Here is a 107,343-nt window from a genome sequence, read left to right as displayed (position 1 = left end):
GTAGAATAAAAATCTTTTTTCAGCATTATTGAGATATAATTGACATATAATACTGCGTAGGTTTAAGGTGTAAAACGTCATGATTTGATACACATATGTACTGTGAAATGAATACCACATACATTAATTAACATTGCCATCATCTCGAAAGATCTTAAGTTGAATGTGTCCTGTTATATTGATAGTCATCATCTGTGCTTTTTTTTTTTTTTTTTTTTTTTTTTTTTTTTGTGGTACACGGGCCTCTCACTGTTGTGGCCTCTCCCATTGCGGAGCACAGGCTCTGGACGCGCAGGCTCAGCGGCCATGGCTCACGGGCCCAGCCGCTCCACGGCATGCGGGATCCTCCCAGACCGGGGCACGAACCCGCGTCCCCTGCATCAGCAGGCAGATTCTCAACCACTGCGCCACCAGGGAAGCCCATCATCTGTGCTTTGATTGCCTAGAATGGCTTCTCCAGGTTCTTCAACCCCTCTGGCTCCATAGAATAACAAAATGCTCAGGGGGATATGTAAAGGAAAGCCTTGAGATGCTGCTTAGCGTATCCATTTTGTCTACTGCCCTTGTATATTTATATCCTTTAAGTTAATAAGCAATTTGTTTATGTCTATAACATATATGAAGACATAATTTCCATTCATTATATAAAAACTAAGTCTCAGGAATTTGTAAGCCCTGCCTCTTTGAATCTCTATGTATACTGAAATATCTAATGAGCTCTTTGAGAATGGGGGCTCTGCTTTATTAATTTCGTATTCCCACGTCTGAACAGAGAGCACGGAACATAGTGGAAGTTTGATAAATCTGTTATCGAGATTACATCAGTGAAATACACATGTTCTTTGCTCATCATTGTATCCCTGTGACCTAATATCTTATCCACAGTAGAAACCTAGTTTGTTAGATAAACATGATTTGGAAATCTGGCTACTGGGAAGTACAATGAAAATCTAATATAAAAAGTTTTCCTTAGTCCCTTGAATTCAGGTATAAACTCAGATTAGAGTAAGCATAATTCTGGAAGATATTTTATTTATTATTAAGAAATAGCTCAGCTATACAGAGGTGGGGTTGAGGAGGAAAAGGGAGAGAAGTTGTAAACAAATGAGACTCATAGGAGAAAATAGCTCCTTTGAGGGGAGCCACATGCTGATACCCAAGGTGGCTGCATGAGGAAGCAGCCTAAAATTAGCAGGATGGGCAAGCCCAGGAAGGGAAAGCCACAGCAGATTTCCCTGCACTCAGCAAGTGAGGGGAAGGGCCAGGAGCCCCGGTGGAACCCTCCTTAGCCTGTGAAGATCCACTGCAGTTTGTGCCAGGTAAGGCCCTCCCTCAGAATTCATCTTGGCAGGTAAAGCAAGCGATTTCTTAAGGGAATGTCCAGACAATGGAAAGATTTAATATCGCCTAGGAAAGAGGTGCCTCCAGGAATCCAATGATTAAGAGAGCAATAAAACTATTCTTGTATCCATCCTCACCCAAGGTATTCGTCTGACCACACCTTTTCACCTTGTTGAACTGCAGCTCTCTGGGGTGTGTAGGTGCTGTTTTTTTTTTTTTTCAAGTGTTGGGGTAAAGGGAGGAGGCTGTCCTAGAAAATCTGTAAAACCATGTGGAAGAAGAATGAGGAAAGAGTACTTCTAAGAGATATTTTAAAAATGGATGAGATACTGCAGGTCCGAAAAGGAAAGATTAAGAGATACCACAAATAGGGCTCAGTCGGCAACAGTGTGCTTTGTTCATGGGCAAAGTGCAGAGTGGATGAGCTGGTCAAAGACAGACAACAGAACCCTGGAGGAGGCCAGGATTTTCTGTGTTGTTGTTTCATAAAGGACTGGATCAGTGATTTACTTTAGGACGCACATGAGTTATTCCCAGTCGGCGTATTTATCTATCACTCACCATGGTTTCTATAAGTTCCTATTTTCTGTGCTGGAATTCATTTTTATATTACTTGTTTTTTTTGAAGTTACTACTCATTAATGGTAAAACCCTCCCATTCTATTAAGAGGATATCTCACAGGGTTGATCTGAAGGGACTGTGCAATTGGACGGCAGAAATTTAGAACTTAAAAAAAATTACAGCTGTATTGAGATATAATTCACATACCATACAATTCACCTATTTAAAGTGTACAATTCAGTGGTTTTTGGTATATCTACAGAGTTTTGCAACCACTGCCACAATCAACTGTAGACCATTTCCTCACCCTCCCCACAAAAACCCATACCCAAGAGCAGTGACTCCTTTTCTTCCCACATTCCCCTCACCCACAGCCCTAGGCAACCACAAATTACTATCTGTTTCTGTAGATTTGTCTATTCTGGACATTTCATATAAATGGAATCACACAATATGTGGTCTTTTGTGAGCTTTTGTGGGGGGTGGGAGAGATGCTTAGTGTGTAGCAAGAAAGAAAAGAACCTCTTCCGTTGAGAGTATTACTTTCACTTATTATTTACTAAAACCTTTGGACGTGTACCATATAAGTTCTCTAATGATACCCTAAATCAGGGGTCCCCAACTGCTGGGCCACGAGCCACTACCAGTCTATGTCCTGTTAGGAACCAGGCCGCACAGCAGAAGGTGAGGAGCAAGCAAGTGAGCAAAGCCTCATCTGTATTTACAGCCGCTCGCCATTGCTTGCATTACCGCCTGAGCTCCAGCTCCTGTCAGCATTATGGTGAGTTGTATAATAATTTCATTATATCTTACAATGTAATAATAATAGAAATAAAGCGCAAAATAAATGTAATGCACTTGAATCATCCTGAAACCATCCCCTTCCACTCCAGTCCGTGGAAAAATTGTCTTCCATGAAACTGGTCCCTGGTGCCAAAAGGGTTAGGGACTGCTGCCCTAAATGAATGCACTTCATTGCATCAGGTCATATCCAAGATGATCATTGAATAAAAATTGTGATTATTGGAAAGCATTTAATCATATAATAAATGAAAGTAAGATGTAGTGTATCTAGAACAATGCTTGGCATGTATTAGCTTCTTAGTAAATAGCCATATTTTCCTCTACCCTACTCCCAGTGTTAAACATTTACTCATATTATAAAACATATAGAACAGATTTTTTTTTTTTTTTTTTTTTTTTTTTTTTTTTTGCGGTATGTGGGCCTCTCACTGCTGTGGCCTCTCCCGTTGCGGAGCACAGGCTCCGGATGCGCAGGCTCAGCGGCCACGGCTCATGGGCTTAGTTGCTCCGCGGCATGTGGGATCTTCCCGGACCAGGGCACGAACCCGTGTCTCCTGCATCGGCAGGCGGATTCTCAACCACTGCGCCACCAGGGAAGCCCCATATAGAACAGATTTGAAGAAAATCTTAACTTAGCAGAGTGCTTTGAACATGCTAGTTAATAAATACCTTTTAAAACAGGAAACGAAGATACAGTCATGGATGTGTGCATTTAACAGCTGTGATATTATTTCATAAAGGCTATGGAAAAGTTTCATATGCTGGACTAGGAGGCACCAATTATAATTTCAAGTTTGAGCTGGTATCAACTGCAATCTTAGATAACCGACTTACTTCCTCTGGTCTTCAGTTTATCTACAACTCCCAAGCTAAGAAAGATAGGCTGGATCATAGCTAAAATGCCATCCCCATCATTCATATTGTGGAAGTATCTTATGGCAGGGTCTCCAAAACACACCTGCCATGTATTTATTTCATGCTAAATGTCACACATTGAATTACAGGATTGCGTCTTAGGGAAGTCCAGTTGGTTGACTGTCATAAGATCTTGCTGCTTGTAATCACCTTGATGAAATCACCAGGTTTCATTGTCTGGTCCTCAGCTATCCAAGATCAGAAACCTAATTTGTTTTTCAGAAACTCTTATAGCGGTCCAGTCCTTTTGCAAGGTACTTATTACATTAATCAATCTCCCAAGAGAGTAATGCAGCATCCACATTTCCAATTTGTTAATTTACAATGAGAAACATGGCTTGAGAGCAAACTAAGTGCCATATTCGCCCATCAACTTATTATTTAAAAGAAGTCTAGGGACTTCCCTGGTGGTGCAGTGGTTAAGAATCCACCTGCCAATGCAGGGGACACGGTTTCGAGCCCTGGTCCGGGAAGATCCCACATGCTGTGGAGCAACTAAGCCCATGCGCCAAAACTACTGAGCCTGCGCTCTAGAGCCCATGAGCCACAACTACTGAACCCGCATGCCACAACTACTGAAGCCCATGCACCTAGAGCCCATGCTCTGCAACAATAGAAGCCACCACAATGAGAAGCCCATGCACCCCAACGAAGACCCAACGCAGCCAAAAATAAATAGATTTATTTTTAAAAATAAAAATAAATAAAAGAATTCTGTTTTTTAAAAAACTCAATTGAAATCAGAATGCTGTTGTATGAGCATGGATTGGAGCAAGGTAAGTAATCGGTTATGGCATATGGTAGTGTTGGTCTGGAGCTGCCAGCACCACCAGGTGCAGGTAGGCTGTCTTGGATGAACACTGCTGATTCTTTCTTCTTTGACTTCCCTTTCCTACTGGTAATTCAAATTATCTCTTCAGATATAGGTATAGATGTACATATAGATACACATATTTATGTTTATATACAAACATATATTTGACAGATAGGTAGGTAGAGACCATCAGTTAGGCTACAGCCAAAGTTTGCTTCTTTTTTCTACTGGTGTCCTTGAAGCTTTTTTTTCTTTTCTTTTTTTGCCTTGGGGGCAACTTTTACCATTTTTTTTTCTCTTTATAAATATAATATACTCTTATTAGAAGTTTTTTTTAAAGTACAGCTAAGAAAAAATATGAGAGAAAAATCTTCCATAGTTCCACTACCTAGTTATAACCAGTTTAATGTTTTGGAATATTGTACTCCAAAATTTAAAAAAATAAAACAGGGTCATATTATAAATACTGTTTTGAAGACTTTAAAAAAAAATCTTATTCAAGCTTTATTGCTCTTTAAAAATGAATAACTAAAGTTTAAAGAGGTATATATGAGGATAGGTTTCAAACTCTCAGAACCGAACTAATTCTTTCTCATTGAACTAATTTTTTTTGTAACTAGTTAAATTTTATTCTTTAATTAGAAACCCTGGGGAAAAGAAGTCACATCAGGACTTAAAGGCAAAGGCAGAGACCCAAAACCAGCTGGTTTTTCCTTATTAGGCTGGAGCAGAGTTTAAACCAGGCCAGACCCACTCCAGCTCTGGCCACAGCCTACTCTCTACATCCTGGTCCCAGGGGTTTGTTTGGTTGCAAACTGGCTTCACTTCATCTGAGGACCCAGCTTGAGTGAATTCATGGCTTCCTCAAGTGTGAGCATCCCTTGTTCCTGCCACTGGCAATGCCACTCAGCCATGGACTTAGGAATTTGATCAAAAATACAAAAAAGCCCTTGGCATTCACACATTTAACATTTGGCATTTTTGATTAAACAAGGAACTATCCTGAAAGGCCATGACACAGTTATTTGTGGTTTTGCTGAGGTATCACTTTGAATATGTACACCTGGAACTGGGGGTTCAGGGCTAGTCACTTACATGGTCCCTGAGCCTAAGCAACCATCAGTTCTCTAATTATGATCTCATACACATTTTATCTGAAAAATCAAATACAACAATGGAATAAGGGCTCCACAAATGACTTAGGGTACACCCTACTGTGAATGTCAAGGATTCATTTTATTCATATATCGTATAAAGGGTTTCAAAAGACTGAAGATTTTTTTTTTTTAAGTTGGCAAGCTTTTTTTGTATTTTATTTATTTATTTATTTATGGCTGTGTTGGGTCTTCGCTGCTGTGCGCAGGCTTTCTCTAGTTGCGGTGAGTGGGGGCTACTCTTCATTGTGGTGCGAGGGCTTCTCATTGCGATGGCTTCTCTTGTTGCGGAGCATGGGCTCTAGGCTCGCAGGCTTCAGTAGTTGTGGCATGCGGGCTTCAGTAGTTGTGGCTCGCGGGCTCTAGAGTGCAGGCTCAGTAGTTGTGGTGCAAGGGCTCAGTTGCTCCGCAGCATGTGGGATCTTCCCGGACCAGGGCTCGAACCTGTGTCCCCTGCATTGGCAGGCAGATTCTTAACCACTGAGCCATCAGGGAAGCCCCTGACTAGTTAATTATTCTTTATGTCAGCTTCCTCATATATAAAATGTGAGTATTAAAGCAGATCTACTGACAGGACTCTGATGAGAAATAGCTAATGAAAAACAATAAAACACTTTTCAAATGTAGTGTTAGTACAAAAGATCATTTAAATAATAGGATTTAAAACATCATTGCTCTTTGTATTTGACATTTACTCCACTTCATCATCATGATCATTAGCAGCATTTATTTAGTAGATCTAAATCTTCTTTATCTTATTTCATGTGGTGTTTATATACATTCAACATTAGTCTATTAGACAATTCAGGATCATGGGAATTCTAAGATATCCCTCACTTCCCTAGATTTCTCCTCTCTAAATCACTTAACCTTAACAATAGTTTTGTCAACCTAAAGTTTTTTGTTGTTGTTGTTTTTGTTTTTGTGGTACGCGGGCCTCTCACTGTTGTGGCCTCTCCCGTTGCGGAGCACAGGCTCCGGATGCACAGGCTCAGCGGCCATGGCTAACGGGCCCAGCTGCTCCGCGGTATGTGGGATCTTCCCGGACCGGGGCACGAACCCATGTCCCCTGCATCAGCAGGCGGATTCTCAACCACTGCGCCACCAGGGAAGCCCCAACCTAAAGTTTTATAACAATCTATGCTGACACCCTTTTCTAGATCAGATAAGAAATAAGATATTTACCAATACTCTCAATTATTATTTTCTTGTCATAAAGCACATACCACAGAGTGGATATACTACTCTGATATTTGTCACCACTCTACTTATTTGGCTAAAGTAGGCTTGTTTGATACTTGGGTTGTCAGATCAAATTATAATTTCAACCCTTTAGCTATGTTTAGCCCCTTGGCAGTGGCTGAGCTGAGAATTTAGAATTCAGAAGCAGATGGTTCAGGAGCACAGAAACTAGATATGAAGCATTTTACCTCCATGCCAGTGGTTTACAACTGAACTTGGTTGATCACTATTGGTGTCCTATACAAGATGTAAGTGATCTGATTTGAATCTCTAATGAACAGCACCCATGTTAAAAAAACTCATCACTCTTGCACTAATTGGCATTTTTGCTGTCAGTGTCAGAACAGAAGCCAAGGACTGAATCAGTCTGGAAACCTGAACTGTGGCTTTGTCTGAGTCATCAGTCTAGATGGCCCATTCAGCCTCTGGCCTTTCCTTAGAGTTACAGCTCAGCGCAAATGTGTATACTTCACTCCCTGTGACTTCACAAAGCCAGATTAAAAGATGTTTACTTAAAATATATCTTTTTATGATAAGAATGGTAATAATGATAGTTAACATTTACTGGCCACTTGCTAGGAGCCAGGTATTATTCTAAGAGTATTTACTTAATTCTCACAGCAATCCCATGAGTTAGGTACTAATATTTCTCCCATTTTTTAGAGCTGAGGAAACTAAAGCACAGAGAAATCAAATAACTTGCCTAAGGCTTCTCAGATAATAAGTGGTGGAGGTAGAATCCAGCTCTAAATACAATTTCTCTCTGCCTAATTACAGCATTTATTTGACTTCTTCTTTTAAACATCTTACTATACCACTGATATACATTTTAAACATTCTATGTTCAAATCAAACAGGGCATATATCAATGTCTCAACTTTAAAACTGCTCATCTTTCTGTACTAATTATTTGTTTCTGAAAAGAGGCGATGGATCTTTCTTAAATTTGATTCACTTGCATCCTTATTCTGATTTTTAAAAAACATTTATTTATTTGGCTGCATTGGGTCTTAGTTGCACCATGCGGATCTTTGTTGCAGCATGTGGGATCTAGTTCCCTCACCAGGGATCGAACCTGGGCCCTTTGCGTTGGGAGCGTGGAGTCTTAGCCACTGGACCAGGGAAGTCCCTTATTCTGATTTTAAGATACTTAAAGACCTTGATTTTACAATGGCTTTTATGCTTACTTATTTTTTTTTTCATTGTTTGAGCTAAACATTACCTGAACTTGGAAATATCCTCTGACCTTAACATTTCTAAATTAACAGAGAAGAGAGAATTAAATCAAATAAAACCCTGCCTACCATGCCATCCCAATATAAACATAGTGAATGGTCACCAAATAAGCAATCCAGCTGCCTCTTTTTGTTAACATAGTAATTGGATTTCTTCCACCTATTCTTCATACAAAATTAAAAAGCAGATAAGAATTTTTTGTGAAAAACTGAGTCTCTATTTTATAAGACTTCCCATAGTAGCTAGGAAGGAAGTTTTTAGTACATTGAGATAAATGACCTTTAAAATAAAGTTCATGAGCAATTAGATCATCTTAAAGAATAAAAGAAATTAATCCGGTTCTCACAGTTTTCTTAAGACTTAGAAAAATATTATTTGCCATAATTACCAGCTAGAAATAGAAAAATAGAAATAGAAGCTTTATTCAAATATTCAAAGCTTGTTCTAAGCCTCATTTAGCACATATTTATTGCTCCAGTTTTGCTAGTAGATAAACTTTGGGGTGTTCCCCTAAAAAAGCTCTTATTAAACTAAATTAATAATGTGAACTTGGCAATCTGGGTTTTACTGCTGATTTACATTTACATTTGCATGGCCATTCTAGTGTTTAATTTTCCTATGTACAAAATAATCATAATAAAGACCAACTTCACGGACAGTGGTGTAGTTTTGTCATTGTTATTAGAACATAATAACCAATACATGACTGTAAATAACTTCAAAAAGATGAAGTGCTAAGTAAATGTCTACTTAAAATATGATCTCTACATGCTTAATTTCACTATGTCTAGTAATTTGCAGATAGAGATGCACCAAGATAATTGCTTATTATTTATGGTTGCTTCAATTTCTTTTAAGTTATTTCTTTGACCAGTCAAAGATAGGAAATCATCCAGATTTCCAAGGACTTGGAAGGATTTTGGAGGAAATCACTAAATCATCATAATCCTAATATCACTTGAGGTCTCCTTCTTGTAACTTTACATCTTCTGAGTTTTTTCAAAATTGATTCTCAAATGCATTGCTAACAAGGGTGTATTCCTCTGAAAGGAGATGCCATGTAGTAGAGAAGAACTTGGGTTTTGGTGTCATGTAGACTTGGGTGTGAATCACAGCTCTGAGGGGGCCCTGTGGAAATTTTTTCTCTGATCTTTAGTTTCCTCCTCTATACAAAGAAGGATAATGATATAGAATACCTTGGATGATCTCAAGGTGTACCTCCTGAGACTTTTTCAGATCCCTGAATTTGCAAAACCCACAGTAGCATATAATTTTTTCAGTTTCATTCTCCATAAAATGGGGATAACAATTCACACTTCCTGGGTTGTTGTATTGAATTAAATTATGTATTAAATATGAACAATAAAGCTTGATTGGTGTGGACACTGGACAGGGTCAGCTAGGATTACCAGAGAGCTAAGTGATTCATTCTGGCTTATCTGCATTTTAATAAGTCCAATTTGCAGTCAGCCACCAATAGTTGAAATCTTGATCTAAATTAGAGAATATATGTGTGTTTTAAGCGTACTGTACTCTTTATTTCTGAGAAAACAGGCAACTCAGTCCGTGACTTGAGCTGGAATCTCAAAAACCAGGGCATAAGAACAGACAGAACTGCCTCTCAGCTATGCGTAGTACAGTTTTGAAGTTCAAAACTCAAGAGGAACAGTCTATAGAAGGAAAAAGGAGTCTGATTCTAGGGCTTGGACAGAAAGTAAAGACCTGATGTAAAACAAAGGTTGCTCCAAGGTGGGCAGGAAAAATAGTGGTTAAGCCAGTTAAGGAAGATGCAAAAGTATGAAAGTGCCTCTTATGGGGCACCTACAGAAGAACTCTTGGGCAAGGTGGGTGCTGTAAACAGCCCCAATCATTTCCAAAAGCAAAAGTCCCCCATATCAATTATCTCACGAATTGTGAGCATCCACTAAGCCAAAGCACATATATTGATAGTCATTACTCAATGACTGGTGCACAAAGAACAACCAAACATTTTTAGCTCCTTTCCTCATTTGAATTGATTCTTAACAGTATTTCTGGGTTAAACTAACATCATAATTGTTAATGACAATTGAATCAGTTAATGTTGCTGAGAGTTTAGGTCATTTGATCTTTTCTGGCACACAATAAGCATTCATTAAATATTTGTTGAATTGTGTGAATAATTTAGGACAACTCAACAATTAATACATTATTTTTATAGCATGCTACAGACAAATATTTATTAAGTGACTAATTTGTGCCATGCCTTGAGATTAAAACTGTGTGGCCTATATAAATTTTTTTTATGGCTTCGATTCTCAAGGAGTTGATCTAGTTAAATAGATAAAGCATAAATGCATAAATGAAAACTCAGTTTAATTCAGCAATATAAGAACTGTTATAACCATTAGTTGTTTAATTACATAGTAATTGGAAGAAACAATGAACAAAGGCAGGAAGGAAAGATAAAGCAAGGAAATACTGGTGGAACTTTTTGGGGACAAGGATTTGTGTAGAAGAGTGACAGATCAGACCAGAAAGGTTGTTTATGTTTTATAGATTCAAGATGATCACATTTCTGATTATACCAAGGTTTTTCTTATTCCTATTTGAAATCTGCACAGTATTGTCAGGCCAGTGGGCTGTCTACAAACAGATTTATCCCCAGCTCAGTTTACACTGTGGTAAATTTTTGTGTTTAAGTCCCCTGTGACATTGTATATATTTGCTTATCCCTTTTATTGACATTATCACCCACATTTTTTTTTTTTTCGGCTGCATCACGTGGCTTGTGGGATCTTAATTCCCTGACCAGGGATTGAACCCAGGCCCCGGCATTGAAAGCATCCTAACCACTGGACCTCTAGGGAATTCCCTCACCCACATTTTTTAATTAAAGCTTATTGTCTAGGTTAGAAGATGAAAGGAGAGAATCTCTAAGATATTAACAGGAGACTTCCTGGTTAGACTACATTTTAACTAATCCATTCTCAGTTTGGAATGAAAAGCAGTTGGGTGATGAGGCAAAATAAAAAAGGTTTTCCAGGTCTTCCTACATTAAAGTATGCTGACTTTATTTGATAGGAAGTTTGCTAAAGCAAGAAACACCAAATGGGTAGATCCATATGCAAATAAAAATAAGAACTTGAATAGGGATATAAAATACAAATTCCTTTTGATAGATTTCATGTAATAACTTCTCAGAAATGTGTATTAGCCCTTGCTATTTCAGTCAACAAATTTTATTGAGTCTTCTTTGTGAAAACAGTTCAAGACTTAGTCTCATGCTATTTTTCTGTTCTCTTCTTGCTTCTGCTAAATAAACACCAAGCCCCTAAAATCAAAGTAATAACTTTAATAATCCTTTGTCTATCAATACATATGAAAATAATGGCGAGTTTCCTTCTTTGGGTGATTTCTGATTTTTGAACTAACCTGCATAATTACTTTTCATGAGAAGACAGTGGGGGGGGGGCAATGAAAAGAGAATACATTTTAAATGAAGAGGCCTAGGTTTGAATTCACCCAGCTGTGCAGCTCACTAGTTGGCTACCTTTGGGAAAGCTAAACTTCCTTAAGCCTTAGTTTTCCTCCTTGTAACATGCAAATAGCAATACCTTTCAGGGATGCCGTGAGTGTTGAATAAGAGATAACTTAGGCTGCTCCTGTCTTAGAGAACGCTTGGAAGAAATGTTAATACCCATTTCCTTTCCTTCACATCATTAGTGTTAGTGTGATTATTTGGGTCATGCATAAGAACATTGAACTTTATTTTCAGCTTTCTGAGATGTCCAAGCTGCCCAGAAATAGAATCTGAGTGGAATCACCCAGAGACTGGCACACTGGCATTTAAGATATTCAGTGATAGCATTATGAAGAGAGAATATTTCAAGTGTTATTTTCCTACCCTTAACTTGCAAAAAATTTATTGACCCATGTTGATGTGCTGAGAAATAACACAAAGCATTGAAATTTACTTTCAAAATAACAAAGGTGTTAAATTGTCTGAGCAAAATGACTATCATAAATGGAACAAAAAAACAGATCTGTTAAAGCATTCAGACTGCCTTCCAATGCCCTATCTTTCAGCATTAATGTCTAATGTTTCAGTCCACATATCAATTCATGTTCTCAGCTAAAATACTGCAGATACAATGTTCCTGAAAGCATTCCTTTTTTTCTTTCTATATTTTCTCTTCACTTGTTTGTTTAGTCATATAAAAGAATTTCAGGGTTCCTGTCAGAAAAATTATAAACAAAATTCAACACAGTGTTTCCTTAAAATACTTACTAAAAGAGACAGTAGGTTTTATGTTCATTTTTACCCTTAATTATTTCTTCAAATACTGCAGAAATGCGAACTTTTAAATATGTGCAGTAGTTATGAGCACAGACTTAGAGTTAGCCTTAGGTTTAATCCTGGCTCAGTCACTCACCCATTGTGTCACCTTGGGCAAGTTTTTAACCTCTTTCTAAGTCTTAGGTTCTTACCTGTAAAATGAGAATTCTAACAGTACCTACTTCATAGTTTGTTTAAGGAATACGTAAAATAAAGTACCATGTCCATGAAGAGCCTAACATAGTGCCTAGCATACAGCTAAAGAATGTTAACTTACTTCTACTGAGATAAGTTTATATGTGTGTTAATATAATCATTATGTTAATGTGTGACAAGGAGGAATCAATTGTAGACCTCAGGATTACATGCCCGATACTGATGGTCTTGGATTTCTTCAGTTAATAATAGATGCTCTTTTTAAAAAAACTCTGAGGGCTTCCCTGGTGGCGCAGTGGTTGAGAGTCCGCCTGCCAATGCAGGGGACACGGGTTCATGCCCCGGTCCGGGAAGATCCCACATACTGCGGAGCGGCTGGGCCCGTGAGCCATGGCCGCTGGGCCTGCGCGTCCGGAGCCTGTGCCCCGCAACGGGAGAGGCCACAACTCAAAGTGAGAGGCCCGCGTACTGCAAAACAAACAAACAAAAAACTCTGGGAACAGATTTTCTTCTAAGAAATACTTCCTAAAAACTGTAAACTTTGATATGTCCTCCATATCAAAAGCACAAGGAAGCCTTACAGTGCTTTCATGGAAACCACATAGTAAAGCTTTAATCTACCCCCAAACTGAGGGAGCACTCATTAAGTATTATAATAACTGATTATTTTCGCATATTTACTTTAATAAATGTATCAACCATACTCTCAGTTTTGTATCACGTAAAGATGTTTACACGTGTCACATGCATCCTTCGCATGGATATATTGTGCATTCCTTACGTTTTACTTTTTAAATTTTCATGTTTATTATCCTTTTCGTCTCATCAAAGGAGAAATCAAGAAAATCTGTTTCCTTAGTCATCTTAGTCATTACCCACCCACACCATCCATCCAGGTTAAGAACATCGCGCAGACTGAGTTATTAAAGTTGATACGAAAGAGCAATCTGTTCTAAATGACGGTCCCTGGATCTGACACGTAACCCTGTAAATACCCTTCATTACTCTGGCGGGGCAGTATCACATTTCCTTCATGCTACTTTTGTGGCTGACACAAGTTAGGCAGTGAGATTTGGGCTTTGGATGATCTTGGTTGATTGATACAGGAACGGTCCTTCTCCTGGGACAGGTAATCACAAATTTACTTTTCAAGATAATAAGTATCCTGTATAGTTTTTTAAAATGTTTTTAGTTTTTAAAACTAAATAGGTTTTGAACTTATAGCTTTTTAAGTTTTTTTAGTTTTAGTTTTAAGCAAGTGTTTTCAGTACCATTGAGATGAAAAAGATATTTCTTAAGGATTTAACTGTAGTTCTCAATTACACTGTATCATGGAGTTTGTTTAAGGCCCTCTATAATCCACCATACATACATTGTTTTGGATGGTCAAGAACTTGCCTCTGCTGTGTTTTTCTCATTAGCAAAGGTTAGAAAATAATACAAGTCTCTATTCTTTAAAAATAAGATATAGAGGATTGTTGTTTTTCATCTGATACTTGAGGGGAATACCTCAATATAAATCTATAAACTTTAAGCAAAACTCATTGAAAATTTGGTATATCTCAGAAATTTCTTTTAAAGAATAAAAATCTAAAGCAATCTGGAAAAATACAAAAATTTTATATGAATCTACTAGCACAGAAATTCTCCCATGCTTATCCTCCAAGTGAAGACTTCCTCTGTCATAGATCTTCCAGATTCCTTGGCATTCCTGTGGATCACCCCAATGTGAGTAAACTGTTTCTATAACTGAGTGACTGAATTAAGAAAACAGCTGAAGGCAAGCACAAGATCATGTTCAAACCACAATAAACACATGTGTTAGATGGGCCATTCAACTTTATGGGGAAGGCTTAAGACATGTAAACTTGTGTTTACTTGTCACTTATAAAATTTGTTTTTAACTATGTTGGATATATATTTTTAAGTTTTAAAAAGTATTCTTTGTACCAGTAAACTCTGGTAAAATCTAAACTAGTAGGTTTGTGGTGTAATGTTTATACAATTACTAAGATGATATGCAGGGTAGGGGCTACATTACTTGGGAGCAGAAACCAATTTTAAAAAACTAGAATCTAGAATACAAGGTTGATATACTGTAGGAAAGGTATCCACAGTTGCTGTATATTATTTATTTAAAATATTTATATGCAACTTTTTTTCAAAGAGCTCAAAAAATTTTATACACTATCTGTATTTGAAAATGTTACAGTAAAAATGAAAGATTACTGCTATTCAGAAATTCTTTGTCTCTTTTTTCTGTAACTTTTTTTTTTCATTTTAAACCGATTTTAATTCTTCCTATTGATTCCTAATTCCACTGCCCAACCAACTCTATTTTATCTTTCAGTATGGGTCTCCTTCCACCTCAGTGTTCTATACCTGGGTGAAAGGTAGGATGCCAGGCTTATCATGGAACAATTGGCAAGGAAGCAGAAATATGTTCACTTACAGTGTGTGTAGACATTTCCCTTTGGAAAATCAAGCTGTAGCACATCTATGTGCTAAATGAAATGGAGGTTTTACTTTTTCCTGTCCCGACTCAAGACTTAGCAGCACTTATATTGATTATGCATCAAAATCTGAAAGGGATAGTGGGGGAAGATCCTCTCTTTAAATAAAAAGAAATCGTTGGAGCACCTACCTAAATAGAAAATGCAGAAACACAATTAAGTAGTTTTGAGGTTAATTTCATCACAGGTAAGAGAGCAAACAACCCTGTACATTGAAGATCTAGATTAATGCAGTAATGAAAATAACCTATCCATATAACTCAGTTATCCTTGTCCCCTCTTCCTTCCTCAGTAACAGTGCTTCCAATCTGGATTATTTTAAAGTTTTCCTCAATAGTCTTTTTCATTTTGCCTGTGTAAATTCAAAGTTCCTTAACAAAAGGTATAGTGAAGCTTCTGATTTGATCATAATAAACAAATTTTATATCTATTCAATATACTATAGGGAGTCTCAAGGTGACTGAAAAAGGTAAAAAGATCTCTTAGTAAATGCCATGAGGGCAGGAATTTTGGTATGTTTTGTGCACTGCTTTATACCCAGTACCTGGTACATAGTAGGCATTAGATAAATATTTGTTGAATGAATGGGAAGAAATTCTACAAGTATTGTGTGATTTAAGTAAGAAAGGTAGGTTTAAATCAATGTATTTTATGCTACCCAAATCTAAAATGACCCTTAAAAAAAAACTAAAAACACCAATGGCATTTACCTGAATTTTCAAAATCCAGGCTTCTACCAAGACTGAAATAATGGGGTTAACTTTTTTTTTCCAAATTCATATTCTGAAAATATATGAAATTAATATCAAAGAACCTATACTTTGACGAAGTAGGTTTTTGAGCAGATGTTGGTTTGGCTAAGGATTGTTTTTCATTGTTCGGTAAGGCTTGTAAAAGAAGAAATCTGGCATAGACTTTTTCAAAATAATATACAAAAAAAATGTGAGCTTCCCTGGTGGCGCAGCGGTTGGGAGTCCGCCTGCCAATGCAGGGGACACGGGTTCGTGCCCCGGTCTGGGAAGATCCCACATGCCGCGGAGCGGCTGGGCCCGTGAGCCGTGGCCGCTGAGCCTGCGCGTCCGGAGCCTGTGCTCCGCAACGGAAGAGGCCACAACAGTGAGGGGCCCACGTACAGCAAAAAAAAAAAAAAAAAATGTTGTTCCAGGTACTAATAAATGAATAGGAGTTGTAATTGTTATGTTATATAGTAATTTTGACTTTTAAACAGTGTCTGATTAGTTTTTTTCTGAAAAAGTTTGTTCAAACTCATTTGTTACTGGGTTTATTCTCCTACTGATGGCTTTTTCCTCTCCATTTTTTCTGTGATCTGTAGTTAACAACTTATAATGTTGGTTATCTTCTCTGCTTTTGCTAAGTGTTTGGACAAACAGTTAAAAAAAAGAAAACCTCTCAGCTTTAAAATGTTAGACCTCGGGCTTCCCTGGTGGCGCAGTGGTTGACAGTCCGCCTGCCAATGCAGGAGACGCGGGTTCGTGCCCTGGTCCGGGAAGATCCCACGTGCCGTGGAGAGGCTGGGCCCGTGAGCCATGGCCGCTGAGCCTGTGCGTCCGGAGCCTGTGCTCCGCAACGGGAGAGGCCACAACAGTGAGAGGCCCGCATACCGCAAAAAAAAAAAAAAAAAAAGTTAGACCTCACTTTCATACTGGCTTTTCATAGCCAAATTTCCTAAAATGTATCAGTGATTAAATGAGAGTAAATTTCCCATGAATTAAAGTTAATTCTCTTACCTTCTGTGTAGTTCAGGGAACTCTACTCAGTGCTCTGTGGTGACCTAAATGGGAAGGAAATCCAAAAAAGAGGGGATATATGTATATGTATGGCTTATTCACTTTGCTGTACGGTAGAAACTAACACAGCATTGTAAAGCAGCTATTCTCCAATACAAATTAATTATTAAAAAAATAAAGTTAATTCTCTTAAAAATTAAGAATTTTGATATATTTCAAAAAATAATGCCATTTTATTTGACAGATGGAATGTGTTATAATGAATTTAGTATTAATTCCAAACATAAATCAATAAACAACTTGGGCCTCTAGCTGTAAGTGAAATTCTATAGGTAGGAAAACTGACTGACCCCCACCTCCCATAGGTGCTGTCCTGCTGTGGAATCCCTTTGCTCAGTTTTCTCCTATCCAATCAGGTGGAATGTTTCACAGGCACATGGTTTATACAGCTCAAAATAACTTGGGACCTGTGAGCTGACAAATGCTCTGGCTCCGGTGGTGACAGGTTGTCCAGCTTCTAACAGCCATCTTCACTGAAACTAAGGTTAACTCCTCACTCTATGGACGGCTACTCTCCATTTCCAAGGGCGTGAAGAATTTCCTTTTTCTCCTGTGCTTTCATCTAAAAGTTTTCCTTGGATAATTACCATCACGGTGGAGTGCTTGGTTTGGACATCCTCATCTGGGTCAACTAAAAAAAGAAAGGTAATATCCAGATTTAAGTTCTCAAGTATGTTTTGATAACAAGAAACTGACAATGGGAAAGGGATATTTCCAAGACCTAATTACTGTTGCTTAGAGTGAAACCGAGGATAACTTTCTAATTACGTATGATGGGACACAAAATTATGTGAAAAATAAAGTTTTCTACGCGGTCAAATTTTGGAGGGGATTGATGAGACCCTCAGAGATCACAGCCTACTCAGGTCCTAAAGGAAAATATCTTAACAGAGGAAGTTGTGACATGTGTATTATCATTGGCATTTTCTATACATTCATTTATTAAAATTATGGTGTTTGTATAGAGAATATGTGTGCAATGCCTATTTCCTTTTAAAAGGAAATCAAATCTAAAATAATATGACTCCATAGTTAAAGACTTTCATTTAACATTTTTTTTATCATGTAAAAGGATATGCTTGCTATATTTAGTGTTGGGAGATCTGCTCCCTGGATTAATGTACACAACAGCTGCAGAAAGTCTTGCTCAAAGGACATTGCTCTTTCTTTCTCCTTTCTCTCCCCCTCTCTCTCTTTCTCTCCCCCCCCCACTCTCTCTCTCTCCCTCCCTCCCTCCCTTTTCAGCTGCATCAGAAAGACACTTGACAGTCAGTGGCAAGTGTTTGGCTTGGTACATTGCACTATTAGCAGTAATTAGATGCACAACTTGAATTATATTTTAATAACCGTATAAACGGTTATAAAAGAAAACACGAGTTAATCTGTATTTCCATTCCCAAAAAGTGAACATTACAGTAAGGATGCTAAGAAATTTTGTTATCTTATCAACAGATTTTTCTACTCATACTTGTTAAAGATACTAGCATCAGTCAGTTTGAAAGAAACAAAACAGCTAACCAGTTTCCTTTCTCAAAAAATTATTATTCAACTACTTTCACATTGGTAATGATGAAATGAATTCTACAAGCTCTAAATTTAAAAATTGTTATAACTTTTTAGTCTCTCCTTAGTAATAACTCTTAACTTCACATAAAATCCATATAATCCTTTTCTAGGAAATTGAGAATGTCTACACTTACAGCTATAATAAACATATTTTTAGACAAAAAGTAAGATATGCTGTCTGATACACCATTTGACAATAAGCAAAATATTTAAAACCAAGGCCATCCCATGAAATCTGAAATACATGCACACTATACTTACTTTGTCGGGACACAAAATTATAAACATTACAGAATCTTATAATAATGGAGTATGAAACAAACAGTTGGACATTATCCAAATTCTGGAGGTTTGTCTCTATTCCCACTTGTAGGATATGGCTAATGCTATTGGAACTCCTAACAATGTATTAAAGAGCCAGTGTTCCATATGTGTATAATTTAGAATACAGACTCTACTACAGACTCTAATACATCTATTGTATAATAGAATATAGTTTCTAGCTTACAAAGGCACACATGCAATGGAATGGACTCAGAACCACCATTCATGGACACAAGAAATTGAATGAATTTTTATCCCAACAGGGTTTTGGAATTCATAGAGATGGTTTTTCAAACTTATTTTTGAAGAAATGAGACTACAGATAAATTAGGTTTCACTGTGAAAGGACTTTAATGAACTAATGATAGTATAAGAAAAGGTGACAGCTAAATTTTTTAGGTTAACTCCTCGATGCAATAGGAGTAATGAACTCAGCTCATTAACCTGAAAATAGAAGATGAATGAGACTGCTAACCCCAGAATAATTAGTTTCCTCATTGACATTGAGATTTGACAAAGGCATTGCTTCTAGCATGGTGTTATTGCCTATAACAAGCCAAAAAAATGAAAAGATTTTCTTATCTCTTTTCCTCTCTTAAGAGATATAGAAGGATCAAACACCACAGAAATATTTTCTTAAATTTCTATGGTGCTTTACAGCTGACAAAGAGCTTTTAAAACTGCTAAGGCATTGGGCTGTTGCTTAAAGGGAACAACCCGTGTACAGACAAAATGGTGTGTTGAGAAATTTAAGAACATATTTTCAGCAGTTACAATTTTGGTGGGCACAAAAGTTGGTGCGACTATGTACCTGCAGTCACTGAAGAGTTCCTACAGCTCATGTATAACTAGAGTCACCTTGACAAGCTCTGTATAGACTGTGTGCTCCATAGCCCTACACTTGGAGTCACAATGCGCTCCACGGTCTGAGAGAGGCCCAGCAGAGCCTTCACACCAAGGGCTGGAACTAGAACTAGATCTTGAGATCACAAGCCGAATTGGGGTACTTGCTCCTCTCCCAATCTAGCAAATGTGTCCATTAGGGAAGTTATCATTTTTCAACTCCTTAAACACCTAAAGAAAATGGACCCAAATATTAAGAGGCCGAAGAAGGATGAAAATGTTTACTTTTTTTTTTCTTATTTAAAATGAATCTTTGAGTTAATGTGGATTGACAAAGTTTTCTCATTTGGGACTTCAGTATGAGAGCTAAGTTCATCATGAATGGTGAATTGAGACTGAAATAAAACCTCATTTTTGTGACTACCACCAAACCCTTTTTTTGGTCCTAGATTCCTGAAGCCATCTTACTTGGCTTCATTACCTTTTTTAAAGGTCATAGAATTTACTTCTATACTATTTATTTGCTATATTTCAGATTAAATACTAACTTTGGGTTCTTTTAGTATCCTTTACACTAGTGCTCCCCTACAGAAAAGGATTACCTTAAATTTGTCTATCTTTTCCTATTCTAGCTCTCTAGCCAAATAACTATTAAATATTAGACTGGGTTTGGTTTTTTTTTTTTGCGGTACGCAGGCCTTTCACAGTTGTGGCCTCTCCCATTGAGGAGCACAGGCTCAGCGGCCATGGCTCACGGGCCCAGCCGCTCTGCGGCATGTGGGATCCTCCCTGGACCGGGGCACGAACCCGTGTCCCCTGCATTGGCAGGCGGACTCTCAACCACTGCGCCACCAGGGAAGCCCTAGACTGTTTTTGTGTTCCCCTAGAAACCAGATTTGTTTTCTCATTTAATAGCTAAGACTATTTTATAGCCAGAAAACTTCAGTATTCATGTTTTAGTCCAAGTTACTTCATATTAGGTTTTGCCAATTCTCTGGTCAATGCCCCGATTTAAATATTCATATTATAACCAAAAGATGAGTTCATAATTCATGTTATTTCCAAAAAGGTCTTCTCAGAACCTACAGAAGAATAGTGTTAACATGACTTGAGAAATATGCCCAAAGGTATCAGCATTGAGTTTTGTTTTTGTAAACCAGACTCTTAACATTTTCAGCAAGTTCTTAGGTCAGATCCTCTTTTCAGGAAAATTCGTAGGGAAAAGAATATAGATATTTAGCAAAAGAAAGTGAAGAACATTCAATAAGCATTCTATATGGCTAAATTAGTTTACATGACTTACTAAAGTTGGTCTTGATGCCACATTAACTGCCTCATTTCAAACCTAAGACCATTTCATCAAAAGCACAATCTGTTTTCAATGGCATTTATTCATTCTTAGTTTGAAAGCAGCGTAATATCTGTCTCAATTTATAATAAGCAGAAAGAAGGAAACAATGTCCAATGTCACCTGAACACACCAGTTGAAATGTCTAAGAGAACTTTGACATTTGTCACATGAAATGTTTAAGAGAACTCTTCCTAAAACTTGCTCCTGCCTCATCCAAGTAAATAATTCCACCACTCACCTAGTTGCTTAGGCCATAAATACTGGAGTCACTCTTGACTCTGGTCTTTCTCTTGTACCCTACTTTCAATCCATCAGCAAATCATACTGGCTCTATTTTCAAAAGATATCTCAAATCTGACCATTTCTCGCCATCTTCCTCTAACACTACTCATTGATCCAAACCAGCATCATCTCTTGCATTCTTTGCATAGCAGCCACAATTGAACTTTTTCAAAACCATGTCATCTGCTTCAAAAAACTTTAAAATGGTTTCCCATTCACACATTTAGTAAAACTCAAGAGTCTTTCCCATGGTCTGAAAGATCTTACATGCTCTAGCCTTCCACTCTTCTTTCTTACTCACCTCCTGGCCCACTGGGCTTGACTTGGACACACCAAACATTCACCTCCCTTGGCCTTGACACTTACTTCTTCCTCCCAGATGGTCACATGGCTAACTTCTCCACTGCATGAGAAACTTTGCCTGACATTCCTAGCCAAAATATCAGTAGCACACCTTCTTCTCTACATCATCATTCTCTATTCCCTTGCCCTACTTTATTTTTCTTCTTAACATTTATATCTTCCCTACTAGAATGTCAACTCCATGAGGGCAAGGCAAGACTTGGTCTTTTGTTCACTGATGAATCCTCAGGGCCTAGAATGGTGCCTGGCACATAGTAAATGCTCGGTTAATATTTATTGGATGAATAAATGAAAGCTGGGTTATCCATAATAGCTCTTGGGTTTTTTAAAAGTATAAGTTTTGTAACAGATAGTTTTAAAATTAATGCTTGAAAGAGAAAGTAATACATTTTCATATTTCCTACTTTAGGTACTATTTATCAGTTTAACAATTTACACATGCATTTCTACCTGAGAACCATCTGAGATGGAATTGTTATTATACCATTTGATAGATGAGGATAATTGAGATTCAGATGCATTAAGTGACCTGCTCAAGATAGCAAAGTTATTTAGTGTTGGAGCTGGGATTCAAACACAGGTTTTTTATTATAATCAGATGTTCTTTGATCCTTCTGGTATGAAAACAAAGAATAATTCCAGTTATTTTATCCACCATAAATAAATTTTTATTTGAAAGTCACTTTGAAGTTATTACTGCTTTTACCAGTTTATATTTTTCCTTTGTGTCTGTAAGTTTCCTTTGTAAATATGATATCTATTTATCTGTCTTCCTTTAGCCTGAAACTTTAAAAAAAGATAAACAACCATAGATTTAGTAGGAAATTCTAATGAACAAAAGAATTCAACAGATACTTTCTGATCACCTTCTATGTGCTGTGTGTGTACAGAGATGAGGGTGTACAAAATAAAATGAGGTAGACAGAAAAGTAAATAGGCAAACACGTATCGTAATAAGTGCTGTGTTTGGGGGTTAGGACAGTGAATTTTGGCAGCACACTGGAGAGGTACCCAACCCAGAAAAAAGAAATCCCAGGGCCAACTGTCAGCTAAGAACTGAAGATTGTATACAACTTGGCCCACTAAGATAGCGAAAAGAGGTGGAGAAAGGGAGCAGCCTGAGCAAAGAGGATGTACAAAGATCTGAAGGCAGCATAGTTTGTTCATGAGACTATGCATATTTCATAGAATACAGATACGCTGAATTAACTACAAATTCAAGTTCAGCTTCTCTTCAAAGTATGTCCTTGGATCAAGTCACATCACTAGTTCTACTTCTCCTTCTTATCATGGTACGTGGCCACAGTTGTTAAATAATAATAAATAATAGTAACTACCATATATTGAACATTTACTAGATGCCAAGCACATTAATCACCCTTCAACTTATGAAATGGCTATAAATACCCCTGTTTTACAAACAAGCAAACTGAGGCTTACAGAGGTTAAGTAACTTTCTTGAGTTTATACAGCTAGGAACTGTCAGAACTAGGATTTGAACCAGATCTATCTAACTCCAAAGTGTTAGGTAACAACTGTTACATTCAAACATTACAGAAATCCTTAATTTTGAAAGCTTGAAATTTTTGTTGTAATAATTTCTCATGACTATAAGCATCAGAACAGGCACACATTTACACCTCAACTGGCTCCTTTTTTTTTGGTCACACCGCAGGGCATGTGAGATCTTAATTCCCCAGCCAAGGATCGAACCGTGCCCCCCGTAGTGGAAGCACAGAGTCTTAACCACTAGACCGCCAGGGAAGTCCCATTGGCTCCTTTTCTTTAAAAAACAACAACAAAGAAATAGTTGTAGAGAGAAGTGATTACCTATATGTGTATTTTCTTCTCTATTTTCACCGCACAGAGAAACATTTTGGAAGTTCTTCAACATTAACATCACCTTTACCCATGTACTCTTTTTTACTAACATCCGTTGAGTGCTCATTATAGTGGCTGGCCCTGTGTGTAATGTTATTAATCCTCACTCCCCTGGGAAATAGACGTTATCCATTATCCATTATCCATGTTTTACAGACGAGGAATCCAAAGATCAAAGAAGTTAAGTAATTTTTTCAAAGTCACACAACTGCTAGGAGATGAAGCCAGAATTTGAAAACAGATTTATCTGATTCCAAAGCCAATGTTCACTCCATGTTGCCCCAAGATAAAAGCCATCTTAAAGAGCTAGAGACAAAGTTACATTAAAACACAATATACAGTAATGTCTTAACTAATAGAGAGAAGACCATCCTGATTTATAAAGCACTGAATTTCCCCCCTCACATTTAAATATATACAGAAACTCAAACTTGGTTAATGGGATAGTTGATTTACAAATGGAAAGGATTTTCAATCAGTATATTAATTACATTTTCACATAGCATTTTGCACCTTATTTCAATACCTTTAACTGTTCCTCTACAAAGTTAATGCACAAAGTGACAAATTTCCAGCTGGGATCTCAATTACATTTTCATATACTATTTTGTATATCATTCACTGTGCTTCAAAATTTTAAATAGCCATATAGGGGCTTCCCTGGTGGTGCAGTGGTTGAGAGTCTACCTGCCGATGCAGGGGACACGGGTTCGTGCCCCGATCTGGGAAGATCCCACATGCCGCAGAGCGCCTAGGTCCGTGAGCCATGGCCGCTGAGCCAGCGCGTCCGGAGCCTGTGCTCCGCAATGGGAGAGGCCACAACGGTGAGAGGCCCACGTACGGACAAATAAATAAATAAATAGCCATATAGTTCTATTTAATGAGCATATCATAATTTAGCTACTTTCTTATTGGACATGGTTCCAATTTTTTAATATTATCATCCATACTATGATGAATATCTTTGTAGATAAATCTTTGCACCCATTCAACCCCACTGCATTTTCAATTAATCTTTTTTTAAGCCACAATAAACCTCACCAAACAAGCAGCTCCAGCAGTGTTCATCTCAGGCTATGGCAAGCATATGAAAAAACATTTTGCTGTAGGTGATCCTTTTAGCCATCTTTAACTGTCCTCTCAAGGTGACTGCCTACCTTGTCTATTTAGAGGTTAGTTTTAGATAGCACTCAAAGTTTGAGAACTAGGGCAGTCCCTAGGAAGCCCTATTTGTAATATTTTGTGATATTACAAATATTTTTATTTATGATATGAGGCTGTTATATAAAAGAAAGAAGAAAAATTAACTGAAATAAATTTTGTCATAGAATATTAAAGCCAGAAAATATTTAGGAGATTACTTTCCTCTCCATCTTCCAAGCACAAGGCACACGGTAGCCAAGAATAGCAGAGAGTCTTCATCTCCGTTACCATCTCTGAGTGGTTGGTGGTGGCTGAGGGACTGGAGAGTTTAAAAAGTGGTCAATGGGGGCTTCCCTGGTGGTGCAGTGGTGGAGAGCCCGCCTGCCGATGCAGGGGACACGGGTTCGTGCCCCGGTCCGGGAGGATCCCACGTGCTGCAGAGCGGCTGGGCCCGTGAGCCATGGCCGCTGAGCCTGCGCGTCCGGAGCCTCCGCTCCACAACGGGAGAGGCCACAACAGTGAGAGGCCCGCGTACTGCGAAAAAAAAAAAAAAAAAAAAAAAAAAGTGGTCAATGGGAAGAATACTGTAATCAGTTAGCTACATCTCTTAAGGAGGAGAGAAAGGAGTAACAGCCTATGGGTTACAAGCTTGCTATCCTTCTAGTAAATGTGTGAATGAATAAATGGGTATAACATTAATAATATGAAAGTAGTCTGCATTACCAAAATTTCTAGTCCAAGGGACTTTGAACAAAAGTTATTGTACTATTTTTATAAGACTTTATGAATTATTTATTTTTGAATAAATATACCCATATAATTTATGTTAATATATAACTGATTAGAATATACTCATATAATTGCAATTTAAAATTAAGAAAAGGGTATACAGTGAAAAGTGTCCTGTCTTGCACCCTGCTTCCCTGTCTTCCATATCCCCTCTTCACCAATGTTAATTTAAGAGAATTTTTAAAAACCTAGGCTCTAACTCACACCTTTGTAGAAATTAAAATAATTATACCTTATTTGAAAAAGCTAAATCATGATAGTTTTCAGGAGCACACTGAGCCTAAAAACAACACTGAATTTAAACAGCTTGTCTCTAGTCATAAAATAAAAGCATTATTTATTTTCATGAGCTAGATCAAGTTTATATTTTCAGTAACTAGATGAGATTATATTGTCATCATCTTTTAATTTCTGTTATTTTATTACATTCAGGCTAAGGGGGAGAAGATGGAGAGAAAACTCTCTGTGTATGAAAGCACTTTAAAACTAAAAACCCTTTACAGATATTATCAAAATTATGTTTAGAAACTGTATTTAATATCTCTATAGTTATAGCATAGCTTTCAAAATTGAACTTGTATTTAAAGAATTTAATAAAGTGATAATCACCATGTTTTTATTTCCAATTTCAGGGAAACGTCATTCAGTTCCTCTCCATTTTACAATATGAGAATAATAATCATTAAGTCTTTAAAGTAAATTTTGCGAAAATATCAAAACTAGGCAATTTTTATTTTCAGATTTAAGTTCTTAAGCATCTATCATGCTGTAATAAACATAGACTTGTTATTCTGTAGAAATGATCTAAACTTTTTGTTATTATTGTTATTTTGTGACAGCATGCAAGACGACAGCCTAGAAGCTTCTACTTCCATATCTCAGCTTCTAAGAGAGAGCTATTTAGCTGAAACTAGACATCAGGGAAACAATGAGAGGAGTCGGGCAGAGCCTTCCTCCAACTCTTTCCATTTTGGCAGTCCTTCTGGAGCTGCTGAAGGTGGAGGAGGCCAAGATGACCTTCCGGATCTTTCAGCCTTTCTGAGCCAAGAAGAATTAGATGAAAGTGTCAATCTGGCAAGACTGGCAATCAATCATGACCCTTTGGAGAAAGCAGATGAAGCCCAAGCTAGAAGATGTTTTTCTTCTGATCAGATGAAACACTCACCTAAATCAAGTTTTGACCCTAACTTCTGCCAGGATAACTCTCGAAGTCCTACCAACTCTAAAGAGAGCCTTCAGGAGGCAAAAAGGCCACAGTATAGTTCTGAAACCCAGTCCAAAAAACTATTCTTAAATAAGGCTGCCGATTTCATTGAAGAGCTGTCATCCCTTTTCAAAGCCCATAGCTCCAAAAGGATTAGACCTCGTGCCTGCAAAAACCACAAGAATAAATTGGAATCTCAAAGCAAAGTTATGCAGGAAAACAGCTCCAGTTCCTCAGATCTATCAGAAAGAAGAGAAAGATCTTCTGTTCCCATCCCTATCCCTGCAGATACCAGGGATAATGAAGTGAACCATGCCCTTGAACAGCAGGAAGCCAAGAGGCGCGAGGCTGAGCAGGCTGCTAGTGAGGCAGATGGGGGAGACGCCACCCCAGGGTCTTCTCCTTCTTCTTTGTACTATGAAGAACCTCTGGGGCAACCTCCCCGGTTCACTCAAAAGTTACGGAGCAGAGAAGTTCCAGAAGGAACCAGAGTACAGTTGGATTGCATAGTGGTAGGAATTCCACCACCTGAAGTAAGGTAAAAATGTCCCATTAGTAATGTTTGGTAATTACCTTCCATCTACTGTGATCCTCCTCATTTTATCTTTCACGTATGTGGTTTCAAAAATTATATACTCCCTTTGAGTCAGAGTTTAAAGCAACACTGTCTAATAGAAGTGTAATATTAGACATACATACAATTTAAAATTTTCTAGTCATCACATTTTTAAAAAATAAAAAGAACCAGGTGAAATTAATTTTTAAAAATATATTATTTAACCAATATATTAAAAATATTGCCATTTCAACATGTAATCAATATAAAAATTATTAATAGGATATTTTACATTCCTTTTGTCACCAGGGCTTCAAAACTCAATGTGAATTCTGCACTTACAGCACATCTCAGTTTGTATGCTAAATTTTCGTAGGAAATACTTAATGTGCATTTAAATTTCAAAAAAATGTAGTTGAAAAAGTAGATTGTAAGACCCAAGTTGTTCCAAACATACTTAAAAGTTCTGTAAGAACTGAATTGAGTATCGGCTTTTACATTTAAATTAATTAAAATTAAACACAATTAAAAATTCAGTTCCTCAGATGCACTGGCCACATTTCAAGTGCCCAATACCACATGTGGCTAATGAACATGTATTAGCACAGGTCTACAGCCTGTAGCTTAAAAAACAAAGTATTTATGACCTAAACTCAATGAATACCTGTGGTATTTTTTTAATTAAAAAGAAACCAAATAATAAAGTCTGACAGAATAAAGGTAGAATAAGGCTGTGGCAAAGATCAATTTAAAGATTTATTTTACATGTATTGTATTTATTATATACTTTTTGATATCCACTTAATGAACACTCTTCTGCCTAATGCCAAAGTCTTTCCCTAATATGACTGATGAGTAGAAAGGATATTCATCTTTTATGTGTCTACCATCAGCTTTTCTGTGAAGTAAGTAAAGCTTAAGCTTCAAGGCTCTTCATGTGCACAGGCTACATCTAATTTTGTGTTCTAATTTTATTTTATTTTTTTAAGAGGTCTTTACACTTTTATGAGCTTCAGGCCCCACAAAATCTGGATCCAGCCTTAACCCCCAGGGTCACATTTGCTACCTCTTGTATTATAATGTAATAATATATGAATAATGTGCTGGAAATTTATTACTTTTATAGAGAATTACTGGTATTTAGAGTCCTATAAGAGTTACTTTGCCTCCCTAACCACCTAATTACTACTAGAATACTATTTAACATTTATTCTAGTTATGTAAGCAGGGCCCCATCTTCTTTTTGCAAAATATTCATATTATAGGGTAGTAATAGCACTAGTATTAATAATACCTTTAATTATGTATTCCTATTGATTAAAGGGATTATAGTATAAAAACATATTCATATATTGAATTTTGCTTTTCAGAGAAAACATAAGGCAATATTAAATATTATTTCTACAATGGCGTATACATTTTACTATCTAGTTATCCAACTGACCTCCTTGAGGGCAGGAGTTCTATTGTTTTACCTTTGGATCTTGAGCACCTAGCATGGCTTCTAGCCTATAGTAGTTATGCATAATATAGTAGTCACTAAGTTATGAGTAAACTAATGCATAAAGAAATAAGAAAACAAGAAACTCAACTTAGTTTTAAATCAGGAGTGATACAGTTGGACTAAGATGTGGCAAAGGGCTGGAACTGCACAACACAGGGCAGTGCAAGCCTGATGACACTCCCTGGAACTCTGGTCAGTAATGCTGGCAAGATGTCATCATAGCACCACGATGTATACCACTCAGTGGCATATGGTCAGTCTAAGTAAGCTGGTAAGCACCCAAGTTACGGCAAACATACAACTTATTTAGATTAATCCTATCCATTCCACTAGTTTCTGGTCATAGATTAGACTCTTTCAAAAAAATTAGACCAGATCATTCAAGACTCATCCTCCCCATTCTCAACCATGACAATCTCAGATACAAAAAAGACTTCAGTGCTCCTGTGAGAAAAATTACCCAAGAAGAATTACAAAATACCCATTCCTTGAAAAGCAAAGTAACCTGGTGGTCACTCAGAAACTATTTAGTCAACCCATTAAATATTTACAAATTTTAAAGTGAAAGAAATATACACAACTTCCATGTAGCAATACTAGTTTTTACCTGGAGAGCATTTCTTCAGTGATAGAATTCATGCCTGTATCCCAACCACTGTTTTGGTGGCAGGAAATTAATATGTACTCACTAAGTATTTTCTGAATTTCATGACAGTAATCATATTAAGAAAAAACTTAGGATTTTCCAAATAGACTATTAGTTGTCATTATTTTCCTAAGTACAGAACTTATATAACTCTAATCACAAAGCAAATATGTATTGAGCTTTTGCTCTAAACTCAGCACTGTGACCATTGCAATGACAGAGACGGTATAAATGTGTCCCTGCTCTCAAGGAACTTGCAATCCAGTTAAAGAAATCATCCTAACTCTACTCAGTACTCTGTAATGAGCTACATGGGAAAAGAATCTAAAAAAGAGTGGATATACGTATATGTACAACTGATTCACTTTGTTATACAGGAGAGATTAACACAACATTGTAAATCAACTATACTCCAATAAAAAAATAATGATAATAAAAAGAAATCATCCTGGGCTTCCTGGTGGTGCAGTGGTTGAGGATCAGCCTGCTGATGCAGGGGACACGGGTTCGTGCCCCGGTCCGGGAAGATCCCACATGCCGTGGAGTGGCTGGGCCCATGAGCCATGGCCGCTGAGCCTGCACGTCCGGAGCCTGTGCTCCGCAACAGGAGAGGCCACAACAGTGAGAGGCCCATGTACCATAAAAAAAAAAAAAAAAAAAAGAAAGAAAGAAATCATCCTAATTTTTATAGGACAACCATAAGACTATCAGACTTCAGAGAAGGGCTGGAGGACTAGAAAGGTCAAAGAAGACTTCAGAGATGTAAGGGGATTTTAAAAGTTGAACCTTGAAGAGTAAGAAGAAGTTAGGTAGAAATTTAACTCATTTATTCATTCAACAAATACCTATTGAGTTACTAAAGTGACTCATTGATGGTACAAAACAATTGGGAGCTATTGGAGGTCAGGGACCTTGTTTTGAAACCAAGTCTAAAACTCTTCCAAGAGGGCAGCTCACAGTCTAATAGAGGAATCAGACAGACATATAATCAAAACACTGCAATACTGTGTAATAAGGGCTGTAACAGAAGTATGTATAGGATGCAATGGTAGCTCAAAGGAAGATGTGATATTTTGCCCGAAGTGCAGGATGAAGGAAGCATTAACGCTGGCGATGCCACTTTAGTGGAGAAAACTAAGGGTGGAAGAGGAAAGCAAGGGGAAAGGCCTAGAGACGAAGGTTTTCAGGGAACTGCAAGTACTTGGCTATGTGACGAACATGGGATAACAGGTGAGGAAAGATGAGAGAAAAGACAGAAGAAGTAGGCAGAGGGGCAGGTCCCTTTAGGCCAGGTCACCTCAACATGTTTACATAAAAGTACAGATGCTGGAATAGTAATAATATCCGTAGATGACAGTGAGGAGACTGAACTACCTTGAAAACCGCAGAGCCAGATGATTTTGAAAAGCCTTGAGAGCAAAGTAGAATAGCTCAGAAGCGGTTTCAAAAGCCAGTGGAAAACATTTAAGGTTGTGTATAAGGACATATTAAGATGAAAGGGAGAATTTAAGTAGAGTTAGTCTGGAAGAATGAGTTAGACCCCAAAAGAATGGAGCTATGAGGCCACTTAGGAAGCTGTGAAGGGTATTCCAGGCATCAAATGCTCTAATCAGACCAGGGTAGGGGTACTGCGAAAGCAGAGAAAAGATGTGAGAGAGCAATATTTAGAATAAAAGAAACCAAGCCGAACTTGGTGACCAACTAGATAGGAAGGATGAGTTTGAAGCTGGGTACCTAGGAGAACTCTGGGGTCACTGTCAAGGTCTGAGAAACTGGAGGAGGTGGATGATTTGAGTCTCAGGAGATGGAGGGACCATATCCAGTGGACAGTCAGAAATGCAGGACTGAAGGTCAAATGAGAGGGTAATGGAACTGGAGACATTCCAAGGAATGCCCTGGACACTAGGAAATTTGGACACAGTATCTCTGGCATTACAAAGGGACTATAAATACAGGTAACACTTGGAACTAACTTCTAGCTGTGCTAGACTGGGCCAGGGTTTTCCAACCTTCTTTTGGCAGTAATTCCTCCTCCCATTTTTCTCTCCACAGTAAATCTGTTACATTACCCCAATACACACTTCTCTCTCTCTCTCTCACACACACACACAGACACACACTTTTTTTTTCTTTTCTTTTTAAAAAAATTTTTATTGGAGTATAGTTGCTTTACAATATTGTGTTAGTTTCTGCTGTATAGCAACACACACTTTTTAAAGATAAAATTAGTGCTTCTGGGATTAAGGAGAGTTGAGGGTGGAGGGGAGCATGCAATCCTACTTTGCCCACCACTGAAATTCCTAAAGCATCTCCATAGAACCCAGAAGCACAGATTTTGATTTGGAGAATGCCTTTAAAAATGCATTAAAATAATGAGACACTTAGGTTTGCCATAAAGGAAAACACAGTCAAAAAGAAAATTATCCTTTTTGCTATTTTTGCAAGAAATGTAATATATATACCTGGCAACTGAGGTCTAACCTTGTATGTGTGTGCCTCTTTGTGTTCACAGTATTCTACCCATGTTTTTTTTTTTTGTTTTGTTTTGTTTTTTGCGGTATGCGGGCCTCTCACTGTTGTGGCCTCTCCCGTTGCGGAGCACAGGCTCCGGACGCACAGGCCTAGCGGCCATGGCTCACGGGCTTAGTTGCTCCGCGGCATGTGGGATCTTCCCGGACCTGGGCACAAACCCGTGTCTCCTGCATTGGCAGGCGGATTCTCAACCACTGCGCCACCAGGGAAGCCCCTCTACCCATGTTTTTATAACCCTAGTTTAGCAAACTGAAGAATTCTTCTTGCCTATATTTGATTTCCAAGTTGACTGGGAAGAAATTGTTTTGTTTTGTAAGGGTAGGATCCTATATCATTAAAGCTAGCTGTTTTTGAAAGCTTGTTAATCTTGAACATAGCTTCATTGGAGGAGCTGAAATACATTCATGCGTTACCCACAGATGAAAGAGTCTGCAGGAATTCACAGCAAATGGCCATGATCCCTTTTTTTTTTTTTTTTTTTTTTTTTTTTTTTTTTTTTTTTTTTTTTTTTTTTTTTTGCGGTACGCGGGCCTCTCACTGTTGTGGCCTCTCCCGTTGCGGAGCACAGGCTCCGGACGCACAGGCTCAGCGGCCATGGCTCACGGGCTTAGTTGCTCCGCGGCATGTGGGATCTTCCCGGACCAGGGCACGAACCCGTGTCTCCTGCATTGGCAGGCGGATTCTCAACCACTGCGCCACCAGGGAAGCCCCATGATCCCTTTTTGTATCCTGACTCAAAATTCTTTTCCCAGGAATGTACAGCTGGGTCACACTAAGTATGTTTGCTTGTACATAACCCTCGGAAGCAGCAAAAATTTACCTTTATAGATACTGATATCTGCTTTGGCTATTAAGTTTTGCTATCGCTACTTCTGGACATTTGCCTGTAAGTGGCGTGCTGAGGAAATAAAAAAGGAAATAAATTAGCTGTAAAGACAAAGGATGCTTGGGAATTCCCTGGCGGTCCAGTGGTTAGGACTCCACGTTTGCACTGTCAAGGGCACTGGCTAAGATCTCACAAGCCGTGTGGTGTGAGCAAAAAAAAAAATGACAAAGGTTGTTTTAAATGATATAGGGAAATTTTAAAATATTATAAATAACGATATATAATGTAAAATATTATGTAAACATTTTAAAACATTACATTATTTAGGGGCATTTTCTTCTACCTTTTGGGAAAATCTATATATCTTAATTTACTCATTCATGCAACAAATATTAAGTGTTTATTATGTGCCATGTACTGTTACAGGCAATAGGATTAAAGCAGCGAACAAGGAACATTCTCTGCCTTCATGGATCTTAGAATCTAGAAAAGAACACAGACAAAAATTCCAGTGATTATCTAATTACAATTGTGATAAATGTTATAAAGGAGGGTGCATATAGCAAAGGGACCAAACCTTGTGAATGGGTTGGGGAAGGTTTTCCTAAAAAGTGGTATTTAAGCTGAGACATAAAAGATGACTAGGAGTTAGGCCAGCAAATCGGAATTTAGAGAAAAGTGTTGCAGGGTGAGGGAATAACAAATTTGAGGCAGTGAGACAATGGTTAACTTTAAGGAATTGAAGGAACTGATGTCACCAGAACATCAAGAGTGAGGAGGAAATGGTTTGGGATAAGTTCAGAGAGGGAGGACAGAGGCTGGATTTCAAGAGCCTCCCAGAACAAGCTACTCAAAGTGGGTCCCTGGACCAGCAGGTCAGCATCACCTGGATGCTTGGTGGATATGCAAATTTGCAGGTTCTACCTTGGACCTACTGAATTAGGATCTCCAGAGCGCAGGCCCAGACATTTGTGCTTTAACAAAGTGCTGTTTGTTTCTGTGCTAAGAACTTTTGCAATCTCTAGAGACCTCCTCACCAAGGGGGGCTGGCCCCTTGTTCCGCTCCTTGACCTGAATGTTGTAATCTCTACTTAATGTTCTAGCACCTTCTCCTCAGCCCCTACTCCAACAGTACACCCCTCACAGCCTCTTTCTGTTGGTGTCACTCACCCTAGCAGGTGGTTCTTTGAGGTAGATCTGTTCTGAGATAGAAAACCAAGCTAATTTCTGTGGTGTCCACTTGGCCCATGGGAAAACCCATATCTTTGCCCCCACAAACTTTGGAAATCCTGGCAGTTTCCAACGCAGCCCTCTTTTCTTGCTCTTCCCTCTTGGACAATGCTAAATATCATTTCACTTTAAAAGTTTTTGAGGCAAGAGCTGGGTAAAGCCTCTGTACCACCACCAACTCCAGAGGCTATAAGTCAAGATCTCCAAGGGATTCTGTAGAAGTCCCTGTCACTTGCCTACTAACCTTCTCTATTCAGTCTCTCAACCTCCTCATCTATGCTCCCAAAGTGGAAAAGGATCACCAGACGGAATTTTCTGAATTGTTTTACAAGTGCATTTTGAATAGATACTGAAGAATATCTACAATATGGATATATTATAAGAATAACAGCACAAATATCTGTGTGCCTGCCTTACTATCATTTTTAAATCTAGTGTCTTCCTGATCCTGTCCCTTCCTCCCTGCTCAGAGGTAGCCACTAACCCAAATCTTGTGTTTTCTCTTTAAATTTTTCTTAACAGTTTTTCTTCATAATTTTACAATGTATCCTTATGTCCTTAAACAATATTGGTACAGAAGCATTTACAGGTGAAATGACACAAAGTCCTATATTTACGTTAAAATAAGTCAAAGTGGGAAAAAGAGGAATGTATATAAAAGAAACACATCTGCCGTTTGTTGAAGCTCAGTGATGAGTGCGTGGGGGTTCATATATAGCCTCTCTACTTTGTGTACATTTGTAAGTTTCCATAATAAAGAGTTTAAAAATTTTTTTTAATTTTACTTTTGTAAAATGCTTATGAAAGTGGAATCATAATGTACGTATTCTTTTACTTGCATTTTTTTCTCTAAAAAGTATACCCGTGATGCCGCGTGTAACTCTCATTCATTCACCTTCATTGCTACATAGTATTTTACTGTAAGGTGAGAGAATTGTATCACTGATGTACATTTGGGTTGTTTTCAGTTATCTTCCTAATAGGAACAATGTTATTATAAATGTTCTAGCTTAGTCTCCTGGTGCACCAGTATGTCTAGGTATGGAATTGCTGGCAGAGTATGTACAACTTCAACTTTATAATAACACCAGATTATTTTCCAAAGGAATTGTTTCAATTTACATTCCGACCAACATTACATAAGTGCTCTGGTTCTACATTGTTGCCAATATGGATATTATCAGACGTTTTAATTTTTGCAAATCTGATAGGTATGAAGGCTTCTTGTTGATTTTCATTTTCATAGTTACTAACGAGGTTGAGATTTTTAAAAATATGTTTATTGATCATTTAGGGTTCATTTTCTATGAAGGATCTGTTTACATCTTTCACTCATTTTTCTATCAGTTTGTTCTTTCTTTATTGATTTGTAAGAATTTTAAAAATATGACTAGGAAACATCATATGATATTATGTGTTATGAAAATATTCTCTCCCCATTTGATCTTTCTCTATGGTATCTTTTGATAATTAGATATTTTTAACTTTAGTATCAAATTAACTGAAGTTTCCTTTATGGTTTTGGTTTTTATAGTTTGAGTCTACTGTACCAAGAATTTTCCACCTGGAAGAACTCAATAAATGTCAATAAAAGTTAAAGCATAGACATAACCATCCCACCTGTAACCCCACACTCCTATGAGTGAAATATAGCCATTGGACATGAAAACTTAAGTTCGTTAACTCAGTAGTGGTCAAACAGGACATACAAAACACTGAATTGTGTTACGAAATCCAACATAAATTTGAGTCCTATTAGAAAATGTCTACTATTATATACTCCAGTTGCACTCTATATGAAGAGTCATTCTGATGCATGGAGAGAGCTGAAGATGTCAGTAAGTAAATAAACTACCTTTTGGCTATTTCAGGGCTTACATTCTTTACTTAAGAGATCAGGCATCTAGTCCCCAAGCCTTCTTGAAAAATGAAAATGAAACAGACTTGAGGCTACAATAATCTTAATTTGAATTCATTCACTTAACATTCATACAACAAACATTTTTTGGAACAGCTATGTCGTGCCATACGCTATGCTAGGAACCAGATAAACAAGTGCTAAACCAAACAAACATGATAATCTCTGCCCTGTGGTGTTTATTGTCCAGGAAGGGAGAGAGCTATTAAACAAATAAACCTATAAGTAAACATATAATTATAAGTGATATGTAGGTTCTGTGAAGTAAACTAACAGGGTATTAGGAGAGGGAGTAATAGGAGGTGGAACAGAGACAGTGGAAAGGCGGGGTCAGGGTTAACGGAAGGCTCTGAGTAATCATTCTTTTAAAGAGCATTATTGGGCTTCCCTGGTGGCGCAGTGGTTGAGAATCCGCCTGCCGATGCAGGAGACACGGGTTCGTGCCCTGGTCCGGGAAGATCCCACATGCCGCGGAGCAACTAAGCCCGTGAGCCATGGCCACTAGGCCTGTGCGTCCGGAGCCTGTGCTCCGCAACGGGAGAGGCCACAACAGTGAGAGGCCCGCATACCGCAAAAAAAAAAAAAAAAAAAAAAAAAAAAAAAAAAAAGAGCATTATTACCGGTGAGCCACAATAACACATTCAAATTATGCTTAGGAGTTGTTAATGTGCTAAAACAACGAGTCATAATATTTAGCCACACCATATTTTAGACAAAATAGTAACCTAAGAGCAGAATGGTGATATGTAGCTTAAAAGTCCAGTTAAATCTGAAAAATGTGTCTCTTTAGTGTCTTCATTCCCAGGCTTGGTAGCTAGCCAAATCAGCAGGTCTGGCAAGCTGTCCTTAGTGCATTAAAGATGGAGCCTTCTTTATCATTTGGACTTGTCCCATTTCCCCAGATCACTGACTCATTTCTGCTGAACCATGAATCATGTCTGGCATCCAGTGCCATTCTGTAAGTGTCATGAAGATTTGGAGTTCTAAAAACATGCATCTGGGCAGGGTACTTCTATAAAAGCATTCCCTAACATGGATAGACGTTTGAGGAGAGCATGTTTCCTCCTTCCCCTCAAAAGTCTTCAGAGTAGCTGGGTAAATTTTAATTTCTTTTCAGAAGGCAGCCTGACTGGTACATTATTTCTGAGTGGGTCATGGTGTTAAAGTAAGAGTGACAGCAGTTACTAGCTGTCCTTTGGGGCTGGCTGAAGCCATCCTGGCCATCTGAGTAAGGACAAAAATGTTTCTGACAGAGAGTTTGGGCATTTGAATCACTCCACTTATCGCCTCCAGCTGTCCAATTGCTCAGAGATGTTTCCACTCTCATTTTGGTAAAGAAGAGAAATGTTATCCAAAGAAATGAGATAACCTTATAATGTTTATATAAGGGAAGGTGTGTGTTTGTTTTGAAATATTTATATTTGCCTTATCAAATTAATACAGGTACATTGCTTAACAAGTCAAATAATATTAAAAAACAGACCATTTCCAACTCTTTTTGCAGTTTCCTACTTATTCACCTCTAGATTTCTAAATTAGATGCCAGTGGTTCTCAAACTTTTTGTTCTCAGGACCCCTTTACAGCCTAAAAAATTACTGAGACACAAAAGAGGTTCTATGTGAATTATATCTATAATTATCATATTAGAAATTAAAACTGAGAAATATTTTAAATAGTTGTTTACTTATTCATTTTAAAATAACAGTGATAAACATGCTCATATAAATAATTTTATGAAAAGTAACTGTATTTTCCAAAAAAAATATTTGAGTGAGAAGAGTAACATTGTTTCACGTTTTCTGCAAACCTCGTTAATGTCTGGTGTTACTAGAAGACAGCTAGATTGTCCTATCTACTTCTGCACTTGGTTTGCTGTGATATGTTGTCTGGGTTGCAGTAAACTTTAAAAATCTGGCATTGTACAGATATGTAGCTGGAAGCAGGAGGAATACTTTAATAGCCCTTTCAGATAATGTGGCTATTCTGATTTGATACTACATGAAAATTCAACTGCAGTAGTTTCTTAAAGGTTAGTTGCAATGTGAAATCTGAAACCATACCAATGAACTTTTGTACCCTGCTGTACTAAAACCCTTTGTCTCTCTTGAACTTTAAATGGATAACATCACGCATTGGTCATTTGGAAAATAAGTAATGTAGATCTTCCAAATGCTGACACATTTTATTATATAATATTTAGAAAATCATATATGTTAATATCATGGATTTCATTAAAAATCTCTTTAAGTATTAGGAAGCCCTAAACTCGCTATGGGAGATACAAGTTTTCCAAAACTCGAATTTTTCCTTGAAAGCTCAAATTTTTTCATTGGCAACAAATGGGATCAGTTATTTTTACTTGAAACAACAGGCTTCCTTCCTTCATTTTTGAGAAAACATCTGCCGAATACCCAAATCTGAATAACCATAATTTGTCGGCTGTTCTTTCAAGTTAAGATACCGTCTCATGCATTAAGTGCCTAGTTCAACTTCAAAAGCCACACAAGTGCTCTTCTGTATTCAGGAGAAACGCTTTATGCTACTTCCCATTTTGCCACCCAGAATGTTAAAGAGACGTGGACTCAAGGTTGAGATGCAATAAATGTAATGATTTTTACTGCTTCATTGAGGACATTTTTAAGGGAACCTGGCTTTTTTTTTTTTACCTGCAAGTGTGGTGGTGAAGAACACAATGGCCACTACTCGGTTTTATTCTGCTGAAGCACCAGCAATTTTACCCACTGTGGCTTTTGCACCATCAGTGTAAATGTTAACACAGTGAAAAGGCAAATAATATCTTAGTATTACAGGAAAATAGTTTTGTCTTCACAGAAAGTGAAAGAGAAGAGAAGCACTGTAATATGCTTATAAACCACTATTGCTTGGTATGCTGATGCTATTTTCTCTTTACTTCCTGTTCCAGAAGACGGTGGTTTATCACCCCTTCACTAAACCAGAACCTCCATGGTTCCTTCCTTCATTGCCTCAGTATAATCATAACACACTCTTGTTTTAAAAAATTTAATGTTTAACTTCTTGTTACTATGTAAGTATTATTTTCTGCCAAGCCCAGTAGGGAAAAATGACTGCTTCCTTGCTCGTATAACTTTTAATTTTCACCTGGAGTTGATGACTGTCTTGTTTTTTATGTGCTTAGCTCTGTGGTCCTAAGACGATTCATCTCAGTTTTCCAATATATTTGTAAAACATTTCCTAAATACTCTGTTCCACACAGTTAAGCCAACAGGCCCATTTATTTTTTACCCTTCTTCCTCTTGCTCCAATATGGAGCAGCTGCTCACACAGCCAACAACTCAGCCTTCATCTCCTAACTGTTCAGAAGAGAGGATGCAACCTGCTGGGGGAATCTAAATGTTCATTTTCTAAACCTGGAATCAGTGACCCTATTTTAAGCTCTGTATCTCCCTCCTCCACTGTCAGTGTGTTTCCACACCCCCAAACTTGTATCTCTAAATCCTGAAACTTGCTGGGGTTTTGCTGCACAAATTGCCTTCTTTCACTGACATCCCCAAGTAGGCACTTAATTTTCAGATTTTTCAACTCTCCTAGCTTCTCATTCTGCTTTCCACCTTCCAAAAGTGTTTGAGGTCTCAAGTCTCCTGTTATCTCCCTTCCCATTCTTTTGGACCTTGTGCTTTTATCCCTTTAAAAACCTCCTTTATTCTCATTTTAGGGTCACTTCCAGCGGAGAGTAAAGATAAACACATGTTTTTCCGGACACTCACTATTTGTATTTACAACTGCCTTGCTCTGAGGGTTTGTTCATACAAGCTCCATGGGGTCTTGTTGAGATTCATGCTTTGGCAGATTTAGAAACCCACTTCAGCAGCTGCATGTACTGCTGCTGCCACAACAGATCAAGCAATGGCAGAGAATTTGATGAAGCAAATAAAATACTTACGAAATATTAACTATCAATTCTTTCCATCATTTGGTCTTTCAACAAATCCAACACAATTTTTCTGCATACCTACTATGTGCCAAGATGCTGCTGTAAGTGTGGGATTATATTGGTAAGACTGACAAGGCCCTCTCGTGGACTTTATAATATAGTAGGGGGAGCAAATAATAAAGTCAGCAAGCATATAAGATAATTTTGGATAATAATAAGTGCTATGAAGATAACACAAGAGGATAATGTCATAGTGTCTGAGGATAAAGAAGCTACATTAGGAAGAGGATCAGGGACGGCTTCTCCAAGGAGGTGACATTTGAACTGAGGCCTGACTGATGAGAAGGGCCTATTTTTATAAAGACTGGGGGACAAGGATTTCAGGAAGTACAAAAATCCTCATATGGAGAGTAGCTTAATGTGTTCACAGAATAGAAAAAAGACCAATGTGGTTGCAACACAGTAAAGGGAGAATGATAGGAGAAGGGACCCAGAAGTCAGAGCCGAGAGGCAGGTTTGGATGTTATTCCGAGCAGAGGTGATAATTGAAACTAAGGGATGAGACAACGGCCAAAGGAGGAAGTGTATAGAAAACTGTACTAGGCAGTGTGGATGCTGCATGAGCTTGTAAGCCACCATCCCCACCTTCAAAGAACTTACAATTTAGTGAAATTGGTGAGACAAGACAAATTCCCCAAATAGAGAGTTATAGAAGACAGTATAAGGGAGATGGGCTCCGTGCTTTGCAATGACCTAGAGGGGTAGGAAAGGGAGGACGGGAGGGAGGCTCAAGAGGGAGGGGATATGGGGACATGTGTATGCATATGGCTGATTCACTTTGTTGTGCAACAGAAACTAACATGGTATTGTGAAGCAATTATAATCCAATAAAGATCTATTAAAAAAAAAAAAAGACAGGGCTTCCCTGGTGGTGCAGTGGTTGTGAGTCCGCCTGCCGATGCGGGGGACGCGGGTTCGTGCCCCCGGTCCAGGAAGATCCCACATGCCGCGGAGCGGCTGGGCCCGTGAGCCATGGCCGCTGAGCCTGTGCATCCGGAGCCTGTGCTCCACAACGGCAGAGGCTACAGCAGTGAGAGGCCCACGTACCGCAAAAAAAAAAAAAAAAAAAAAAAGACAGTATATAATCAAGCCTTGCATGACACAGTATAGTTTTAAAAAAAATGGTAAAGTAACAATCATTGAGAAATGATGGTAAAACGTGCTTTGCGTAGGAGGTGATATCTGAGCCAAACTGATGGATGAGTTATACTTGCAGTAGCTGAAAGGTGAGGAAGGGAATCTCAGCTAGAGAGAAAAACATGAGCAGAGGCTTGAATGTAGGGGTGAATATGACATATTTATGGAACAGCAGAGAAAAGCTTAACTCTTGGGAAACCGTTGAATAGGTGAGTTTTCTTAAATGTGCTTTAGAATCTTGCTTTATAAATGGTGCGAGGGAGGGGTTCAAGCACTGAGTGGTTAGATCTCAAATTACAATAAAGATTAACAATTGCCAGGACTCCTTAATTTTTGACATTGAATAATGGTAACGTCTCCACCTAATTACTTTTTAATATGATGTTGATGAATAATTATTACTTTTAAAATGAAAACAATTATAAAAAGGGGTACACTGAGACACCTCACCACAATAGGAAGCCACTTTGATTTTCATTCCATTCTTTCCAGTTTTCCTTATGCATATGCAAACAACATCACTATATCTTATTTCTTGCCCCCTGTTTCAGTTTCCTAGGGCTACTATAACAAAGTACCACAAACTTGATGGCTTACACAACAGAAATTTACTGTCTCACACTTCTGGAGGCCAGGAGTCCAGAATCAAAGTATCAGCAGGGCCGTGCTCCCTCAGACTCTGAGAAGACTCCTTCCTTGTTTTTTCTAGCTTCTGGTGGTGGCGTTCCTTGGCATTCATTGGCTTGCAGCTGCATCACTTCAATTTCTTCTTTCAGTTGTATCATTCTTTTTTTTTTTTTTTTTGCGGTACGTGGACCTCTCACTGCCGTGGCCCCTCCTGTTGCGGAGCACAGGCTCCAGACGTGCAGGCTCAGCGGCCATGACTCACAGGCCCAGCCGCTCCGCGGCATGTGGGATCTTCCCAGACCGGGGCACGAACCCGTGTCCCCTGCATTGGCAGGCGGACTCCCAACCACTGCGCCACCAGGGAAGCCCGGGAAGCCCCTGTATCATTCTTAATAGGAGCCACTTTCTCATTTCCTGAAAAAAGTGTCACTGTGAATCCTGCCAGTGCTTCTCATTGTTACAACCAAATTATACCATAATAATGTATTGTTTAATGTTCTGACTCTAATAAGTTTGCCACAGTTTTCTTCTCAGGGACTATCTGGAGCCATTTATGTTATTAATTCTCACATTTCAGTCATGCCAATATTCTTCCTTGCAGGTGGTACTGTGAAGGCAAGGAGCTTGAGAATTCCCCAGACATTCACATCATCCAGGCAGGAAATCTGCACTCACTGACCATTGCTGAAGCCTTTGAAGAGGACACAGGACGCTATTCCTGCTTTGCTTCTAACATCTATGGGACAGATTCAACTTCTGCTGAGATTTACATAGAAGGTAAAGCAAAATACTCTTGGAGCATGGCACTTACTAGTAAGATATATAGTTATAATAAATAAGTATTTATTGAGGGCCTGCTCTACCACACACTCTTCAGTGGGGATATGACAGCAGTGAGCCAAATAGACAAAAATCCCTAGGTTCGTGGATAGATGGCACTTACATTGTAATAGGAGAGACAGAAAATAAATGAGATAAATAAAATATATAATATGTTAGGTACATGAAATGATTCTGATCATCAATTTCAATGTGTGTGTGTCTCATGGGGGAGGCGGTTCCCACACCAGCAACAAGCAATTCTTCACGGCACCAATTTGGTTTCCTACAGTTTAACTCAATTCTGACCCATCTACCTGGAGATGGTGTCAGATCCAACAAGTTAAGGGCTCAGTCCCACAAGACTGCTCACCTCCACCCCCTTCAGATGCCAATCACACGCAGTAGGTGCCCAGGTTACCCACAACTTCTGTCTGACTTGGCTACAAGTTGGAGGTTCTCACAAACCCCTCTTCAGGTTCAATTAATTTGCTAGGGTCACTCACAGAACTCAGGGAAACACTTATTTATGTTTACCGGTTTACTACAGGGTGTGATAAAGGATATAGATGAACAGACAGATGAAGAGATACACAGGGCCAGGTGGGAGGGTCCTGAGCGCAGGAGCTCCGTCCCCGTGGCGTTGGGATGCGTCACCCTCCCAGCATGCTTATGTTCACCAACCTAGAAGCTCTCCAAACCCCATACTCTTAGAATTTTATGGAGGTGTCCTCACACAGGCATGATCAACTATTAACTCCATTTCCTGCCCTTCTACCCTCTCTGGAGTATGAGGTGTGGGGCTGAAAATTCCAAGCTTCAAATTATGGCTTGGTTTTCGGGTGACCAGCCCGCATCCAGGAGCCATCCTGAGTCACCTCATTAGAACAAAGGATGCTCCCAGGGCTCTCATCGCTTAGGAATTTATTAGAGTTTTAGGAGCCCTGTGTCAGGGACCTGGTCAAAGACAAATATTAGAACAAGAGATGCACCTAAGTGCTCATCACTTAGGGAATGATAAGGGTTTTAGAAGCTCTGTGCCGGGAACCAGGGGCAGAGACCAAAAGATATGTTTTCTGTTATCTTACAGCACATATGAGCATATGAAAGAAATAGACAGCAAGGAAAAGGGATAGGAAGTATGTGTATGTATATATGCGGCATGTGTGTTTGCATGCATGTGTGTGTGTGTGTACAGGCAGATGTACAAGACCTCACTCACCAGGTGACATATAAATGAAGACCTGAAGGAACTGAGGGAGTGAGCCACAAAGATAGATATTCAGGGAAAAAACGTTCTAGGCAGAGAAATCAGTAAGTGCAGTGGCCCAGAAGAGGGAGTGTGTCTGTCTTTGGGTACGGAGATGAGCAGTTGAGGTCAGAAGTTCAAGATGGGGTGAAGGTGGGAGGAAGCAGGTGAGTAGATCATGTAGGTCCTCACAGGTCACTGCAAGGACCTGGCTTTTACTCTGAAGGAGATGGGAAGTTCTGGAGGATTCTAGGCAGAGATGTGACATGATCTGAATTAGTTTTTATAACAGGGCCACTCTGGCTCCTGGTTGAAAATATACCAAAAGGAGCAGAAGCAGGGAGACCATTCGGGAGCCTTGGAAAGGCATTTATATCAGCACCAAACTTAGATGACTAATTTTAGGGAACAAATCAATTTATGTACCTCATATATTGACCTCAGTTTTTGTCCCTATTTATCTCATCCTCTGAGTTTTATCTGGGAGCCATTCTTTTTTTTTAATTAATTTTATTTATTTATTTTTGGCTGAGTTGGGTCTTCGTTGCTGCACACGGGCTTTCTCTAGTTGAGGCGAGAGGGGACTACTCTTTGTTGAGGTGTGAGGGCTTCTCACTGCGGTGGCTTCTCTTGTTGAGGAGCACGGGCTCTAGGTGCGCAGGCTTCAGTAGTGTGGCTCGCGGGCTTCAGTAGTTGTGGCTTGTGGGCTCTAGAACACAGGCTCAGTAGCTGTGGTGCACGGGCTTAGTTGCTCCACCGCATGTGGGATCATCCCAGACCAGGGCTTGAACCTGTGTCCCCTGCAATGGCAGGTGGATTCTTAACCACTGCACCACCAGAGAAGCCCTGGGAGCCATTCTTTAGTACTTTTATCATCTCTAATACCTTATGTATGCCTTGCTTTTAGCACTTAAATATTGTATCATTATGGTATAAAGGCTGGAACTGTCTCATTCTTCTTTATATTGCCAACACCTTATGTAGTACCAAGTACATAGTAGTTATTTAATAAACTTTTATTGAATAGATGAATGAATAATGATAATAACAATGAATAATATAGGAACAGAAGTGTGTTACATGTTTTCATCCTCAAATTTTTGGAGTACAATAAACACCTCCAGATTTAGCTGTGTGATATCTTCCTGGAATTCACTATCTTGAGAAGCAAAGCCAGGATCAAAGCTCTGCTAACAGTGCTGAGATTGGATTGCTGATTTTTAAAAATTTGTAGTAACAGAGCTTCAAACACGCCCACTCCCAAGATGAAATGTGACTTGTTAATATTAGGACTGGACAGAAGAGCATCCACCTACACCTACAACATTTGGAATCTAATGTAATCCCTTCTTTTATTTAATCTATGTAGGCCAAGAGCAAGAGGATTTATGGACACCACAGAATGTCTGCAAAGGCTGCTCTGTTAGTCTAAAGGCATCAGCAGGTGTTTTATATACAAGAACACGTGGAATTTGGGCCAGTTAATTTGAACTCTGTCACTAACTAGCCATGTGACCTGAGCAAGTACTTCAAATACTAAAGGTCTAGTTCCTCATCTGTAAACTAGGTGTTAGATTAGGGAATCACTGAGATTATTTCTGGGTCTAAAATTCTATAGGTCTTCAAATGCCTAGGAACCAGTTTAAGAAATTTTTTTTTAGGGGTCTTCCCTGGTGGACCAGTGGTTAGGACTCCGCACTCCCAATGCAGGGGGCCTGGGTTCAATCTCTGGTCAGGGAACTAGATCCCACATGCGTGCCGCAACTAAGAGTTCGCATGCCACAACTAAGGAGCCCGCGAGCTGCAACTAAGACCCAGCACAACCAAATAAAAATAAATAAATAAATACATTTTTTTAAAAAAAGAATTTTTTAAAATTACATGTCTTATTTTTATTTTTCCAGGGGTTTCTTCTTCTGACTCAGAAGGGGACCCTAACAAGGACGAAATGAATCGGTAATTCCAATTTTCTATCTTATTTAGCATCCTCAGGTCCTGAGAAAGCTGCTAATTGTTTAGTAGAACTTGAAGAGGGGGACTCCAAGGTTTGACCTCAAAAAAAAAAGATTGGGTGGATTTGGAGAAAATGCTATTTCTTTTGCTTGTTGCTGCTTAAAAGATTAATTTTAATATTCCCAATATTTAAAAAATGAAGTATTACCTATGAAATGTCATCACACTTATATGTAAAGAGTAAAAAACAACTCAGTGGTTTAAAAAAATTCATGTTTTCTAACTAAATAATAGTATTCAAAATAACACACAATCTGGTGAACAAAAATTATATGTATGAGTGATCTGGGCAAGACACAGCCTTTTTGCTAAACGACTGTATTGGGTACTGAACAACGTTACATTACTTTCCACAACCATTGGCTAAGCACCTCCTCTACACCAGGAACTTCACTAGATGCACTGGATACTTAGAAAAATCAGATGCTTCCTGCCTTCAAGTGGCTCACAGTCTAGGAGAGGGAAATATATGTATAGCAAATATAGCAAAAGATGTATACCACACATATAGACAGTAAGAGTAATAAAGTGTAATAGACTATGATATAACCATGTGCAGGGTTTAAGGACTTGGCACAAAGGGCTCTTTATTGGTTGGGGAGGGAAAGAGATCAGGAAAGGCTTCACAGAGTTGGTGACCTTGAGCTGTGTCTTAAAAGAGCAGCGGGTGGGCACCCCCGAACAAGGGAGGAAAGGGTATTTCGGGAAGAGGAGACTGTGGACAGAAGGCATGGGAACTAGAAACAGACACAACAGCCATCCCTTGAGACTACCTGAAACATGGGCAATATCTGGAAGACACGTTAAGGAGTCGATAACTGAATCTGCATATTCTTTCCTCTCCTACAGAAGGCAAGCTCTTAAGGGCAGAAATCCTGACTTATTCTTCAAAATTTGGGGGGTATGCCTACTTTGGAATGGTAATTTGCTTTTAGCTTTTGTGCACATATGAAAATTCATAACCAGAGTAAATGATTTCTCCCTTTAACTCTCTTCCTTATCACTCTCATGGCTTCAGTTCAGTTCCTCTTCTTTCCTGTCTCTCTATGCCAGTCCCTTCCTTATACATACTCCAACCTTTTTCTCTTTTACAGTCTCCAAACTACATACAGCCAGTTAAAAGATAATTATGATCTTATCATTTTCCCGACTTAAAAAATTATTACCTATGGGAAAATAAAAATCAAACACAAAACAAACAACATTTAAACAAATCTCAACGTGGGCATACAAAGCTTTATTCAATAGAGTATCACCCAGGCTTTCCTGCCCCTCCTCCTCCAATCCCCCACCTTAGGCTCTCTACATGGCTGCCATCTCATGCAAATAATGCGCGGTTCATTTTCACCCCTTCGTTCAAGCTGTTCACTCTGCTAGGAATGCCCTATCTTCTCTGCCTGGCAAACTCTTATTTATCCTTCAAAGCCCAGTTAAGTTCTATAATAAGCTCCTCCGCCATTGCACATACATCGCTCCTTCCTCAAGGCTCTCATAACATGGGTATGAATTTGAGCCTAATGGATATGAGTTTGATATACAAACTTCAATAAGCAAGAGATATCTCATTTGTTCATTTTCTTTAAATCTACTTGTAGTAGTTAGGATTTAGCTCCAGTTGTGTGTAATAGTGAGCCCAAGTAACAGTAACTTAAATAAGACAAATATTTTTCTCCTTTACATAAAAATACGAATTTGGCTGGTAAAACAGCTCCAAATTCCTCTGGGTTCCAGTCTGCTTCCAGCTTTCTGCTTCACCTCATTCTAAGATGTGGCCTCATCTTCTTAGATTGAAAGGAATAAAGGACATACCCTACTCCCCTTTTCAGGTCATCTCTCTTAAATTACATACATCACTACCCTTCATATACCATGACCAGAAAGTAGGCATGTGGCCACAGCAAGCTTCAATGAGGGTTGGGAAATGCAATCTTTATTTGGAGTAGCTATGTAAAGAAATCAGGGATTCTAATATTGTAGAAGAAGAAAACAGATGCTTCAGGAACACTGATAGCCTCTACATCATCAAATGATTCTGTTTCTGAGACTCCATCCTACCTGGCTCTGGGAAAAAATTCAATCAGTCATTATTGGGTGTCCCTTTCCCCCTCCAAATTTGTGCAAAGATTCCTGGGATATAGCAGATACAGATACAGAGATGTAGATATATAGTTTGATATTAAACACTGCTCTAAGCATCTTACATGAATTACCTTATTTAACGCTCACAAAAACCCTATGAGGTAAGAATTATTATTTCCTCATTTTAGAGATGAGAAAGCTGAGGCAGAGAGAGGTAACATCTAGACAAAAGGGGAGCCCTTCCTGTCATCAGTCATCTATCCCCACAGGTTATGGGTGAGAGGCCCATGTCCCAGATCTCAAGGTCCCTTCAAGTCTAGTGCTTTGTTTCTTCCTGATATGTTTGGGTACTGATATCTTTAGCAAGATTGGGAGCCTTTAATCAAGGGATTGTCTTCCCCTCTGGACTCAGGTTCTCCCTCTTGTTAGGTTCTCTGGCAAGATCCCTGGACCTCTCTCTTCCCCACAACAAAACTGAAATAATCTACCCTCTGCAGCCTTCTCAAGAGTACTTTCTGGCTCCCTTGCCCTTCAAACAATCTCTTTAATTTAATTTGTATAAACCTGAAGAGCTCATTGACTCAGACTATTTCTGCTTTTTGCCATGCCAAAATCCCAGAAGCAAAGATTTACAAAGCCTGGCCTCCTACTTGAAATAGGAGGGGGAGGGAAAACACAGAGGGCAAGACCAAAACAAATCTCAAAAACTTTTCTGCACATGCTCTGTCATAGCACTTGTCTTGAATCTCAGTTAGTTGAGAATATGCTTGAGTCCCCAGCTCTGCTGACAGCAGCTAACTCAAGGACAGAACTGGCATCTTATGATCTTCCTGTTTACACTGCCTAACAAAGGGTGTAGCAAAGCCCTCAGTAAATGTTTGTGTAATACTGTTGAACAAAGATTTCTGTAAGCATTGCTGAAAGCTTTGCTGACAGGATTTTCACAACAGTGATAGGTCTGTTTTATAATCTATATTTTAATCACTTCTCAGAATCCAGAAGCCAAATGAGGTGTCATCGCCTCCCACTACTTCTGCAGCCATTCCTTCAGCAGTACCCCAAGCCCAGCATGTGGTGGCCCAGCCCAGTGTGTCTACCATTCAGCAGGTACAAGAGTCTAAGTGAAACACAAGTGCCATGGACTGTGACAGGCAGGCATTGTGACCATGACCATCTTGTATGGCATGATCATGTTCTCCGCTGTTGCAACTTCATAATGACCTTGGGCGACACACTTCTATAGTCATGATAATCACCTTGTACTTCTGATGTATGATATCAGTAGTTCCCCTGGCTTTGGGAACATATTCTCTAACTTCATAGGCAAATTTCATAGCAAAAGAAACTCTACAAATTAGTCTCTGATATTCCAGCTTTATGAAGGGCATTGACTACATATACAATGAGCTGCCAGCTCTCACACTGGCCCAAGACACTCTGTATCATGAAACTCAGTTTCATGGAGCTATTAAAAAAAAAAAAATTCTACTTTCTAGGATAGAGCAACCATGAAATTAATTTTTAGAAAACCTCAAAGTCTCTCATCTTTCAAGTTAACAATGATGATGATGATGATAAGAGTGATGCTTATTGTAAAAACATTTTAAAAATACAGAAAGTATATTAAGTAAAAACTTTAGTCAAGGTTCAACTCCTCTGCCCCCACTCTTCAGAGGTACCTCCTGTTAATAATTTCTAGCAGATAGTTCCAGGCATTTTCTATGCATATCTATAAATGTATATTATGCATATACTTTAAAAATATGAAATCATACTAATATAAACATACTTGTAATGTATTATTGATATATTTACATATAAATATAAATATTATAAATATATAAAGATCTACAACCTTTAAAAAAAATTGTAAAGTACTTATCTGACCCATTTAGTAATGCAGAGGGGTCACATTTTAGTTCTAATTCAGTAGTTTTAAAACTGATCTGTGGAGCCTCAGGGGTCTATGGAACCTCTTCAGGGGGTTAGGGTTCATTACATAGCTCTATATGTGAGGGGGTGGGAATGGCCACCACGTATTTACAGCCCCCATGACCTAGAAAGAAATACAATCAGTTCAGCATGAAATTTGATGTCTGCAATTCATAGACTTAGAAAATATCAGTCTTTGGTTTTAGATTAATTTCATACACCAAATTCTTTAGCTGTGTTATACCTATCTATCTTCTGTCTACCTACCTATCTGATAATCCCAGTGACAATGAATCTATTGTTGGTTCCCTTCTAACAGTGTCAGAGCCCTACCAACTATCTGCAAGGATTGGATGGAAAACCTATCATTGCAGCTCCTGTGTTTACAAAGGTAATCAAAATATAACTTCTTTCTGTCATGGCTTTAAACACACCACAATACCCAAACAAAGTTGTAGGATTCAAAATTCACTGATTTTATCTCAGGATTTTGGTCTCTTATAAGTACAGGATAGGATTGGGGTTTTTGTGGTAGCTGTTACCATGTCACTCCAAGTTGCAGATTTATAATATTAGTTTGTATAATAAGGGAAAGGTCATCCCCACTCATCACATCAATCTCTATGGCCATCCTATTGCTTTTAAACACAGTAGCCACACCTAGGGGTCAGGTGATACGTTTCTAAGGCACTTACTATCCAAGGGTTTCTCTGGATGTCTTTGGTGTTCAAGGAGATGGAGTTACATGCTCTTAAGAAGCTTAATACAAAGCCTCACTCTAGAACAAAGAGCTTTCTTTTTCTAATCCATGGTATCAACTATTGTGGTGGCATCAAATTCTGAGTCTCATAATCTTTGTATTTAGAACTGGAAATTTTACTCAGGCACTTTCATTTACAAATGAAAAAAACCAAGGGAGGGCCAGAGAGATTAAACAACGTATCCAATGTCACAGAACTAGCAAGTGGAAGAATCAGGCCTAGAAACAAGTTGTCCCAATTCTGTCTCCTGTTCTTTCCCTTATATAACATAGACTTAGTTTATACGTTGCCCAGGACAATAAACTCAAAGGTGCAAAACTGAGTCATATTGGATTTGTTCTGGTATTATGAAAACCACATGGATGGAGTCTATGCCTGGATTTACAGTTTATTGTTTGTATGAATACCAAACTTAAGCCCAAAGAAATTTTATCCACTCAGAAGTATGATTTAGAGGAATGGTTCTCAATCAGGGTTAATTTTGTCCCTCAAAGGACATTTGGCAATGTCTGGAGACATTTTTTTGATTTTCACAACAGGGGGCTAGCATCCAGAGATACTGTTAAACATCCTGTAATACACGGGATGACAGCCTCCTGCAACAAAGAATTATCCAGCCCAAACTGTCAATTAGTCCTGAGGCTGAGAAATCATGCTATAGAGCAAAATGGCAAAAAAAAAAAAAAAAAAAAGAGAGATGCCTTTTCCAATGAGTACTGATCCTAAAAGAACTGCTAAATTCACAACTTCCACAGAAACATCCATTTTAGTGACATTCCACCATATCAGTTCATCCAAGATGGTTTTCCAAAATCAAGCAGAGTCTAAGAGTGAGACATGTTTATCCATAACCGTATCAGGTTGGCAAACATTCTTATGTGAAACAAGATGTCTCTCAATTTTTCAGGTTTGTTTCTTGTAACCGCTTTCAGAATTTAAGTTTTGCTATTCTGAAAGACTTGAAGTAGGAAAGCAACATGTTGTGATTTGGTGAACACCAGACTTGGACGAAGAGTTATAAGTGGACCTGTGTGTGTGCGCACACGGCCGCGTGCGTGGGTGTGTGTAATATAGCTAATAGAGCTACCCCTAAGTGTCTCTTAGTTCACTGCTAAGTCACCTAGCCTTAAAACAGAGTTTTAAATGCCGAGAAATCAGGACACTTTAATTTGTCGTGCCTATTTGTCACACCCTTTGTCAGGCAATGCTGACTCTTTAAAGGCAACTAAATCACAGAATAATTTATACCCAGTCCCAAACTGACATCTCCTCCACTCTTCTCCTCACCACCATCTGCCCAGCTAGACAGCAAAGAGGTGTCCTTATCTCCCTCCACATTTTCAAATATTTTTGGGTGCTCTGTCTTCCCTGCATCTACATCACCTGGTACATGCCTCTGGTGGAACATTTAGCACAATAATAAAGATGTTTAGTTTTCTGTCCCTCCCAAGCGCCTTGAAGGCTATCTCTAATATCTAGATAGGAGTTCATAACAGTTATAATAGGTCCAAAGCCATTTTTATTATTCTGAAAAGCCTAATAGGACTTTAAAACCTATTCTTTACATTTAATTTTCATGGACTGGTTAGCCTCAAGTTTAGCTGCTTTTGTGTGGTGACTGATTACCTCCCTCTAATTAGATGCTCTGATTTGCAGATACATATATGCCTTTGATAAAATAAAAATGGGGAAAAGAATGTCATTAGTGTAGGTTGTTAATTAGCTAAATCTCCAAAAACATTAGATCCATGATGGGAAAACAGTCCTTAATACAAGGACTCAAACTCTGGCGAGGCTTTCTCAGCCTTCGGGAAGTGTGCTTTTGCCTCCATAAATGGGATCAGGGTTGTTCAGACGTAGGGCACTAGCATAGGCTGTGGCTCAGATTCCAGAGGGACTTATCAGCAATGCTGTGCTTGCATTAGTTTCCATGAGTGAGGGTAGAATTGAGGTCATCGTCACTGCCAGTGACATTAGAAAATTTCTGAGTCAGAGCCACTGATGATGGTAATCACGTGGCATAGGCTTTGATAACTGATCATTGGCATATGTTTGTTCAGGTTATTCCTTGCTCTATTTACTTCTTTAGGGACTTCTGGCATTCCAATCCCTATGACTCACTTTCTATACTGCCCAACAAAGCATTTCTCTGCCAATAATGGCAAGAAGCCATTTTTTTGAAAGCCAATGATTAGAGAGCAGAGTTTTATTTAACTCCTTGTACCTCCTTTGGTGATAGGGAAGTACTGGTATTATCTTCTTTTTAAAGAAGGTTAAAATGAAAATGAGGGTTGCCCAGCAAAACAGTGGTAGGGTTTGAAAGAAGCCTGGGGTCCCATATGCTAATTTGCTGCTCTACCTATAGAGGATACCTATATTTTTAAAATATTTTATGGAGATAGACTATCCTCCATCCTCTATACAGTATCAAAAACACTTTCACTCTGTTTATGGGGGGAAAACAGTGCTCACACTCCTTGAGTGTGAAGGGAGGTAGATGATCAAATTAGAATCTTACTCCTATCACTGCTCCCACTCCAACAACAGCTGCTCTGGCAGGCTTTCAAGGCTGCAGCCCTGGCTCCAGCTGCTTCAGCAGTAATTTGAAGAGTGCAAGGGGGGCAGGGGAAGTGAGAATCTGAAGAACGGCATTTCATTATATAATAGCTGAGGCAGGAAACCCTGAAATGATGGGTCCAGTGGTTGGCTCTAGATTCCTGAAGATTACGTGGGCCCCTCTCCACAACCTGACAATTCCAGAGACTTCTCTGACTCAACTGTTGTACTGGGCACCTGTGACAATGTAGGGGCAAAAAGGTCTTCAATCAAACGGTTCTTTATCAGTAAAAACTGCTCTGATCCAACTCCAGTGTAAAAGCACTATAACATTCACTTCCAGCATCTCCCAAGGTGCAAAAATAGCAACTGGATTTAAAAGAAGAATAAAGTGACAGTATGAACCTTATAGCTGACAACTTTTAACCAATAAGGGAGATGCCTTTCTTCAAGGATGTCCCTGCATTGTATCTGTGGGTATAGGTCTACTAAGCAGGAACTGTGTCAACTCACATTTACGGCACCTGGCACAGCGCTTGGCATAAAGCAGGAACATAGTTATATTTATTCTGTGGTGAACTGCTTCCATGTCAGCTACGAAGGAATTATTGCTTTTATCACTTTGTGGCTTCAGAGTGTTGTTAGGAGTAGAGAAAAAATCCAATGTCAAATGGCCGTGGAAGACATGCTTCTCAAGTCTCTGTGTTGTCAAGTCATCCTACAAAGAATGTCTTCCTGGATGATCAGTATGGTGATGACACACAAGACAGATTTGCACTTTGGATACTGTTTACTGCAGGAGGTTGCAGACTTTTCATTATAGGGACTTCAGTTCAGATCCATAATTCCTAGTTAAGACTAACTTAATCTTTGCTAGTTGGGGAATGTTTCATGTCTTATTTGTCTTCAGTGAAGTCAAGATAAATATGATCAAGTCTTACACAATGTGCCATTAGTAACAGCCTAAGACCTACTGCTGTGTTGAACATGGCCCCATCTAAACTATATTCAAATGGTGTAACTGGTTTGGACCGGATGTGCAGCAATGTGAGCCGATTTCTTCTTATGAGACTTTTGTAGAAAAGCACAGTTTTTAGCAATAACAACTATCACTGTCCTTCAAATTATGACCTTCAACAACCTTTTCTAACCGTTGACACCTTGGCAACTCCTTTACTGAGTATTGACGATGTGTCACACTGGAATGAGCTTTCATCTCATATCACAGTTCCTTAGCTGGCATATTCTAGACTATAGTATCTCAGGTATCTGGCTGGACTCTCCAATAGAACACAGGTCTTGGCCTTCAATTTCAAGTAAATAATTACAACTAACTAATGTTGGTCTCAACTGTAACATATTCTCTCAAGGAGGTCCCTTTGCAAGCAGGACCTTGGTGTAACCTCTGCAGATTGAGAATTGGTTCATATATCTGAACCTCAAGCCATGTCAGAATGTAGATTGACCTCATTCTGCTTACATCCATTTTTAAAATGTGCCATATTTTATTCATTCAATCCCTTCTGCCACTGCCACTTTTTTTGCTTTGGTTTTCTAATTTGTTTGCCTCAGAAGGAACGAAACTCCATTATGTATGAATCCCAGGGAGATGTCTGACTGCCATTAAAGTTTTCAATGGTCCCCCAAAACTACCACCTTAGCACAGAATTTGCTCAGATGTCAGGGTGGAGGGCATATTCACCAGCTTGCCAGGAGCACCCAAGACTCATTGATGCTCCCTGCTTCCTGAGAACATTCCATTCTTGTCACTCGAAGCTATCGTTTTGCGGTAGACAAGGATTAAAAGACTAAAAACCAGGTTTTTAATCAAATAGTTCCCTATTACTTCAGAAACCACTCTGTGAAAATCACATCCTGAATTCCTTCAGCAAACAAATTTGGGAATGCAAAAAAAGAACAAAACACTAACTCCAAACTATAGTACCCCATGGCTGTCACAATATCAACTAACACACCCTTCTGAGGTAAAAGTCTCCTACTAGAGCTAAAGCCATGTGGTTAAACCCACCCCAGTATTCCTAAGATAAATGCCATAAATATGATAGGTCTAAGCACAAAATATAGTATATTGTTAAGAGCTGTAAACAATCACAAGATATTTATAAGAGTAAATGACAAAAGCAAAATAACTACTGGCCTTCCCCTTTTCCAAAGCAAGAGCCAATATTTCCTAAATACAGACTCCAAAATTGTAAAAATGGGAAAACCTTGCAGCATTTGTTGCTGACAGAGCTTGTAGAGGAAGTTAATCATAACCTTTCCATGTTTATCATCTTTAGGCCTATATTAAAAATAAAAATGTGCCCACACATATGCCAAAGGAGCATTTCATAATCAAATGAAGTACCAACTACACAAATGAATGTGTGACTTTAAGCTCACAAATCATGACGAGTGAAAGACAAGTTGTGAAAGGAAAATGTGAGTTCCATTCTCCCATAGCGTCTATTATAGAATATACCAATATTTTACAATGGAAAGTGATTTTTGTAAACTTTTTTGGGGGAAAGCATGAAAGAGCATTTAACAATGCCTTCACAAAATTATGACATATTTTACCATGACATAAGACTCCACATGTGACTATGATTTTATAGATTGTCATTGTTTACCTCCCTCAACAGACATTGAGGCTATCCTGTAAAGAACACATAAGGAAAAGAAAATAGCAAAACAAACATCAATTTCCAGGACTACAGAAAGTAGGCAAGGCAAAGCCAAGAAAATAGTCACTTACTTAGGCCACAGAGATAGTCCACCTTGTGGAACAGTCTTGTGTGGAAAAAAATACATTACTTCCATACTGAATACACCTAGTAGATAGTCACTGCAGATTTTTTTAATTGTTATTATTTCTGAAAACCAAACTCTACTTGGGCATTTTCTTAAAGGAAGCAGAATTACTTTACCAAATATTAGTATTTTTGCAAACCCTCAAAATGTTTCACCTAGTATTCAATAAATTTTTCTGGCACTGCAACAGAGAGGAAAAGGAAGAAGCTAGTGAGGAAAAAGCTTCCTATGCACTCAGATGATTCTATCTTCAAAAATAGATTCAGGGACTTTCCTGGTGGCCCAGAGGTTGGGAATCCACCTGCCAATGCAGGGAACACCGGTTCGAGCCCTGGTCCGGGAAGATCCCACATGCCGCGGAACAACTGGGCCCGTGCACCACAACTACTGAGCCCATGCTCTGCAACAAGAGAAGCCACTGCAGTGAGAAGCCCGCGCACCGCAGTGAAGAATAGCCCACAGTCGCCGCAACTAGAGAAAGCCTGTGCGCAGCAAGGAAGACCCAATGCAGCCAAAAATAAATTAATTAATTTAAAAAATTTTTTAAAATAGATTCAATATACCTCCACAGAATTGAAGCTGCTGGAAATGTACAAGATTTGGAGAAAATCCAAATATGGAGGCAATGGTATCTTTTTCGAAAATTCAGCACTGGGAGTAAATTCCAAAAATATATACTTTTTGTTTCTAACAATATTCTTCTCATTACAGATGTTACAAAATTTATCAGCCTCTGAGGGTCAGCTAGTTGTCTTTGAATGCAGAGTAAAAGGAGCTCCATCTCCTAAAGTTGAGTGGTATAGAGAAGGGACCTTGATAGAAGATTCTCCAGATTTTAGAATTTTACAGAAAAGTAAGTTGGTGCTTTAAAATTATTTTTCTGATAATTTTTATAGATTTATTGTATACATTTATTTTTATAACTTTTAACAACTAATTAAAATGTAATAAAAAGAATAAAATAAAAAACACTTATACTCCACCAAACTATAAAGCCTATTAATATTTTGGTATATATTCTCCAAAAATTTTTCCATGCATATATTTTCTTTAAATAAAAATAATTTTTTTTGTAAATTGATTTTTTCACTCAACATTTCATGAACATCTTTCCGTATTAATAAATATAGAACTTTTTTACTTTTAAAAATTAGTTGATACAATCAATTTCATATTTACTTAATCTCCTATTGTTGAAAATGTAGATTGTCCATAAATTTTTACTATTAGAAACTATATTTCAAAGCATGTTAACAGAGAAGATCTTTGTGAATATCTTTGTGAATATCTATGAATAAATCTGAGTACTAGAATTGCTACTAATTCACATTTTTTTAGGCTTTTAATATAAATCATCAAAATGCCATCCAAAAAGGTTGAACTAAATTTAGGATGATTATATAATTGATCATCTAACCTGGGACACCTTGGGGAGTAACAGAGGGTGCTAGTAATCATTACACAGAGATCCCAGGAATAAACCAGATCATCCCAGTTGAACTGGGACACATGCTGTTTCAGTTACATTCTACTACAACCAGCAACATACGGGAATTTCTTTTCTCTTATACCTTCACTATCAACGGGTATTAAACATTTTTTAAATCTTCACTAATTTTGTAGTTCCCAAATGGGAATACTTGTTTTAATCTGCTCTTCACTAATGAGATGTGGAAAGGAACTTTTTTTCCTATTTATTGGGTCTTTGAATTTACTTTAAAATTACCTATTATATCCTTTGTTCATTGTTTATTGAGGTTTTACTCTTTTTATTGTAAGAATTATTTATATATCGAAGTGGTTAATTCTTCTTTTCTTGTCATGCAGTGCTTTCACCTTGACCCATTTCAGTCGTAAAATATGTTGAAAATTATTTGCTTCTTGGTTAATTTGTTTCTGCCTATCACAAAATAGATATATGAATCAAACTACTATCAGGTTTAACAACGATATATTCTGAATAGCAGCAACAATGATATATTCTGAATACCATTTAAGCTGAGGCAAAAAACCTCCACTAGTTCTATCAGTGTAGAAGAATGTAACTAAATTCAACAACTATTCCCTGAGTGCCTGCAATTCTATAAACCTTAGTTGAGCACCTGTTTTCACTACCAAGCAGGCACCTTCAGGAATGCCAAAGAATTTTAAGACAAAGAACTGCTCCTGAGGAACCTGTCATCTATTCCGAGGCTCTTAATATTAGAAACCTTAGGGCAGGAGGTATATGCTACATTATATCAGGATGTAAGAGCCCAAATCCAAGAATGATCTCTCAGTCTTCACAAACTTTTTCAGGTCAGGCTGAATGGGTACAATAAAATCAAGTCATCCTGAATCCCAACTAATTCAGTAACTTTTCCTCACCTAAGGTTTATGTGTCCCAAGTGGAACCCAAGTATGTCCCAAGATACAGCCACATCATTTAGGTAGCAGCTCTCTTGCTGCCCTTCTGTGATAATGATCCTATCCCTGTCAAGGTCATTGGTGCTTAGGTAATTTTACTTAAAATTTACAGATTAGCCTTGTCAAATTACTCATGAGTATGCAAAAGACACTTCTATAGGAAGCTTTGATAAAAATATCACCTCTCAGTAAAATAAATGCTCAGAATCTTTAAATTTTTTTTCTTTTAGAACCTCGATCCATGGCAGAGCCAGGTAAAGATCATTTTAACTTTAATTTCATTTGTATGTGATCCATGACTTGAAATATATAATAAACATTGAAATTACACTGGTGTCAAGAAAAAGTTTTACAAAGAAGATCAAAGCCAACTCTAGCTGCGACGGTAGGAGAAGGAAAGGCAAGCATGTGCAAGTTTGGAATATATATTCAATAGCTAATGTGAATACAGTTAGTTCTGCGTTGTTGAGGAATGTTTCTTAGGAATATTTTCCCGCTTTCCTTGGCCCCTACTCATGACCTCCTTAAACTGGGCAGAGCAATTTCCACGATGCTATCAATTCCAATTCCACAGCCTATGTATCTCAAAAGTTATGCATCAGATTTTGAAATTCAAAGAATCAGTAAAATGTTTATGATGTTATTAGATTTGGTTGGGAGGATATTAAGATGACACATGGAAGCTCTTACCTCTAGAAAATACATGTTGCTCAAAAAATGCAGCATAAACATCTGAATGTCCTCTCTATGATCACCCTGAAAAATAAGATTGTATTTGTGCCCATGGGTAAGAACGATGGTTTGGAATTTCATTATTATAATTCTTGCTTCTGAAAACTGAATGGAAAGGCATTCTCGATGTAGACATTGAATATCCATGTTGCATAACCCTACACTAGGCCCTTGGGGATACGGTAAAGACCAGAGTGCTTTTGCTCTAGCATTGCTTGTAGTGGAGAAGCATTTTTCCCTTTGAAAATATTTCAGGATTTTGATACTTTCAACCAAAGCAAGCTTTTTCACTAGGCAGTCTCATACACAAAATAATTTCAGAGTCACCCAAAAGGGGTCCCTGCTCAAAACAAGCCCCAGCTCCATGATCTAAAATTTTATGTTCAGAGAGTTTTTCTTTCCACCTCAGATAAAGCAAATACCCTTTGGAGACAGAAAACTATATCTTATCAGGCAGGTAGAGTGTAGTATGAATGAATTTATCAGATCATTTTCCGAATGCAGGTTGCTGAAAGATAAGAGTGCAAATGTTTGGGAAGGGAACAGAGAGAAGGAAGCATAAGACTCAGAAAAAGGACAGAGAGGTACCAAAACCAAACTTTGCCTCTCCATCATTTAGGATTCTTTGGACAGCAAGTAAACAAGACCTAACCAAAAATGGCTTAAGCAACGTGAAAAATGTATCTTGTTACATAGCAAGATGCCCTAAGAAACGGTAGTCTTGAGATTGGTTAATTTAGCATCTCAGAGATCATCAGGGGCCAAGCTTTTAATTTTTTTCCCCATTCTGTCATCTTCAGAGTATCCTCTTAGACTGGTTCTACTCATATATCCAAGACGGCTGCCACAGTTCTAGGTATTACATGCAGATGACAATGTCCAAAGGCAAAAATAGGGAAAAACGCTCTCTTTCACCCCTTTTAAAAGGCAAGAAAAACTTTCCCTGAAACTCCCCAGGAGATTTTCCCTAATATCTTATTGACCAGAATTGTGTGTCACATGCTACCACCTTAGCAAGAATAGAGTGGTATTTCATGCAGACCTACTTTTGCTTTAAATCCTAATTTGTTTTTGTGATTTTTAAGCTTATTGTTTCTTGGTCCTATTTTTCACATCTGTACTGATGACATAAAAACAGATAATCTGCAAATCCGTAACATACATTATATTATCATTAAATCCTCTTGTTGATTGCACGGAGTTATTCATTTTACTTCCTTTGGCTCATTTAGTCTGCTAATCAGTCAATTCAATCAAATAATTGGACTAATTATTTTCAAACAATTAATATAATCGGCTTCTTTTATTGACTTTTATAGAATCACCATCTAATATCAGAAAATTCCATAATTCCATTTCTGTAAATAAGTCAGTAACCATTCTGCTTTATTGGCTTTAGAGGAGATCTGTACTTTGGTCATTGCTGAGGTATTTGCGGAAGACTCTGGGTGCTTCACCTGTACTGCAAGCAATAAATACGGCACAGTGTCAAGCATTGCACAGCTAGATGTAAGAGGTAAGGGCTCTTTCAATGCCAGAACAGTTTAGACTATGACTTTGATTATGACTATGGACAATGTTTACATTACCCTCTCTTACTGCTTTTCATATGAAGCTAGCTTGGCTCTCCTAAAATTTTTTGAATTATTGAGGAAGGTGTTCTTGAACAGAATCCAGTTTTCAATTTCTCATCGCATTTATCACCACCACCCCAGTTATCCTGCTGTTATTTATTATACTCCCTGAGAAAACATCTCCTTGATCTATCTAAACTTCTAAAATTCTTTCCAAAATGGTACTTAGATTTTTTTAGGTTTTTGTTTGTTTGTTTGTTTTTTCCTGTATCCTTACCATTCTTTAATGTCCCAGATTGTGTTTTCTGTTTTTGACAAGCATGTCCATTAGCACATTCGCCTGCGTTGGATACATGCCCCGTCTCAGGGTTATAATCCTATCTCAGTCTTGTTGAGTAAGGCTAACATCTCAGGTCCTGTTATCATCCTTTCAGGAAATGAAGACCCCAGAAACAATGGGTCTCTTCACTCAGCCAACTCTACCACCAACCTGGCTGTTATTGAGCAACACCCATCCCCACCCAACCCAGAGCCTCCTTCTGTGGAACAACTCCCGAAACCCAAACTGGAAGGTGTTCTGGTGAATCACAACGAGCCCCGGTCCAGCTCAAGGATTGGGCTCCGTGTCCACTTCAACCTGCCTGAAGATGACAAAGGAAGTGAAGCATCTTCTGAGGGTGGCCTGGTGACCACCAACCAGACCAGGCCTGATTCCTTCCAGGAGAGATTCAATGGACAGTCAGCAAAAATCCCTGAGCCTTCCTCGCCCGTCAAAGAGCCCCCTCCAGTTCTGGCCAAACCCAAACTGTAAGTAAAAATTAGAATGGATAACCAAGAGCGCCTGTGACCCTCTCTGACTCTGCCCTTCTTAAAAATGATGGAGCTAAAAAGGGAAATTATGAAATGAGAAAACACACATTAAATTCTTTGGAAATCATAATCCTTACGTTAGTGTAAGTGTACTATCACTTTCTTCCTTACTATTCATATTCTACCTCCAAGAAATGTGAGTCCTAAACTAGCTCAAAAAGATGTCTGTCTAACATTAGAGGGCTCCAGGTGAAGCACTTCTACACTCTTCTTATAAAGCCCTTTCTCATGTCTAATAATCTTTACGGTGTGAAATTTCATCATTCTTTTTTCCCTATTTCTACTTCAACTTAAGTTTTTGTAGTCATTATAGAAAAGATACCTAGTATTTTTTAGTTAGTTCCTTGCTATGGCTAGATATGCTGTAGTAACCACAGGCTTCATATACATGTAATGGGTTGAAATTACAAAGGAAGTGAAGCATCCTCTAAGGGTGGCATGGTGACCACCAACCAGAGTCACCTCAGGAGACTGATGCAGTTGTCACCCAAACCCTCTAGAGAGCTTCCATCAGAGTCACGTTGCAAAATTTAATGTGCATCCATAGTAAAGCAAGCACAGAATATGATACTACTATTATGTTCTGTGTGATCCACACATCAAAGTGATAAAAATTACATTTATAACTACATAAACCTTTAAATATCAACAATAAAATCTACAGTAATAGCACTCCCATCATGTGTTTCTCAGTGCTGATATTCACTGGAAGCAGTTCATGTTGCTTAATTTTTATATTTTTCTCACTACCACACAAGGTGAAATTCTGGGCATAAAATTAAATGTTACAAAACATGCGGGTCACATCCAGAAATATCTCTGTCCCCGCAAAGTTCTGCCAGTCACAGGAAATAGGAATCTACTTAACGTAAGAAGGGAAGAGGTTATTGTAGGGATATAAGCAGCAATGGGCAACAAAACACAGCCAGGTCCTGCATAGAGAAGGAGAAGCAGGGAGTTAAGAGCTAGGATCACATACATGGTCAGTCCAGCCTCCGCCCACTGCTTACACTCCGTCTTGAGCACCTCCTTGTTTCCTCTTTGCATATCCACTCTACTCTTCTCTCTTGGAAGACTCATCAATTCACATCTGGCCCGTGATGGCATGTCTTGTCACGATTTGTGTCAAGTTCCACTGCTAACTAAATCGTGCTCAGCAGCTCAATTCCAAATACCAATTAGCCCAGCCTCGTCAGGTGCAGAGCATTTACGTTTAGAGGGAAGAAGAGTCAAATGGATCAAATCAGAACTGTGTGTGAAGGCAGTTTGCAGAGAAGGGAGTTGTGAGAACAAAACAATCAATTGCCTCCTTTGTCGGGCCTCCTCTTACCCAGGGACTGTTTAGGGGCTATTAGGTATGTCAGTTAAGATTAGGCTTAGCTTCATGTTGCAGAAAGCCCAAACTAATGGTGAGTTAAACACATGAGGGTTTATTTTTCTCTCAAATAAAGGAATTAGAGGCTGTTATGATGGCTCCATAGTCATTAAGAACCCAGTCTTCTGCTCTGCCATCTTTAGCACTGGCTTCTTCTCCAAGTGCCCTCATGATCCAAGATGGCTGATGGTGGTCTAGTCATCATGTTTGTATTTCAAGCAGCAGAAAAGACAAATCGGTAGAAGTCCAATTACTCTCCTTTAAAGGAGCCTTCTTAGGACTTACCCAAAATCACCTGCTTATATCTCATTGGCCAGAACTTAGTCACATGGTATATTAAGTACAAAGGAAGCTGGGAAGTGTGGTCTTTAGCTGCACATGTTGCCTCCATGAGTAAAATCAAGTTCCTTTACAAAGGGGAGAATTAAGTAGTCAGCCAGCAGTATCTACCACATGAAACTTTCAATGAATATAAAAATTCTTTTACTAAGTTATGTAGTGACACCCTCTAAAAATCCAGTCCTCAGCAGTATATAATTCTTTAGTATTTTTTGCCTTCCTTAAATTTTCACCTAACTTGTGAATATAGGTTTGTATTAGTAGAGGTATGAATACGCATGTGCATGCTCACCTCTCTCTCTCTCTCTCTCTCTCTCTCACACACACACCCTTTGTGAAACCACATGCCTGCAAAGTCTTCTTACTGGTTTTAATCTTTTAGGTTTTATGTTAAAATATATTGACTCAATAATCTTGAGGATACAATTTTCTGCTTGTTCCTTCAATTTGCCATTCATACAAAAAATAGAATTCTTATAGATCTTAAAACTGCAACAGAGAGGGAAGCTATCATTTTTCAACACTGTATCATCAAAGCCTAGATAATTCAGACTTTAACATTTTCAGCCTGAATATTAAGCTATTTAGAGAAGTGACTCTTCAGTCTGGCTACACTCTAGAATGAAATGTGGAGCTTTTGAAAAATATTTATGCCTTCCATCCCAGGTGAATGAGAATCTCTCCACAGATTATTTTAATGTACAGCCAGGTTGGAAAGTACGGGTGTAAAGTTGGAGAACCTGAGTTACAACCGTTTATCACCCCACCCAGCCCCATACACACACACCCCTCCACAGCCAGGAAAAAAATATAAGAATTAACATTTAAAGTGAGTAAAATGTCAGACTAAAATCAGAATGTACTGGGTAAGCCTATGCTTTGGGGCAAGTGTTTCTTTAGAGCAGTGGTTCTCAGTCCTGGATGCAGACAAGAATCACCTAGAGCCTTGCTATTCAAAGCACTGGCACCACCTGGGAGCTTGACAGAAACACAGATTCTCGTGCTCCACTCAAGACCTACTGAATCAGAAACTCTGGAGGTGCGGCCTGGAAATCTATGCTTTAACAAGCCCTCCAGAGGGTTCTGAGGTTCACTAAAGTTTAAGAACTGACCCACATTTAAAAAGATAATAATAGGGCTTCCATGGTGGCGCAGTGGTTGAGACCCCGCCTGCCGATGCAGGAGACACGGGTTCGTGCCCCGGTCCGGGAAGATCCCACATGCCGCGGAGCGGCTGGGTCCGTGAGCCATGGCCACTGAGCCTGCGCATCCGGAGCCTGTGCTCCGCAACAGGAGAGGCCACGGCAAGTGAGAGGCCCGCGTAACGCAAAAAAAATAAAAGATAATAATAACTATGCCTGGATCCTTTCCCAGGCCAACTGACTCTCTGGCCAGTGGTGCCTAAATCAGTAAGGTTTATCTTTTCTGCTCTCTGGGTGATTTAATGCACAACCAGCGTAGTTACCACTGCCAAAACCACAGCTAAAAGGTGATTGCAGAGACATATTTACCCAGAATTAGTTATCCTAATCAGCAATGTGCTAGCAAATGTTTTAACTACCGGCAGAGGCGGGGAAGCCCTGATTTGTAGCATTTGCCAGTTTCCTCCCACCATGGCTGATTTCAAGCTACTAGAGAAAAGTCATTAAACTGGGAACTTGGATGAGGGGTATACAACCTGCCCTCCAGAGCCATCGAGAGCTGGCTCCAGCACACACTGCCCCAAGTTGTTGTTGCCAAAATTGCTTTCAAAAGTATTTGATACAGTAGCCCAAGTTGTTCTGTTATGTTTGTCATTAAGCCTTGACATTTTATCTCAACCATTTAAAATCCCTAAGAAATGGACTTGAGGACACGGGGAGGGGGAAGGGTAAGCTGTGACGCAGTGAGAGAGTGGCATGGACATATACACACTACCAAACGTAGGCTGGATAGCTAGTGGGAAGCAGCCGCATGGCACAGGGAGATCAGCTCGGTGCTTTGTGACCACCTGGAGGGGTGGGATAGGGACGGTGGGAGGGAGGGAGACATAAGAGGGAGGGGATATGGGGATATATGTCTATGTATAGCTGATTCACTTTGTTATAAAGCAGAAACTAACACACCATTGTAAAGCAATTATACGCCAATAAAGATGTTAATTTTTTAAAAATCCCCAAGAAATTCTTTTGTATTCCAGAAACCACATCAAGAAACATCCTCATAATTCTGAAACTCTAATTTTCTTACAAATCTTGAAATTGATATTTGTAGTTCAGAAACTGAAAAATATAATAGCCACCATTTATTGATCACTTATCTGATTTAGGTGATTTATCTATCAATTCTCACAACAACACGAAGAGATATTACTTACTCCTATCTTACTTATGAAGAAATCAGGGTCAGAAAAATCTAGAAACCACCCCCAAACCACACATATAATCAGTGGCAAAGCCAGGATTAGAACCTAAGTCTATCTGTCCGCAGAGGCCATATTCTTGAGCATCATGCTTAAGCTAAGTTGTGGCAAAAGAGAAGATATTTTCAGGGAACCCAGGAGAGTTGATAATCTACAGGAAGAAAACTGGGTACAAACCTGATTTCAGAAATCCTCATAGCAACAAGAAATGAGCAGCTGAGCTTATAGCAATTTATGATAGGCTGTTATTTTGAATTAGAGAGGTTGCTCAGGGTTTTGTATGCTTTGTAATTAACCTTTCCTTCCTTTATTCTTTCATTGCACTTTGTACCTTCATTATTAAACAGTAAGTTCCATATGTTACCTGTAAATAACCACTGGGTATCTGTATTACATATATGTATAGTAAGATTTTTGAGCCCTGAATAGTTCATACTATCCCAGGCATATTTCTACCTCCTACAGTACCTAGCAAAGTAAACATACAGAAGATTCAATAAAAGTTTGTTGAATACTGGAATTGACACCCTGCCCTTATGTCATGAATAAGCAAATTGAAACAGCTGTTTTAAATCCCTTCTGAAACAAGACAGTTCAATAAAATTTGGGGGAAAAAAACATGTCAAACAAAAGGAGACATTATTCTCAAATGAATTCTTCCAGAATCTTAGATAATCAAAACTATTTGATGCTGTATCTCATATATCATTATGTTTAAAGTTTGTGACCCTCTACAATCCAATATACTGCATTAAATGATAAGGGCTAACATGCTTTTAAAAGTCTTACTTAAAATTAAAAGCTGGTTCTTAGTTTTCATTCAATGGGAGCTAAAGGAAAATAAGAATCAATCAATACCAAATGACTTCCTGGCCCCTTTTTTTCATCCTTATCTTTCTAAGATTACTTAGTTTTCATATACTACTCTTTCTACTTCCATAACCACAATAAAATACTTCTGCAATACCATCAAATTAAAAGTTACTCAGACTACAATACAAACATGTCCTAAAAACCACATGGCATTTTCTTTACACTACAGTAATCACAGAATGGGACCTGCCAAATATGAGATCGATTAAAAATTTAAAGGTTTTATATTTTCATGCCATTGGAAAAGTTAACACCAGCAGAAACAACGTTATTGTATATATTTTTCTAAGGATAATCTAACAAAGATATTTCTGCTTCTCTTGATTGCTGAATCTTTCATCTATGATGGAATGAAAAGATTTAATTTTAATTATGTTACTTCATTCTCTCAGCTTAAATACTTACTTCTAAAAGGGAGGAAGAAAGTTACTGTGCCAAGTGGCTATACTTCGAAATTCTTAGTTTTCATAGAAGAACAGAGGACAAGAATTTTCATAGTTGAAAAAAGAGTCGCATAGTATGTAGCATTTGACAGCAGTCATGAAAGTGGAGATAGGTCTCTACTTTGTGAAGTTACTTTTCCGTATATTGTGTATCAGAAATGTTAATGAAGGCAAGAGAAAAGGTCTTAAACTCCAAGAATTTTCTTAAAAATCACGACTATATTCAATATCCTGTGATAAACCATAATGGAAAAGAATATTTAAAAAAAACAATGTCTCTATGTGTATGAGTCACTCTGCTGTACAGCAGAGATGGCACAACACTGTAAAGCAACTATACTTCAATTAAAAACAAAAATTTTTTTAAATCAAAGTTTGGAGAACTTTCTGCCTCAACTTTATTGCTATTGGTGTTGACCTTCCCGATGGTATGAAAACATAAAACCTTCCATTTTTAATAGATCTCATGTTCAGCAGATCACCTTCTATGTTCCAAAACATATTTTCAAAGAACATAAAACCACGGTGGGCTTGAAGCACTGTGGTCTTATTCAAGAGTAGATTCTCCTAAACAGCAGAATTTGACAGCCCTGACAACTTTATGCATATATGACTTTTAGACACTTTCGTTTTCCATTTTCTTTTTTTAAAAAATTAATTAACTGTTTTGTTAAGAGGAAGTAAATAGACTGTGGGACTTAAGGCAACTCATATAATGCTTCTGTGAGTCAGGTTCCTATAAATGGAGAAAGCGCTCCCAGCTTGATCCTTTTTTTTTCTTTAGGCAAAAGAAAAGTCTAAGTAACGTTCATAATTACGGTGACCATATAATCCATCGTTCAAACCATGACTATTTTTTTTAAAATTTATTTTTGGCTGCGTTGGGTCTTCGTTGATGTGCGCGGGCTTTCTCTAGTTGCGACGAGCGGTGGCTACTCTGTTGCACCGCGCAGGCTTCTCACTGCGGTGGCTTCTCTTCTTGCGGAGCTCGGGCTCTAGGCGCGGGGGCTTCAGTAGTTGTGGCACATGGACTCAGTAGTTGTGGCGCACGGGCTTAGTTGCTCTGTGGCATGTGGGATCTTCCCGGACCAGGGGTTGAACCCGTGTCCCCTCCATTGGCAGGCGAATTCTTAACCACTGCGCCACCAGGGAAGTCCCAAGCCATGACATTTTTGAGAGTGAAAGAGCACTATTAATAATCATGCCAGGAAAACAGGCATAAAGCAGGGCTGTCTAGAATGAATCGAGACATATGGTCACCTTCTCTATAAAGCTTTGTTGTCAGAAGAGGATGAGAAACAGCAAGACACATCCAGCTGCTTTGTTTGTTGTTGTTGTTGTTTTTCAGCTGCTTTGTTAAAGTTTGCTCTAAAATGAGGCAGAGTGAAGAATATAGCACATTCTCAGGGAACTCAGCCCCCTTTAGTAACTCACATCAGTATGTAGCTCAGTGCCTTCTGTCCCGAAACAGAGATACTAACTGCTCGTCTCAGAACTTTGAGCACTTCCAACAAGAGGACCATTTTTCTATTTCTTCTTTCTAATTTATAACATTCTAAAATGGGGCTGCTGTGTTGCCCAACTCCAGGGTCACAACACAAAGAACACAATGTGAATGACGCCTCTTGGAGTTGTGCATCATGGTGGCCTTTCCCTTCTTCCTGGCAACCAAACAGACCTAGAAAGAAGGAGAGACAGGGACTTCCTTGGCGGTCCAGCGGTTAAGACTCGCCCTTCCAATGCAGGGGGCACGGGTTTGATCCCTGGCCAGGGAACTAGATCCCACATGCCTGAATTTGATCGGCTGGTTTCTGGCAACACTGGTTGTGTGTTTTTAATCAGCATCAAGCAGTCAACAGCCTGTCTATACAGGCTGAGGCGATGATGACTGATTTCTCTTCTCTCTCCCCATTCTTGTTTTGTGTGCAGAGATTCCAGCCAGCTACAACAGCTTCACAACCAAGTCTTACTGGAACAACAGCAGTTGCAAAACCCATCTCCTTCATCTCCTAAGGAGTTTCCTTTCAACATGAGTGTTTTGACCTCCACTACTGCGCCAGCGGTAACAATGTCCAGCAAGCAGGTGAAGGCCCCTTCATCACAGACATTCAGCTTGGCCCGGCCAAAGCACTTCTTCCCCTCCACAAGCACAACCGCAGCAACCGTGTCCCCTTCCAGCTCTCCAGTGTTCACCCTGATCAGCACTCCTCAAGCCATGCAGAGGACAGTGAGCAAAGAAAGCCTCTTAGTTTCTCAGCCCTCGGCGCAAACCAAATCTCTGGGAGGGGTTTCTGTCCAAAACGAGCTACCTCCTCCAGGTCCGACAGAGCCGGCACAGCTGCCACTCACATTTTCCATCTCCAGCGGAAACCAGTTTCAGCCCCACTGCGTGTCCCCAACTCCTGTCTCTCCCACCAGCCGGATTCAGAACCCAGTGGCTTTCCTCAGCTCCGTCCTGCCTTCTCTCCCTGCCATCCCACCCACCAATGCCATGGGGCTGCCTAGAAGCGCACCATCCGTGTAAGTGTCATTGAGGTTTCTTGATGTAAAAGATGTCATTTAAGAATGGACCCAAATAAGAGCAGCTTGGTCTGGGACAGGACTCTCACTTAGTGAATTCCTACATAATCCAATCTCTTAGACACAAAATGGATATTGAACACCTTAGGACAAAAGGACATGATTACTTTAAATAATGTTTTTATAATTTAAATACTGAAAACACCTCGACACACAGATTTTCTGGGCAGTGCTCAACGTTTGCTCGCAAGATGCTCTCCGTAAGTGCCTGATGGCTCCTGGCTCTGGTTGCCATGCCAACCACTCTGATTTCTAGGCCTTTGTACCCTGGCCAGTGCTTTTCATGAGTGATTCAGGTGTGAATTTATTTTACAGGCCATCCCAGGGACTAATGAAGAAACATATAAAGTCTTCCCAACCAGTGAATGATGATTACATCCGTGAAACTAAGAATGCAGTGATTCTAGACTTGGGGAGAAAAATGAATTTTAGTGATGTCAGATCAAACCAGCAGGTAAGATTGTTGGGTTCAGACGGTTTATTGGAATTTCTTTGTAAGGAATGTAAGTTTGCTTAATTCAGTCCTTGGATGCTCAGGTCACCTGACCTCGGTGAAGCTGACACTGCAGTTTGGGAAGGCAAAGCACAGACTGTCCATGGTTCATGTAGGAAACTCGTCCACATGGCTCCACAGCTCTTGATTTAGCCCGGTAGTTAATTCAGTTCACTTGTCTACGTGCGTTTACCTAGAATAGTGTATGTTAAGGAGAGAGACTAGATAGTCTGTTTTCCATTCCAACAATCCTCAGTTCAGTATTGGCAAACACTGTCACATCTTTGAGACATTTCAATATCTGAGCCTTGAGATGCCCTAGACTTTAAGGAACTCTGGGGTTCCAAGTCATCCTTTCTCTGGCTGCTTCAACCTAATGTGTTTGGGGGTTTGCTCACCAGTTCCTCTCAATCGTTACATTAGGTTGAAGCACGTGAAATAGCCATTAGCCAATATCCTGTGTTTCAACCTGTACAACTCCCTGCTTTCTAGTAAGTGTTTACATGGAAGGAGAAAAAGGAAAGTCATCTGTAAGCATCACATAAAAGAAAGACTAAGTATTTTATTGGAGCCATTTATTTTTGCTTTTTGTAAGGTGGGTTTTTTTTTTTTTTTTTTTTTTTTTTTGCGGTACACGGGCCTCTCACTGTCTGTGGCCTCTCCCGTTGCGGAGCACAGGCTCCAGACGCGCAGGCTCAGCGGCCATGGCTCACGGGCCCAGCCGCCCTGTGGCACGTGGGATCTTCCCGGACCGGGGCACGAACCCTTGTACCCTGCATCGGCAGGCAGACTCTCAACCACTGCGCCACCAGGGAAGCCCAGGTGGTTATTTTTTAAATGCGGATTTACATTTTAATAATCTAACTCTTGGTTTATTTCCCCAGGTGGGAACTGATAAAATCTATTTTAAGTATAACATAAAATTTCAGTGAAAACTATATACCAAATATTGTGGAATTTGTGACATAAGTGACCCCTGGAAACAAGGCTCCAGACTCCCCTGACCATGTGCTGTTTTCCTTCATGTTTCTATCTCTTACTTCCAGTGGAGCCATTGATATACAGTATTTTACTATTGTGTTATACGTTGGACAATTTTTACTGAGTGGATTCTCTTGAAAGTAATGCTTAAAATGCTTTAAATAATAATGCTTAAAATAGCTTTAAAATGCTTTTTAAAACTGACTTTAAATTATTGACTTGAAGCAGGATATTTAAGTTTGCCATAATCGAGTACACTTTTCATGTATTATTTCGTCAAACTACATATATTTCTGGGAGGCAAACACCAAGGCAACCATTCTTCTCTTCCATCTTCTAGATAGAGAAACTGAAGCACAGGGGTCAAACTGTCAGTGGTAGAATGAGAACCAGAGCCCTGGTCTCCAGGACACTTTCACATTTTCCCTGAAACTCTGCAGCCTTTTTGCAGTCTTACGACAAATACCTCCAAACCCCATAAATGTTGCACTGTCTAGCACAGATTTGTTTTCCTATAATATTGTCATCACAGTTGTGGTTGTTAATCCTTCTAAGTGTCATTGAAATCAGAGCTGTGTTCAGCCTATGTCTTTAACAACTCAGACAGGGAGCAATTAGAACCCTGTACAAATGATACCAGGTCAGCACACAGGCTGTTTGATTTTACTTTTATGGTTACTGTCTGTAGGTAGATCCATGTTAATCCATTGCCCCAACTCAGGGGAAAGTAGGGTTTTTCTCTTAATTACCTGATATGTGAGTACATATAAACATGAACTTCCATGAGTGGAGTGACATAAACCTAGCAAAACTCTTTATTAAACCTCCATCATGAATTATCTTCAGGGCTAACAGCAGGAACTTGGAGTCTCAAGAAGCATCTCAATCCTCTCCATATTTCAGTGAAAACTATATACCAAATATCTGTGACACATCCGTGTTCTTCTGACAATTATTATTCTGAGCGTTATTATGGTGTATTAATTACAGACACAGCATTCTAGGCCAGGGATCATGAAAGCCAAGCTGCATAAATGCAATTCAGGAAACTAAGGAGCTGTCTGAGATGGAATGCTTGCATTAGGTTGGTAGATGTTGATTCTGAGAAAGTTTTGAGGAATAAATGATGACCATATTATAATATTGTTCTGTCCATTGCTGCCTTGGGAAATGACAGTGAAAAAGTCATGAAGAACTGTCTAAATGTATTGTGGCCCACTGAGGAAGTTAAGAAGAAGAAAATTTGCTGAGAAAAAGTGGAGAACAATCATAAAGAAACATGTGTATTGACAGCCACCTCCACCTGCATTTTGGGGACACAGGGGTCAAAATCATCTATTTTCTTACTCCCATATTAGCCTGCACATATGAGGGGGAAGCAAAGGATTCCTTCTGAAGAGTATGCATTTGTTTTGTTTTATCTTGCTTTGACCACTTTTAGGTCCAGAAAGCTGGACTCTCTTGCCCTGTGTTATTCCTAAGCAGATGAAGAATAGTAAACGTTCTAAAGCATTTACATGCTGAGCATGAATGTAAACCAAAGGTCCTTGAACAATTAATATAATTGACTATAAAAAATGTCCTCCCCAGAACTCAAACTTCTAAATTAATGTTTTAGAAATAGGGTTTCTTTGATGTATCTACCACCTTGTATTTCTCTGCTGTAATACTTCAGCGTTTATCCTCAAACTCATTTTATATAACATTTTCAATTAGCAACCAGCATTTGCTGGTTGATTCTTAGGACTTTGTGTGATACAAAGGTGTCACCCTTTCAGATGTTCATATTTACTAAACTGTTTAGCTTTCTAAACTGATAAAGATTTGTAGATTTTAGGCCGCATCATTTCTTATTTTGAAGGGTATCGTTCACCACCAGTGGATCTTCACTGGACATCAATTGGTTTAGGTTAGCAAGGTGAGTCTGAGAGGTCAGAGGAACCCAGGATCACACAAAATGTAATGGAACCTTCATAACCAATGATTTTAATGCATACATGACTTAGTATGACGTTCTGCTCCCAGTAAATAGTTGGTGACTGTTACTGTCTAAAGCACACACACGCACACACATTTAATGTCTTATTTCAACTTTCCTCCTTGACCTCATTTCTCTGGAAACTTTCCCATCTCTTTATTCTGCTCCTCCCTTCCATTTTTTAAATGAAGGCTTCATTACAACTGTTTGTGGTTCCCAGATACTACCCTATACGACAGAGGGGGCAAAAAATAAGTACCTAATTCTTGCTCTGCCTTTTTTTCCCCTAATCTCCTTCTTCTCTAAACTGCTTAGTCGTTTCTTCTATTTAAATCTTACCTCTTTCATCTCTTACCATGAATTCTTTATGAAAATTCTCTCCTGAGGGCAAACAGTCTTGCCATCTGTTCCTTTTCTAATAAGAATTCAACGTAGTCATTGGCCTTATGTTGCTCACTGTGGGCATTGTAGGACCCTGGGTGCTGGAATAGTGAAGTGTCCCCATGTCACCTGCTGTGGGCTGGGCCCACCCAGGATGCACCAGTCACAAGCTCCCTGGGAGCTAGATTGGCAGGGGGTGGGAGGAGGTCTTGTCCATTGCTGCATCCCTGCTGTATCTGGCCCAGAGTAGGTGCTCAGGGAATATCTGCTGAATTAACTCACAACTTTGGGATTTACATTAATTTCAGAAAGGACAACCAAACTTTTGACCATGGGGAAAATTTTGGATTTGTTGCATCTGTATGGAAAATATCTCGCTTAACTATAGAGATTCTGATTATACCTAATTATAAACACTATCTACTATGATAACAATCTATTTTAATCAACTGACTAAAAAGATGAAAGCCTTTTTTAAAAACACTGAAATTAAGTAAAACGCTGGTGTTAACTGAACATTTAAGTATAAATCTGTGAACCATTTAGTAATTATTTATTCTTAAAGACAAAGTCTGGATTGAAAGTATTTTTATGCAACCTCCTTGAAGGTAGAGTGTGTGTTTTATAGAATGCTGTGTCCCCAGTGCCTATTATAGTATTCTAAGAATTTGGTAGCAGGGACAGGGGGTAAGCCATGAAGCCTGATTATTTCTATTGAAGGAAGCATGTAGTATTGGATAAATCATCAAAGAAGACATCCTCTGTGTAGGTTAACCTCCAAGTTAATCTAGGAATCTCTTATCTGCTGTCCATACTGTGGCTCACCCAGGAACAAAAGGAGAATACTTTCTCTAACACATAAAACTTCTTTTAGTGAACGCTGTACCCAGAGTTGGTTGGGAACCCTTTGGTCAGGCTCTTCCAGCTGGTTTGATCCTATCTGATTATTTGCCCCTGAAACCCAGACTCAGACCCAGAGTAGAGGAAGCCAGCAGCATGTTCAGGGCAGTGAGTGCCAGATCATCGCCCACGTTTTGGAAATTTGGAACCTTGGCAATGCCGTATCTGATTGGGTTGTGTCATTACACTGTGGTTCTTAGCAGGAGGAAAGCACCCTCCCCCACTCTGACAATTTGAAGAAAACATCTGCAGATGTGTCCCAGAAACCGAATGCCTCAAGTTGTCAAACTATCAGCCTTAAGAGGATTATCTTTAAAGAAAAAAAAAAAAAAAAAAGAATTATATTTTCAAGTGGCATACTCTTCTGATGTAATTTTTTTAGCTTTTCATTTTCTTTCGTAGAGCAATTGAAATTCTATGCAATTCATTTTCACTTAAGGTCTTTAACATAAGGCTGGAAAGGATGGCCATATGTCTTTGACTTGCCTGCCATACAGACCAGATTTACACAGAAAAATGTTCTCTCCTTTGAGCACAGACATCACCTACAAGCAGCTGACGCAGAAACTCCTACTTTTACTCACAAAGGGGACAAGGCAGGGAAAATGGAGAACACAGCCCAAATCCAGTTCTGGAAATTCAGAGTGTACGGCCGCTGACAGTGGATCAGGAGTACAACCTTTGTGCAGAACAGTGCAGAAAGCACATTCAAATTTAACTTAGGGCTTCCCTGGTGGCGCAGTGGCTGAGAGTCCGCCTGCCGATGCAGGGGACACGGGTTCGTGCCCCGGTCCGGGAAGATCCCACATGCCGCAGAGCGGCTGGGCCCGTGAGCCATGGCCGCTGAGCCTGCGCGTCCGGAGCCTGTGCTCCGCGACGGGAGAGGCCACAACAGTGAGAGGCCCGCGTACCACAAAAAAAAAAAAAAATTTAACTTAAACACACTGCTTGTTTGCAAATGTCCTTACAAAATCTGAATCCCCTCAGTCACAACTTGGAATGACAACCTTGATTTATGTATAAGAGGATTAGTTATCCTTGGGATAACCAACTCTTAGTTGCAAAGCGCTACCAAAAAAAAAAAAAGAAAAGAATTCCTGCTCTGGGTTTGGTGTGCATCTTTGTAAACATCTCAGTTGTAAAGATTCACTGCTTTAGAAACAGGTCACATACCCCTGCCACACAGTTACTTGGGTTTCCTTGTTCCTGAGGTTCAACTTCCCAAATATTTTATGAAATCTTTCATGGAAACTCCTTGACCTACAGTACTCTTATTTTGTTGTGCATCTGTAACTTTTATACCATATAACTGGTACCTTCAACAACTGTATCCTAAAAGCAATTTTATTTTTTTCTCCCTTTAAATTTATCTAGTGGGGCTAATCCTTCTCCTGGCAATCTCAAATGTGAGGTAATCTCAAAACCATTTTGACCAATTTTAGTTCATATAAGGTTCTACATTTACTTTGTTGCAAAATACAATCTTGATCCAGTAATACAAAGTGAGCAGTCCTTGTGGTAACCAACACCCCAATCCTTATTCAAATATAAGATCCCACACACAAACGCCCCCATCCACACCTCACACCGCACACCCCAGGGACCTCTACAAATGGGAAATCTAAAGCCACAAAGGAAGGATGGCCAGCTTCTCTCTTTTTCACTCCCTCCTCCCCTGCTTCACTAACTGCTGTTCCCAACTCCTTCCTTTCCCAGCCACAGAGGGACAAAAGCTGACTCCACATTGGCTCTGTCTCATATGTGGCCCATATGTGTATGACAGGAACCATCACAGGGTCCTCTGACCTGACACAATGCAGGAGTGTGGGCCACTGGAAGCAACCTTCAGCTTGCCCACCAACAAAAACCCACCTTGCTCCTCACTCTAGATTTCTTAGGCAGGAGTCAGATACCAATCCACTGGCGGAACACAGTAAACACTGCAAATGGGTCTGTTTAATCTCTCTCAATAAACTGGAGGTGAAAGGCAGGTACTCTGGGGTTAGAGGTGGAGGTGGAGGTGGGACACGCACAGACATTAAGAGTTCTTCCCAAAGTCTTCTCACTGGATTTTCTCCCTCCTGACTCTTTTGTATCTCTGATGAAGGTGAAGAATATCAATCATCTAACCTCCTTAAGCACCTGCTTTGAAATTTCTGGAGGATAGTTTGTCTCCCAACTCACTTGTTTTTTGATATCTAACTCATCTTGGTGCCTCAGTAGAATACAACTGTATCCTCAGTACATAGTTACGAATAGTATATTTTAGATAACTCATTGAGTGTTCTGTTTTCATCACCTCCCAACTTGTAGTACTGGTAGAATAGTAAATATGTAACCAATATGTGTCCATTTATAGAAAAACAAAATGTGCGTACTTTCATCATATTGCTTCCATAGTTCCTTTGGTTAAATCAATTCAAACATTTATAAATTCCATAAAATCAGGTCCCAACTTGGTAAAATCAAGTTCCTAAAAATAGCTGTTTGGAATACATGGAGACAATGTGGTATTTGTATTCTCAAGCAAGTGCTCAAAAGCCTTATATATCACCCATTTGTTCCTAAAGTATAGATATAATCACAACTTACCACAATGTACAGTAATACTTGTTTGGAAAAGTTAGATCATACTTTCAATATAGAATTTCAGGAATTCATTTCCCACCCCCCACAATAACTCTGACAATGTAATTAGCCAGGAACTTAGCCCTCACCCATCATGCAGTAGGAGAAGCTACAGAGAAGGTTCTTTAGCTTGGAGCAAGGACTCCACTAAAATAGTGGCTAGAGGCAGTATGGAATGGATTGGGAATATGGGGACTTAAATGAAACAAGATGAGAAGCCATAAGAGGCTAACACCTCTTGCCACCCTCACAAAAAGCCTGGGTTATCCTAAATCCAGGATCTGTGGGTGAGGTTTACAAACTATATGAATTATGCTTTTGACTATTATTTTTAAAATAATAAAGCTATTTAGCACCTACCTCACATAGTAAGAGAATAAAATGACTCATTGGTTTTGCTCCTAAGCATCCAAAAAATAAACAAATCTGTTAAAAGGAAAAATAATACCCATTTAGGAGCATGTATGCAATTCAACAAAGAAGAAAAATATATTCCTTATGGGATTTTAAATTGTCAAGACTAGGAAACATTTCAAATTTGTGAGATTAGTTAATGTATTTATGGAAAATATACTCGCTGTATAGTATTAGGTTGAATAATTTGAAACTGCTGATATTTTACCTCTTTTGACCCTCAAAAATGGCAATTTCATATAGTTCAAACTAATAGGTAGATAGTTAGAAGCTTTAAGTGTTAACTTAAAAAAAAAAAAACCCAAAATGTAGAAAATAGTCTTAATACTTTTAAACTAAATTGGGTTTCAAATTAGAAGTGAACAATCTTTTACTTTAATTAGTTTGTTTATCTGATTAAAAATTAATACGCTTAACTGGAGATTAATCATTTTTCTATCCTGAAAGAGCTGTAGATGTATTTTATTTACCCAGTGTGAGACGAGGCTGAGAGAGAAGATTTAAAATTGGTTCTAAGAAATTAAAACCAAGAAACATCTGGTGTCATGTTTCCTAAGTTCCAATTCTGCACAAATTCAGGCGATGATATGTATAAGACAATAGCTAGAGGACATGAATGATGTGATTTAATAGCTTGAGAACCTATCTCATGAGTCCTGAACTCAATTACTCTGCCTATGACTAGGTGCAGATGCAAATCAGCCACGTGATCCCAAATTCCACCTCAGGGGCATCCTAGTACCATCTCCATGGGGCCTACCTAAATCATAAAATTATGGTTAACTAGAGTCACAAGTTTAACCAAAGGGCTCACCCTCACCCCAAGCACATGGCTCTGGATTCCTCAAAGATACATTAGTGTTGGAACAAGTGATGGCCCTCATATCATTTATGTATTCTTTCATTCTTCAGATACTCATGGAGCGCCTGCCATGTAGCAGGCACTCACCATTCCATATACGGCTGATATAGTGGGATGCAAGACAGACAAGAGCTCTGTTTTTCTGATGCTAACATTCTAAGGCTTAGATATACTCAATCATTCAATCAATATACAAACAAGAAAAACACTCGATAGCAGTCCACGCTCTGTAGAGAATTAGAATTGGGAGTTACTTTAGATGAAGTGGCCTGGGAAAGTTGCTTTAGGGAGGTGACATTTAAGCTTGATAGAATAGGGCAGGGTAGGGAATCAGAGGAATCCAAGATAAGTTCTAGATTTAGGTTAACTTGGTGCACTCAAAGTGTGGTCTAAGACCTGTGCCAGTATGCGATCTGTCATCTCTCCACCTTGAGATAAGTACGGAAATTGAAGGTAACCATTAAGAAATTTCTAGAGCATTTGACAGAGAAATTTTATGTCTATTGAATATAATAATTCTGCAGGCTTCTTCTATTTCATTTTTCTAGTAATTCATTTTTATTTTATTTTACAAGAGTACACATTGAAAAAAATCTATTTTTAAAATCTGGTTTTCACCATAGGTAATGTGAGAAACACCAGCTTAACCACTTAACCAAATGGATGAAGAGTGGTGCCAGTTCCTAAGATGGGGAAGAGCAGGGTAGGAGTATCTTTCCTGGGGGACAGAAATCAAGTGCGTGTTGTTTGGACCATGCTAAGCTGGTCCATGGGTGCACCCATGAGGCACCCAAGCCATGACAGAGAGTATACTGGTGGGTATATGACTCTCATGATGTAGAGTAGATCATTGGGTATATGAGTTCTGGGGAGAGACCAGGCTGAGACACATGGATTTGGAGTCATCAGCATACGGAAGGTATCTGAAGCTGTGAGATTGGATGAGATCACCTAGGGCAGAGAAGGAAGAGCTAGTAAAGGAGACTGATAAGGACCAGCTAGGGGAAGAGAAGGAAAACCAGTAGGGTGTCATGGAAACCAACAGAAAAAAAATGTTTCAAAATGGATAAAGTAGCCATCTGTGTCTAATGCTATCGAGAGGTCAGGTAAGGTAAGAACAGATAAGTGACAACTTATCTGTGGATCTGGCAAATGTGAAGACCCTGACAGCAGCAATCTCAATGGAACTCTAAGAACACAAGCCTAATTGGAGTATGTTAGTGAGAGAACAGGCGACAAGGAAATGAGGCTATAACAATAGAAAATTGATTTCAAATAGCTTCGTTGTGAGGGCAGCAGAGACACAATGTAGGCAGACATGGGGTCAAGGGAGATTTATTCAAGACAAGTTTTCCTCAAGTATGCAGATGGGAATGTCTAGTAGAGACAGGAAGCTGGTGATGCAGGCATGTATCAGAATGCATTTCAGAATAATTTTGCCAAAATACCACATAGGCTGCTCTACATATTGAAATGGACACTATCAGTAGCTACAAAAATTATATTCCATCTTCATTCCTTTCCCTACAGTATTCTACCAGGGCTCTATGCTGAAGGTGAGGAATCAGGGTTCACTAGGACAGTTTGGGATTATAGTAGAAACACAAATCTCCTTCAGTGCTCCATGATGAGGAACTGGAAATGGAACATGCCTGGTTTACTGAGGTTCCACAATGTAAATCTAACATTTGAATCTTGAAAAGTTTCGTCCTCACATTATATTGATGAACACATTCTTCCTCACCCACAGAAATTGAAATTAAAACATGTTTGCCATTTTGACAGGAGTACAAAATTTCAAGCTTTGAGCAGAGGCTGATGAATGAAATAGAGTTTCGCTTGGAACGCACCCCTGTTGATGAATCAGATGATGAAATCCAACATGATGAGATCCCCACGGGCAAGTGTATTGCTCCCATCTTTGACAAAAGACTCAAGCACTTCCGGGTCACCGAAGGCTCTCCAGTGACATTCACTTGCAAAATTGTTGGGATACCTGTCCCAAAGGTAGGGGAAGATGACCAGCTAGTTGGCCAACCAACAGTGCAAAACTATAGACAGTGCCTTCAAGAAAGTCTTACCAGACTCTAGTGCAGTATCTACAGAGGGAATGAAAATCAATACCAGAAAACTAACAAAGCCCAGGTAATCTGACTAAAAAGATACAATCAGGAATAGAATCATTAAATAGCCAGGCAAAAACAAAATCAGATAAACTTATGGGTAAAATTTTTATAAAAGTTGAAAATAAATTTCTTAGTCATGATCCTCTATTTTGGGCTATTGATTCTCTCAACCATCAAACTCACCAAACTGATACTTTTCTTTCTATTTAACATCTACTGAAAATCTACAGCCTGCCTGTTGTACAAAGTGCGCTATATTTGTATTATTACCGTTAGGTTGGTAAATGCCGAAAATGTCGTATCGTTATCGCTGGCTGCTGAAAAATCTTATGAGTCACCAGACTTTTTGGCAGTAAGCTGAGAGAAGGATTTATACCCAGTATGTCTACAGCAGGGAATCTATCCACTCTACTTTCACAAACATTAACATGGCTTTAGTATGTATGATTAGGTAACCAGGAAATGTAGAGAAGGGCAGCTGCAAACAGTACTTTAACTTCCCTGTCTTTGAGAGGTCTCCTTGACACATGCAGAACTTAACTTGAAAGCTACGTATACTTAAATTTTAGTCAGAAGAGAAATTTAGCAATTTAGCAATTGAATCCTGGCCTCATTCCATGTGGTATAATAAACCGAACTATCCTTTCAAGTAAGGTCAGCTATTCTAGGCCCTGAGATCTCAGACTTCAGGAGACTTGAGTTTGTAAAAGGATAATAGGAAAAGTTCCAGGCTCCCGGTTTTAATTATTTTGCCTCTGAAGACATGTCTGGTCCTTAGGGTGGCTTTTTAAGTAATTATAAATGTAATAAAAATAGTCAAAAGCTTTTTCTCAATCCTAAATTATACATAATTTCTTACTTAAATATTTTATATGTACAAGTGGAGGAGCATATTATACTGTCATTTGTAATATGTTTAAAAATTTTTTCCTAAGTGTTTTATAAGGGATGGGTTACTAGTTGTAGAGATGGCAATCGATCCTTGCCTTATCCTACTCCTTGTATCATTATCCTCTAAAGATGTACAGAACGGGGACTCCCCTGTGGTCCAGTGGTTAAGACTCCACGCTCCCAATGCAGTGGGCACAGGGTCCATCCCTGATCAGGGAACTAAGACCGTGCATGCTGCATGGTGCAGCAAAAAAAAAAAAAAAACATGTACAGAACAGTGTATATTCTCCTTGATTATTTTTCGTTTCAGGTTTACTGGTTCAAAGATGGGAAGCAGATTTCAAAAAGCAATGAGCACTTCAAAATGAGGCGAGAAGGAGACGGGACGTGTTCTCTGCACATTGACTCCACCACCAGCGATGACGACGGCAACTACACCATCATGGCGGCCAACCCCCAGGTGGAGACGCAGGGTTCCGCGCTGTACTGCACTCTGAGGAAGGAGCGGTTCATGTTGTTGTGAATAAACTTGAAGAGTGCAAGTTACTAAGGATTTCTGAGGAAAATGAATAAGGAGCGTAGAGGCTGTGTGTAACTAGAGCACAGCATCACAACTTACAAGACCACTTAGCCGCTGATGCGTCACGCCACCCTTCAGCCTTTGTCAAAGGACATTAGTAGTATCTATTCACTAAGTGTATGCCCCAGACCTATTGGAGTAAATCTTGTTTTGATCAACTCATTGACTCTCTTGAAGAGTCAACAAATTATTCTATCAAAGAATGATTTGCTAATTTTGTTCTTTAGAGAATAAGCAAATTACTTGTGAATATCCCTCACTCATTAAAAAAATTTTTTTGGGTAAAAGTTGGAAAGCCATAATCTTTCACTTTCCTTTTCTGAAGAGACCAAGACTTAAAATTCCCCTTAAAGATATGGCAGAATAAATATCTTCAACTACTATTAGAATAGGAGGTACAGAACTATAATTTCTACTCACCCAGTCCTCCTATTAAAATGTTAGTTTTGAAGATAACTTCTATTGAGGAAAGTATAAAAATACTTGACCATGATCTCTGCATGTGCCTACAAATAATGTTAAGTGCACAAGAATTCAAATTTTTTTACATTTATGTCTGTTCATTTCTCAGCTTAAAAATGAAAGTCACAATATTCTTAAAAATCATTTCCCCTGGAATATTAACAGTGATTTAAGGAGTTATATTGTTTTCATCCCCCCTCAAAAAAAAAAAACAAAACAAAACTCATAATAGTTAGCCAAAAAGTTCATAATGTTCTGGTCCATAAGAATGTATATGTACTGAAAAAATGTGGAATTGTTTTTATTTTAATCTCCTTCATTATCTGTTTCTCAGGGGAGAATCAGCTGTTCTGGCCACTTGATGGTACAAGGTTTGCCCATTCGAAGTCGACTAACAGCTGCTGGTCAGTCTCACAGGTAAAGACAGTAAGACTCTCCCTTCTCTAGCCCCTCCCAAGCAGCCACCCACCACAATGAGCACTGAAGTATCTGGTCTACAAATTGTCAGCTAAAGTGTAGTCCTCCACCTGCAGCACCAGCATCACTTGGGAGCTTGTTGCAAATGCAGAATCCCAAGCCCCACCCAGACATACTGATCAGAATCTACATTTTAATAAGATCCCCAGGTAATTCATAAGCGCATTAAATTTGAGAAGCATTGGTCCATGGCACAAGCGTGAACCATTAATGGTTCAAAAACTGCAACCATCAGTAGCACCTGTGCACATAATATATAAATCAGACTCTCTGAATTGAATTACCTTGTCTTTAAAAAACAGAAACCGTTAATGAGTATATGTATACTGATAAAAGATTTCTGTTGTTATTATTGTCTCCAATATAACAGTTGTCTCCAACACAGCAACTGACTTGCCTCCTCTCCAATTTTACGAATCACTAAGAAGAAAGAGCCTGGCTTTCCCTTGAGTCTTATGGTGCCACAAAGTCTTAGCAAAGCATTTCATAGTTGCTGACATGGATTAATTACATTAGACTTACCAAAGGAACAAAAATAGTGACCCATGTTTCAGATACAGTATTTTACCACCGTTGCAACTCTACCTTCTTGTTCATTTTTTTTTTTTTCCTTCTTCAAGAACAGCTGTTACTGTGGTCAGTCTTAACCAGTTTAAGTTCATGATCATCTTTAATGGTCTGACATAATTTATTAGCCAGGTTAAATTTTATTACTCAGAGACACAGGGATTGCAGCTGCCTTGTTCTGGGTGATAAACAGGACTTCTCTTTTGGCTCTCATTTGAGGTTCAGATTGAATACTGATTTCTTTATTCTGAAACTTCTGAACAACTGGTCAAACCCAAGGCAAGGGGAGCTGAGTCACTTAACCCAGAATGGCTTCAGAGAGAAAGAAGCTAAAGCCTGTTTACTTAATTACAGATCTCACAAGATAACCCTACAGTGGGTGAGATGCCGAGTACTTTGCTTTTTACATCAGCTCCACACTATTATTTATTAGCCTTTCATGGTCCAGCCACCCCCACCCCCACAAAAAAAATCTTTCTCCAGGCCCGAGAGCCATGCCTAAATGTCTATACTGTCATAAGTTTTGAAGTGGTTTCTATGAGTAATGCCTGAACATGCTTGCTGTTTTAGAGTAAGGTCCCGAGCGCAAGAAAGAGACAAAGAGCCCCTACAGGAACGATTTTTCCGACCACATTTCCTGCAGGCTCCTGGGGATATGGTAGCTCACGAGGGGCGCCTCTGTCGCCTGGACTGTAAGGTAGACTCTAGTACACCATTCTTGGTTCCAAATCTGTTCATATTTTATATTTGTTTGTTTGTATGCACCTATTTTTGTTTGTATTTGTTTTATGGTTGTTGTTTTTTCGGGGAAAGGGGACTGAGGAACAGAGAGAGAGAGAGAGAGAACTTTTTTCCCCATAAGGTTCTTTTGGAGCATTTAATACCAGACAAAAGTATTTCATAAAATCTTTAAGTGTTTATATCTTAATAAAAATTACATTGATACTGTACCAAGTTAACTCTACACTCGTAAAGACAACCAAAGAGGTGATGTAATTCAGATATTTTCCATATGGTACCTGGAAAGTCTTTATTACCATAAAGGCATAAGGAGATTTTTGCATCCTTGAAGTGAACTGCTGTGAGGTACAGCCTTTGAAAAAATTATAGTCATGAAAAGATGGCTCCAAGGCAGTTTATGAAAACAGAAGCTGGTTTCTCATACTAGTCAACATCCATCACCTTTAGCTAGTCTACATTCTAACTCTTCCACCAGAAACTGGGTTCAGTTGAACAGTATGAATATTTCTCAGTATGAACAGTAACTTAAGTCACCCCTTCTGTCCGAACAATGTAGAATGCTATGGAGATGTAGACACAAATTAGTAAAGGCTTAAGGTTAAGCATTTACAGAATCCACTTCTCTAGGTGGTTCTTGCTCTCCCATTAGTTACCTAAATAAAATTTGGGATTAACTTCTTCCACCCTAAACCCTAAAAGAAACCCATGACTGGGTCCCATCCCCAAAGATTTTGATTTAATATAGTAAGTGGGCATCAAGACTGCCAAATACTCCTCATGTGATTATGACACACAGCCAGCTTTGAGAACACTGGTTTAATGTCTGTGCCTTTCTTGGCTACCTGTTGCTTATTAGGTATGTAAGCAATATCTCTGAAACTGATCCCACAGGCCTCTTTTATCTATCTATTTAGCTTTTTAATTCTTATTCATTCTAATCTAGAATATAATCATGACCTGAATTGGGGTCCAAATACTATACAGTTTAAATGCATGCGGCCACCCATCTAGACCCCTCTTGTCCCGATGCTCCTGAGGAGAGGTTTCTCAGCACTGACGTTCTGTCGCTATCAATGGGGTGCCAGGCGAGGATGAAGAATTCAGCCACCAAATAAATCTGTCTGTCATCGATCTGTCATTTGCCTCATCTGTCCTGTTTTTTATTAGGTGAGTGGCTTACCGCCTCCGGAGCTGACATGGCTGCTCAATGGCCAGCCTGTGCTCCCCGACACCTCCCACAAGATGCTGGTCAGGGAGACTGGAGTCCACTCTTTGCTCATTGACCCGCTCACTCAACGTGACGCAGGGACCTACACCTGTGTTGCTACCAACAAAACCGGGCAGAATTCCTTTAGTCTGGACCTCACTGTAGTAGGTAAGGTTTGCTGCTGGGACCCCTAAACAGAACTCCCTCCAAAGTTATTGCAGACACATGCAGAGCCTCTGATATAATTCCTTAGTCCTTTGCCCCACCGAGTCTCATCTTAGTTTCTCCTTCACTGTAATAAGGGCCATGTTTCCTACGTTGCTTCGAAAACATATCAGTAAGCTAAAAACATAATATGGTACTTTGTGTATATCACGCTTGCAATAAATGGTAGTCACTGTAATTACTAATTGACTATCACTAAATTCAGGTCATTTGCCCTATAGCTCATCACTCCTGGAACACTCCAGGGTCTCCCCCCACCCCAAGCTTCCATGCCTTTGCATCTGTGGTCCCTCTACATGGAATGCCCTTCTTTGCCTAGCAACCTCCTACTCATTCTCAAGGACTCAATTCAAATGTCACCACAAAGGCACAGTGCATCCACCAGGTTACATCCTCCTCTGTTTCCATAGCACTTAGTAAAGGAGAGACTCTTACAGCACTCATGGCTTCACTGTAACTATTTTCCCTTTTGCCTCCCTGAAGACACCATGAGCCTCTGAGGTCAGAGATTCTGACTTGTACTTCTGTGTATCTCTGATGTCTGACTCAGTGCCTGGAATGTGGAAGGCACTTGACTCTATAACTAAACAAACAAACCCTTACCTTATAAGTTGATGCGAACAAAACACTGTCATGTCCACAGATAAGGAAAACAAGTCATTGTCACCTGGGAGGTGGCAGCCCCTCGGGGCAGTAGTCCAGCCAGAATTAGATTTCAGAATGTATGAAATCTTGTGCTGGGCTTTCTCCCGCTGTCTCCCTCGTATGGCCCCTGAAGGAAATCAGGGTAGCTTCAGAATGCTAATCCTCTCTCTAAGCTAGTAGCTGTCTCCTCAGTATATTTTTTTCTTTTTCTCATCCTTAATTCCATCTCACCAACATCTCACCAGAGTAGGAAAAGCTCATTCTGCAAGGATACATTGATTGCAGCTTTTACTTTTTTCCCACTATTTTGCTATTGACTAGGGAACCCTGAGATATGAGGTAGCTTTTCCTTAATTAGTTCTATGGGGGGAAAAAAGCCTCCTTAGGAAGCATAAATTGTGTGTGTGTGTGTTTTTAAATAGTATACCTCTTTCAACTTTTCTGTAGTTATAAAATTTTTCAAGATAAAAATTTCAGGGAAAATTAATATATCTTCTACAAAATAAACTCCTCTAAAAAAGAAAAAAAAGATATATTTAGTACATATAATATACTGTTTCTTAAAATTTACTGCTGAGCAATAAAAGGAACTCCCTTAATTCCACACCTACCATATGCATCCCATGTGTGTGACCCAAATCCTTGAGTGTAGTCCCTCATAAGATAGGCAGAGACAGTTTCCTCATTTCTTTTTTATCAAGCTTCATTTCTGGAGCTTTTATCAAGGCAGTGATCTTCACTAAGAGGCTTGAGAAGTGTTCTAAAGAAGAGGTAAAGGTGGGTGGGTGCTCACTCTGCTAGATTCCAGAACTGTAATTTGTTTGAGGCATGGACCCCAAGGCACTTACTCTTCAAACTAGCACTGCCCTTCTCTCATTCAGCCAAAGAAGTGAAGAAAGCGCCTGTAATCCTGGAGAAACTGCAGAACAGCGGTGTTCCCGAAGGCCACCCAGTGAGACTGGAGTGCCGGGTGATAGGCATGCCTCCACCTGTGTTCTACTGGAAGAAAGACAATGAGACCATCCCCTTCACCAGAGAGAGGATCAGGTACAGGCTCCACCCTCGGTCAAGTTCAGTGAGGCTTGTCAGGCCGCCCAAATAAGTCTGTAGCCTTTTGAATCTGGTTTCTTTCACTTAGCATAATGTATTTGTTTCACACATTACTGTGCTTATCAAGAATTTATTCCGGGCTCCCCTGGTGGCGCAGTGGTTGAGAGTCCGCCCGCCAATGCAGGGGACGTGGGTTCGTGCCCCAGTCCGGGAGGATCCCACATGCCGCGGAGCGGCTGGGCCCGTGAGCCATGGCCGCTGAGCCTGCGCTCCTGGAGCCTGTGCTCCGCAGGGGGAGAGGCCACAACAGTGAGAGGCCCGCGTACCGCCAAAAAAAAAAAAAAAGAATTTATTCCTTTCTGTTGCTGAGGGGTAGTGCATTGTACAGATGTCCCACAGTTTTAAAACCTTCATTTTTAAGCTTAAAAAGGTATGAGGAATTTATAAAGATTGTGCCTATTTTTTGTCATGTGTCTTCAGTCATATTAGCACATAGAAAACCTTTTGACAGTAAAAAGCTAAAATAAAATAAAGCAAAATAAAATATTAAAGTAATACTCCTTCTCCATCCATCACTACATGGCTGTTTTTTAAGTAACTTTAAGGATCCAATTTCTTAACTTGGGTGCTTTCCTTAATTTCCCCTAACCATCCTTCATTCTTTGCCATTTTGGTTTTATGCTACAAAGGCAGCTTATGTACAGAAATTTCTACTGAGAATTATTTCTTCACAGTAAACTGAATTTGTCCTAGAAAATATTGGGTTTTACAGAATTGGGGCATCTAAAAAAGTCTACATACATATAGGTCAGGATTTTTCTCCGGTAAAATATAAGCAAGAACAGAGAATAGTCTTGAGTTAACACTTCAGTGTAAATTAATGAAATGTGTCAAACACAGCCTGAAATTCTGATGTAATTATCTAGGATTGCAATATGTAGTCAAGGTTAGTTAAGAACTACTGACATAGAGAAAACAGAAGGAAAGAACATGCTGATTTGCCCCTGAACTGTATTAAGCTAAATGCTGCACATGCCCAGTTGGATATATTAAGAAATACCCCCTCCACCCTAAAGACTGCATACAAAAACTATTAGAACTGATAAACAAATTCAGCAAGGTAGCAGGATACAAGATTAACATACAGAAATCGGTTGCATTTCTTTACACTAACAATGAAATATCAGAAAGAGAAAGTAAAGAAAAACAATCCACTTTAAAATTGCATCAAAAAAAAAAATACTTAGGGATAAACCTGACCAAGGAAGTGAAAGACTTATACACTGAGAACTATAAACATTGATAAAGGAAACTGAAGATGCTACAAAGAAATGGAAAGATATCCCATGCTCTTGGATATCCCAGTGTGGTATTGGCACAAAAACAGCCATATGGATCAATGGAACAGAATACAGAGCCCAGAAATAAACCTACACACCTAGAGCCAATTAATCTTCGACAAAGGAGTTAAGAATATACAATGGAGAAAAGACAGTCTCTTCAGCAAGTGGTGTTGGGAAAGCTGGACAGCCGCATGTAAATCAATGAAGTTAGAACACTCGCTCACACCATACACAAAAATAAACTTAAAATGGATTAAAGACTTAAATATAAGACATGACACCATAAAACTCCTAGAAGAGACCATAGGCAAAACATTCACTGACATAAATCATACCAATGTTTTCTTAGGTCAGTCTCCCAAAGCAATACAGTAGAAATAAAAGCAAAAATAAACACATGGGACCTAATGAAACTTATAAACTTTTGCAGAGCACAGGAAACCATAAACAAAATGAAATGAAAACCTACAGAATGAGAGTAGATATTTGCAAACAATGCGACCAACAAGGGCTTAATTCCCAAAATATACAAACAGCTCATACAGCTCAATGTCGAAAACAAACAACCCAATCAAAAACTGGGCAGAAGACCTAAATAAACATTTCTCCAAAGAACACAGCCAGATGCCAACAGGCACATGAAAAGATGCTCAACACTGCTAATTATTAAAGAAATTCAAATCAGTTACCATATGATCCAGCAATCCCACTCCTGGACATATATTCAGAAAAGACAAAAACTCTAATTCAAAAAGATTCATGCACCCCAATGTCCACAGCAGCAATATTTACAATAGCCAAAACATGGAAGCAATTTAAGTGTCCATCAACAGATGAATGGATAAAGAAGTTGTGGTATATATATATATATATATATATATATATATATATACACACACACACATACATACATACATACATACATACATACACACGATGGAATATTACTCACCCATAAAAAAGAATGAAATAATGCCATTCACAGCAACATGGATGGACCTAGAGATTATCATACTAAGTGAAGTAAGTCAGACAAAGAAAGACAAATATCATATGATATCACTTATATGTGGGATCTAAAAAAATGATACAAATGAACTTATTTACAAAACAGAAATAGACCCACAGACATAGAAAACAAACTTAATGTTACCAAAGGGGAAAGGGTGGGGGGAGGGATAAATTAGGAGTTTAGGATTAACAGATTCACACTACTATATATAAAATAGATAAACAACAAGTCCCTACTGTATAGCACAGGGAACTATATTCAGTACCTTGTTATAAATCTATAATGGAGAAGAATCTGAAAAAGTTATATGTATAACTGAATCACTTTGCTGTACACCAGAAACTAACACAGCACTGTAAATCAATGATACTTCAATAAGAAAGAAAGAAAAGAAAAGACCCCATCCATGCTAACAGTCCATCCATCCCTGGACTCTCGTTTTGGTCTACTCTCCCGTAGCTTTTTTTTTCGGGCCTCTCACTGTTGTGGCCTCTCCCGTTGTGGAGCGCAGGCTCCTGACACGCAGGCTCAGCGGCCATGGCTCACGGGCCCAGCCGCTTCACGGCATGTGGGACCTTCCCAGACTGGGGCACGAACCGGTGTCCCCTGTATCGGCAGGCAGACTCTCAACCACTGCACCACCAGGGAAGCCCTCCCGTAGCTTTTTAACAAAGTTCTTATTGCAATGTCCAGCCTGGTTCGGAAAAGAGACTTTTTCTGTACTTTGGTTGTGACAAGTGGGAGTCCTCCTGGGAGGAGAGTGGAGAGGGCAAGAACAGGTCTCAGCCATGGCTATTGACCCTCATCTTTCCACCTTCAAGTTTGCCTCTGATGCTTGCTTAAAGTTGAATCCCCTTCCCTCCTGCTAGGGTCACGGAGGGGAGGAGAAGCACTGCACTGCCTGATTTGCCCGAGTTTCCCGGAGCCCTAAACTCGACAAGGCCGCTTCTGCCCCCAGATACAATACGGATATATTCTTTCTTTTCTCCAGCATGCACCAGGACACAACTGGGTATGTCTGCCTCCTCATTCAGCCAGCCAAGAAATCAGACGCTGGATGGTACACATTGTCAGCCAAGAATGAAGCTGGCATCGTGTCATGCACTGCCAGGTTGGATATATACGGTAAGTGTAATGACATCGGTTGATCCGTGTGTGACAGGCAGCTTAAAAATCTTTTGGGGGGAAATTCTCTAGTTGTCCAGTGGTTAGAACTTGGCGCTTTCACTGACTAGGCCCCGGTTCAGTCCCTGGTCGGAGAACTGAGATCCTGCAAGCCGCAGGGCGTGGCCAAAAAAATCTTTTTTCTTTTAGGATAGATGTAGTATGTTTTCATAAATGAATTGGTTAGATCATATTTTAGTGCTTAAGACATGGATTTTTAAAGTCATTTTATCCTAGTCACCTCAGGCTTTTGTTCACTCTTTCATTTCACTATAAGGTTAATCTTCTTCCAAAAGAGGTTAATTTTTCTGTACTTCTAATACTAGGAATTACAACTACTTCAGAGTGTACATGCACTTGTACTTCTAATCACCCAGCATCTTCATGCCATCTCCTTGCTGCCATGGGTCACCCACTGGAACTCCCTCCCCACTGCCTGTCACTCCCCAGTCATACCTCCACCCAGCAGAATTTTCCAGACCCTATTCATTTGTTAATTAATTCCACAAATATTTATTACTCCAATCTCACAATTAGACTAATAACAGAGAGCTGTCCTAATGATACTGGTATCAGATGACTTTTGTACAGTGACTTGTAATTTATGAAATGGTACCCTAAGATCCTCCTAAACCCATGAGATTATTGTAATTGTTGTTACCCTCATTTAAATGCGGAAGAAACGCAGACTCAGAGAGATTAAGTGACTACAGCTGGAATGCAAATCCAGATTTTATATCGTTCCTTTGAGCCATATTTCTAATTTTCAAAAAGATTTAACAAATTAATCTTTATTAATGTATTTGTGTACTCTACTCCTCTCCTCTATCATTTTGACATTAACTGGTATTTTTGAAGACATATTCTTTAACCCAAAAGAGTAATCCTTTTTTTTCCCCTCTTTTAAAAGAACTAATTTGTTGGCTTAATAAGTTTCTTATTCATTATTGGTTTAACATGATTAACCAGAATAACAAATAAGAAACAGTAACTCTGCCTAGAACCTGAGGTCCTTGCTATTTATAGGTGCACCCGCCCCCCCCCTTTTTCTTTTTTTTTTTTTTTTTTTTGGTGCCGCGCGCCATGCAGGATCTTAATTCCTCCACCAGGGATCGAACCCGTGGTCCCCAGCCGTGGAAGCGCGGGGTCTTAACCGCTGGACCGCCAGGGAAGCCCCGGGTACCTCCTTTCTCTGGTACCATACAGGAGGGGTCTTGGCCTGCCATTTTCCCTAAGTCTAATATTTAGAGAAAATATATAGCTTTCTGGTTATCTTCCTTAATTCGTGGACTTGAGCAGAAGTTCAGCCGTGAGGGACGCTGGCTCGAATGTACTTTCCCCTGGTAGGATCCGAGGAGAGACACGCCAGTGATACGTTTCTTAATCCAGGCTAATGCCTTACCATTTCGCCCACTTCACCATGTCAGAAGGAAACAGGTCTCCAACTAAAAAACTCATACCCATAAGCCCCGAAACTGATGACTCCTGTACCAGTCCTGCTCATCTGTGGGGGGGTCTCCAGTTCAGTTAGTCCTGGCTCACCTCTCCCTGGCTCCCGTCCTGATTCCACAGCACTAACGACGCGAAGCGCTGGATCCTCAGCTCGGACCGGGGAGTGGGGCAAAGCATGCAGGACTGGGGGTAAAATCAACCCCGTACGCCCCCTGCCCCCGCAATCACTTCCTACCTGTCCGAGGAACGGGGACAGTAGGCATCCTTCTCTCTTCGAAAAGAGGGCTTCTGATAGTACCTGCTGTCGGGTTAAGGTGTCCGAGAGAGCCGGGAGAGGCTAAGGGGCGGAGGGCGGAGGGCGGCGGGGAGGGACTTAAACCAGTTCATGGCTGCCTTACTGAGTGCCTGCTCTCTCGTGGAATCGCTGTAAGTTTTGTCCTGTTGTGTAGCTTTCAAATTTTGATTTTATCAATTCACTCAGAGGCATTTAGATCCCGAAAAACTAATTCAAAAGAATGAAATCAACAAAGGACCCGTTTATAAGTGGGAATGCTACAAGGGTCCATAGCTTCGTAGGACCCAGAGCGTCCGTGTTCCCCACCTGGTGCTTCCCCTTCTCCACAGCAAGGTTCTTGGAAACCTCATGAGAAGACTGCTTGGTAATTTCTGAATCAGTGACAACACACAGGACTGAGAAGCTTGGATGGATATTTCATTCAGGCCATGTTCCAGCCTAAGGATCCTGGCTGCTAAAACCAGGGTCCCCTTTGGACAGTGCTTGGTGAAAGTGGAAATTCTAATATTCCCTTTTGTCCCCGAACCATGGTTGACTGCACATAAGTTACTTTTCAGTCTTCTTGCTGTAACTCATTAGAACCTGATTAGGGCGGTAGGTAGGTAATCGCTGATTAGGGTGATTAGGTGTGCTATCAGAGGTCTGGACTCATCTTTTGGCTTCCATTTCCATAGATTTCTCATGTCCACCTTCTGAGGTGCCCTGCCTTGAGAGCCTACCGCCCTCTCTACACCGCCCTCCACCCAGCAGACTCCATGCTAGGTCAGGAGAGAATTTTGAGAAATCACCCTAGTCACCCACTGTTCCTTCTTACAGTCCCAGATTTTACTGGATTAGAATCATAGGGTTTGGAATTAGGGGATTAAAAGATCACCAGCCCAATTTCCCTCTTCCTGACAGGGAAGGAGGGATTTTATTTCTCTCTTTTACAAATGAGGCATTTCAGACCCAGGTATATTTCAATGCTTTACTAAGATCCCACAGAAAGTGTTGGAATGAGCACAGAATGCACCCCTGCCCTGTACCTGCTAGACTATATTCCTTTGATTGTAACACATTATTTGGTCCATTTTCCAGCCCAGTGGCACCACCAGATCCCACCACCCATGTCTGTCCGGCCCAGTGGCAGTCGCTACGGATCTCTCACCAGTAAAGGACTTGACATTTTCTCTGCTTTCTCCTCCATGGAAAGCACAATGGTGTATTCGTGCTCTTCGCGGAGTGTAGTGGAGAGTGATGAACTTTAAGAATGTCTGGGTGCCTGCTGTGTAAGGGGGTGGACTGTGGAGGGGGAAGGAAGACCAGCCAGATAAGATGGTTTCCAAGCAACTGGATTTGAGTAAGTTCCCACACTGCCCGACCTGTGGCAAGGAGCGCTTTGAGTAAGTCAGCTGGAGACTCGTGCAGTCTCAGCTCAGGGAGAGATGGAGGGCTGTGCCTTTTAAGATTCCAACAAAATGAGAAGACAATACAGATGAACCAAAGATGTCATGCAGCTGCCATCCACTGCTTTGGGAAAAAGCTAGCATGCTTCCCTGCCCCCTGCTGCGTTGGGGTATTCAGGACCTCCTAGGAGCAATTAGGGGCTAGATGCTTGGGCTGAGAGGAGTTGGACAGTAGTGACCTTAGAAATCATTAACTCACTAAACAATGCAAAGGAAAAAGGCAGGGGGGTCTCCACCACCTTTCGTTGATTGCATCCATAGCAGTAGTTTTGGTGGATTCATTAAATCAGCTTCTACTTAGCATTAGGAGTCTGTGCCATACAACTCACATACGTGGAGAAGCACTTTTGATTTGCTTACCCTGGGTGTACTGAGCCACATAATAAAGTGCCAAAATGTGATTGAGATACAAAAAAAAAAAAAAAATCACTGAAACACTAAATATTGCACAGTGTGCTTATTCTATAGCCAAAACAGGGACCCACCACCTTACCTGCACCATTTTCTTTTGGATACAATGGTGAGTGGTTTTTCTTTCTGACTACATATATATATATATGTGTGTGTGTGTGTGTGTGTGTGTGTGTGTGTGTGTGTGTGTATATATATATATATATATATATATATATATATATCCCTAGGCTCTAGAACTAAAAGGTTGTTAATAAACCAACCAGAAGGAAATCTTCTGTGGGGTCACTTTTACAACTACAAGCTTCAGTTGCCACTTGAAAAAATATTCAGGCATCATCATCATCTGCCCAAAGAATATTGACTCTCCCGCTTCTCCCCTTTTGCCCCAAAAGTCTGCAAGTATATGAAGCAGTGAGAAAGGAAGAAATGCAAACTAGAAGAGGAAGTGATGGGAGAGCGGTTTTTGATTTTTCATTTGCCCGAGCAAAGCAGTGGCTGTAGGAGAGGTCTTTAATAGTTGTGAACTGCTTTGAGATTAGTCAAATTGCACTTTCTATACAGAAAATACTATGCTAACTGAGAAAGTGGGAGGGACAGGGAATGTGCATCTTTATTCTAACCCACTAATTCAAAACCTGCCTCTCCACTTAAGGAATTTTTAGACTTAAGTTCACTGTGATATCCTAGTGCCTAGAAGAGTGCTTAGCACAAAGTAGACATTCGATAACTATTTGTTGGATGACTGAATCTTACATTAGAGAAATCTACAAAGTATGCACCAGTCAAAAAATTACCCTAGGGATGGTCATCACGGCACAGTTTGCTCCAGATTCACCAGGGAAATGAATTGGAGTGTCTGTTACCAACTCCTTGTGCCCAAGTCCTTGGTGTTCTCTGAGCCAGACATCCTCAGCTGGCATCTTACTCAAGTGAACAAATAGTAATTGCTTAGAAAGGCTTGACATTTTCTTCACTTCAAGGCAAGGATTTCCAGCATAAAAATAAATTCATTCACTCAAAAACTCATATGTGTGTCCGCTGTATAAGACGCTATGCTAGAGACTATGGGCCATACACAAATATGATAAGACACAGTCCCTGCCTGCAGAAAGCTTACAATCTAGTGGGGGAGGTAAGAAAAAAGGCATGTCAAGTGCTGCTTCTTTGGGCAAAAGTCTATTTTTATTAAAGGGAAGTTTCTAGTACTCTTCATCCTATATTTTTCATGACCCTAAAATCATCTTAGGGCTTCCCTGGTGGCACAGTGGTTGAGAGTCCGCCTGCCAATGCAGGGGACACGGGTTCATGCCCTGGTCCAGGAAGATCCCACATGCCACGGAGCGGCTGGGCCCGTGAGCCATGGCCACTGAGCCTGCGTGTCCGGAGCCTGTGCTCCGCAACGGGAGAGGTCACAACAGCGAGAGGCCCGCGTACCACAAAAAAAAAAAAAAAAATCATCTTAATTATTTTCAATCTTTATTTCTTAATTAAATAAAATACCATAAGTTACATCCTTAAGAAATAAAGATTTCAGCCAATTATTTAGCAGAATTATTAGACTTTTTCCTTTCTTATGTATGAAGGAACAATAGTAAAAGTATAGGCAACTGTAATGAAATTGAATGCATTCCATACAGAATGCACCCTGTAAAATATTCTGTTTCTATATTGGCTTCTATTATCAAATCTCTTTATGATCAAAGAGCATTTTCTAACTCCAGGATTGCTTCTCGAAAGTTGGACACCCACCCTCCTCATCACATCTATTAATGTAAACTCTAGACAGTTCTCCTATGAGAGGATATTCTTCATCTCTATATGTATTCGCTTTCTGAATATTTTTTATCTGTTGTTTTACAGTGTTCAACAGTGAACTATGATAAATATTATATTTGGCCACTAGATGGCACTGTCGAACCTAAAATATAACAAGCTTTAAAATTCCTCGAATTTGAACTTTTGGATTATGTTACAGGAAAGTTTCTCAATCTCAGCACTTGACATTTGGGGCTGGATAATTCGTTGTTGTGAGGGACTATCCTGCACGCTGGAGGATGTTTAGCAGCATCCTTGGCTTCTACTCACTGGATGTCAATAGCAGAGCAACCCCTCCCCAAGTTGTGGCCACCCGAAATGTCCCCAGACATTGCCATATATTCTCCGGGAGGCAGGATCCCCTTTGTTGAGAACTACTGTATTGAACAAATCCAAATTCTATTGGAATTCAATTACAACGAGGAATACTTATGTAAGAAATTTTAGTTCTGCTGGTTATGTTTGGACTCAACATGTCCAAAATCAGATTCATCATCTTCCCTTTCATAAACCATTCATCATCCTAGTTTAATGATTTCTATTAATGGCACCATTACAGTCCTAGTAATCCAAATAAAGAGTATCCAAGTCATTTTTTGCTTCCTCTAATCAATTGACAAATCATGTTAATTCTAACTCGATTATTTCTTTTATATTCAGGCCTTACTTTCTGTCCCCCTGTGGCTCCCCAGTTCAGACTTTCATTACTTTCTTAATTTCCCTCAATTCTTCTGACTTCAACCATAATAAGAGACTTCTAATTGGTCTTCCTGCCTCTAGTCCTGCTTTTTCTCCCAATCAAATCTAGCTGAGATGTCAGCATCAGATCATTCTTCCTGAAGTACTACTCCAATCATATCATTCCCCAATTTTTGAACCCCCAGTGGCTCCTTGGAGCCAACCCAGGCCAGCTGTTCTGTCCTGTGCTATTCAAGCCTTGCTTCAATATGATCCCAAAGCTTTTCATCCATTACTCAGAAAACACACCCAGTGCACCAGCAAAGTTAACACAGGCCTCAGCTTTCCAGCCACATGGCTCTTTTTTGCCTCCAGCTGGAAGGCTTTCCCCCCAGTTCCCACCTACAGAAATCTTACCTGTTCCTTAAAAGCCATCTCAAATGCTACTTTACTGCCTCTATGAAATATTTTCTGACCCCCACCCCAGACCCCAATAAAATATAATTCTTTTGTTGAAATCTTATAGCAAATTTCTTGAGTCTGGAAAAAGAGAAGATTAATTTGTATAGTATTTTATATAAAACACAGCCTCTATATACCTGCCTGTCTCTCCCCTTGCACTAGCCCAGTCTTGCCTGCACTAGATTTTAGCTACTTGTTAGTAAGGACTGTGTCAAAAGTTTGCCTTATACAGAGTAGGCACTCAATAAATATTTATTGACCTAAATTGAACTTTAAAATTCTATGTCAGTCAGTATGTTTCCATATAAAATGAATTGAGTCTACAGCAGTGGTTTTTAACTTTGGCACACTAGAATCTCCTGGGGAACTTTTAAAAATCCCAATAGCCATGACACAACCCCAAATCACTGTCATAGGTTCTGGGGTTCTGGCACAGGCATCAGTATTTTTAAAGCTTCCCAGGTGATCCCAACGAGCAGGTGAGATTGAGAAGAATCATTTTATTACCATGATTTGATCACAGAACTTACCCTAAAAGGTCTGAAGGGCTGCAGATAGCATAGGCTGTAGCGTCGGTGTCAGTGAAGAATGTACTTCCTCCTTGTTGCACGTGCAGTGCATGTCTGGAAAGTAGAAATACACATGCACTTTGGCCTTATTAGACCCTACTATTTTGCACTACACTCGTTGGACATGCAGCATTCAGGAAGCCCTCAGAGAAATCTCCAAAACTGCAAAAATGGACCAGTGAAAGAGGGAAAGTTGGTACAATCCTTCTGGCCCTTTTTTCAAAAAGCTATGCAGATCCCATAAGCACCCTTCTTTCCAAACAAGTGAAGGGCTTTTCATAACTTGGTTAGTCATGGAAATGGGGATCAGAGGGAAAATGGATAAAGAAAATGCAGCATTAAAACCAAATTGCCAAGCAGCTAATAGAAGAAAGACTAATTCCTCCTTTTTTGTGTCTACATGTCCAAGCTACAGTGTCTGTGGTCCTTTCTGCTTCTATCCCTATTCCGTGTTTTTCTCCAAGATGCCCTGTGCCCCATGTTCTATGATCCCCCATGCTGTAACCCATCCCCCTCACCCCTTCCCCACAACCTGCCAACATGCTTCATGCTCCAAAATGACCTAACTCCTGCTCCATGCATCTTGGCTTAGTGGTCAGAAGAAAGCAGTCCAATTGAACAAATCCTGAATGCCTGAGAGCCTTTTAACTTCACAGAGGAGAGCTGTGCTTTTAAAAGCAGTTGCTTCCTTACTTCCATCAACTTCTAATAGATGGAACTGCTGGCAAAAGGAAAAAAAAAAAAATCAGGCTGGGAGGAGAGGTCTAGAAAACTGAGTCAGACATCCAAATTATTCTGGTTGATCACAGCCTCCTCCTGTCCTCTTCCTCCCTACAGACTCCCAAAGAACCTTCCAAGCTGAGATCGTGGCCTGAGTCTGTTTGTATATGGGCTATTAAGTTGGTTGTAAACTCAAAGGCAAATTTACTCATAATGACCTTTATTCAAGGTCCCTTCCGGGGTAACCTGGACTCAAAGTATTTCCACTTACGGTGGAGTTGAATATCACTGGGCCTCACCAAGAAGATGAACAGATACTTAGATTGCAATAGAGCTTGTTGAAGTCCTTTTCACCACTGATTGCCTTTTCTTGTTTTAAGTGGATCAATATTTCAGAAAGTTAATTACTGAAGCATTGCTTGAAGAATGCCAAGCATCTTCTAAACTTTGACAATGCAGTGGTCATCAGTATGCTAAAAAAAAGTTGCTACTACCATGTTTTTTAAAAAATCTGTGCGATGCAAAAAAAAAAATGCATATTTGTTAAAAATATGTTTGCCTCCTTTTTCTGTCTAATTATATTAGTTAGCATACTTGGTGCTGTAGAACCATAAACAGGCTGTTTTTTGTTAATATGTAAGTAATGGCCACTTCAAACTCCGAAGAGCAATAGCCTTGAAATTGCAAGAAATAGAGAAAGAACACACTTTTCAATCCTCTGAGAATTGTGCCATGAATGCTGAGAGTAAGCAATAAAGAAAATTGCTGTACTGTAGAGGCATATATATTAATTTGCTAGAAGATTTAACATACAAGTGAGTAGAAAATGTTTCCCTAATAGTAAAAACTAAAATACTTCAACATTATTTGATAATAAATATTTGACATTGACATAAATGGGCATTTTTCTTTAAAATGCAGAAAACAGTGCTAGTTTCCAGATTTCAAGATTGTTTTTTTGATGATGATTGAACTGACTTTTTAATGTACAAATACATATATTCGATACTTAAGAGATTTTTTAAATTATTCAAATTGTAAAAATTACCACATAACATTATAACCTGGTCAGATATCTCTAAAGGAACAGAAAGATAACTGGGTTTTAGTCTTCCTAAAATATCCAGCAAGTCCAATAAACTTCTCATAGAATGTTTTTTACTTTCTAAGATAAAAATTCTTTCTACCTCCTAACTGAAAACAGGGACACATTAAAATGAAACTTAAAGATGGGAAAGATGGGGGTGGCAGGGTGGGGGGTGCTTGACCAGTTTCGATTGGAAATTAATGGAGTTACAAGTATAGCTTTCTTACAATAACAAGTACTTTAATACCCACTAAGAAACATGAATGATTTTCATATAACGTGGTAAGAATGAATTGCTCAATGTTCCAAAATTCCAAAGAACCTGATGTTTCTACACATATTCAGTGAGTTATCTGCAAACGGGAGACAGATTCCTATAATTTCCCCACAATTAGTGGTGCAAGAATCCAGTGAACTATGTTCTAGTATTGACCATAGCAGTCACTACCAAAAGATTACTAAATGTATGTGCACACAGTATAAACAGTTTTACCGGGGTTTTTTTGTTTTTTGGCGGGGGGCTGCGTTGGGTCTTCATTGCTGCGTGCGGGCTTTCTCTAGTTGTGGCGAGCAGGGGCTACTCTTCATTGCGGTGCACGGGCTTCTCATTGCGGTTGTGGAGCATGGGCTCTAGGAGCACAGGCTTCAGTAGTTGCAGCATGCAGGCTCAGTACTTGTGGCTTGCAGGCTCTAGAGAGCAAGCTCAGTAGTTGTGGCGCACGAGCTTAGTTGCTCCGCAGCATGTGGGATCTTCCCAGACCAGGACTTGAACCTGTGTCCCCTGCATTGTCAGGTGGATTCTTAACCACTGCGCCACCAGGGAAGTCCCATTTTACTGTGTATTTTAAAGAGAGGTAAAACCCTGAAATAATTCAAATGAGATAATTTGAGTGTAACTGTATTTTTAACACACACTGGTTAATTAACTTTTACTTTCTCAGTATTTTGATTTCAGAGATACCATATCCTCTTTTCTGATTAAATTTCACTTATTTTTTCCAAGCTTTAGCATTAAGTTTCATGACCTACTCTTCTCTCTCATTATCTTCCTGTCAAGATAAAAATCTATAAAATATTTAATAGCATTCGGAGAACTCCTTATGCCTAGGAATTCTCAGATGAATTCCAATACGGATTTTAATCATTCAGATGAATTTCAGATACGTTCTCTAATTTTGCTATAATTCTGGAGTCTCTGTTTCTTTATCTGTGAAATAAACAAAATATCTGAGACTTTCCCAGGATGGAGGGTAGGATAAATAAATACTTATGAAGTTTACTGTAGAGACCCTTTAAAAAAGTAATAGGAGGGGTTTTTCAATCCAGAGAAAATGGTAAAAATATTTTTCTCCAAAGTAAGTAGTTAATTTGTTTAAAAAGTTCACATTTCTTCCCGGTCCCACTACTTTGTATTTCCTGAGAAAGGTAGTACACAGTGGGGGAATTTCTTCTTCCAAGATGCTATGTGGTTGAAAACAATCTGGAGAAAAATTAAATAAATTCAAGAAATATCCTATCTGCTTTCTACAGGCAGATTCCAGGGAAATTTATTTCAACACAGGCAGAATAGCCTAAGGGAACTCAGAATCCTGCGTCTATGATAGAAGCTAGTTGAAATAATGACTCCGCAGTGCACAGAGAAATAGCAAGAGAGTCCCTGTATTCCTTTCTGGCTCACACAGTTCAGGACAACTCCATTGTACTTCTCTAGGCTCTAATGAAGAAGTGTTCCATACTAGCATGTCATTAGCCTTATGTTGAAATGAATCAACCTTAGGATAACAGATGGATATGGACCCTCAAAAATGAACATATCCTTTGGTCTCTGTTTTCAAATTCTTAGCTACATCAAGTCTGAATTTAAACTCCATGATTCATTTCAGCCATGAGAACTGACAGAGTTCTTGTGCCCAAAGGCATGTGCGCGCACACACACACACACACACACACACACACACACACAGCTAACAATTCAATCATGGTCAAGGGACACATCTTATGCTTTTCCTTTCTCTTCCTGCATGAGTTCTTTCCACTTGAAAACACACCAGGCCCCAGAAGCCTCACAAACATGATATGCTTCCATCTCAGGAAGCTAGAGTCAACTTATTTTCTAAAGTACCTTTTTGGTTATTGAAATCCTAATGGAAAAACTATTTTAGTAACCATTTTGAAATGTGTGAACTATATAAACTGTATATTTCGTCTCTATTACTAGAAAGCAATTAATGGATCTTGGCTTTTATTCCTTTCCTCTGCATCGTGCATGTTAGATATTCTTTGGAAATGAAAACCAATGATCGCTTAAGCCAAAATGTTTGTGAGCATTTACTGTGTCTTTCTCCACGAAGTATATGGTATTGTATTCCAGTAGCCCACATCATCTCCATGACACCCGTTGCTGTTTCCTAGTTGTGCTTTCTTAAAGATTTATTGGAGGTTGTGTTTTGTTTGGAAACTTTGCAATTAGAAAAAGAAAAATTAAGAACCAGTATTTAATTCAACCTGGATGTTTTAAAAAGCAGTTTAGAGGATGTAATGGACTGTTTCTTTATTCATTAAATAAAATTTTATTTATTCTCAATTAGTTATTGGGTTTGTTTTGTGTTTTGGTCCCAGACTTTGTTATGTGAGATGGGTAAGTTCTTGCTCTCAGTAGTTTTTTTTCGGCTTGGGTATTTTGGGGATACACTACCAGTTTGAAACAGCAATCCAAAAGTCCTGTGTTAATTCAATAAAACACTCATTAAAGCTTGCACCCTCTAGTATATTCATGATCAGAGAAAGGAATGGGTATACATGTGAAAAGGTTGGTCATATATTTATGGTCTTTATGTGCTTTGAAATTTCTTTCACCCACAGGTAGCAAAAAGAGATTTTTTTTTTTTTTTTTTTTTGCGATATGCGGGCCTCTCACAGTTGTGGCCTCTCCCGTTCCGGAGCCTGTGCTCCGCACGCGCAGGCTCAGCGGCCATGGCTCACGGGCCTAGCCGCTCCGTGACATGTGGGATCTTCCCGGGCTGGGGAACGAACCCGTGTGCCCTGCATCGGCAGGTGGACTCTCAACCACTGCGCCACCAGGGAAGCCCCCAAAAGAGATATCTTTAGTGAAACCTAATCAGAGAGCAGAGCCAAATTCAGTCCAAAATAACACTTTGCTTTTACTCTAAGATGGCAAAATTTAAGTAGTGAACTGAGCCTTAACTGTTGAATCCTGTAGTGCTATTAACCACAACCCAAATACATTCCATCTGGCTCACATCCAGCAGAAATTTTAGATCTTCATTAACATAATGGTCACCTCATTAACTAAGAAACTGGGTGTAACTGGATGTTAAGAAAGATAGCCTAATCCTTCTTAAGATCTGCAAATACAAAGACTGTGACAACAATATAATCAGTTTTTGGTAATGAGGTTAATGGTGTCATAGTAGATATTGTTTAATTAAGCAGTTCTCAACCCCATCAGCCAGTTAGAATCACCGGGAGAGTACTGAAAAAATATCTATGCCTAGGCCTCACCTCAGAGCAGTTAAATCAATTCTTGAACTGGGGGCCCCACATTTGGTATGTTTTTCAAGACTCCCTACCTGAGATTCTAATGAGCATTCTGGGTTGAGAACCATTAGCTTAGATGACCTTTCCCATCTTGATAGCCCTATTCATTTGTATAGGGTTCTTCAAGACTTCTGACCCTGGGGTTTGGCCTCAACCTGCAGCTGGCACCTAGGGAGAGCCCACATATAACTAATGGGACTCAAACCCTGCCTGGGAGTGGGTCTTCTTTTATTACTTAATATCTCTCTTAGGAGCTCTTATGGCACATATTACCGATACTATACAGTTGAAGCATTCAGCTACACACTGTTCAGGGCCGATTATTGATGAGTACATGTGTATTCTTCTTGGCTGCCTACACAAGGACAAGGATGACGTTGAAGAAGGCAGGATATGGGTAGATGCTTGATAACATTTGTTGATTTAAGAAAAGGAAGCCTGAATAAAAGAATATTTTTACATTTTAATATGTTCTGTTATCAAACTAGAAAGAACAGATTTTCAAAGGTGAGACAATATAGTATATTGTAGCAACGTTTAGGTTGCTTGGTAATCTAAATTCTATTATGTATAGTAATAAATGAACCTTAACTCCACAAATATTTTACATTTGTTTTATCCAAGCTCCTAATCCATAAACCATGATGGATTCTCCAACATACAGTTTGAGGAGTTTTATCATAGATTGAATTTGATCACTGAGACCCATTTACTTTTTCCTCAAACACCTTTCAGGAAAAAAACAGTACATCAACTGGGGTGGAAAGCTTAGGAATTTGATAAGAGCTAAGTTGCTTCCAGAGATTTCTAAACCACAGAAATGGGCAACTAAAAGCATAACAGTTAACAGATTCCCACTCTTTTGGGGGAATGGGGATGGGGGAGAAGAGGCATAGGATTAGAATAGCATCATTTTAATCAATTGTTTGATTTCATTAAGAAATAGACACAGACGTAGAGAACAAATGTATGGATACCAGGGGGGAAGGGGCGGTGCGAGGAATTGGGAGATTGGGATTGACATATATACTATTGATACTAGGTATAAAATAGATAACTAATGAGAACATTCTGTATAGCATGTTCTTTACTTAATGTTCCCTCTTAGTTCCCTCTACTTACAGGGAACTCTACTTAATGCACTGTGGTGACCTAAATGGGAAAGAATTCCAAAAAAGAGGGGGTATATGTATAGCTGATTCATTTTGCTGTACAGTAAAAACTAACACAACATTGTAAAGTAACAATACCCCAATAAAAATTAATTTAAAAAAAGAAACTACTGTTAAGTTGATAAGCAAATATATATATTGCATGTTTATCCCTGTATGGTTCTCTTTTGCAAGGTATTTACAGTCCAGAGAGAGGAATGTGCACCCTACCTAAAAAAAGGACTAACCATCTGAATACATCTGTGAGATCCTCTCTGATTAACACATTCTATTTTAGCACTGATTTTATTTCATTCTACAAACTCCAGAAACTTACTGGGGTTACTAAGGAAGCATTTTAAGTATAAATAAGTAGAGTATTGTGACCAAATAGTGAGGAAGGCAGATGCCCTTAGGGTTGCCATAGCCCCAGTGCCCACTGCAGAGTGGAGTAGGACCAGAAAGTGGTCTGGGCATCATCACTTCTAGAGCCGTGTTGTCTGCTGGAACTATAATGTCTTCTAAGAGCTGCTGAAGTCAAGAGGTTAAACATTTTATTCTCTAATTTGCACCGAGGAAGGAAAGTCCTGAGCACACCTCAGTTTCTTATTAACAGATATCAGAAGGAAAGGGAAATTCAGCATTAAGTCTCTCAATGGATTTCTAGTGATACACTTGTGATTTTGTAAGTTTGAGCTTATGGGGGAGATACTTCCGCTCATTACAAACCAAAAGGATTTTGATAATCAGGGATAACTAAGAAAGTAAAAATTTTGATGAAGACTGTAGAAAAACTGCAAATAGGTGGCTGTGCCTTGATGTTAGGTGTTGGAACACAGAATAAAAGGGTTTGAGAAATGCTGTTTTTGTTGACTTGTGACAAGTTCCAAATGCATAGAGCCTTGCTTTTTCCAATTATTAGCAAGACATTCTCCCAAAAGCATGCAGTGCTGTTGACCAAGTCATTCTTTACATTAAGGACTTGGTTTATTCATCCAATGGTTAAGCAAATTTATAAAAGTAATTCAAACCAATACCATGTGTATTATATTGCTCCTTTTTTGATTAGCCTTGATGGTAGTGAAGCCCTTATTGCTCAACTGGTACTGATTAAAAGAAAATCACTTCCAAAAGCCATATATATATATATATATATATATATATATATATATATATATATATACAAATGTATATATGCAAATATATATTTGGGTACTTGTAAGGAATTAGTAGTTTGTAATTGGTTTAATAAGGAAAATAAAATATTAAGGAACTGTAAATCTAGTTGCTTAAAAGCTAAACATTATTTCAACTAATTTAATCTTTTTAAAAACCATGAAAAATATATCTATATTTCCAAGTTGATAGAGAAAACTTTCAAATTAATTACTTGTACTCTCATCAGCTCGTCTTTTTTTGATGAAGTATTACAAAACTGCACTTTGCCAATTGGTGGGATTAGATTTAAACACTCCACATCTTTACTCAGATAAGCACTCAATATCATCACCCCCCCAAACAAACAGGCCTTTAGTGCCAACAGGAAACTAGCAGGGCACTTGGCATGAAAAACGAACCCACGTTTCTAATTATATTTTACAAAATCTATATTTTAATAATGTATACACAGTTTTAAAAAATACAGAGCACTCACGCCCATGTACTCTACCCAAAAAAAAGAAGAAAACTTTCTACTACTTCATGCATGCACACACAATGCACTAAGCATAACTGCATTTACAAGACAGGAAGGCAGCTCTGTATTAAGTATACACAAGTAATAGATACTGTAACTTCACCCTAACAGGACAAACTTACAAAGTTTAAGAAAGTGAGGGCTAAACCTGCAGTATAACCTAATCCTATTTTTCTTAAGATTGTTTTCTCTCAAGGTAGTCCAGAAAAGGGGGAGGGGGCATTACTTTCAGCAATCAAAACCATTCCAAGATCCATTAATGAAATCTACAAAATCCTAAGTTGGAATAAAAGAAAAGCAATAAAGTCATTGCGTCCCTAGGACTGGGGATGCGAATAAAAGTAACTTGGAAATTTGCAAATTTTATTCTAAGAATGCATCCTACGCCACCGATAACCCGACCAGCTACACGGGGGAAGGTTACGGCTCCAGAGCACGGATCACTGGGCGTCTCATTCCGGCAGGGTCGCGCGTCCTAACTGGCCATCTGGAAGGGCTCGGGCTGGAAGCCGAAGAGCCTTTGGCCGTAGGGCTCGCTCTCGCCCGGCAGCTTCGCGCCCGCGAACGGAAGGTAGTGGTCTCGGCCGAAGTGCTCACAGTGGAGATTGACCCAGTCCCGCTCGGAGCCGAATCGCTCTGCCTCGGCCAGGATGCGGGTCAGAGCCATGATGTAGCTCAGCGCCATCTGCAGGGTCTCGTACTTGGATAGTTTTTTATCCTGGCCCCATTGGGGTACCACCCTGCGCAGACGGTCGAAAGCCGTGTTGAGCCCCTGCATGCGGCGGCGCTCGCGCGCGTTGGCCGCTAGGCGCCTGCGCGCCGCGCTCTCCAGCCGCCCCTCCCCGGCGCACGTGCCCGCGCACTCGGCGCCGCCCGCGCACGGGGGCGCGGCACGCGCTCCCGCCGCCGGGTTGCTGGGCTTGCAGGACTTCATCCCCCGCTGGACAGAGGGAGGCGCCGAGCTCTCTGGTCCGCTCAGGACCTGTGCGTGGGCTGTTGTATGGAGCCGCTCTGCAACTTGGCTCTTCGTAGCAAATAAGTCATGCACAAAGCAACCGTGTGGAATCGAAGTTTGTAGTGGGAGTGCGGGGCCCCGCCTTCTGTCCTATTGGATAACCAGACTGATGTCTCTTCACTTGCCAAAGTTTAGGGGAAATTGAGATGTGGAAGAGAAAGTCATTTTCCCAACATGAAGTTGAAAAAGAGAAGGGAACTTTCCTGCAGCAGAATTGGTGTCGCTGGTTCGGGGAATGTCTTTCAAGTCCTCTGGGAAAGCCCGAGACTTCTTTTCTGGAAGACAAAATCTTTCCCCAAGCTCAGAGAGGAAAGGAGCGCTTCTTCCGCAGTAACTGTCGGAGAGTTCTGGATGAATCTTTGAAGGAGGAGAATTTATAGCAGCGGGCTGAAGGAGGGAAACAGGTGGTGGCAGGTGGGCGGGCGTCCCTCGGCTTCCATCTCAGCACCTTCCTACCCTGGGAACTGCAGGGGGGAAGGGGGAC

The 107,343-nt window shown here is 39.4% G+C and overlaps 2 protein-coding genes across 5 annotated transcripts; one reads left to right on the top strand and one right to left on the bottom strand.

Moving 5' to 3' along the window:
- Positions 1-1,199: 1,199 nt before the first annotated feature.
- MYPN (myopalladin) lies at positions 1,200-102,026 on the top strand. 4 transcript variants are annotated; one of them, XM_067025507.1, is made up of 21 exons: positions 1,229-1,319; positions 17,169-17,508; positions 26,245-27,147; positions 42,161-42,336; positions 45,532-45,583; positions 48,712-48,826; positions 49,971-50,042; positions 56,494-56,635; positions 58,419-58,442; positions 60,320-60,436; positions 60,929-61,301; positions 68,725-69,315; positions 69,691-69,829; positions 79,798-80,019; positions 81,340-81,489; positions 82,406-82,488; positions 83,686-83,812; positions 85,024-85,231; positions 86,815-86,980; positions 90,330-90,463; positions 93,327-102,026. In XM_067025507.1, exons 3-21 carry the CDS (start codon positions 26,246-26,248, stop codon positions 93,494-93,496), a joined length of 3,963 nt encoding a protein of 1,320 aa, XP_066881608.1. In that variant the 5' UTR covers positions 1,229-1,319; positions 17,169-17,508; position 26,245; the 3' UTR covers positions 93,497-102,026. The 4 variants fall into 4 exon arrangements, with proteins under 4 accessions (XP_066881609.1, XP_066881608.1, XP_058908643.1 ...); XM_059052660.2 differs by having other exon boundaries at positions 1,230-1,319; positions 17,220-17,508; XM_067025508.1 differs by lacking the exons at positions 17,169-17,508; positions 26,245-27,147 and having other exon boundaries at positions 1,200-1,319.
- A 4,293-nt stretch (positions 102,027-106,319) lies between these two features.
- ATOH7 (atonal bHLH transcription factor 7) lies at positions 106,320-106,997 on the bottom strand. The gene has a single exon (XM_067027478.1). It carries the CDS (start codon positions 106,776-106,778, stop codon positions 106,320-106,322), a length of 459 nt encoding a protein of 152 aa, XP_066883579.1. The 5' UTR covers positions 106,779-106,997.
- Between the last annotated feature and the right edge of the window lie 346 nt (positions 106,998-107,343).

Source organism: Kogia breviceps, chromosome 2, assembly GCF_026419965.1.
Source record: "Kogia breviceps isolate mKogBre1 chromosome 2, mKogBre1 haplotype 1, whole genome shotgun sequence".
Classification (NCBI taxonomy): Eukaryota; Metazoa; Chordata; class Mammalia; order Artiodactyla; family Physeteridae; genus Kogia; species Kogia breviceps.
This window is presented reverse-complemented; position numbering and strand designations above follow the sequence as displayed.

Bases quoted from the DNA above. Each gene is read 5' to 3' on its own strand.
- MYPN (XM_067025507.1), top strand. From the start codon at position 26,246: ATGCAAGACGACAGCCTAGAAGCTTCTACTTCCATATCTCAGCTTCTA. The intron at 42,337-45,531 runs GTAAAGCAAAAT...TTATTTTTCCAG, and splicing joins TGCTGAGATTTACATAGAAG to GGGTTTCTTCTTCTGACTCA. The intron at 60,437-60,928 runs GTAAGGGCTCTT...TCATCCTTTCAG, and splicing joins TGCACAGCTAGATGTAAGAG to GAAATGAAGACCCCAGAAAC.
- ATOH7 (XM_067027478.1), bottom strand. From the start codon at position 106,778: ATGAAGTCCTGCAAGCCCAGCAACCCGGCGGCGGGAGCGCGTGCCGCG.